The following is a 144,179-nucleotide window of genomic DNA, read 5'->3' as shown; positions in this document are numbered from 1 at the left end:
CCATAGAGATACTGGTCCCATGTTAAGTAAGCCAGGGGAAAGGCTCAGTAAGCACCTTTACTGCGGGTCGGGCGGCGGGTGAGGACGAGGAGGAGGGGTGGGGGGGGGGGGGGAGAAAAGGGACCCGACCCTTCGGAGCAGGTGAAATCGTGGCAAATGTCCGCCGTGGCAAATGCCCGCACACCGGTCAGTCAAGCACGCGTACGGTTAAAGGGACTGGCAACGCTCCCCAATTCCCAGCTATGGAAGCCCAAGTTTGCCAAACCCGTACCCTCCCAACAAAGTGTGAACTCCCTGCGGTGCTACCCATTGGCACTATCCAGGATGCACGTGTCGTTTATCGAATCACGCGGTCGCAGAGAGCATTACAATTCTTTATTGTGAATTATAACGAACCTGTAACACTCCCCTGGGGTAAGCTAAAAGTTACTTTTACGATTGAAAATCTCTCTTCGTTAAGCTCATCATGATGTATTCTGTTTGCTAGAGACTCTTCAATTCAGTCACGAAGTTGGTCTGATATTCGCTACCTTCCGGTTTCATTTTGTTGGGTTAAAGTTTCGAAATGAATAGAACGCCTTCTGGAAGTCAGCAACTCGGCAGCAGTGTCTACACTGCTGATCATTAGAACTGCAACATCAGAAGGTATAGCAAATAAATAAAATTTACTTAATGTGCGTATACAGTATAGTAGAGAATGCATGATGAAATTTTTAGATGATTTGGAGGCATACAGTGTGCGACTTTAGTACGTACAGCTGCCACCTCCGGCACCAACAGTGGCTCTAACATGCAGGGCACTCACTCGAAGAGAGCTCGGATACCAGGTAACAGATACGCCTTTACATGGTGCCTTCAGTGTATGCCACACGTCATCGGTCTCGACAATCTATGACCAGAAGTTTTCAATTGGTGGGAGCTCTGGGGAACGTGCTTGCAGGACAACAGTTGAATACGCTCGGTATCGATGTAGGTCAGGATAGCATGGGCTTGCGTTATCTTGTTGAAAGATAACGTCACGGAAACGTGGAAGACTGAGCACAGACACCAGCATTAACACGACATAAAATTAACGGCTGCTCAACGAGGTATCGGTTACGGTGAACGAGGAGTAATCATACAGTGTATTCCATATCGTCACCCAAGGTAATGGACCTGTTTGAGAATGATAAATGCAATGTGGCAACATCCTTTATCCTTGAAGCCTCCACACACGGTCACGTCCATTGTGATGTTCTATGCAGAACCAGGAGACTTCAGAGAAAATAATGTGGTGTCATTTCTGTGGCTGGCGTACCACTGTCAGCGCACCTTCCTCTACTGCTGCATCAAGGGAAAGCATCGCTCGTGTGAAATTCAGCTTGACCTTTTCTCACATTATATACTGCGAACTATGGATGAAGGGCAACAGCCAGATTCGATATTCCTAAATTTCCGAAAGCATTTGACACGTTACACACGAAGACTGTTAACGAAGGCATGAGCAAACGAAATAGTTTTCCAATGTGTGAGTGTCTCGAAGATTTCTTAGTAATAGCACCCAGCATGTTGTCCTCGACGACGAGTGTTCATCAGAGACAGGGGTATCGTCAGGACCGCCCGAGAGAAGGATGATAAAACCGCTGTTATTTTCTATATACATAAATGATTTGGTGGACAGGGAGGACAGCAATCTGCAGTTGTTTGCTCATGATGCTGTGGTGGACGGGAAGGTGTCGAAGACGAGTGTCAAATTTTCTAGTTGGTGTGATGAATGGCAGCTGGCTCTATATGAAAAAAATGTAAGTTAATGCCGATGAGTAGGAAAAACAAACCCGTAATGTTCGGAAATAGAATTAGTAGTATCTTGCTTGAGCCAGTCACGACGTTTAAATATGCAAAGCAATATGAAATGGAACGAAATGGAATGAGCATATGAGGATTATGGTAGGGAAGGGAATGATCGATTTCGGTTTATTCCGATAATTTTGGGAAAACATTGTTCATTTGTAAAGGACACCATGTATAGGATGCTACTGCGACCTGTTGTTGAGTACTGATCGAGTGTTTGGGATCCGCACTAGGTCGAATAAAAGAATGCCATTGAAGCAGTTGAGAGGCGGGGTGCCAGATTTGATACTGTTAGGTTCGAACAACACTAAAGTGTTAGGAATATCAAATGGGATCCTGCATGGAAGGCAAATGTCGTTAGAGGAATAATACGGAGAAAATTTATGGAACCGGCATTTTAAGCTGATTGTAGAACGATCCTACTGCCACCAACATACATTTCGCGTTAAGGACCACGAAGGTGAGACAGACTGTCGTTTTTCTCTCACTGTATGTGCGAATGGAACAGGAAAGGAAAAGGCTAGTAGTGGCACAGGGTACCCTCCGCCAGGCGCCACACTGTGGCTTGCGGAGAATGTATGTAGATGCAGATGTAAACGAATGACAGCAATGGTCGCCGTGCTGACATTCCACGGCCTTCTGGAGGTCGTCACACTGTCCGTGTGGATATTTATAGTGTTGCAAACGATTATGTATCCTGACTCAAGATATGTGATGTGGCTGAACGGTCCTGCGCAGCCAAGCGAACTAATGTATGTCCTCTCGGGTGCTAGTTGCACTGGGCCGTTAGATCCTGCATAGCTCTGAGTATGGCTCTTCTGAACCTATCGATGCCATTTTTTGCATTGCAGAGGCGGGATCCCGACCAACTCAAGCAGTAAAATCGCTAAACGATCAACGCAGTCTCGATACGCCACGACCCTCCAATTTTTGACAGCTAATTAGTGCTAGTAGACATTTCTCTTTTTTTACACAAAGCTCAACACGAACTTCTCACAACATATACAACATTCAAATGTAGTTTCTGAATAGAAACTTCCTACATAACCTTTTGATATATACAGTACACTGAGGTGAGAAAAGTCATAGGATACCTCCTTTGCACTATGTCCGCAACAACTCGACGTGGCATGGACTCACTAAGTCGTTGGAAGTCCCCTGCAGAAATATTGAGCAATGCTGCCCTTATAGCTGTCCATAATTGCGAAAGTGTTGGCGGTGCAGGATTTTGTGCATGAACTGACCTCTCGATTACATCCCATAAATGTTCTATGGCATTCATGTCGGGTGAAACGGCTGGCCAAATCATTCCTTCGAACTGACCACAATGTTCTTCAAACCAGTGGCTAATAATTGTGGCCCGGTGGCATCTCGCACTGTCACCCATAAAAATTCCATCGTTGTTTGGGAACAAGAGATCCATAAAAGGCTATAAATGGTCTGCAAGTAGCCGAACATAACCAGAGGGCCCCTACATTCCATACAAACATAGTGCACACCATTATGGGCCCACCACCAATTTGCACAATGCCTTGTTGACAACTTGTGTCCATGGCTTCGTGGGGTCTGCGTCACACACGAACTCTACCATAAGCTCTTACCAGCTGAAATTGGGACTCATCTGAGCAGGCCACCGTTTTCCAGTCATCTAGGGTCCAACTGATATCGTCACGAACCTAGCAAATGCGCTGTGGAAGATGTCGTTCTGTTAGCAAAGGTATTCGCGTCACTCGCCAGCTGCCATAACCCGTTAACGCCAAATTGCGCCGCATTGTCCTAACGGATACATTCGTGGTGTTCTCAGTCGTTAAGTGAAGGCCGTCGGCCACTACGTTGTCCATAGTAAGAGGTAATTCCCGAAATTTAGTATTCTCGGCACATTCTTGACTCTGTGGATGACGAAATATTGAATTCCCTAACGATTTCCGAAATGTAATGTCCCATACGTACCCGCCAGGTTAGCCGAGAGCGCTAATGCGCTGCTTCCTGGTAAGCGCTCCGCCCACGGATCAAATCCGCCCAGCGGATTAACGATGAGGGCCGGTGTGCCGGCCAGCCTGGATGCGGTTTTTAGGCGGTCTTCCGCATCCCACTGCGTAAATGCCGGGCTGGTCTCCACGTTCCGCCTCAGTTACACGACCTGCAGATATTTAAAAACGTTCGCACTATTTCACGGCTTACACTAGACGCAGACAGTTGGGGTACACTAATATCCGTCGCAGGGAGAACAGGGTAGCGACAGGAAGGGCATCTGGTCACCCTCTGACACTAACATCTCCAAATCCATAGTAACAAGGCCAACCCCGCGTTGGAGTTGAACAAAGGCCAAAAGACAATCATGATGAATGATGAATGTCCCATGCATCCATGGTCAAAGTTTGTTTGCTCCTGTCGTGGGTCCATAACTTTTTCACATGAATTACCTGAGTACAAACGACAACTCCGCCAAATGTACTGCCCTTCTAGATATTTTGTACGTGATACTACTGCCGTCTGTATATGTGCTTATTGCTATCCCATGACTTTTGTCACCTCAGTGTATACATGATGCGGATGGCGTTACTCCTACCTACGCCATGTGGTTGTGCTGAAATGCTAATTATTGGCATATGCAAACAAGTGGTACACTACATGCCAGTTTGACATTTGTTGCACTCGGACATTAAGGTGTTACAGTGTTAACGGCCCACAGTGAACTTACTACCTGCCTGTTCTCGTGAATGAATAGAGCGAGTTAGGATTCACAAGTTCGATGTTCGAATGCATATTGATTCAGACGGAAAAACCTACTCTCTGCAAAACGTTAGTAACAGACTAGCATACAACATGCTCCAAAATTCTACAACAGACTGACTTCAGCGTTATAGGAATATATTTGTGTGCATCTTTTCAACCACCCGTCATGAAGACAGCAATGACCTGTACAGGTTTCCGGACACTTGTAACGTTTCACTGCGCCAGCGATATTCGATTGACTGCTACGACGCGGGAGTTCTTTCGATAATCTATGTAGAATCGTATAGATATTCCACCAGATCCAGTCGCCCTTCCTCCGTTTACTGATTTTATTTGATTTACTTTACCGTGCTGGCTTGTATCTTTTGGTATTAGATTGAAAGGAGGATCTGTAGAATAGTGAACAAATTCGAATGAAGAAATTTAGTATTTCAGTCTTCTCTCTCTCTCTCTCTCTCTCTTTCTCATCCTCCGTGTAGCATCAATATGGTCACTGAGTGACTAGATAGATGATTTGATCTATTTACTGATTTAACCCTTTGACTATCAAGAGGACATATGTATCCCACAATAGGTTATCAGCGAACAGCTGCATGTTGTTGCTATGTGTCAATGTCCCATGGTACAGGAAAGTCTACTAATGATTAACAAAATTCTTGTAGCTACAGATTGAACATGTAGATTGTGCTGTCCTCAGGTTTCATTGTTCACCCTTGTCTCCATATTGTCACATCGAATTAGTACGCACCTGCAGATAGGCAACCCAATAATCAGAATCGCAAAGCGGGCTGCCTGCGCGCCTCCTCGGACACATTCTGCCAACGGCTTGCACCCACGGATTGACGCTTGCCATGAAACAATCGAAGCGCATACTGAGCACTTGTAGTGTGAGTTACGAGTCTGAGAGATTCTCTGTCCACTGATGTGCGTCTATTTTGTCTTTTAGTTTTGGTGCAGTCGCATACTGAAACCCTGGAGGTAATTATGAGTAAGCCGGCCGGGGTGGCCGAGCGGTCCTAGGCGCTACAGTCTGGAACCACGAGACCGCTACGGTCGCAGGTTCGAATCCTGCCTCGGGCATGGACGTGTGTGATGTCCTTAGGTTAGTTAGGTTTAAGTAGTGCTAAGTTCTAGGGGACTGATGTCCTTAGAAGTTAAGTCCCATAGTGTTCAGAGCCATTTGAACCATTTAATTATGAGTAATCATGCATGCCTTATCCCCTACCTCCCCCCCCCCCCCAACCCCCTTGGAAGACGGAACAGCGGGAAACATTGTTTTTATATTGTTACTTCTGACTAAGACATTAAGTAAAATAACTACACATTAATGTTTTTGAAATAGTATTCGGAGTCAGAGGGTCAACGTAAGACGAAACCTTCTTCGGGTTTAACGTAAGACCAAAACTTTTTATGATTTTGATTCTCAGATCGGTACATAGAATCTGACTCTCAAATTCGTTGAACGCCTGCATGCCTCTCTTCAAGCTCAAAGTGGTTTCCTGCAGTTTGTGCTTGTTTTGGCCTAGGTTTAAATCTGTGATGAATGTCTCTTTGCTGTTGGAGCAACTTTCAAATGGCTCTGAGCACTCTGGGACTTAACATCTGAGGTCATCAGTCCCCTAGAACTTAGAACTACTTAAACCTAACTAACCTAAGGACATTACACATCCATGCCCGAGGCAGGATTCGAACCTGCGACCGTAGCTGTCGCGCGGTTCCAGACTGAAGCGCCTCGAACCGCTCGGCCACTTCAGCCGGCGGAGTAACTTTAAACACGGCTGTTGATACATGGTCGGTCTTTTCCATCCCTTACAACTCCGCTAAGCACATACTTATCTCAGGCGTGTTGTACAATTCTCCCAATTTTTTTCCGTTTATATTGGCACCCGTGCTCAGTGATGCTATAAGCTGCTCCTCCTCTGCTGCTCTACGTTCACTAAACCGAAAACTTCGGACCTGTTTGGAACCAGGAAATCAAAAATGTTACCTCAGGAATCGCTTCTCTGACTGTTTGTTCTAGATAATTTTCGGTAAGGCATTTAGAACAGTATCACACGAATCTCTGTCAAAACCTACTTTACTCCTGTGAGTGAAAGGCGCTTCAGGTGACTAATGGTGTTGGTATAGTGTCAGGTTATTAATTTGAAAACAAAAATTTATTGCATTACTCATGTACTCATGTTTTCTGCTTCTGTCAATAGCACAATCGCAGTTATTGTGATGGGTGTTGATCCCAAACAAGCTAAATAATCAAGCCTTCTTTACACTTAACATTCTTTCGAAATGATTCCAGCTTTTTTCTCGAGCCAAACACTTATTGAACGTCAGAATTACCGTCAATTCATTCTTTCATTATAGTTAACTGTTTCACCTGAAGATGAAAATGAAGAAAATGCGGACGATGAAAATAGTGAATCTGCTGTCGAAGACCAGGCCAGTGAACAGAACGAAGCACGAGCTCTTGAACAAAAGGATGACGATGAAGAAGAGTCCTCCTCAGCAGACAGTGGCAGAAAGTGTTATCCAGCGAGGACTTCTCCGGTCTGTACACAGTTCTTTAAATACATTTTAATTTATGAGCTCTCGCTAGCATGTACTAGTGTGCAGGATAATAACAAATAGATACCACACTACTCATGAAGCATCCATAACTAAGGTATCATCACGTACACTCATAAACTACCAGAAAGAGGCCTAGACAAACAAAATGGTCTGAACATACCATCAGTCAATGGCTTTTTTTATAATAATGTGAACTCGCATAGAAAACCTACAAGACCGCAAATATTGTGTTGCATTTTACATTGAGTGATTGTAAGACACTAAATAACTTGCCCAAGTAATTGTCGGATGCTCCATTTAGGCCAATTTCACACGATTGCTTGTCGTCTCTACAACTGACCCTCATTAATATATAGGGTGGCCCAGCTATCTTGTCCACCCAAAATATCTCTGGAACAATAACAGCTATTGGAAAACGACTTTCACCGGTATCAATGTAGGGCTGGGGCTCATGAATGTACATATTTGGAAACATTCTAAAACGAAAGCATATGTGTTTTTTAACACAAACTTATGTTTTTTTAAATGGACCTCCTATATTGTTTCTTCAGCAATCCATAGCATGACAAAGCACATACACAATGGCGTTGATTGCATCGCAATATTCCCATTACATCCCGAGATATTGAGACGCGAAGTTGACGCTTGAAACACCCGACATGCGCTGCTAACGCACGTCCTGAGGCTCAGGCGTGAACCCCATGCTGCCCGTAATCGCGATGTGATTGACATGCGTAATCACACTTCCATACTTATCAAGAGGTCCGAAACGAATAATACGGTCTGCTGCCATCCTGCATTAACGTCGTACATTCTATCAGGTATTTATCCTTAACTACGTACAGCCTGGCCCTGCGCGACAGGCACAATGGGTCATGTAACGCATTAGATAAGCCTTATTTAGGGTGTGCAGGATAAATAAGACAACCTGACGGGTGTACACCGATCGGTACTGGTTCATATTGTGTACGTAGATACGTAAAACGTGCAAGAGGAAAACCGTTATGTGTTTATGAGAGTTGATGACAGTAGACCGTATTATTCGTTTCGGACCTCTTGATAAGTAAACACGGTCATGGACTACACGGAAATCGGATTTTTGTAATTTTTTATATTTTTGTTTGTGAAGTTCAGAACTCATATATGTATCACTTTCCCAAAGCATTTCGATGCAACACTCAAAATACTCGAGGAAATCATCTTTGAAGTTTTCCGACAATTTTTGGCATGCTAAACTAAGATGGTGTTCTTTTTATAAGCAGTTTGGCTATTTGATAGAGTGCTTACCTGACGTGGAGGATCTGGATTCGAATCCTGGAAGAATCAGATGTCTAGACAAAGGTGCGTGTAGTAAGGGTACTTGCGTGAAGTGTAAAATACAAACAGCGAGGAAAAAATTTAATTTACAATATTTTAATTATAAAATCTTGACTAACAATTCTTTATAAAATGTTGGTAATTAAGAACTTTTGTTTGCAAAGAAAACTGGATTTTTGAGTGCAAATGTAATTAGGTAAGGAGGAAGTGAATTTTTTAAAAAAACTGCAATTTAATGTGCTCATCAGGACATATTTGATGAATTTTATATATAAACCACGTAGGTATTCGAACTGAATCGAAAAAAAAAACAAAAAAAATAATGACCGAAATGATACTCGATCCAACGATTACTAGTCTTGTGCGCTTTATGTATTCTACGCCGCACGGAAACGCTCGCCGAACATGTACCTTTGTTTAAAAATTTTATTGCACCCAGAATCGATCCTAACCGCCCTTCCCCCCCCCCCCTTTCTGCCACCCAGACGCACACACACACACACACACACACACACACACAGCGAGCGAGCACTCTACCACAGAGTCACATTGCTCGTCGAAAAATATGTACCTTATTTTAGCCTATTAAAGACGGGTGGAAAATTTCAAAGTCGATTTTCTCGATAATTTTTGAGAGTTGTTTCGGACTGTTTTCGGAGAAGTATATTTGAGTTCTGTACTTCACGTACTTCGCCCGAATAGGTCTCCGAAGGCCCAACGGTACCGACCGACCGTCGTGTCATCCTCGCCCGATAGGCGTCACTGGATGCGGATATGGAGGGGCATGTGGCCAGCACACCACTCTCTTGTTCTTTATCAGTTTTCGTGACCGGATCACCTGCTTCTCAATCAAGTAGCTCCTCAATTGACCTCACAAGGGCCCAGTGCACCCCACTTGCCAACAGCGGTCGGCAGACCTGGACGGTCACCTATCCAAGTGCTAGCCAAGACCGGCAGCGCTTCACTTCGGCGATATGACGGAACCGGTGTTACCACTGCGGCAAGGTAGTTGGAACTTCACGTCTCATAAATACAAGAAAATTACAAAAATCCGAATGCTATGTGGTCCTCTTGTAAGTCCAATGAAAAGTTAAAGTCTGTAACTCTCACGCAGAAAATTATTCCAAACCCAGTGGAAAGTTAAAGAATTTATCTCTCGCTCAATAAATGCTTCCAAGTCCAATGAATAGTTATAGCGCATAACTCATGCGACTGCTCAGCTGCACAGTCACTCGACACAACCCACTCACCAACACTGGCCAACGACAAATTCCACCAAGACAACAGACTGTGCGTGTCCTACTACTTGCCCTTCAGTATCTTCTATGACATCACACACTAATGGCTGGAAGTTAGACACTTAAATAATATCAACAATCACATTTAAACCTAATTTCACAATCAACTAATGTATTAAATTACCATTAATTATTGTGGTCATTTTGCGACATCTTATTCAATTAATACAGAAATGAACAAGTTATTAATAAAGTTCACGAAGCATGCCAAAATCCAGAAACGTGACAAACTTTTAAGAAAAATTATAAATACGAATGAAATAGTAAAGTGTGTGTAAACGTCGACAAGGAGGATAGGGTAAGGATCTGGGAAACTCATGCTGGCTTCATATTATGTGTAACTGGGCAACACTTGCACATTTGCATGTAAACTTTTGATAAACTCATCTGTAATTCTTTATAAATATACGCGATGTGAAAAGTAGCTTGTTGTGGTATTTACTCACATTATCTACTTTTATTTGACACTTCATTGATGAACTCACTCGAGAGGTTTAGCTATTATTAATTCTATGGTCCATTGTGGTTAAAACAATTTCAGCTTTCTTAATAATGCTTGACGTTGCAGCGAGCTTATCTCCTCGCCACAGTTTCTCTAGTGTACATGGTCATGTTGAATTGGACAGACGGAGGGCTTTCAGTGTGTTCCAGGGCTGCAGGCATGTGCCTGCAAACATACAATAAATTAATTACGCAACTTTATTTTTAGAGGCGATAATTAAAACTTTATGACTACCCTAATAGCAACTGCAGGTGTTTACAGTGCTCTAATATCCTAACAGCGGCCACATCCAGACGTTGCACATGCACAACGGAGTTGCTCCCAGACGGATGACGATAGTGTGTCCAGTGCACACTACCAGGAACCGAGTTGCAGTATTCTTAGACCGTCTTAAACACTGCTTGCAACATAAATGACAATATATTTCGTACGTATTAGCCTCACTGCACCAGACGTAATAATGACAGTTTATGACTGACTTTTCAGAAAACCAAAGAGAATTGTCAAAGAAGCCCCTCACAGACAGAGGATGTTGCCGGTAACACACGGAAGACGACGAAAGATCCCCCACGAAATCCTGTCGTGCCTCGTGAAATAGACCCAGATGCTCCACGATATCCCGTTGGCAAGGGAGCCGTGAAGAAAATGTTTCGGCGGCCACTGGGAGCTTCTGTTACCGCGAGCAGCCCATCGGAGCCTGAAAGAGCCGATGGACAGAAGCGAGTACGATGGAATCTTGGTGCCGACGTCCCTATAGGTGTCTGGCAATACCCTCTACCTAAACGAGTAGTCTCTCCTGATGAGTTTACCGTGAAGCAACAAGTAAGTACAATAGAAATTATGATGGATATTTTTGCAACTCATTTTCAGTGACCAAAACATGTTGCCGCCATTAAAGATACCACAATTATGGAAATTTTATCATTGATATAGAGCCATTGTCACTATTTTACTATACATTTCACTTCTCGCTTCATTTGTGTTACTTGCGAACTATATTGTTCACTCTGCGAATAACTGTTAACAGTTCGCCATAAAATATTATTTTCCCTGTTTCTCTGTCGTTTTCCATATAACTCATCTACAAACCGTCAGTGATTCGGAGCCGCCTTTAAAAATATCACAATTGCTGAAAATTTATCATTCAAAAATGGTTCAAATGGCTCTGAGCACTATGGGACTCAACTTCTGAGGTCATTAGTCCCCTAGAACTTAGAACTAGTTAAACCTAACTAACCTAAGGACGTCACAAACATCCATGCCCGAGGCAGGATTCGAACCTGCGACCGTAGCGGTCTTGCGGTTCCAGACTGCAGCGCCTTTAACCGCACGGCCACTTCGGCGGGCATTTATCATTCGTTTACGTCATTAAGCGGTACAGAAAACAGACGGGTATATACTTAAATCCAGGATGTAATAATGACAGTATTATGAAAACGATAGATTGCCACTCACCATGTAGTTGAGACGCTGAGTCGCAGACAGGCTTAACAAAACTACTGCTGCTTAACAAGTAACCTTTGGGCCAAAAGGCCTTCTTCTGAAGTAGGCAACACACACACACACACACACACACACACACACACACACACAAACAGACGCACGCACACCCACACACATATTCACGCAAACCAAACTCACACACTCATGATCAGTGCCTCTGGCCGCGCGCCAATACGTGGTCAGTAGCAGTCTATCCTTTTCCTAACATTGTCATATTTAGATCCACCTAGAGTACAGACTAGCTTTATCTCCAAATATACTACAAGCTAAAATAACTGCTAACTAAGTAAATCTATTTTTCATCTATAATCTAGGTTCTTGTGCGATACATGTTTCGCCTTTTCTTGCAAAACATTTTTTCTTGTTACCCACAAACGTTTCAGCATCACTGTGCCATCATCTGTGGGTTTTGTTTATTGGACAACTGCAAAAGTGAACATATTTTAGGTTCTAATTTATATAACAAAATGAAGCCTAAAGACAGTTTTTGTTCGTTTCTGTTCTTACCCTGATTTCACATTATATGGTTTTGCAGGACCATTTGTATGGTGTCCTGTACTGACAGCTTGTCATCTGCAAACCAAACGATGTAAACGTGAATTTTATCGGCGAGTTAACACATCCCTTGATTTTAAAAAATGTGATTTTGTTGTGGCAACATGTTTTGTGTACATATTTGTTATTACTCACGTTTTATTGTGACTGATCCTTATTCTTTCTCTTTCCGAGGGCACTAAACACACGTATTAAATGTACTTCGCGTATTCCCGATTCTGCAATCGCGTTTTGTGGAATATTATGAAGTGGATGGATTTCTTTTTCAGACTCCACCAGACGAGGCACGTGATTATTCAGAGGAAGAAGTCAGTAGCGAGACTGAGACTAGTGAGGACGATTCGAAAGTTGTGTTTCGGGATGAGTTGATGCCACAGCAACAGTATGGTTTTGATGGTAATATGAGAGGGATGTGGAGCAATCCGTATTCAATTTGTGCCGATTACACTGCATATTTACAAAGGCAGAAAACTCCGAGTGAAGAAAAAGAAGAAACTGAACCGCATGTCCGGAACATATTCCAAGAAATAAAAAGATGGGAACTTAGGGAATATATGGAGGCCGCTAAGCGTCCTCCCCCGAGGAGATATAATCAGCCAGAAGCTACAAGGGGCAACCGGCAGCCGGTGAGTATCTTTTGGACAAATCATGTATCCATTCACTGTCTTTAGAAATATCTGCTAATTAATTATGTCGGATGAACTTTACAGTCTTATGTACGAAGCGCACGATTAATGATAATCGTCAGCCACCAGTTACTACGGACTACAACCAGTCTGTCATTACGTTCTGAATATGTCAGTACAAATATGTACGTTCTTGTTATTTCATCGGTTCACAGGCTATTATAATCATAAGAAGCTTCCAGTTGCGTTAAAATTACATCAGCGCTGTTAGATATATTTGTTTAATTCCGAGACCGACTTAGGGAACTTATCAAGTAAAAGTGGATTGAAATTAAATTGTCAAAAGTGTTGTGGGTATTTGTCATTAACATAAAAACACCAAAAATGGTAAAAACGTACAGCTTACATGTATCATTTTTCTTCATACCCTCTTATTACACGCGTAACCCCTAGAACGAAAGAAACCTAGGTATAAAGTACCAGAAGGTGAAACAAGTAAGATTATTTTCGTTTCTGTCGTTACAAAAATAAATTCGCACACTAGGCCCCCAAATAAATGTCAGATACGTGCAGTAACATTATGCAGTGCCCTCAACAGGACGGTGAAATAATCCTTGCTTAAAAATGAAACTCCTGTAATTTACATGGGACCAGGAAGAAAGATTAGCATTTAGATCTCGTCTACGAGGCTATTAGACACGGTTATTACAGTTTTCAGTCAAAGAAATAATATATACTGGCCATCGCTTATTACTTTCATGCAGCGTTCAATAAAATTCCTATAACTACAACAGCCTCATGTGAACCACACTAAACAAAATAATGAGTCTAAATTCCTTAGGCTCATCTTTATGCCTCATGTATTGAACGGTATTACATTGAAATGAAATGTTGTGTGGCGAGGGCCTCTCGCCAGATAGACCTGATCGCCTGGTGCAAGTCTTTTAAGGTGATGCCACTTCGGTGACTTGCGCGTCGATGAGGATGAAGACGACACAAACATCCAGTCCCTGAGCGGAGAAAATCTCCTACGCAGCCGGGAATCGAACCCCCCCCCCTCCTCCTCCCCATGACAAACAGGAGTGCTGTCCACTCAGCTACGGTGGCGGACAACGCTGTTACATTGAAACAAGAACTATAATAGTGTGCACACTTACTCACACAGTACAGATCCAAGTCAGCAGTTTCGTGCAGATAGTGAGAGTTTACATTAAAGATCGTTATTCGGCGAGATGCAACTTAGTATGTCAACTGCACAGGCATATGCTAAATATTAATGGAGAATGTAGGTTACATTTTTTATCGCTCTAGGCTTGCAAAGTATGTCACACTGCTACAGTACATACCTGTAGTATAAGTTAAATTCACAATATTTTTATTAAACATAAGCTTCAAAACTTTGCAAGAGGTAAACAGTTTAAGTGCAGGGCATACAGGACATGCATCAATACTAACCTATGCTCATTCACCACATACTACTCAGAGCACTAGAAGTAAAACAAATAAAATGGAGAATTGTAGCTACTAATTGTCATAAGTACTGGCACACTCTGATGTTACAAAATTTCAGTTACTTATTCTTGTAATTCTTTTATCATTAATTTCTTCTGTATAAAGACTCATAGCGTGAACATTCATGTATCTAGTTGCTATTCATAAAGGTTTGCACTATTTGCTCAGGAAATGCATTCCTGCCTTTACACTGTGGGTGTGTAGCATGCATCGGAAGCCAAGGGCTATAACAGATAATTCCTACACGTTTCACCAATACCGGCCATACATCCGTGTGAAGCTGTGTCTTCATCTACATCTATACACCGCAAGCCACCTGACGGTTGCTCGTACCTCAGTTATATGGGCTATGCACGGCTATGTTTGAAAAGAATAGCTCGATGTAGTTATAGGGTCGTGCCGCGCACGCCTGCTCTCATCACCCGCACCTGATTCGCTGCAAATAACATGTAGCCGGGATCCTGCACTCAAATAGCCTGTGCATTGGCTAGCATTCCTAGTTAATAAAATACACAGAAATGTAAAATAAAAGTTAAATGAATAATTTAATAACGAGGATTCTGTTCTAATGTCTGTAATCGATGTAGACGACAGAGAATTATTTGGAATAATGTTTATTCAGGAAAGGACATCTCAAATAAATGGGAAGTGGTCCTACGAATTCAGTTAAAATACAGACACAAAATACCCTTATGAAATGCAGTAAAGTTGCGTCGGGTGCGTTACGAGAATGATAGCAAAATCTCCAATCTAAATAGTCAACAAAGATACACGAAAACTAAGTGCATTTCGTGACCATAATACATGAATTCACAATCTCAAAACAGATCAGAGTTCAACATGATGATTCACAAATTAACATACGCGATACAAAGAATAGTAACTCATATTCTATCTATCCTCGGTTCCATAACACAAGCGGAGCACATTCAGACCTCTCGTGAGTCCCTTCAAATGTAACGGCCGTTCACCACTCAGAATCAGTCACCTATACGACTGACTCACACATATTACCGTAGGCAGAAAGTGTCCAGAATCGCTCCCTCGAGCTCTTCGGTCGAAAAGTCCCAGTCTCCACTTGACTCCCGTAGTGTTCCGCTACTGTCGGCTTTTCCACTGGCTGAAGGCCCTCCCCACCAAAAACACATCGTTCTTAAGCTCTGCAGACATGATCTGCTTCAACATGACCACTTTCTTGACTAAACTAACGTATTACAATAATATTTAACTAAATAAATGTTATAAATCTTTGGTCACACTCAGAACATTCACAATTAATGTAAGTAAAGGTTTATTCTATAAATAAATAACTCTGTATTCTTGTGCAAGTGCGCTCACAATAAATGACCACAGATTGCCGTTAAATAGTGTTTAAACAATTACTTAGGCCTGCTTGTCAGAAGCATCTTTTGGTTCTCTTTTCAAGTGTGGTGTCTGCCAACGCGACTGACAACTTATAAATTAGCACCTTTTTTAATAGCACTTGCAATCAACACTTCAATAAAGTTACTGGCAAATTAGTAAACTGTTCACTAAATAAATACACAAGTATGACAAAATATGAAATTTTCATGCAGTATTCATTTGCTGTGTAATAGTGGCGGATACGATTTTCTGACCAATATTTGCATAACGGAAAAGTATAAAAAACGTAATAAATCAAGAAACAAAATAAATACAGATACACAGCTTTCAGTGACATAGCTATAGTGCAATGGTATCATCTGAGATACCGTATGCTGAAATCACATGAAGCGTTTAAAAGCTGTTAGTTTAGAGGTTCACTGTAAATTATTAACTTTCGTTGTTTTAAAGATATTTAAATTACTGTTGTGTCATTGGATGCGCCTCATTTTTCTGGGATCGCTAGTGTATTCACAACTGCATTAATATTTGTTTGTAAATTATTATAGTTTCTCAAAGAGTTGTAAGAAGCCATCATTCAGCTTGCCTGACACTTCGCCATTTTTGGAGCATCGTCTCCTGCACAAAAGCCATGCGAACAACAGTTGCCCAAATTCCCAGCTTTGGGATTCACCAGTTCCCAGCGACACTGCTTGTCTTTGTACCTGGCTGGCCTCTACATGTAGCTTTGCCGGACGTGCCACGGCACGCCATGAGCTGCGGACCCATCAGCGTTAAGCCATACAACAATTTCATCTTACCTCGTACCAATGGTGAGCGGCCGATTAGCCCGCCTAAATACTCGTAACGTTACACAGTCGCGGGAAAAACCACTGTTTGTAAGCCTCCCTGAGGAAGCGAAGCTCTCTCAGTTTGCGTTCATTGTCTTTTCGTGAGATATATGTACCAGACACTTCTATGAATGTACGGTCTCGGAATTTCAACAGTAAAAAATGAAATAAAATGATGGTATGGCATTATTGGCTGGGAGACCACGTCTCGAGTTGTTCAGCCGCCAGATGCAAGTGTTTCTATTGGACCCCAATTCGGCGGTTAGCACATAAAATGGAAACGAGATGAATGATTAGTACAACACGATGTCGAGTGAAGAAAATCTCCGACCCGGCAGTGATCCGTAGCCGGAGATCACCATCTAGAGGCAGGACGCTAACCACTTTTTTTCCTTCTTTCTTTCGATTGGTTTCTTCATTGTTGTTTCATGAGTGTTTCTATGTGGATGACGCAGGATATATTTTAAGTTCAATAAATTCAGTCGATGAGCGCTTCCCTATTTTATTCCTTCTTTTTTTCAGGGGTGGCTAGTCCCCTGATCGAACACGCTGTGCTGCGGTACCGGCCAAAACACGAGCTTCAACTCTAAAACACATCGTGATGCACAACGCCTTTCCTGTAACGTCATCCATTGGAGTTCGTTGAACATCTCTGTGACGTTTCCCGCTAAGTAACCGAATTTGTGAAAAAAACATGGTTATCTGTCGATCTTTTCGATTTTCTCTGTCAATTTTACCCAGGAATGGTCCCAGAAAGAAAAGCAATATTCAAGGATCGGTCGCAGGAGAATGGAGTATCCTACCTCCTTCCTGTTCAAACAAATTTCGGGCTTGCAGGCGGTCGTTGTTTAATTCATCTTACGATATTTCGACTGGGCGCTTGCCAGTTATCTTCAGGTGAATCAGCGAAGACTGACGAAGACTTGCTCTGTTCCGCCATACATAGCGCGCTCCGAGCATTCCCCGCATGCGTCAGAACTCAAGTTGACAGACGGAGCACACTACGCGGCGGCGGCGCGGAACTCGGCTGTCCTCTGAGTTACCGCTCGCCGCAACCGTTGGCACACACTGTCGTCTTCGATTAGAACAAATCGTGGAGATGATGGAGTTCCACATGCTGTCCAAATGGTATACGCTATCACAGTTCATCAGATTTTCCTCCAGGAGTATTTCCATGGATTCTTTAATAATGGAATCTCAAAAACAGATGTTGCTGTGGTCAGGTAGAATTATGGTTTACCAACTAACGCAATAAATTGCAGAGAACCGTAGAAGTTTCAATATCGGTTTTCTTTATTACTTGCTGACTGTTTCCACCCTAAGCTCATTATCAACTCATTCACTAAACTAAGCAATACTTTCCACTACGACAGCTACGTGACTGCTCATTCTAGTTAAACACATCTTGTAAAGTAGCGCAGGGCTGAAATTCATTCACTTCAGAGCTTTTCGAATCAACTGATGCAGAGAAGGACACGTGTGATCATACGGTTGTTATAGCGTTATTGACTGCAGATTTTACAAGGAGTGTTAAGACGGGTAGGAATTTTTGTTTACTTAGCCATAGTGATAGGAAAAAAAACTGCCAAGTATCTGAGCAGTCAACATCAAATATTCAGCCCTGAGGACGAAATTCAGGAGAACTGTACAATATGTCACAGTCTAGTATATGCTGGACAAGGTTGTGAGGAATGGTAAAGGCCCACCGTGGTACGATAGCCGTGTTAGAAAGTTGTTACGAAAGCAAAGAGAGCTTCATCACAGATTTAAGCAAGGTCAAACTCTATTTTACATTAAAAAAAGAGTATGGAGGGTAATGAGAGAAGCCTTAAATGATTTCCAAAGTAATATTTTGACAGCAAATCTGACTAGAAGTCCCAAAAAGTTTTGGTCCTGTTAAAGTAAGTAAACGGAACTAGATCATCTATATAGTCACTCGCCGACCATAGGGGCACCGAAACGGAAGATGGCAGAGAGAAGGCAGAAATGCTGAATTTATAGTATCGAAATTGCTGCACCGCAGAAGATTATGATTCGGTTCCTCCATTCAATCATCGCACGAACGCCGAAATGGCAGATATTGGGATTAGTGAATACAAAAATTAAAATCACTCAGTTACGGAAAGGCAATAGGACCGATTGAAATACCTTTGACATTCGACGGAGATTTCGCCGCCAAACAACTTGCTCCCTTTGTAGCAGTAGTTTAGGGTAGATCACTGGAACAATGATTGGGACGAAGCGAATGACAAAAATCACATCCCCATTTTCAAGAAGGGTCGTCGAACTTATGCTGGCAGACGTTCATCGGCTGTAAAATTGTGGAATATGTTTGTACTCACGTATTATGATGTTTCTGGAGAGCGAAAATCTCTTCTGTAAAAATCAACATGGATCCCGTAAACAGAGCTCTTCGCAAAGGCATGATATCTAGAGCGCTGAAGACAAAGGAGTATAGACTGATGCCGTGTTGTTCGAGTGCCAGAAGGTATTCCATACAATTCCTCCCTGTCGTTCAGTGAACATAATACGAGCTTACCGAGCGTCTGCCACATTTCTGTCTGGATTCAGGACTTTCTACGGGTTGTTGTTGTGGTCTTCAGTCCTGAGACTGGTTTGATGCAGCTCTCCATGCTACTCTATCCTGTGCAAGCTTCTTCATCTCCCAGTACTTACTGCAACCTACATCTTTCTGAATCTGTTTAGTGTATTCACCTCTTGGTCTCCCTCTACGATTTTTACCCTCCACTCTGCCCTCCGATGCCTCAGAACATGTCCTACCAACCGGTCCCTTCTTCTTGTCAAGTTGTGCCACAAACTCCTCTTCTCCCCAATTCTATTCAGTACCTCCTCATTAGTTATGTGATCTACCCATCTAATCTTCAGCATTCTTCTGTAGCACCACATTTCGAAAGCTTCTATTCTCTTCTTGTCCAAACTATTTATCGTCCATGTTTCACTTCCATACATGGCTACACTCCACACAAATACTTTCAGAAATGACTTCCTGACACTTAAATCTACACTCGATGTTAACAAATTTCTCTTCTTCAGAAACGCTTTCCTTGCCATTGCCAGTCTACATTTCATATCCTCTCTACTTCGACCATCATCAGTTATTTTTCTCCCCAAATAGAAAAACTCCTTTACTATTTTAAGTGTCTCATTTCCTAATCTAATTCCCTCAGCATCACCCGACTTAATTCGACTACATTCCATTATCCTCGTTTTGCTTTTGTTGATGTTCATCTTATATTCTCCTTTCAAGACACTGTCCATTCCGTTCAACTGCTCTTCCATGTCCTTTGCTGTCTCTGACAGAATTACAATGTCATCGGCGAACCTCAAAGTTTTTATTTCTTCTCCATGGATTTTAACACCTACTCCGAATTTTTCTTTTGTTTCCTTTACTGCTTGCTCAATATACAGATTGAATAACATCGGGGAGAGGCTACAACCCTGTCTCATTCCCTTCCCAACCACTGCTTCCCTTTCATGCCCCTCGACTCTTGTAACTGCCATCTGGTTTCTGTACAAATTGTAAATAGCCTTTCGCTCCCTGTATTTTATCCCTGCCACCTTCAGAATTTGAAAGAGAGTATTCCAGTCAACATTATCAAAAGCCTTCTCTAAGTCTACAAATGCTAGAAACGTAGGTTTGCCTTTCCTTAATATTTGTTCTAAGGTAAGTCGTAAGGTCAGTATTGCCTCATGTGTTCCAACATTTCTACGGAATCCAAACTGATCTTGCCCGACGTCGGCTTCTACCAGTTTTTCCATTCGTCTGTAAATAATTCGCGTTAGTATTTTGCAGCTGTGACTTATTAAACTGATAGTTCGGTAATTTTCACATCTGTCAACACCTGCTTTCTTTGGGATTGGAATTATTATATTCTTCTTGAAGTCTGAGGGTATTTCGCCTGCCTCATACATCTTGCTCACCAGATGGTAGAGTTTTGTCAGGGCTGGCTCTCCCAATTCCGTCAGTAGTTCTAATGGAATGTTGTCTACTCTCGGGGCCTTGTTTCGACTTAGGTCTTTCAGTGCTCTGTCAAACTCTTCGCGCAGTATAATATCTCCCATTCCATCTTCATCTACATCCTCTTCCATTTCCATAATATTGTCCTCAAGTACATCGCCCTTGTATAGACCCTCTATATACTCCTTCCACCTTCCCGCTTTCCCTTCTTTGCTTAGAACTGGGTTTCCATCTGAGCTCTTGATATTCATACAAGTGGCTCTCTTTTCTCCAAAGGTTTCTTTAATTTTCCTATAGGCAGTATCTATCTTACCCCTAGTGAGATAAGCTTCTACATCCTTACATTTGTCCTCTAGCCATCCCTTCTTTGCCATTTTGCTCTTCCTGTCGATCTCATTTTTGAGACGTTTGTTTTCCTTTTTGTCTACTTCAGTTACTGTATTTTTATATTTTCTCCTTTCATCAATTAAATTTAATATTTCTTCCGTTACCCAAGGATTTCTATTAGCCCTCGTCTTTTTACCTACTTGATCCTCTGCTGCCTTCACTACTTCATCCCTCAGAGCTACCCATTCTTCTTCTACTGTATTTCTTTCCCCCGTTCCTGTCAATTGTTCCCTTATGCTCTCCCTGAAACTCTGTACACCCTCTGGTTTAGTCAGTTTATCCAGGTCCCATCCCCTTAAATTCCCACCTTTTTGCAGTTTCTTCAGTTTTAATCTACAGTTCATAACCAATAGATTGTTGTCAGAGTCCACATCTGCCCCTGGAAATGTCTGACAATTTAAAACCTGGTTCTTAAATCTCTGTCTTACCAGTATATAATCTATCTGATACCTACTAGTATCTCCAGGATTCTTCCATGTATACAGTATTCTTTTATGATTCTTGAACCAAGTGTTAGCTATGATTAAGTTATGCTCTGTGCAAAATTCTACCAGATGGCTTCCTCTTTCATTTCTTACCCCCAATCCATATTCACCTACTATGTTTCCTTCTCTCCCTTTTCCTACTCTCGAATTCCAGTCACCCATGACTATTAAATTTTCGTCTCCCTTCACTACCTGAATATTTTCTTTTATCTCATCATACTTTTCATCAATTTCTTCATCATCTGCAGAGCTAGTTGGCATATAAACTTGTACTACTGTAGTAGACGTGGGCTTCGTGTCTATCTTGACCACAATAATGCGTTCACTATGCTGTTTGTAGTAGCTTACCCGCACTCCTATTTTTTTATTCATTATTAAACCTACTCCTGCATTACCCCTATTTGATTTTGTATTTATAACCCCGTATTCACCTGACCAAAAGTCTTGTTCCTCCTGCCACCGAACTTGACTTATTCCCATTATATCTAACTTTAACCTATCCATTCCCCTTTTTAAATTTTCTAACCTACCTGCCCGATTAAGAGATTTGACATTCTACGCTCCGATCCGTGGAATACCAGTTTTCTTTCTCCTGATAACGACGTCCTCTTGAGTAGTCCCCGCTCGGAGATCCGAATGGGGGACTATTTTACCTCCGGAATATTTTACCCACGAGGACGTCATCATCATTTAACCATACAGTAAAGCTCCATGCCCTCGGGAAAAATTATGGCTGTAGTTTCCCCTTGCTTTCAGCCGTTCGCAGTAAAGTAAGGCCGTTTTGGTTAGTGTTGCAAGGCTAGATCAGTCAATCATCCAGACTGTTGCCCCTGCAACTACTGAAAAGGCTGCTGCCCCTCTTCAGGAACCACACGTTTGTCTGGCCTCTCAACAGATACCCCTCCATTGTGGTTGCACCTACGGTACGGCCACCTGTTTCGCTGAGGCACGCAAGCCTCCCCACCAACGGCAAGGTCCATGGTTCATGGAGGGGAGGTTTCTATGCGATAAAACTCAGTACTTAACCTTAACTAGAGTATATCCACAGATGTAAAGGTAATCTCGGGATTACCCCATAGGAGTGTTATAGGACCATTACTGTTTACTATACATATAAGTGATTAGTGTATAACGGCGGAAGCTCCATCACACTTTCTGCAGACGATGCTGTTATTAATAGGAAGATTACAACGCCAGAAAACTACAGCGAAATGGAGGAAGAACGGTGAAAGGTCCTGGTGTAGGGACTAATAGTTGAACCTGAATGTACGAGGGTTGGAACTTTAATAGTGGCAACTATTTATTTACAGCTCGTGCAAAATAGATAAGTGTTTCAAAGTTTTACCGACCTTCAAAGTAGTCACCAGCATTGTGTATAACTCGTTGCCAGCGATGTGGAAGTCGTAGGATAATCTTAGCAGTGACAGTTGTGTTGACAGTTCGAGCGGCGCGGTCTATTGCCCGACGAATTTGTAGCAGTTCTGTAGCGAATGCCGTGAAGTGTTTCCTTCAGTTTAGAAATAGAGTTGAACTAACAATGGCTTAAGTCAGGGGAGTTCAGTAGGTGGTATAGTACTTAGCAGCCCCATCAGTCAAACAAATCAGTAACAGCTTGCACTGTACGTGCTTGAGCATTGCCCTGCAAAATGATGGTCAGGTCCTGCAGAAGGTGTCATCACTTCTGTCTCTAAGCTGGTCGGAGATTGTGTTCCAAAAATGAACAGCAAAGAGACAGAAGTGATGACACTTTCTGCAGGACCTGACCATAATTTTGTAGGACAATGCTGAAGCACGTATAGTGCAAGCTATTACTGGTTTGTTTGACTGATGGGGCTGCCAAGTGCTATACCACCTACTTCACTCCTCTGACTTCAGCCCTCGTGAGTTCAACTCGATTTCTAAACCGAAGGAAACACTTCACGGCATTCGCTACAGAACTGCTGCTAAGAGTATTCTACGACATCCACATCGCTGGCAACGGGTTATGCACAATTCTGGTGACTACTTTGAAGGTCAGTAAAACTTTGAAACATGTATCTATTTTTTACGAGCTGTAAATAAATAGTTGCCACTATTAAAGTTCCAACACCCGTAAATAAATGTATCACATCGTGCGTAAATATGCTTAGAAACTCATTACTATTTGATTACGCTTTTGGATAAAAATCACTGACGACAATAACAACCGTAAAGTACCTAAGAGTAACCCTCTGGACTGATCTAAAGGGGAATGACTACATAAAATTAATTACCGAAAAAGCAGATGTCAGGCTGTGATTCATTGGAAGAATCTTAAGAAATGCATGTCATCCACGAAAGAAGTGACTTACAAAAACCCTGTTCGACCGATTCTTGATTATTGCTCATCAATTTGTGACCCTTAACAAGCAAGATTAACAGAAACTCCAACAAAGAACGGCACGCTTCGTTAAGTAAGCGCAAGATGTCCCACAAACTCCAGTGGTAGTCGCTATACGAGAGATGTTTATCACGAAGAGGACTAGTCTTGAAATTCCGATAGCGTGCGTTCGAAAAAGAGTCGAGCAACATATTACTTCTCCCACATGTTTTACATGAAATGATCTTAACGAGAAATTTGAGGAATTAGAGCTCATCCGGAAGTTTATCGACAACTGTTCTACCCACAGGAAACGTGGAAATGATATTGATACAAAAAGCATTTTCTACCCCGCAACGTGGTTTGCGGATTATAGATACAGGTGAATTAGTGGGGCAATATTCTCCCCTCTCCGATTGCAGTACGTAATTAACTGCACCTGGGGAGGGATTTGTCTACCCTAAATACAACACACGTGCTCGCCAAATGCACTCTGTCAACCTAGAAGCAGCTTCCTGGGTGTAGTGCACGATGCAGAGGATCCTTCAGTTCTCCACCCTACGGCAAAAGGTCCAGAAAACCGCACCCAGAATCTTCACAGAATGGTCAGACCCTCCACTCCGCTCCATACCACAGGTCGGCTCAGGAATCGATGCTGCAAAACGCAATCTCAGCTTCCACCCTGTGTGAGAAGCTGTCTCTCTCCACCAGTTCAGCCGCTGGCGCCTGTAGGAAGAGAGAATGGCCTGTGAACCCAGGCGACATGTTCCGCTCTTTTCTACATGAAACAAGATTGGCAGCTGGTAGAGACTCCTCAGCACCTCGGACAGCATACTGATTACTGGCGTTTCTTTGCAACTTGCTTGCCATTTCGCCGAAGAGTTTTACGATTGCCTAGCTTTCGGAACTGTAAATGACCAGAAAACTGACCTTCTGCGCTTGTCTAGGCCTTTCAACGAGAATGATCCCAACCCCAACAGATGAGGCGTCACATGAGGGATCGGATTTGCTTTTAACAACGGTAAATCCGTTTTTAAGGCGCAATGGGACAGCCGAACCCTCAGTATCAACATTTGGATTCTGCCCAGAGATACGCCAACCCGCCACTGTTGACTGTTCAGGTAAGTGTGAACTGAATAGGTAAGTCGTACCGGAAGGCGCCGTGACATCAGGATCCACAGGCGATGCCAGACATCAGAGGTGCTCATCGTCCGTTGTTGGTGGCCTCAGTGCCACCGTAACGCAGGGCAGCGCCCTGACGTCGTCCATTGTGCCCAACGCAGCTTCCAACAATTTATAGGCAGTGAACAATTTCCCCTGCATTCCTACACAACAGGCGGAGTCCTTATCTGTCTTTAACAACGATCAGCTATTCAACAATAAATGTATAACTAACGCAGTCAGTACAATCGCAGTACTGTTGCTGAGCTGTTCCTGTGGCTGGAGCGCTAGTGAAACTGTGGTCTTTATTGGATTTCTGACAGATAATATTGTCCATTAAAACGTTTATTTTTATGTTTAAAGAACTCGAAGAATGACGATCAACAACCACCTGCTAAGAGGAAAAACAACGAACCGGTGAGTACATTTTGAATGCGTCAGTTCACGTTTATACATACACTGTTCTTAGAGACGTCCGTCAGTTAATAATTTATCTTGAAACCTTTCTTTTGTATTTAAAGAGCAATGGAAGGTACAACCGACAGCAACCATCTACTAGGGACAGCAAGCGACCATTATGTACATTCTGGGCCCTGCCAGCTCACATCGATTCATACACTTTATTTAGAAATTTCTTTTAGTTAATAATGTCATGTAAAGCATCCTTCCTTATACTCAAAGAGTTTTATCTGTTTATATATTGCTTTCATTTTCTGTAGAACTCAGTTTTCGCTCACTGCTTTTCTCTCAACAAAATCTGATATGTATTTTAACGAGCTCGTGAAGAATGAAATGCTTGGAACTTGGAACAATGAAGTAAAAGCTGTTTTTTGTCGTGTGTTACATTGTCAGATCTTACATTGTAAAATGGTGTTATAAAATTGAAATAAGTTAAAAATTGATGATAGGTGGCAGTAACTGAAGATTACGATGGGACTTCAAAAAGTATGTTACACATTATTATATCAGGCGAAGTATCTTTTATTGGATGCTGCAGTATGCTTCAAAGTGACACAGATACGTGACACTGTTTTTCAGCATAGTCACCAAGACTCTGTAAAGAACAGTCGGAACCCTTTACGAATCGTCCAATTCGTCGATCATAGAAATCCGCTCCTTCGTCACGCAGCAACTGGAGTACGCAGTGTGAACGTCCTTATCGCTGGAAAATCTTTTTCCCCAGATGTTCTTTCAGCTTGGGGAAGAGATAGAAATCGTATGGTGTGGGATATGGACCTCCCGATTAGAATCACTCACGTCTGCGTCATCGTGGTCAATTTATTGGTGCCACTTCACTGCGGGTGGACGCGACATTGCATTTGGTTCACATACTGCCACAATTTCACATTTCCAGTTGCTACGCCATTTCAGTCTCACACTGCGGTGCACCTGTTATCCGTATCGCAACAGAACTGTGTCTGCAGATTATTCGGAACAAGTACTCTCTTCAGGTAATGAGCCATTTTTGTTGCGTAATGGTGTTAATGTCGGACGACACTTGTAACTTACTTTCTGAAGTGCCTGCGTATTAACGATGTAGTTTTCCAATCAAATACTGTGCAATGTGTAAAGGGCGATCAAAAAGTTCCCGTATGAGGGCGTTGCTGCAGCGTATATGCAAGGTAGCGCAAGTCCGATACGGAGAGAAAAGCACCGACATGCAGACAAGGGATTATTGGAACATTCCTATCTTTCCGGCGTGCGTGCGTAAAATGCGGAAACCTAAACTATGGCGACGTTATTGCCAAATCCGTCGAAACAGGACAAACGTGCCGTTTTTCTTTTCTTGATTGCCAAACGACAAACACTGGTAAGACCCACTGGAGAATGAAGAATACGTATGCGGCAGCATGTCTGTCGCAAACCATCGTTGTGGAATGCTGTGCCAAGCTCCGTGCTGGTTGCGATTTGACGCCAGTTGGTCCCCATACCGCAAATTGTCGTAGCGCAGGTTACGCCAACTCCAGTGGGAGACACTCAAGCAGCCGACCTATAGTCCTCATCTCTCTTCCCTGCGATTATCACGCCTTCGCTCCCGTAAAACAGGTCTCGAAGGGTCGACGATTCCTGTCGTACGATGATGTGCACCATGCAATTACGAACTTCTTCAAGCAACAGGTTACGGTGTTTTACCACACGGGTATCTTCAACCTGGTGCCTCGGTAGGAAGATTGCATCAGTGCTCACGGCGTTTTTGCCTGATTTGCGTGCGGATTTTGGACTCTATGTCCTCAGAACGGAAACTGTTTGATCGCGCCTTATATAATACTACCATTAATCACCAGAAGATTTATTTTGCAGATGGTCTCTAAAGTAGTAGAGATTACTGGCCAGCAAAAGAAGATAATCGTCAACACTGAGCATCCTGAAAAAACAACTGTTAACGAAAGACATGGAATGGATACACAAGGTCCACAGAGGTACACCCCTCCTGTAGTTGTGAGGTATACCCCTCCTGTAGTTGTAAGTGCAGTTCCCAAAAAGGAACAGCAGGCTGCTCCGAGCTACGTGAAACAGATGATTACAGTCGACGAGCAAAACCAATCTACTGAGCTTTTACTCCGCGACATCGTTCGAGTTTTTTTCGAGAAGAAATGGCCTGTGAGTATTACAACTTCAGCGAAGGATATTACAATATTCTGTTACATTCTTACATCTCTCTCATTTTTACACCTCTATTACTTGTTTATTTTCGCTAATTACCTTTGTTTCGACTACTACTGCGATTTCTCAACACATAAGTCTTTCAATTAGAACAGTAAGTGCTTTCAAATTGCCAGTATAGCGAATTGCGGGCAGCAAATTCTGTAAACTTGTATTAAAACTTCAACCAAATTTCAGTTTCGATCTACCTCCGCTTTGATACACGTGTCTCTTACGTTTCCGAATACCTTTGCACGAGCTAATTTGCTATTTGGTTGCTATAAGTGCCTTTGTTGCTTGTGATGGTATCCGATCATAGTTTGCTTACCGTGCATTAGCAGAAGGGAAGCTTTTATTCATATTTTAATAAAATTCGCGAGTATCGTGCAACTCCTGTAGACAGAATATGTCTGAGTGTCCAGAAGAGTAAGACTGGTATAAGACAGAACACGCTTGACAGTAGTTTCATGCGCTCATATGATAAGCGAGCCGGTTTTGCATGCGTGTTGGTTTTTGCTCTTAGAAACTGTCAAGGAAATGGTGAAGAGACTGTTGATACCACCAACAGCACCAGTAAATGGCGCTGGTGATTCGACGAAAACCCATATGTCACGATTCTACCCAGTTCTCAACAGTGACTGAAAGTTTCTGGAGAGAAATGATCGACAGTCAGTCATTGCAATTGTATGTAGTACTCTCTGAACCATGGGGTGCCGAATTGATCACGTTCATATGCCATCAAAGTCCTGCCATCTCATACATTCGTCTTTTGGGAACAGAAATGGATGAAAGAAGTCTACAACGTAACAAGAAAAAGATGATGATGCTGGTGATAATCATGAAGAGAAGAGAGAGACAGAGAGAGAGGAGATAACCTTCATGGACTTTGCTGTCAGTATAAGAGAATATAATGTCAGTAGCGATATTTTTTAAGATACATTTCTCTTTTCCTGACATACAACAAGGTGTTTCAAAAAGAATATACGTATTTAGAATGCATATATTTATTAAACTGTAAGACATACAACTACAAAACTTGGGACGAATCTCTCAAGTTTAGAGTACGGACGTTCAATATGTCCTTCACCGACGACGCGAACAGTATCAAATCGATACTAGAATTCCTCCCATGCACGGGTAAGCATGTCCACTGTCACGGATCCGGTTCTTCATCTCTTCTAGGTTCTGTGATAGTGTTGGTGCATAAAGGGTGTTAATGAAACCCCAAAGGAAGAAGTCACAGAGCTTCAAATCTGGTGACCGTGGAGGCCAGCTAAGACTGTCCGATGACCAATCCAACGGCCCGGTAAAGTTTCATTCAGATATTCACGGACTTGGCGACCCCAGTGAGGGGTTTCCCCGTCTTGTTGAAAAATGAAGCTGTTCTCGTTCAACTTCGGGAACTACCACTTTCGTAACATAGCGAGACATTCCTGCAGATGGCTGGGATATAGCACAAAATACACTGACTTTGGCGAATCCCGGACATGTTCGGTGTGTGCGTGCGTGTTGTATAGGTCCAAATTCGAAAACTGTGTTTCTTTACTTTCCAACTAAGGTGTAAAGTCGCTTTATCGCTGAACACGACGCGTTGTGCGAAAGTGTTATCAATGTCAATAGCATTCTCAAGTTCGTCAGAAAATGCTACACGTTTGTGTTTTCCATCATGACGTAGAACTGGTAACAGCTGCAGCTTGTACGGCTCCATAACGAAGCGACGACTCAAAACATGCCAAATTGTTATAGTCAATTGTAACTGCCGATTGGAACAACGAACCGATTTTGCAGACCGACGTTGGAAAGCAGTTTGCGTTCGTGCGACATTTTCATCGGAGACACGAGTGTAGCCAGGACTCTTTCCTTTACATACACACCCTGTGTCTACAAACTGCCCATACCAGCTGCGAATGCTCCATCAACTCGGAGGATCAGTTTCGTAGCTCAACCTGAAACGTCTTTACACTGTAATCACGGAATTACACTTCACAAACTCGAGAACACAAAATGATTCCTGCTGCGGAGTAGCCATTTTGCAACATGTGACAGTAACCAAGTAAACAGAAGAGAACTGACATATAGCGGCAATGCATTTAAACTACACAATGTATTCGTTTCTCCAATACCCGTGCCGTGGCGCAGCGATGGACTGTTTTGACAACGTAATACTTCGTAATATGTACATTCATTTTGATTTCCCTATACAGTGGAACCTTGCTTAACGAGCACCTCCCATAACACCAGATTCGCATAACGATCAAAACAAAGTATAAAAAATGACTCGCTTAACGAGCAATGTTTCACATAACGATTGGCGACGATTTAGTGTGCCGTCACCAATCGTTCGCTCGCGGCGGGGGAAACGTTCGACAACATGAACACTTTTCGCTGTCGGTACCGCCTTATGAACAATGTCTTTAGTACGTACTGCAGTTCGGATTTAGCGCTCTTTCTGCTACCATTTTAGTGCAGCTTGTGATCGCAAATTTTTTTCTAAACTTGTGTTCACACAGTGTTCTTTTGTGTGCAAATTTTAATAACCTTCGTAGAAATGTCCCAGAAGATTAAACAGCAAGAATATGACCATAAGAGAAAAAAATGACACGTAAAATCACTGTAAAACTCTATCGTGGTGTGAGCGTTGCTGATTTAAGCGCGCACATGCAATCGGTCTACATCAACTACTTGCACTATCCTCAAGAACAAGGACAAGATTAAGGAGATAGATGCTTCAAACGGAGTGACAGGAATATCTAAACTACGGTTTCGCATTGTGGACGATGTCAAAAAGTTTCTCCTTGTATGGATAAAAGAAAAGCAATTACAAGGCGACGCTATTAACGAGAACATCATTTGTGAGTAGGCGAGAAAGATTTTCGCCAACCCCGTTAAGAAGACGGCAGGATCATCAGGGGCCGAAGAAGTGTTTAAAGGAAGCCGTGGGTGGTTCGAGAAGCTTAAGAGAGGAAGCGGCATCCACAGCGTTGCGTGGCACGGCGAAGCAGCCAGCTCCGACACAAACGTAGCAGGCAACTTCATCAGTAACTTCAAGATGCTCGTAGATTCTGAGGGTTATCTGCCGCAACAGGTTTTTAATTGTGACGACACGGGTCTGTTCTGGAAAAAGCTGCCGAAGCGTACCTTTATAATACCAGAGGAGGATGCATTACCCGGTCACAAGCCAATGAGAGACCGTCTCACACTGCTATTCTGTACCAATGCATGTGGCGATTTGAAAATTAAGCCGCTGCTTGTTTACCATTCAGAAACTCCACGAGCGTTCAAGTAGTGTAAAGTCCAGAAGAGCAGGTTAGTGGAGCCACAACAATAAGGCTTGGGTGACACATGATTTTTTTTTTTTTTTTTTTTGGTGATTGGATCAATGAAGTGTTTGGTCCTTCGGTGAAAAAAATATTTGCTTGAAATGAATCTGCCACTCCATGTCTTGCTTTTTGTGGATAACGCTCCTGCCCATTCTCCAGGCCTACGGGACTACCTCCTTGAAGAATTTCAGTTCATCAAGATCCAGTTTTTGCCTTCCAGCATCACTCCGTTGCTCCAGCCTATGGACCAGCAGATTGCTTCTAACTTAAAGAAGCTCTACACTAAACCACTCTTCGAGTATTGCTTTGAGTTGACCGAAGCTATCAATCTCACTCTCAGAGAGTTTTGGAAATATCACTTCAACATCGTTGCCTGCGTCAAGATAATCAAAAAGGCGTGGGAAGGGATTATCATGAGAACCCTCACTTTGCTTGGAAGAAGCTTTGGCCGGGGTGCATTGCCGAATGTGACTCTCAGGCATTTGAGTCTGTACCTGTGGACTTTATAGTCAACGAGATTGTGTCTTTGACCAAGAGCATGGGACTAGAAGTGGATAACAACTATATCTATTAGCTTGTGGAAGCTCACAGCCATGATATGACCACCGAAGAGCTTATGGAGTTGCAGCGTGTATAACAGTAGTAAGTTGTGGAGAGGCGTCCTTCAGAGAAGAAGAAGGAGGAGGGGGCGGTAACAGCAAAACATCAATCTCCTGGCACAATAAGAGAAATGCTGAAAGCCTAAGAATCGGTTGCATCGTACATTGAAAATAATCACCCCAATAAAGCAGTGGCTACGCACGCTGCAAATTTATTTGACAACAATGCTGTACCGTATTTCTCCGCCAAGTGTTGAAGTGTCGGTGGAAACAAATGACTATAGATAGCTTCCTACTAAAACAGAATTAGTCATGTATCGTGAATAATAAAGTACATAATACTGTATGAATAATTTTTTTAATAAATGGCATGAATAAGATATAGCTTTTAGTACTTTTTCTGCGTGGAACGCATTATCGTATTTTACATTAATTTATGTGGGACGAAACGGATAGCTTAAGGAGTGCTTCGCACTACGAGTAAGATTCTGGAACGAATTATGCTCACTATGTTAGGTTCCACTTTATTTGCATTACATGCAGGGTCGTTTATACCATTAGGCAAGACTAGGCGGCCGCTTAGGGCGGCAGAATTCTAAGAGCGGCGAAGGGCGGAAAAAATTAATTTCAAATCAAACACCGAAAAGATTGAGCAAATGAAGAGAAAAAATGAAAAATCAAACTACCGAATTCTTTTCAAAAGCATATGGAACAGTTACGTAGTAAGTCTTTATTTACCGTGACGAAAGCACACACATTGCGTCTACCTACCTCGAAACTAAAGCAGGCGCTACTGATTCCGAAACTGAAACAAAGATGACCTTCATTTACCTCTATCGAACGCTGCAACGGGTCAAGTGCGCTGGCTTGCGATCATGTTACGACTCGATACCATACCTCCCTCAGTCCGTTTTTTTTTTTTTTTTCTTTTTTCCTTGGGGTTTAGTGACCATCGTGAGCATGCATCTCAACGGTCTATAACCAGTGGCTCGTCCCTAATTTAGGACCACTGAGTCCCTGGAAGCGAAAGAGCCAGTGTCTATAGACAAACACAGCATCCATTCCTCACTGGGATTCGAACCTGGACCCATCTCATACGAATGATCAGAAGCCAGTCACTACGACCACAGCGCCACCTGGGTGGCTGATAAAAGTTGTGAAACTCATTGGTCCGTATTTTATCAATGGCACGTTGAATGGACGCAAATATCGAAAGTTTTTGGAACAGGAACTACCGATACTACTGCAGGACGTTGCCCTGGATGTTCGACAACGTATGTGGTATCAGCACGATGGCTGGTCACCGCGTTGTGCAATTGAAGCACGCGAGGTATTAGACCGTGTTTTTACTAGCCTGTGGATCGGCAGAGGTTGCCCTATTAATTGGCCCGCTAGGTCGCCGGATTTGACGTCGCCGGATTTCCTTCTATGAGGATGTTTAAAAGATAAGGTGTACCAGCAAGTGCCAACAAGCCGTGAAGACATGGTCGACAACATCAGAAACGCCTGTATTGGCATTCCCGCAGATATGCTTCTGTCTTGTGTACGGTCGTTTGAAATCGGATCACTAAGTGTATTGATGTTGATGGTACTACGTTTGAACACTTACTCTAATTGAAAAGTACAGTAGCGTTTGCCTCGAGCCACGGCCACAGTGGCGCGTCGAGTAGTCCCGTCCCCTGTTCGATATGATGTCGGAGGAATACAACGTTGCAAATGGATTTTCCAATTAGAAGTCATACTGACCTGTCCTACCCTCGCAGCATGGAGGGCGGGTCTCACGTGCCTTTGGATACTTAAGGATCATCGAGTAGCATATTGTAATTTACGATTGTGTGCCCACTTCTACTCCTCCGATTACAGCGCCATCTGTGACGAAATGAAGAAAATGCTTCGAACAAAACGTTTGTATATTTTTCAGTAGACTCGCAATCTGCAATAAAACACGGGGGGGGGGGGGGGTCCCATTGAAGATTTCAAAGTTGCACCCCACCCACGCACGGGGTGGAGTGGCGGGTCGAGTGTCGTATCGTTGGATATTGGATATCCCCTTCCGAGACAAACAAATTGGACTTGTAACTTTTTTTTGATGCGATGTGTAGTTTTTCGAGATATTTCAATGCCTCCAATTAGAATGAACACCCTGTATAATCACTGACAGTTACGCTGACTTTTCGTGCTGGTATAACATTCAAATAACAGTTTGAATCAGTACACCATACTGATAGGAGGAAATAATGTAATGGTATTGTTCAGTTCCAGGCTTCGGTATACCGCCCAGATAGCAATGTTCAGCTGAAACGTGTGGAACCACAAACTGATAGAGGAAGAAGAAGGCCTTATTATAGTACTGGAAGAAATTATAGTCGCAGCAGAGGTTCCTACATACCAGTTAAGATCACTGGTACTCAAATAAAATCTAAAGGAAAGCCAAATGTGGAGCAAACCATTCCTGACGATGAACTTCAAATTCGCGAAATCACTGAGAAACTATTGGAGGACATAAAAGAATTGCATCTCAATGATACATCGAAGTGCCACACCCAAGAGGGGCCAGTCAGAACTCACCAAGAGCAGTCAGTAAGTACGTTAACTTTAGGCACTAGAATGTAGAAATATGATTCAAGCTCCGTACCTGCTATAATACCATAAATCATTTCTTGTCTGTTTTTCTGTTTTCCCGATAAGACTACGTGGGGGAGAAACCAAGGATGCTAGCGACCGGCAGCCAAGCTAAATACACTCCTGGAAATTGAAATAAGAACACCGTGAATTCATTGTCCCAGAAAGGGGAAACTTCATTGACACATTCCTGGGGTCAGATACATCACATGATCACACTGACAGAACCACAGGCACATAGACACAGGCAACAGAGCATGCACAATGTCGACACTAGTACAGTGTATATCCACCTTTCGCAGCAATGCAGGCTGCTATTCTCCCATGGAGACGATCGTAGAGATGCTGGATGTAGTCCTGTGGAACGGCTTGCCGTGACATCCACCTGGTGCCTCAGTTGGACCAGCGTTCGTGCTGGACGTGCAGACCGCGTGAGACGACGCTTCATCCAGTCCCAAACATGCTCAATGGGGGACAGATCCGGAGATCTTGCTGGCCAGGGTAGTTGACTTACACCTTCTAGAGCACGTTGGGTGGCACGGGATACACGCGGACGTGCATTGTCCTGTTGGAACAGCAAGTTCCCTTAACGGTCTAGGAATGGTAGAACGATGGGTTCGATGACGGTTTGGATGTACCGTGCACTATTCAGTGTCCCCTCGACGATCACCAGTGGTGTACGGCCAGTGTAGGAGATCGCTCCCCACACCATGATGCCAGGTGTTGGGCCTGTGTGCCTCGGTCGTATGCAGTCCTGATTGTGGCGCTCACCTGCACGGCGCCAAACACGCATACGACCATCATTGGCACCAAGGCAGAAGCGACTCTCATCGCTGAAGACGACACGTCTCCATTCGTCCCTCCATTCACGCCTGTCGCGACACCACTGGAGGCGGGCTGCACGATGTTGGGGCGTGAGCGGAAGACGGCCTAACGGTGTGCGGGACCGTAGCCCAGCTTCATGGAGACGGTTGCGAATGGTCCTCGCCGATACCCCAGGAGCAACAGTGTCCCTAATTTGCTGGGAAGTGGCGGTGCGGTCCCCTACGGTACTGCGTACGATCCTACGGTCTTGGCGTGCATCCGTGCGTCGCTGCGGTCCGGTCCCAGGTCGACGGGCACGTGCACCTTCCGCCGACCACTGGCGACAACATCGATGTACTGTGGAGACCTCACGCCCCACGTGTTGAGCAATTCGGCGGTACGTCCACCCGGCCTCCCGCATGCCCACTATACGCCCTCGCTCAAAGTCCGTCAACTGCACATACGGTTCACGTCCACGCTGTCGCGGCATGCTACCAGTGTTAAAGACTGCGATGGAGCTCCGTATGCCACGGCAAACTGGCTGACACTGACGGCGGCGGTGCACAAATGCTGCGCAGCTAGCGCCATTCGACGGCCAACACCGCGGTTCCTGGTGTGTCCGCTGTGCCGTGCGTGTGATCATTGCTTGTACAGCCCTCTCGCAATGTCCGGAGCAAGTATGGTGGGTCTGACACACCGGTGTCAATGTGTTCTTTTTTTCATTTCCAGGAGTGTATTTCGACTGGCCGCATAATCTCCTAATGCCAGACGAATGTGTTAGCTGTATATGATGCTTTTGACATAGAACTATATTCTACTGAATAGTGTACATCAGAACGTCGGTTATATTGTTGTGGCTTTTTCTTTCATAGATTGGCAATGTTGAGAAGCAAAAGGCCTCAGACGATAAGATGGTGAGTGAGGAGCAGACACTAATTACACCCAGCGTTACTGATAGCGTAGACTTGGAAAATGAATTCAAGTTACGTCAGATTTGTGTTGATGAGAAAGAATTGAGCGAAAAGCAAGCGGAAGCCACAGGGAAAATTAGTTCACATCGTTATAGCAAGATAAAATACATTCGAAGGCATTCTAAAAGTATGGATAAAAGGCAGTTTACGGTGGTTTCAACAACGTACCGTGCACAGAGTGACGCATGTCTGCCGTCATCAACAGCTAATCAGCAGCACCACGTGAGTATCCGTGCTTTGGAAATGGCAGTTTAGAGCCACTGGGTCATTACCGTAAGAACTCCCTTCCTTATTAATCTGAGGTTTTCACACACTAGTGGACAGCCAGAAATAACCCCATCCAAATACATTACGTACGAATAACATAACAAAATGATAGCCACTGACAAAACCCGCATGATTATTGATTCTAATGCACCGTACACTGAAATAAGTAGAAATCACATTCTCGGACTGAAATATCTGACACAATAACGACTGTACTTGATCTGCTGACAGATTGGCCTGTTGTTCGAACGTCGTACCGTGTTGGAAAACGTTCTAGAAATTACAGAACGGAGTCGACGGCTACAGTTCCCTTACTTACAGGATATCAGTGATGTCGTACTGTGAATCTTCGAGAACTGCCTGATCCTTCAGCAAAATTGTTCAACGCGTAGGATCTAGTGTTCATGATGTACGAGGGTTGACTGAAAAGTAATGCCGCCACCTTTTTAACTCTTCAACTAACTGAATGTGTCACTAACTTGTTCATCGTTGGCAGAAATGTATCCAATTGGCTGGTGATTATGTGGAAAAGTGAATATTGGTAATTAAATATCACATTCTAAGGATTATTTCTGCGTTTGGTATGCGGCAGGTACTGGCTTGTTCTGTAGCCTCTTCTCTACAGCTCCAGTTGGCGGGAAGCCTTAGCATTGAACGGTTGTGTTGTTACAGTGTAAAGTATGGAACCCTGCGCAGACGGTCGGTTAATGCAATTTAAGCAACGTGCAGTCATTAAATTCTTGACAGCAGAAGGTGTCACCCCAAATGAGATTCATCAGAGAATGAAAGCAGTTTACGGTGATTGTGTTGATGTGAGTACTGTGCGTCGTTGGGCGAGTAAGTTTAAAGATGTTGAGGCGGGAACATCTGACCTGCGTGACAAACAAAGAGTTGGACGTCCTGTGACAGCAAACACCGAGTTTCACAAGCAGATGGTGCTATCCATGTTGATTTCCTTGATCGTGGAACAACAATAAATTCAGAGCATTACATCACAACGCAGGAACTCTGAAACGACGGCTAACAAGGATCCGAAAGCAAAAGGGAAATGTTTTCCTGTAGAACTTCTGAGACTGAATCTCACCACCGTACGGCACAGTCCAGATTTAGCATTCTCTGACTTCCATCTGTTTCCGGTAATGAAAGACGATCTGCGGGGACATCATTATGCTTCTGATGAAGACGTTGAGAGAATTGTGAGACTGATTGCGTAGATAGAGTGTCGAATTCTTCCGTGACGGCTTCAGAAAACTTGTTCGTCGTTGGCAGAAATGTATCCAATTGGCTGGTGATTATGTGGAAAAGTGAATATTCGTAATTAAAGATCTAAGGATTATTTCTGCGTTTGATTTATTAACATACTCCCATCCAAACCCAATTAACGAAAGTGGAGGCATTACTTTTCATTCAAACCTCGTACATTCTACAAACTATGTAATATGTGAGTAAACCATCATATTCGGAGAAAAATTTCATGAGGTTGTTCCTTTTACAGCAGTGCTTTGTATCAGTCCAACGTCATATAAGTGATTCATCCTGTCAGAACTGTGTCAGTCTATAGAGTAGCTAATATTGTATTATTGTATTCTGAAAATAATGAGCACACGTGTCACTGAGATCTTTCCAATGTAATACGCAGAGGATATAAAATTCAACATTCTAAGCCCATTTCTAGAGAATCCTTTGAAAAGTAATCCACCTGCTCCAAAAGCCTAAAGTCAGTATCACAGTCCATGTAAGCGAAGCCATTGAGATACAGTAAGCTAATGCAAGCAGCAGACTTCTAGAATAAATAAAAGATAGCAATATCTGTAAGACAAATCTGAAGGAGGGAAGAACAAGGCTTAACGTTCCACCGGCGTAATATAAACGAGAGTGAACGTATCACATGTCATCAAAACAATCACGAACGTGCCGAAGTGGTTGAGAAACTGGCCTCGTATTGGGGGAACTGAGTTACTCAGGCACACTTCAGGCTGGAGTCTCAACTTTCCAGTCTCCCACTAACCCCTCCACAATACCCAAAAACAAAAAGCTGAGTTTAGTTTGGAATGTAGGAGACTGAGGTTATGAGCCGAGTGATGGAGCATGTCTCAATAGACCAATTGGTAATTTTATTGCACGTGAAAGATATGAGTCTGAGTTTGAGTCCCGGTCCGGCACTAAGAATTAAACACTCAGAAAGTAGCATTACAAAATATAATAAACTGCGTAGTGAAATGTTCACTCTTAGAAGAGTCCATATTCCGCATTTAAGCAGTCTTTAGTCAATCCTTTTTTTCATCCAGTGCAAGACAAGAAAGGTATACAAAGGAGAACCTCCGCGCTCCGCGGGGTTTGGACTGTGAGACAGTACTGGCAACCTAACACTTTAAGTCTAGCCGTGAAGCGTGAAGCGAGTGCATCAATTGATGTTGATCCGTGAAAAGCAAGTATCTAGCTTCAGTTTCTGGTCTGGCATTGTTGTTGTATATCAGGTAGTTTCGTGATGGTGAAGAAACCTATGCAGACCGAATAATTCATTCTTCCTTTATTTAACAGTTTGTTAAAGTACGAATTGTAACGTTTTAGGAAATAGGCTCTCTGATATCACAGATGGTTGTACTTATTGGAGAACATTAATAATAAAGAACTGTTTTCAGCTTGTCACAAGGGAATAGTGAAAGACAGGTGGCTGCAGAATGCTAACAGTTGACGAAAACACAGCTGATACCGTAGAAGCCAGTGGTCATGAATCACATGTGTTGGCAAGTTAAGATAATACCCACGATTACTATAGAGCCTGAGGTGACAAAAGTCGTCAGATATCTCCTAACACTGTGACGGACCTCCTTTTGTCCTGCGTAGTCCAGAATCTCGACGTGGCATGGACTCAACAAGTCCTTCAAAGTCATCTGGAGAAATACTGAGCCGTCCACAATTGCGAAAGTGTTGCCGGTACAGGATTTTGTGCACGAACTGACCTCTCGATTATGTCCCATAAATGTTCGGTGGAATTCATGTGGGTTAGCAAATCATTCGCTCGAATTGCCCAGAACGTTCTTCAAACCAATCACAAACAATTGTGGCCTGGTGACATGACGCATTGACATATATAAAAATTCCATCATTTTTTGGGAACATGAAGGCCCTGAACGGCTGCAAAACTTCTCCAAGTAGCTACGCATAACCATTTCTAGCCAATGATCGATTCAGTTGGACCAGAGGACCCATGCCTTGCCATGTAAACATAGCCCACAGCATTGTGGAGCCACCACCAGCTTGCACAGTGCCTTCTTGACAACTGGGGTCCATGACTTCGTGGGGTCAGCACCATACTCGAACCCTACTATCAGCTCTTTCCAACTCAAATCGGGACTCAACTGACCAGGTCACGGTTTTCCACTTGTTTACTGTCCAACCGATGTGGTCACAAGCCAAGCAGAGGCGCTGCACGTGATGTCGTGCTGTAGGGCACGCGCTTCGGTCGTCTGCTGCCACTTACCATTAACGCCAAATTTCGACGTGCTGTCCTAACGGATACGTTTGTCTTACATCCCACATTGATTTCACGTAATGTTGGTTGTCTGTTAGCAATTACCACTCTACGCAATCGGCGCTGCTCTCGGTCATTAAGTGAAGGCCATCGGCCACTGCGTTGTCGGTGGTGAGAGGTAATACCTCAAATTTGATATTCTCGGCACACTCTTGACACTGTGGATTTAGGAATATTGAATTATCTAGCGACATCCGAAATGGAATGTTCCATGCGTCTAGCTCCCACTACTATTCCGCGTTCAAAGTCTGTTAGTTCCCGTTGTGCGGCCATAATCACATCGGAAATTTTTTCAAATAAATCACCTGGTTACAAATGACAAATCAGCCGGTGCACTGCCCTTTCATACCTTGTGTACGGGATTCTGGCGCCATCTACCGGTATCCCATGACTTTTTCATCTCAGTATACACGGTTTATACTAGTTACGTCAAGTGAATTCATCAGTAATAATCATTCACCTGGTGTCCTGCTGCTACCAGTATCGAAGGCTCTTGTGATGATTCGTGCTCTTGATCAATTCCATTCATTTACAGGAGCAAATTTGCCATCAGATGCATGCATGTATTAATCCAGTGTACATTGCATCCATAGTACAGGTTGATGAGTATTGTTTTGTTGCTTGAGTCATGTTAACATGCGAAGTATTGGGACTTTGATACTTACAGAAGAACAAATTGTGCGTTATGGTTTCACATACTATATGTCCTAAGTTTTTGTACATTTGTCAAACAACAACTGAACCCTTCAAAACGACGACGTACTTCGTTTGTAGGCTTCCCATAAATAAAGTGTTACTTCGTTTGTAGGCTTCCCATAAATAAAGTGAATAAATGATTGGGATACGTGTAAATATCAAAAGTGTCCACATCTTAGAGCTCTGCATCTTGCCCCTCGTATTCCACGACTCACTTTGTTCCCAGCTCAGCTTGACATGGACAGCAGTTCCCTCACTCGTCTTCAAGCGAATGTGCAACCAGCGAGTGCGAAGAACAATCACATGACACTTCCACAGGGCTAGGAAAATATGGAGACTTGCTTCGTCACATCACAGCCACACATATGAGCATGGCATGCGTTGCAAGCCATTTGCAACTGAGATTGCTTTTAGCTGTGGAGTTTCTGTGTTTTCTATGGAAAAGGTATATTCCGAATCTCTGATATTCACCAAATATTAACGCAGTGACTGACTATAATTATGTACGATGTACAACCAATATTGCAGCGATTATCGAATACTGTGTGATAATTAAGCTCATTGATGTAATTGTACAAGTCTACAAACTGCATAAGCTCTGTCTGCAAATAAAATTATGCTGACTGCACGACACACACTTTGGGCAGAATAAATGAAAAAGATCGACACTGAGGAAGTGACAACTGATTATTATTATGAAATCTAGAAGTGAATAATTATTTATAATACATGGTGGTCCATTGATGGTGACCGGGCCAAATATCTCACGAAATAAGCAACAAACGAAAAAACTACATAGAACGAAACTCGTCTAGCTTGCAGGGGGAAACCAGATGGCGCTATGGTTGGCCCGCTATATGGCGCTGCCATAGGTCAAACGGATATCAACTGCGTTTTTTTAAATAGGAACCCCTATTTTTTATTACATATTCGTGTACTACGTAAAGAAATATGAATGTTTTAGTTGGACCACTTTTTTCGCTTTGTGATAGATGGCGCTGTAATAGTCACAAACGTATAAGTATGTGGTATCACGTAACATTCCGCCAGTGCGGACGGTATTTGCTTCGTGATACATTACTCGTGTTAAAATGGACCGTTTACCAATTGCGGAAAAGGTCGATATCGTGTTAATGTATGGCTATTGTGATCAAAATGCCTAACGGACGTGAGCTATGTATGCTGCTAGGTATCCTGGACGACATCATCCAAGTGTCCGGACCGTTCGTCGGATAGTTACGTTATTTAAGGAAACAGGAAGTGTTCGGCCACATGTGAAACGTCAACCACGACCTGCAACAAATAATGATGCCCAGGTAGGTGTTTTAGCTGCTGTCGCGGCTATTCCGCACATCAGTAGCAGACAAATTGCGCGAGAATCGGGAATCTCAAAAACGTCGGTGTTGAGAATGCTACATCAACATCCCTTGCATCCGTACCATATTTCTATGCACCAGGAATTACATGGCGACGACTTTGAACGTCGTGTACAGTTCTGACACTGGGCACAAGAGAAATTACGGGACGATGACAGATTTTTTGCACGCGTTCTGTTTAGCAACGAAGCGTCATTCACCAACAGCGGTAACGTAAACCGGCATAATATGCACTATTGGGCAACGGAAAATCCGCGATGGCTGCGACAAGTGGAACATCAGCGACCTTGGCGGGTTAATGTACGGTGCGGCATTGTGGGAGGAAGGATAATGGCCCCCATTTTATCGATGGCAATCTAAATGGTGCAGTGTATGCTAATTTCCTACATAATGTACCACCGATGTAACTACAAGATGTTTCACTGCATGACAGAATGGCGATGTACTTCCAACATGATGGGTGTCCGGCACATAGCTCGCGTGCGGTTGAAGCGGTATTGAATACATATTTCATGACAGGTGGATTGTTCGTCGAAGCACCATACCATGGCCCGCATGTTCACCGGATCTGACGTCCCCGGATTTCTTTGTGTGGGGAAAGTTGAAGGATATTTGCTATCGTGATCCGACGACAACGCCTGACTACATGCGTCAGCGCATTGTCAATGCATGTGCGAACATTACGGAAGGTGAACTACTCGCTGTTGAGAGGAATGTCGTTACACGTATTGCCAAATGCATTAAGGTTGACGGACATCATTTTGAGCATTTATTGCATTAATGTGGTATTTACAGGTAATTACGCTGTAACAGCATGCGTTCTCAGAAATGATAATTTCACAAAGGTACATGTATCACGTTGGAACAACCGAAATAAAATGTTCAAACGTACCTGCGTTCTGTATTTTAATTTAAAAAACCTACCTGTTACCAACTGTTCGTCTAAAATTGTGAGCCATATGTTTGTGACTATTGCAGCGCCATCTGTCACAAAGCGAAAAAAGTGGTCCAACTAAAACATTCATGTTTCTTTACGTACTACACGAATATGTAATAAAAATGGGGGTCCTATTTTTTAAAAAACGCAGTTGATATCCGTTTGACCTATGGCAGTGCCATATAGCGGGCCAAACATAGCGGCATCTGGTTACCCCCTTCAAGCTAGACAAGTTTCGTTCTTTGTAGTTTTTTCGTTTGACGCTTATTTCGTGAGATATTTGGCCCGGTCACGATCAATAGACCACCCTGTATATAAAAAAACAAGTCTACAATGCATTGTGGGCTACAGTTCTACATAGTTTCATCTGATCGCTGCACTGCCGGAGATTTGTAGGTAGCTATTCAGAAACAGGAACGGATCAATAATCGACCTCCTAGCACAAATTAAATGTTTACCAGTTCTGAATAGAAGAAACACTGGTAACTGGTTTCCCAAGATCTTCAAATTGCCAATGTTGCTGTAAAAATAATTCATTCCCTAAAATAAATTATAATCTACAAATAAAATTTTATATTTCTATTAATCAGTAAACAAATTACCTTCGATTTCTGTCATTTAAGAAAATATTGGTTCTCTCTGTGACTATCACTGACGTAGGTTTTCATTTCATCTTCCTCAATTTTGCCACTGTAACTCTAGTCATCTCATCCGTCATAACAGGTCCTTCAAAGACAATCTGCCCCGTAGTTTTCTAGTCTACATCTACGTCTACACACATACTCTGCGAACCACCGTACAGCGCATGACAGAGGGTACCACCTACCACTACGAGTCATTTCCATTCCTGCTCCGCCCGCAAACAGAGCGAGGAGAAAATGACTGTCTAAAAGCCTTCACATGAGCCCTAACTTATTTCATGTTATCTTCATGGTCCTTGGGCGAAACGTACGTTGGCGGCAGTAGAATCATTTTGCATCGGCCTCAAATGCGGGTTCTCTAAATTTCCATAATAGTGCCTTGCGGAAAAATCGTTGTCTTCCCTCCAGAGATTATCATTTGAGTTCACGAAGCATCTCCGTAATACATGCGTGCTGAGCGAACATATCGGTAACAAATCTAGCAGCACGCCCCTGACATACTTCGATGTGTTTCTTTATTCCGACCTAATGGGGATCCCAAACACTCAAGCAGTACTCAAGAATGGGTCGCACTAGCGCTCTGTGCGCCATCTCCTTCACAGATGAGTTAGTTTCCTAAAATTCTCACAATAAAACGAAGTCGAGCATTCGCCTTCCCTACTACCAACCTGACGTGCTCATTATATTTCATATCGCTTTACAACGTTATGCCTAGATATTTAATCGATATGACTGTGTCAAGTAGCATATTACTAATGCTATATGCGAACGTTACAGGACTGTTTTTCCTACTCATCCGCATTAATTTACATTTTTCTACATTTAGAGCAAGCTGCCATTCATTACACCAACTACAGTCACTCAACGACAATACTTTGCTGTATACCCCAGCGTCGTCAGAAAACAGCCGTAAATTGCTATTCATATCATTCATTTATATAGAGAATAAGTCCCTGGGGCACTCCTGACGATATTCTTGTCTATTATCAATATTCTTGTTCGACGACAACGTACTGGGTTCCATTACTTAAAAAGACTTAGAGCTACTCACATATATGTCAAACTCTTTCCGGAAATCTAGAAATATGGAATCTGTCCATTGCACTTCATCCATGGTTCGAAGGATATTATGTGAGAAAAGGATAAGCTGAGTTTCCCCACGAGCGATGCTTTCTAACTCCGTGCTGATTTGTGAACAGAAGTTCCTCTATCTCAAAAAAATTTATTATATTCGAACTGAGAATATGTTCCAGAATTTATTGACAAAGCTATATTAAGGATATTGTTCTGCAATTACATGGATCCGTTCTTATACCTTTATTATGTATAGGAGTCGCCTGTGCTTCTTTCCAGTCGCTTAGGGACTTTGCCCTGAGCGAGGGATTCGCGATAAATGCGAGGGAGGTAAGGAGCCAACGTCGCAGATTACGCTAGGAATTTGTGTGTACCGACACACCGTTTATTGACTTAGGTATCGTTTGGTTCTAAGAAAAGGATATGACGAAAAGAACCTCATTCTTACGCACCACGCTCTGTACTCAATGTTTCGCATGCCTTGAGAATGATATCCAAACTTTTGAGCTGACAATGTTCTTTCTGCTTTCGTTTAGTCCGTCCCCTCCTTCAAAATATTCGAGAATTAACAAACAGAAAATAATTCATTTTTGGCAGATTTCATAGAAGAAAAGTAAACTAAAATTATTTGTGATAGTCATATTTCTGATAAATGGAACATGCATAGAATAGCAGCGAAAGATCCATATAATGGAACGACTACAGACAGAATTAGAAATGGAAAAAGTGAAGGGAAAGTGGTGTACAATACCATAGACCTTGATTCAATATAATAATGGGAGTTCGGTGCAAGGAATAAGACGAAAGGCGTTAACTGTATTCAAGGTAACAAAATTAAGTGTAACTATCACTAGTCTATAAAACTAATATATGGATAAAACAGACTGAAGCGCCTAGAACCACTCGGCCACCACGGCCGACAGCAAATTGCAGTAACCGCGTTAGTAGCTAAAATTTGACAGTGAACTGGTTTTCCAAACGGCAGCAGAGGGATCATTCAGCAATCGTTTGTAGAATATAGTGAACTCTGCGATCGAGAAACGTTAGTTGTCTGATTTCAGGCTTGTATCACTCTAAGAGCGTTGTAGGAAGACAGGTATATGTAAATTTGACTCTAGAATTCGCATTTTCGGATGAAAGCATTTTGGACCGCTTAAAGGAAAACTAGACACAACAGTGGGTCAGGAAGGTACCACAGTCAGAGCGGCGCCCAACCACAGACAGGTGCGGTAGACTAGAGGCGCCTCACTCTTCAGATAACGTAGTTCACAACTGTTGATCACTAGTCTCATTCGATACCTGTTTCAGATGTTTTGCTATCCACATCTCTTTCCTGTTCCAGTTTAATTTTCTCGAGTTTCCTATATTCCGTATATTGAAAGTTAATAATAAAATTCAACTCTATAGTAAAACCGATAATTTATGCTTCAGGAGTCCATATTGCGCTCAAGTATCTGCGCCGTTAATGTGGGGTGTGAAACATCATTCATTTTTAAGCGGATTTCTCTTGTGTCGTTATTATTGACCACAATAATCTTCAAGTGTTCAAGAGAATACAAGTTGCTTCACACGTAAAATGCAACATTTTCTCTCTTCACTTTACCACGTACTAAATCACGACAGGCTAATTATTACTTGCTTTACAATTCCAGTATGGCTAGAAGAAACCATACTTATTTTCTGCTAAGTAATAAAAGTTTTGTAACATGTCGATCTATTGTAAATATTCTAAAAAGTCACCTAAGGTGTGAATCACAGTTCTTCCGTCAACTATCCATTCAAATCTTCCATTACTTACGAATGAGGTTAGCAACTGAGATCTTATCGAATGCCATATTTGATCGTCTGGTGACAGATACGATGATCCCACAAGCACACGTGGCGATTCCGTGGCATCAGTTCTGGAGTCGCAAATGATGGCACTTCAATTAATCACCCCCCTCCCCCCCCCCCCAAAAAAAATTGTAAGCTCTACTGGTACTTGTTAATCAGTATGAAACTGTTTCACCGGTTGCTTATGTCTATGAATCCTGAAAGACCGAAAAGGTAGAATGCACCGTTATTGTTTCGTCCTTTTCTGTACAGTTAATGTGGTTTCAGGTGATGTCGAACGGTAGAATGCTTACGAATAGTAGTCGCAGAATACGAATGCTGTGATGAACCTACAGGCTCTGGCCTTCTATTACGTGCTGTGCTTCTTTTGGTGAGTCTTAATCACCCCCCCTCCCCCCCCCCCAAAAAAAAATTGTAAGCTCTACTGGTACTTGTTAATCAGTATGAAACTGTTTCACCGGTTGCTTATGTCTATGAATCCTGAAAGATCGAAAAGCTAGAATGCACCGTTATTGTTTCGTCCTTTTCTGTACAGTTAATGTGGTTTCAGGTGATGTCGAACGGTAGAATGCTTACGAATAGTAGTCGCAGAATACGAATGCTGTGATGAACCTACAGGCTCTGGCCTTCTATTACGTGCTGTGCTTCTTTTGGTGAGTCTTAATCACCCCCCCTCCCCCCCCCCCCCAAAAAAAAAATTGTAAGCTCTACTGGTACTTGTTAATCAGTATGAAACTGTTTCACCGGTTGCTTATGTCTATGAATCCTGAAAGATCGAAAAGCTAGAATGCACCGTTATTGTTTCGTCCTTTTCTGTACAGTTAATGTGGTTTCAGGTGATGTCGAACGGTAGAATGCTTACGAATAGTAGTCGCAGAATACGAATGCTGTGATGAACCTACAGGCTCTGGCCTTCTATTACGTGCTGTGCTTCTTTTGGTGAGTCTTAATCACCCCCCCTTCCCCCCCCCCAAAAAAAAAAATTGTAAGCTCTACTGGTACTTGTTAATCAGTATGAAACTGTTTCACCGGTTGCTTATGTCTATGAATCCTGAAAGATCGAAAAGCTAGAATGCACCGTTATTGTTTCGTCCTTTTCTGTACAGTTAATGTGGTTTCAGGTGATGTCGAACGGTAGAATGCTTACGAATAGTAGTCGCAGAATACGAATGCTGTGATGAACCTACAGGCTCTGGCCTTCTATTACGTGCTGTGCTTCTTTTGGTGAGTCTTAATCACCCCCCCCTTCCCCCCCCCCCCCCAAAAAAAAAATTGTAAGCTCTACTGGTACTTGTTAATCAGTATGAAACTGTTTCACCGGTTGCTTATGTCTATGAATCCTGAAAGATCGAAAAGCTAGAATGCACCGTTATTGTTTCGTCCTTTTCTGTACAGTTAATGTGGTTTCAGGTGATGTCGAACGGTAGAATGCTTACGAATAGTAGTCGCAGAATACGAATGCTGTGATGAACCTACAGGCTCTGGCATTCTATTACGTGTTGTGCTTCTTTTGGTGAGTCTATGTTCCTTATTTGATATGCACCTGATGTCACCCATGTGAGGTCTATCTCATGCCGTGTCGCTTCGGGTACCGCACTCTGATGTATCCGGCTACATGGCTAGTTGACTATTAAGCTTTGCACATTTCAACAGTGTATTCGATTCAGATATATCTCAGTTGTAATACTCTCTTTTTGTCTTAAGGCTGGCTATTGCTGCCTCAATACGAACATTTCTTTAACTCCAATTTATTGTGTGGCACTTCATCTAATCGTTCTGCGACGCATAATGTAGCCTATCGTCTATTTCTTCACTAACCATATTTCTAATTAAAAGCGTGGCAGTTGAAGTAGACTCATGTCACCTTGTATAATGTGAAAAACATTTGTTTTCTATATCGTAAGTTGAAAAAACCACATTAATTCCCTGAAATACCATTTTAAGGTACCTAAACACGCATTTGAAACAGTAGATGCTGCCACTACAATCACCATACCAAGAGTTCAACAAATGTGAAAAACATAATTGCTAAAGTTATACAGCGCTGTATCCTGGAGTTAAGAAGCAATGTAAATGATTAGGAACGATTTCCTTTTACAGATCGCGGATGATGAGACACGGTCTTCTTCCGCAGCAACAAACATTAAAAGCGAGATTCAGCCTCACGAAGAAACAGTTTCTAATGAAAAATACACGGAAGAGATGCAAGCTTCACAGTATCTACATGGTCAGAAATTACAAGAGAAGCCACAACAGTCTACTGCTACGGAAAAGGAGTTGGCAGAAAAGCCACAGTCTCAGCAAATGATTGCTGAGAATGTCACTGACCAAACAGCTGCGAGCCTCCAAAATACGGATATTACAGAGGGTCAGTACCAGAAACTAAGACCCACAGCGAACCAGAACCAGTTGGTAAGTGTTAACCAGGTCCAGTAATTAAATAGCACTTGCTTTCGTATTTTTGGGCGACAGATGACTTCCTCCTGTTAGTTCTTTCTTCAGCCTTGTTTCCTGTAAAGTAAATTCTTCGTCACTGCAGTCCATGTACGAGGGCGTGCTGAGAAGTGCTACCCCCGAATCTTTTTTGTTCAAATCTTAAAGCTTTTTAAATAAAACAAAGTTTGTAGAGCGTAACATGGCGGTGTGTAACGTAACTATGTCAGTGCGTGAGAAACAGTGGACTGTTATCCCTCGGCAGACTGAAAACGCGAATTTGAAGAGTTCTTCCTCACATGGAGCACCCTGTCCTTCAGCATGACAATGCCACACCACACACGAGCACTGCAGCATCTGCAACGATCCGGCGCCTTGGGTTCACTGTCAGCGATCGTTCTCCATATAGTTCCGACTTGGCCATATCCGATTTTCACCTTTTTCCAAAGCTTAAAGAACACCTTCGAAGACTTCACTTCGACAGTTCAGTGCAAGCAGAGGTGAGGGTGTGACTCCGATAATGAACATTCTACAGTGTCGGTATTAAGAAAATAGTCTCTCGTTGGGAGAAATGTGTTCGTCGCCAGCGTGGTTAGGTTGGGAAATAAATATGTAGACGTGAAGAATAAAGATGCAAACTGTTAATAACGTTGTTTCATTTAAAAATCCTTAACAGTTTTTACACACAAAATTGGGAGGCATTACTTTTCAGGACGTCCTCGTTAAAATTTGTCTTTCGACCGTGCACTGCTTCGTGCTCAACTCACAGTGTCATTGTGCTCATTACAGAAATATAATGACTGTTGATGGCACCTTACTAAATCTAATATTAATACATGAATGCAAATGTTAATAAAATGCGCTCAGTCTTCCTATAAAATTTCTACTATCTACTGAATATAGATAATGGAAATGAGCGTTTGGCGTCATTGGCCGGGAGGCTCCTTACGGGGCAGGTCCGGCCGCTTTGGTGCAGGTCTTATTACATTTGACGCCACATTGGGCGACCTGCGCGCCGGATGGGGATGAAATGATGATGAAGACAACACAACACCCAGTCCCTGAGCGGAGAAAATCCCCAACCCAGCAGGGAATCTAACCCGGGCCCCTTACGACGGCAGTCCGTCACGCTGACCATTTTTTATCTCATTGGGTTCTATATTGTTCGTTGAATTTGTTCGTGGCGGACGTCCGATGACACTAGTTCAGGTTGTTCGTTGATCCGTTCACTCAGTTTTTTGTATTACAGAAGGTAGCTAAACCCTCTGACCGAACACACTGAGCTACCGTGCCGGCTTTTTGTTTTTTTTTTTTTTGTTTTGTTTTTTTTTCGTTCGTTGCATCTGCTCGGGGCGGTCGTCGTAAGACACCCATTTAAGTTCGTTGTTGATCGATTAACTCAGTTTTTTTATTACGGAGGGCAGCTAACCCTCTGACCGAACACGGTGAGCTATCGTGCCGGCTATTGATAAGTTCTACTACGCTTACCTTACGAAGCATGCTACGAAATATATCGTTTGTACTTATTCTTAGTACCGTAGCCATTTCCAAAGAAAGCCACTTATCTACTTTCAGAACAAAGATGATCATCGGTTGTTTAAATTACGTGATCTGTTCGCTTGCATCATTAGTGAAAATGTACAGAAATGGAACAACTGTGAATAATAACCACGGAAACTGCGAAGATCTTCATGCTATCCATGTCCGAGATGAAATCGACGACGCAGTGTTACATGAAGGCCAGCTGCCATGTTACAGTGGAACAGGTCGCATTCGAAATAAACCAGCGCACAAAGAGTCTCGCGTCTACCCGTAAATGGCAACACATATACTGCTCTGGAGCAGAGAAGTTCTGCTTGTGTTCATGGTAGCAACCGTACACTAAAGCAAGAAACGTTAACTTCATTGACAATTGAAGAAATTCGTGCTATCTGACGACATGTAGACGTCTCAGTGAATCATCCTATTTGATTTATAGGACGGCTGAATGTCGGCGTATCCGATGAGAAAATTTGGAGAACAAAGACTGCCCAACAGTTTATGCAGGAACTCAAGGATACAGGAGCAACGTATTTTTCTGAATATTGTTTTTCTGGCACTCTGTGGCACCATTAACACATATCAGAGACACACTTGCTCGATTTTTTTACAAATATGTTCAACAGATCGTGAAGAGCTCCTTTCATAGGAAGTACACTGTCTTTCAGAAAGTTTCTGCGCCTTGCCACACAGCTAGAAGTCTTCAAAAGTGGCACTGGTAGCACAATCGACCTTGAAAGTTCTTCCTTGTCTCAGAAATTCAGCCCGGCACGGGTACCACCACGAATACCGTATTCACTGCGCCAGTCCTACACCACGCGCCTTTTGACAGGTATGGAAAGCACTGTAGACAGCATGGCGCTATGTGTTCGGGAAGTGATTCGTTTACAGCTAGTCTATCTGATACGAGTGTTGCAAGACCGGTTACTTTTGGTACTAGCGGGTAGTCATTGCAATGTGACTCGATAGTGTGTGATGAAAGTAATCTCTTTCTTTTAAAAATCAATTTGAACTCAGTGGCATGAAAAACTTCATTCAAATAATGTAATTGAAGACGTTCATTTGCAATCGGTAATGTGGCACAGTGAATTTGTAATTATAGCACAGATTTTGAATTACTGTTTGTCTGTAACGAGAGTGGTAGTAATAGTGTGTTTCGGAACTTATGGTATGAGTCATTAAGAATCATTAAACAATCTGCAGTATTAGGGTCCTTTGAGCATAAGTGGATGTACGTTGTAGACATTACGTGTTGAATCTTCGAGCGTATTTCATTTCTAGTAAAAAGTTCGATAACAATTAACGATTAAAATTGTATCTCTTTCCAGGTATCAGCAGAAAAGATCAATTACCAAAACGAGCTGGTGACAGATGAGCAGATAAATCTTAAAGGAAAAAATGACAAAGCTTTGAATACCCATACAGATCTTGGATATGTCTCTATCACCCCACATGAGGCCAACTCTACAATGACTCCGGAAGAGGCCTACGCGTTACTTTTGGAAGACAGTCACTACGAACAGTCAGTAGCCAACCAGAGCCTAGACCGCCCGGTGAGTAGCTTTATTTCGTCAAGAAAAGGAAAGAGCAACTGGATACGAAAACTTATCCCTAATATCTGGGCGAAAAATGTTGTCGGTAGTAGACGGCTAAACCAAGTTAACATTATTGAACGGAAGACAGTATTCGATCGGTGTTTCGTGAGTTTCTGTGCTTGTGTGGCACCTTTAAACTAATTTCTGTAATTATTCTCAGTTGCAAAAATAGTTGCCTTCAACAGTTTTAACGAATTCATTTGCATAGGAACATGACTTCGCAGTGATACAGGCTGACTGAAAGTTGGATGAGGCTGTAATTGGATCCCGACGCTAGTGTCTCATCTACACGATAGAGGAGGAAGGTGTTTTTTTTTTCCTTCCATTTGAGCGAGGGCGCTCTAGCAACAGAAAAGAGCTAGTTCTTCTTCCACACAGATTTGTTATTACTGAGTGTTGTTTAACATTTAAAGGCGATAATAAACATGAAGAAAACACCCCCTGGAATGTTGTTCATATATGGTAACACAACAAGTCGAATTACCAGATTGACGTACAAATTGATCCAGTTGCTGTTGATACTATTGCTGGTATTAAAAGATTGTAGGTGATCTTCTGTACAGGCGCCCTTATCACTGGACGTGAAATCCAACTATGCGCGACCAGTTTCGAGGGCAGCCAACTGTCAGGAGGAAACTAACTGATGGGATACCACTGGCGGTCTTACACTGTATCCAGTCAAGACTGGCGGGATCACACCGACTGCACCAACTACGAGAGCGGTCTGTGATGACTAAACGTACCTTGACTCAAGAAAAGGGCTTACCTCAGCAAAACTAGCATCCACATGAACTGTGCGACGACAACTGGAGCAGCACAGACTCTCAGCACGGCAATCTTTGTTGGGGCTTCCCTTGACGCAGCAGCATAGAGAGGTGTGCCGACAGTGGTGGTGCAACAACAACAGTAGACGCGGAAGTGGCACCATGTTGTCTTTTCAAACAAGTCCCGGTTCTGCGTACAACACAGACGGAAAAATATCGCAACATCAAAAAATAATTAATGTAGAGTAATGCAATTTCGGAAATACATTTGAATGGGTTTAAGTGACTAACATTGCAAGATCACAGGTTAATGTAAGCGCAAGATAATCCGTTGCAAATGTAAAATGATGACACAGTTGTAACCGGTGTTGCAAGCAAGCCTGTAGATGTGCATGCATTGTGTTGTACAGGAGCCGGACGTCATTTTGTGGAATGGAGTACCAAGCCTGTTGCACTTTGTCGATCAACACAGAGACGGTTAATGCTGTTTGTGGATGACACTGGAGTCGTGGTACGATGATGTCCCATGTGTCTTTCATTGGACACAGAATTGGTGGTCGAGTAGGCCAAGGCAACATGTAGACACTCGGTAGAGCGTATTGGGATACAACAGCGGATATGGGACAGCAGTATCCTGTTGGAAAACATCCCCTGGAATGTTGTTCACGAATGGCAGAAAAACAGGTCGAATCACTAGATTGACGGACATATTTGCAGTCAGGGTGCGTGCGATACCTACGAGAGTGCTCCTGCTGTCATACTGAATCGCATCCGAGATCATAACTCCAGGTGTAGCTCCAGTCTGCCTAGCATGCAGACAGGTTGGCTGCAGACCCTCAGCTGGTCTCCTAACCAACACACGGCCATTACTTGCACCAAGGCGGAACCAGCTTTCATCAGAAAACACAACAGGCCTCCATCTTGCCCTCCAGTAAACTCTCATTTGACACCACTGAAGACGCAAATGGCGGTGGTTTGGGGTCAGAGGAATGCACGCTACAGGGCGTCTGGCTCGGAGCTGTCCTTGAAGTAGCCGAGTTGTAAAAGTTCAATGCGTCACTATGGTGCCAACTGCTGCTCAAGTTGCTGCTGCAGCTGTAGCACGATGCACCAGAGCCATACGTCGAACACGATGGTCGTCCATCTCGCTAGTCCCAATAGGCCACCCAGAGCCCAGTCTTCTTGCGACCATACATTCTCGTGACAGAAATCATGTACCGTGGCTACATTCCTTTCAAGCCTTTCTGCAGTATCTAGCTTGTCGTTGCCCTATTACACGACCTCGTTCAAACTCAATGAGCTGTTGATGGCGTCTTAACCGCCTTAAAGTCATTCTGGACTAACATCAACTCATCACGTCCAGTCTCAAAGGTAACTGCCGTTCACGGCCGTTGCAGCGTGTATTTAGCACTAACTTGATTTGCATCCTCATAGTGGCGCTACCAGGGCCACTCTTACGCGACTGTTTTTTCAGATGCAGAAACACGCCTACCAACTTTCGCTTACATCGCACAGCTGCTTCTTGGTGTTGCGATTTTTTTCCCAGCAGTGTAGATATTTCAATTTCTGGTGGCTCCGAACAAAATGAATGTTGCCACAATGCATTTTCCATCGTCATACGCCTCAGCACCTTGCATGATGCTATGGTATGCCATTGTGCACTCAACATGATCACATCTCATTCCCACAGTCGGGATTTGGACAGCTTCCGTTACTTACATTTCTAAGTCTGATGGCTGTGCGCTTGTTTCGAGGTATTTGTGACGTAATCTTTTAACAAGATACCTCAAGACCGCATGTTGCCTATGTTGTGCTGACCTACATCGATATATATGGTGTTGGACTGTTGCCCTGGTCAGCACGGTCTCCAAATCTCTCATCCACCCAAAATATCTGGTGCTGGGTTGCCGAGAGACAACTACCTAGCCATTACACTAGATGAACTCTGACATAGAGTTGAAGCAGCATGGAATAACGAACCTGTATCATCCGAGCTGATTTCATTTGGATGCCCAGCCCATTGTAAGGGTACAGATGTCAACCCGGCATTCTACGGTTCGAATCTGCCCCTCAGGCTTCTTTGCTGCAAGCGCAGCGTACCTCTTTGCTACGGCGCAGCGGAATCGCTGGCGGGAACGCTCTGTAGTTCAAGAAGATGTGAGTTGGCGCCTAAAGATCAGTTGGCGGGAGGCAGTCAGTCGCGCTTGAGCCATACCCGGGGCCATCACGTGAGCAGAACGCGAATACAGGGTATTCGGAAATTCCAGTTACAAATTTCTAGGATTTGTACAGGGGAGTGAGTATATAATATTTTGAATAGGAACCCATGTTCTACGACAGTTTCAGTTCAGATGTGCAACGCGCCCACTTTTGCTGAGGGAAGAGAAAAGTTTCAGAGTTGCTTGTTCTGATTTGCAGTAGGGTAGACAGGATGACGTGTATTACGTCAGAGAATCACCTGATGTGAAGTCGTATGCAAAGTTTAATTTGCGAGATTCCTGTAGTGACAGAAGATCTGCTGGCTCGAGTTCTGACCGCTGCACTAGAAATTGAAGAGACACCAGGTGGAGTGGAGAATGTGCACCAGAACATGCTTCGTAGCTCAATGTCTGTAACAACGTTGGTGGTCGCCACAACGAGCCACAGTTGTAATGCATCAATACTGTTCTGTATATAAAATATACTGGGTTCTTTTTTGTTTTGAAATACGGTAAATACGTAATGTTTAAGTGTCAATACCAACAAATGTGCTTAAGTAATAAATGGATGTTTCGTTATGTTCCCTTTCGAATTATTACCTAATAATTGAACTGCGTCACGCCTAATTCAGTTCCTCAAGCAGAAGTGGATGAGTTAAACAAGTAAATTGAAACCGTCGTAGTTTTTGGACATGGATTACTATTTAAAATTTTATGTACCTGCTCCTTTCTACAAGTACTAGAAGTTTGTAATGGGAATTTCTTAACACCCTGTATGTATAAGAGCGCGATAGCGGGAACTGTGTTAAAATATTAATTAGAAAACTTTTAATATTGAAAAGGCGACCGCACAGGAAAAGCATGGCAATGGCTAACTCATTTTATATCGTGAACGTTAAGGATATGCAAGTGTAGGGCAAGTGTGGTTAGAAACTGTGTTAAAGTGATTTCAAAGCGTAAATGTTTGTTAACTAATTTGCAATCTAATTCAGTTTCACGGCTTTTGGACAGGATTTTTTTGTATTGGTGTGAAAGAAGTAAGTAGGGCATGTGTCGTGAGACCCTAAATTACCGACACATGTACCTTGGGAGTAAGTTTGCCCCCTCAAGAAACTGGATAATCTAGATATCTGATGTTTTAAAAATATCAAACAGCCTGACTGAAACATTTTTCATCAAACTGATAAGAAAAGCTGCCAGAAGTGGCAGTTATGTGTAGCAATCCATCCCCGATGGTTATGGCATCTTCCAGCAGGAATAGTGTCCGTGCCACAAGGCCACAACTGTGCTATATATGGTTTGAGGAGCATGATAGTGAACTCACATGGATGTCTTTACCGCAGAATTCGCCTGATCTGAACCCGGCTTATCGAGGTCCACAAGTCGAGGTCCCGTAATTTACGAGAACATCTGGAAACCTTCCAAAGACTTATCGATTCCGTGTGACGGAGAATCGCTGTTGTGTTACCTGCCAAATGTGGAACGACAAGCTAATAGTCAGATGGTCATAATGTTTTGGCTGTTCGAATAGTTTTATCTCGAGGAATTCTTATGAGCACGTGCGTCGTTGGATGGCGTGCGTGTCTGTGCAAACCTAGTACTAATATTAGACACTGCAAATCCTCAAAAATCGTTGGCGTGGTATTGGCCTGACGCCAGCATCGCCACAGCCTCGCACAGACAAATACGCCGACTCCAGATCGGTGACGCGAGTATCCATGTGATGAAATATCAGATTCAAATTCTTTAGGAACACTCTTGTCAGCTTCTCACGATTCCCTAATTCGTTTGCTGGAGAGTTTATATCACCATTCCAATGGATATATTGTGTATGTTCTCTTCGTATCGATCTTAGTGTGATGCAGAATTGTGTAGAAAACTTAACATCTTGAAAACAAAAAGCATTAATTTAATTTCTGTGATATTCAAAATACAGGAATAATAACAGTTCCATGTTATTCATTGATGGCAATTATGTGGTATTTAACAAACTTTCGAGATGCTAGGGACAGCGTGATCGACTGGGAGTGGAGGATGGAGTTTTCAGCAGTTCTATAGCTTGAGCAGTGTGACCCCACGACTAAAAATATAGCCTACCCAATAGGGTAGTACCACTCTCTTTTTTCTGTTAAGTCTTTATGGCGAAAGCGATGACTTTTTTAGCTCTAAGGTCGCCCTCTCCGAGTGGCATCAACTTGAAGATTCGGACATAAATGTCCTCTTCTCTGATCGCGTGGTCCGCGTTCAAATTTGAATGTAAACGACTTTTAATTACGGCCACCGCCATATTGGGAATTGTAACAAATGTTATTTATGGTAACCACATAATGATTCCGACATCATTGTCCGATAGTCAAAACTCTTTCGCAACACATTAGTAGTTTCCTAGCGCTGCGCATAAGTGATTTTACTGGAGAAATTAGCACATTAACTTTACACACTTGCATAATGTACGTATAACCGACCCGTGATTGCAGTCATTCTGTAGTTTCATTGGCTGTCAGAATCGTTGCTCCGAATGTAATTTTCTTGATCTGTAAAAGGCATTTTGTTTGTATGGGTTGGATGTAATGGTTGTCTTGGCCTCGTCAATGCGAGCGTGAATCGCCCCGAGAAAGTCGGTGACCTACAGCATTATTACAATCCCATTGAATACACAGATCAAATTACACATATATTAGTCACTAGTTCTAAGTAAATGTATATAATTAACTTTGCACTTTGGTTTGAAGAACTGTTCAAATTAACTGTGGGAATGTTTTTTCCTCAGGATTTTTTGAGACTGGTCCCTTCATTTAACCAGAATGGTGGCACACTGCGCCCAAATTTTGAAGTAGATAAAGAAGGAGGTGAAGCTACTGGCAACGTGCCACCAAAGGGCACAGATATCGAGGATGACTCTTCTTTGGATGAGCTGACTGATAGTTTTGATATTGTTAAACAAGATATCAGCGTTATTCGGGAGGACATACTCCGTCGCGCACACCGATACGGGTACGTTCGGGGCCACCGCCGCCGTATAGCCTCAGCACTGCGATACAAAAAGGCGCACACAGCCGCCCATAAGCAGCGTTCAAGTCAGACGGGCGACGGAAAGGAGGCCACTCAACAGAAAACCGTGAGTTATCTTCCGTTAGCAAATTTTCTGTTGTGTTAACAGCCGTGAGAACTATATCACAAGGTATTTAAAATAGATTCATCCGATTACACAATAAAAAGTGACGATAGAAATTTCAAATAGGTTTTAACTTACAAAACTGAGCTAAAAGCTTACCTTGGCGCCAGATGTGAGTGGTTGCCGATACAGATCTTCGTGGTGCAGCCAGATAGTTCGTTGTTCACTTGTTCACTCATTCATTACGCAATGTAGATGGAGTCGACATCGCTATAAAACAGCAATTAAATTTTTCAACAGCACGGAGCACCACCACACTGGCACCTCCTGTTCCTTACATGAGATGCTTCAACATTGGATTGATCTTTAAGGTCTGTACAGCTCTCGCATTATACCACTAGCATCCAAGGTGATGTGATTTATTTTTCCCGGGGTTTATGAAAGACTCCGTGTATGTACCGCCCCTTGCGACAACCTGTGGTCGACGAAGATGCCGCATAGCAGCAGCGCTGAATGCAGCAACACCAGATATGCTCGCGTTAGTATGGGATGGCCTACTATTATCTGGATGCTTGTCACATGCCCAGTGTAGTGCACAATGAACATTTGTGCCAACTTTCTTCGTTCGAGTAGAAGATGCAGTATTGTGGAATTGAATGAATCTGTTTTGAAACACCTTCTAAAATAAATTAAAATGTGTTGAAATGCCAACAACTGCCCAGTGCCTGTAAAAGCAGTGGATGACCAAAGTAGAGTATTATTATTGCTGTCCCAAAAAGATCATATGAAATACATGTTATTCAGTAATACTGTCAGTATTCTTTTTCATTAAACGCCTAAGCACGTTAAGTAAATTTAATGGAGGGCGTAGAAGAACGTTTCAAGCTGTTTCAAGCAAAGACTAAAACAGAAAAAGAATCCACTTCGTAAGCGAAGACAGACGTAATTCGCCTCTGCAGTGGCTCAATTTGTGGATGCTCTATAAAGCATGGTATTCCTTTAAAGAGGCTTTGGCGAAGCTTTACCTCAGTGAATCAATATTTGTAGAATAATTAGTGTAATAACTAATGTTGCAATATATAAGAAGTATCTTGTAAAAATGGAGATGTAAAAACAGATAAGACAACAGTCCCCTGCAGACATTAATACACTGGTGTGCAAAACGTAAAGACGAAGTAACTTCTGCTTGATGCATCATTGCGCTTGACAACTGCTGGGCGGCCGCTAGTGCACGTGTATTTTCAGTCGGGGCAACGGGCAGCACAGTCCATTCGCCGAACATCCTCTCGTTTTACTGACTCCACCAATTGCGCTGTTCGGTAGGGTCGCGCATTTTTATCCACAAAAATGACCTCAGGCTCGAATGCACCCCTGAAAAGACGCACATGGGGAAGGAATACAGTGTCATAAAAAAGTTGACTGATGAGTGTACCAAATTCAAAAACACGGAGAACAACCTTTACCACGCTTTCGGGCGAACACGGACTATGAATTTTTTCTGTCAATGTATTCGCCCATGCAACATTATGCCTCACCGCACCATAACACCTGGACCACACAAACGATAATGTTAGACAATATTCCTGAATTCAATACATGCTCCCACCCTCTAGCCGTATAAGAGATCGTCCAACATTGTCGAATGTGATCGTTTTGGTGATCCAAATGTTATAGTCTACATCTACATTTACACTTATACTCCGCAAGCCACCCAACGGTGTGTGGCGGAGGGCACTTTACGTGCCACTGTCATTACCTCCCTTTCCTCTTCCAGTCGCGTATGGTTCGCGGGAAGAACGACTGCCGGAAAGCCTCCGTGCGCGCTCGAATCTCTCTAATTTTACATTCGTGATCTCCTCGGGAGGTATAAGTAGGGGGAAGCAATATATCCGCTACCTCATCCAGCAACGCACCCTCTCGAAACCTGGATAGCAAGCTACACCGCGATGCAGAGCGCCTCTGTTGCAGAGTCTGCCACTCGAGTTTGCTAAACATCTCTGTAACGCTATCACGCTTACCAAATAACCCTGTGACGAAACGCGCCACTCTTCTTTGGATCTTCTCTATCTCCTCTGTCAACCCGACCTGGTAGGGATCCCACACTGATGAGCAATACTCAAGTATAGCTCGAACGAGTGTTTTGTAAGCCACTTCCTTTGTTCATGGACTACATTTTCTATGGACTCTCCCAATGAATCTCAACCTAACACCCGCCTTACCAACAATTAATTTTATATGATCATTCCACTTCAAATCGTTCCGTACGCATACTCCCAGATATTTTACCGAAGTAATTGCTACTAGTGTTTGTTCCGCTATCATATAATCATACAATAAAGGATCCTTCTTTCTATGTATTCGCAATACATTACATTTGTCTATGTTAAGAGACAGTTGCCACTCCCTGCACCAAGTGCCTATCCGCTGCAGATCTTCCTGCATTTCGCTGCAATTTTCTAATGCTGCAACTTCTCTGTATACTACAGCATCATCCGCGAAAAGCCGCATGGAACTTCCGACACTATCTACTAGGTCATTTACATATATTGTGAAAAGCAATGGTCCCATAACACACCCCTGTGGCACGCCAGAGGTTACTTTAACGTCTGTAGACGTCTCTCCATTGAGAACAACATTATGTGTTCTGCATGCTAAAAACTCTTCAATCCAGCCACACAGCTGGTCTGATATTCCGTAGGCTCTTACGTTGTTTATCAGGCGACAGTGCGGAACTGTATCGAACGCCTTCCGAAAGTCAAGGAAAATGGCATCTACCTGGGAGCCTGTATCTAATATTTTCTGGGTCTCATGAACAAATAAAGCGAGTTAAGTCTCACACGATAGCTGTTTCCGGAATCCATGTTGATTCCTACAGAGTAGATTCTGGGTTTCCAGAAATGACATGATACGCAAGCAAAAAACATTTTCTAAAATTCTACAACAGATCGGTGTCAGAGATATAGGCCTATAGTTTTGCGCATCTGCTCGACGACCCTTCTTGAAAATTGGAACTACCTGTGCTCTTTTCCAATCATTTGGAACCTTCCGTTCCTCTAGAAACTTGCGATACACTGCTGTTAGAAGGGGGGCAAGTTCTTTCGCGTGCGGAGACATGAGCGCACAGACCTCCAAATATTTGAACACGGTAATTCACCGGTAAGCGTTATTGTGACAACGTACTTCCTCCTCAAGTCCGTCTTTTCGTAGCTTCATTCGGCCCTGACTTCATTTTTATGGACAACAACGTGCGACCACATCGAACAACAGAGCAGGTGGAGGAGCTCTTGTCACTCGAGGATATTCGGTGAAAGGAGTGGCCTGTCTGTTCTCCCTACTTAAATCCCATCGGACACGTGTGTGGTGCATTGTGGAGACGTATTGCAGCACGACTAGCCAGCAGCTTTCAACAGTGCTGTTGGAAAAATGGAACGCGCTACCACAAGAACTCTTCACCAGCCTTGTGGCCAGCATGCATGCGCTGCCACACACCCTAGTAAAAATTATGTCCCGCCTTTAGTAATGTCCAGAGCAACATCATGAATTTCCTTGACTTAAGTGTAATTATTTCCTTTGAATAAAAATGTCATTTCTGTTCCCCTCGTTGAGTATTTCTTTACCTTATGTGCTACTCTGTAGCAGTTCTTTCCATAAGTGTTCCAAGTTTCATCGAACTATATTACCCAGTAGTGACACATCAAGCGAAAGTTGCTTTCGTCCTTAAGTTTTGCACACCACTGTATTTTAACACTGAACAGAAAATGCTTGATAATACTATGTAGCTCCAGAAACGTGAGGGTGGACATAAAGCGAGACAGGTCACAGTTAAAACCTCGCCACTATTAATGTCAAGGGACAGAACTTTGAGAGCGGTGGATTATTTAAGAAACCATCATGGATTCGTCTGTAATGATTAAGAGAAACCACGTAACATCTAAAACCATAATGGCCAGATGGGGCTTCAGCTACTGTGTCACTAAGCTGGTTTGGTGAACACAAATAAAACTATGTTTTGCATATAGTGGTCCCACATTCACTATGAGAAATTTTAGTTATATATTCGCTGGAGAACTACAGATATGCAATGTTATTCCTTTTCAGACTTCTCTTCGAAGAGTTCCCTCAATGAGATGGAAAGGACAGCTACACAGCAGCGCTATGTATGACCGCATTCGCAATCAGGAGGCTGGGGACAAACGTTCAAGCAAAACGGCAGACGGCAGCACACAAGTGGCTGAGTCCTCTGTTTCAGCGCGGCAGTCGTTCGTACGCAGTGTTCCCGCAAAACAGCCCAGATTTGTATGCTGTTGCAGCCGCCATGTTAACACAGACGTGATTAACGACCAGCGCCCGCTTCCGCCGCAGATCCAAGATCCACCTGATCTGATTCAGCACAAAAACATAGATAACGAAAAGCAAGACGTGGAGAAAGAAAACGAAGTCTCTGACCAGCAACCTGTGAGTATTCCAATCCGACACTAATCTTACCGAATTCATTTCGATACCACTTTTTGTATTTGGGAGCATTTAGCAACCACGTTCATTTTCTTACAAGTTATATAGTCGATCTATCACCATATAGCTAACAGAATTAAGTCACCATTTTAATCGTGGCTGATGGAACCTGTTTTCTTTATAGTGCCTCTTCTACTGTATTGACTTCGATTTGGACCAAGTTTCATTTACCTATGAATAGTGATTGCCACTGTTTCATGCATCGTAATGTCGGAATAACACAGGCACTGCAATATCGTATTTATCCGCCGACACCGGGCAAGCGGCTTTCAAATAAAATGTCTCCCTTGCACGGAAATATACACTGTTGAGTCAAACCATTATGACCACCTGCTTTGTCCGCATCTGGAACGAAATACATCACTGATTCTGGGATCCGACAGTATGTTGGTAGGTTTGTGGAGATATATGGCATTAGATGTCTACCCACAGGTCACGTAATTCGCGTAAATAACGGACCGCTGATTTGCGTGTGTGGTGAAGGCGCACGACAGCGATCCAGACGGGTCCATAAGATTTACACCAGGCGACTTTGGTCGCCGAGGTATCAACGTGACTTCACTATAATGCTCTTCAAACCACCGTAGGACGGTTATGGCTCTGAGACACGGACACTTATACTGAAGAAACGTGACATCGCTGTCGGGGAAGACACCAAGCATGAAGGGATCCAGGTGGTTCGCAGCTGTCATCTTAACTACAATTACTACCACAGACCCCATTTAAGCGCAGGAGAATGTCTCCCAGACCATAATACTGCTCCCATCAGCCTGCGTCCGTGGCGAGCTACACGTTTCGAGCCGCCGTTCACCTCGGTAATTGCGCTTGTGGAGACGATGAGCGATCTGGCGTAGCAATGATTCACCCGAAAAGCCGACACGTTTCCATTGATCGGCGGTCGAATCCCAATGGTCCTGTACCCACTACAATCGTAACTGACGATATCGGTGGGTCGACATGTGAACACGTAGGGTTGGTCTGCTGCGGAGCTCCATGTTCAACAATGTATGATGAACGGTGTGCTCCGAAACATTTGAGCGTACATCTGCATTGTGCTCTTTCGGCAGAGATGCCACAGATCACCATCTATCTACTTTACAGAGCAGACAAGCCTCCGAACGCCACGTTCTGTGAAAAGTCGAGGACGTCCAACCATTTAGCGCCTACTGGTAGTCTCACTGTCCTTCTAACTCTTTCCGCACATGCTCACAACAGCAGCACGTGAACACTCGACCAGCTTCGCCTTTTTCGAGATACCCGTCCACGGCTCTGCGTAATAATAATCATCTGCCCTTTGTTAAAGTCGCATGTCTCAATGAATTTTCCAATTTCCAACCCATAGCTAAGCTAGGGTGATTCCCCGTCCATGTCTGCCCCGTTTACATACTTTTGTTACCGCGTCAGTACCCGCAACGCCACCAGGCGGCATCCAACGTCTTGGGGATAGTGGTCATAACGTTTGGCTCATCAGTGTACATAATGGATGCACGACTATAAGTTGTAGACACATGGTTGACGACATATGGAAGTTTGGGTCTGGCTCGGATAGCCAAATGTAAGGCGACCATCCGCGATAAGCGGGAAATTTTGATTCGAGTCCCGGTTCAAATGATTCAAATGGCTCTGAGCACTATGGGACTTAACTTCTGAGGTCATCAGTCCCCTAGAAGTTAGAACTACTTAAACCTAGCTAACCTACGGACATCACACACATCCAAGCCCGAGGCAGGATTCGAACCTGCGACCGCAGCGGAAGCGCGGTTCCACACTGTAGCGCCTAGAACCGCTCGGCCACCCCGGCCGGCGATTCGAGTCCCGGTCCGGTACAAATTGTCATTGTCGTCACTGAATTTCACAGCTGATAGTTGTCCATATTCTCAACAGCGAGTACATTTCATGTATTATGGATAATAGGCTGTACAGGCAAAACTACTTTATTTCATTGGAGCAATGTCCTTCACTGTGTGATTAATCTGATATGTATGTTACTTTTCTTATACAATAGTTAAAATGAACTTTCATATTCATTTGTATTTACCTGCATTCAGGTACTTGATAATATCAAGAAGGTCGAAACATGTGCCCCAATGAAATAAAGAAGTTTTATGTTTCTCTCAATCCTTTCCTGTCAGTGTGTGTGCTCTCAGATGTGTTTGCCTTAAGACCAGTCTAGCCACAACTACATATTGATGGCAGTAACAGGAATACTATTGTAGACTGTGTCCTAACTAACGTGTACTCTCAGCACGTTTCGTAAGTATTTCAAGATATCGACACAAAGTTTCTTATGAATGTGAGTATTCAAAGAATGAGCATTTTTTACTATGTTAAATACACGTAAATTATAGCTGCTGAGGTTTTGAGCTACTACTGCTTTTTAAATGGGACAATGAAGTATTTTCAACAGTAAACGATATCTAACGAATGGTATAGTGATGTAGAACATACCGATGTTCGCAGTGAAATGTTTCGTAGAAATTAATGGGAAACCGCCGCCAGCTGATATCCTTATATTTTCTCTGTCAGACACCTCATACGCTCAAGTCCTTGCTTCAGTACATGAAGATACCGTCCCACAAGCCCAGGCAAAGATACATTGAATAATACATATCAGACACGTAGACAAAACCTTTCCAAACACTGTGTCCTCTCGACAACTGGAGGTCAAAGCGTCTAGACATGCAAGGCCAGCAGTGTAACCTAAGGAGGTCTGGAGGTCACAATGTCTAGACATTCGAGTTCAGCAGGCAGATGTACCAACTTCCGCCCCAACCCCCTCTTCTCTAGATTTCTTCTCCTATTGGCTGTAAAAATGGTGGTCTGTTATCCTATTGGATAGATGTATGGGATTTGACCCTGTCCTGTTGCAAATTATGAACTGTACTATAAATTAGCATTAAAAACCATCTTCTCGACTTTTTATTAGTCTAGTCTCAAAACTTTTCGGACTGACGTGGTATTTTCGCTCATAGGCTTTTCGAAAGACTTATGAAAGGAACCACGAATTTTCACATGATTTTTCAGCTTTCGTATCTCAACGTTCGTAGTAACAACTCCGTTGGGGGACTGCATGGGAAGAATGTAAAGATTAGATTAGATTCAACGTTGGTAGCACCCTCTCAGCCCACCCTGCTCCTATGGAGTGTCCTTCCAGGGCCGCAGTGGAAACTCAAAGCCCTAAAGAGGCATTACACAGGACCTTCTATATTGGCGGTTGTAATACAGTCCGCTTCCTCATAAACGCTGTAACAATTGGTTATCCTCTTCTTCACAACATGAAATAATATAGTATTCGAAAGATTACAGATTTCCTCAGGCTTCGCTTTATGCGAACCACGGTCAGTTTTGGTTACGTATGCGTTGTAAACAAATTTTTTCCACATAAAGATATGTGATTTTACCAACGTAGCGAAGTACAAGTAGCGTTCAATAAGTAATGCAACACATTTTTTTTCTGGAAGCAGGTTAGTTTTATTCCGCATTTCAACACAACATATTATTCTCCACTTCTTTGGCTACAAAACCTTATTTTTCAACGTAATCTCCGTTGAATGCGACGCCCTTACGCCACCTTACTGGGAGGTGCTTCATGCCCGCATGGTGCCACTCTATAGGTCGACGTTGGAGGCAAAGTCTTCCTCCATCAATAACCTTTCCATCATCCACGTACTGTTTCTCGCGAAGTCCATCATTCATTGGACCAAAAGTCGCACGGTGCGAGATCTGGGCTGCAGGTTGGATGAGGAAGAACAGTCCAGTGAAGTTTTATGAGCTCCTGTCGAGTTCACGGACTTGTGCGAGGCCTTGCGTTGTCACGGAGAAGTACAAGTTCGTTTGCGTTATTGTGACGGAGAACAAGCTGAAGTCGCTCTTTTCGATTTCCTGAGGATAGCACAGCACACTTCAGAGTTGATCGTTGCACTGTGAGGGAGAAAATCAAACAGAATAACACCTTCAGAGTCCCAGAAGACGGTTGAGGGCGCTGCTTTGAACTTTTTCTTCGGAGGAGAGGTGGTGTGGGATCACTATATTGATTGCCCTTTTGTTTCCGGTTCGAAGTGATGAACTCATGTTTCATCGCCTATGACGATGCTAGATAAAAAATTACCACTATCGGCCTCGTAATGCTCAAACAATCCCGCACAGGTGGTCCTTCGTTGCTCTTTATGGTTTTATGTTAGGCGACCAGGAATCCAGCAGGCACTCGCCTTTGAGTACCCGAGCTGGTGGATGAGCGTGTCAGCACTACCAACAGAGACGTCCAGTTGAGCAGCGAGGTAGTTCATTGGGATCCGTCCATCACCTCGAATGAGAGTGTCCGCGCGTTCCAACAATGCAAGAGTGGAACTCTGTGCGGGCGGCCGGCACGCAGGATATCGGACAGGTTTGTGCGACCTTGTTGCGATGATGACAGATGCCTCACCAAATGGCTCACTTTGCTTGTTTCCACTGCCAGGTCTCCGTACACATTCTGTAAGCGCCTATGAATATCTGCGATGCTCTCTGCTTGAAATGCACCTCCGTATTTTGAAGGCTACGTATAGCGCTGCCACCTCTCGGAACTACTGAAACTATAGGGCTGAAACGGAAATATTCTACGATGTACCACTACAAGTTCTGCATTTATGCAATGGAAACCGGCCGAGAAAACAATATATTGCACTACTTATTGAACTTCATCGTATCTGTAGAGATGTGAATGGTTTCCCAGATATATACTGAGGTGTAAAAGCCATGTATCGTATCGGACCTCCTTTTGCCCAGCGTAGTGCTGCAACTCGGCGTTGTAAGTTATTGGAAGTCCCCTGCAGAAATACTGAATCATGCTGCCTCTAAAGCCGTCCATAATTGCGAGAGTGCTGCCGGTGCAGGATTTTGTGCTCGAACTAACCTTTCGATTATGTCCTATAAATGTTCGATGGGATTCATGTCAAGCGATCTAGGTGGCCAAATCATTTTCTCGAATTATTCAGAATGTTCTTCAAAACAGTCGCGAACAATTGTGGCCCGGTGACATGGCGCATTGCCATCCATAAAAATTAAGTCCATGAATGGCTGCAAATGGTCTCCAAGTAGCCGAGCAGAATTATTTCCAGTCACTGATCGGTTCAGTTGGATCAGAGGCCCCAGTCCATTCCATGTAAACACAGACCACACCACACCGTATTACTTGTCTGTTAGCACTGAGAATTGTACGCAAACACCGCTGCTATCGGTCGTTAAGTGAAGGCCGTGTTGTCGACACTATCTTGACACTGTGGATCTCCGAATATTGAATACCCTGACGATTTCCAAAGTGGAGAGTCCCATGCGCTTAGCTCCAGTTACCATTCCGCGTTCAAAGTCTGCTAATTCCCATCGTGCGGCCATAATCACGTCGGATACCTTTCCATAAAAATCACCTGAGTACAAATGAGAGCTCCCCCAAAGCACTATCCTTTTATACCTTGTGTACGATATACTATCGCCATCTGTCATGACTTTTGCACTTCAGTATATCTGATGATGTAATGTGTATAACGAAATCGATCATGTATGTCGTATGAATACACAACATCAATAAAGTGCAGCCTGTAGAAATTTGTAATCTTTCGCATTATAAAATAAATTGTGGCTGCGTGCCATCGAGATGCCATTATCAACAATGTTGGAGAGATTACAGATAAAATGCATTGCACAGTATAGTGAATTTATCCATAATGTGAAAGTATTGTCGAATAGCAGCTCAAATCATTCTGAAATGTAGTACTTAATGTGATAAATTAAAACTACGTTCCTTTATGGAAGCGTAAACAGATTTCATGTCCACCTGCAATTACGCCTTATAGTAAATAATCGATGAACAGCTCACCTGGGATAGCCTACTGCTCTAACTTTAACTGAACTGATAATGGTCCCTTTTTCAGGTGGTACCAGTTGCAAACGGCATCTCTAACGGCGAGGATTCTAATGGTGAACCTCCTAAAGAGCTTGACAATGTTGTGGAAGACGAGATTGGTCCGGAAATTGACTATGAAGTACCGCAGGAGCAAAGTAACATAATGCAAGCAGCCATCAAGAACTACCTCCGCACATTTGGAATTCCTGTCCATCGAGTAATCAGCGTGTTATTCGTTGAAGGCGATCCTTTTGTACCTGATGAAAACTCTGTCAATGGAGAACATGCCATTGGAGAACAACTCAGTAATGAGGATTCCTCTGAGCAGAAAGATAACCCAAGTCCTACGGATGATGAGGCACCACACAGCGATGAGGAAACGGACGAAGATTCTGAAGAAGATTTGGTGAGTAGCTTTCCATAGTACTCGCGAACTATTTGAGAAATGTTGAGCTCTGCAGAAGCCCTGTTTTTCTTTTCTTTTCCTAACATCTGAAAAGTTTACTGAAACAGTCATGGTGTAATTTGGAGCAGTCACGTCTTATTAAAAATTTTGCAGATCTGTCTTGCACCGCCATTTTCCGTCCAGTGTTGTATTGAGTTAGTGAATAAGTTCGTAGCGTTTTTCCATAATTTGATAAATACAACACATACACATAACAGAGACTTTATTCATCAGTAATACTGTATATTCTCCTTCACTATTTACAACATTCTGCCTACTTTGGGGCAACTTTTCGATTCCGTGACTATAGAAATCAAGTGGTTTTCAGACGCAAAACTTGTCGAGCCATGTTCGGAACGCAGTTTCATCCTGGAAGGGAGAGTCTCGAAGGCTGTTCGACAGAGAGCAGAAAAGGTGAAAGTGTGAGGGCGCAAGATCAGGTTAATAAGATGAGTGCGGAATGACTTCCTAACCAACTCCCGTATGCCGTTTTTTTTTTTTTTTTTTTTTTTTCAATCTAGCAGAGGAGGAGGGGCGTTCTCGTGGAGCAACATCTCTTCACGCAGTCTTCCTGGTTGCGTCTGCAAGATGTCTCAGTCGTTGACAATAAATGTCACCAGTGATGGTTACACCTCGGGGAAGCAAATGGTAGTAGATGCACAACATTATTTTTTGTGGATGCGTGCATGTCTTTGTATGTGCAGTTGCGGCTTTTTTTGGTCTCAAACATTCCTTTCTTTTTCTTATAGTAAATACAGCATTTCTCGTCAACAGTAACGATACCGGATAGGAATGGTCGGTGTTGTTCACGAACCAGTTGACGACAAACAAGCAGAGATGATGGACATATGGTCACCCACTGACTTTTGTGATTTTGGTTTAGAGCATGCGTCACCCGTATAACCGATTTTTGAACCTTAAGCATCGCGGCGTATTTCAGCTATGAAATCTGAAGATGATGGATACGCAATCCATTGAAGCGTTGCGGCTAGAAGACGATGCCACTCGGCTGATAACCCGTGAAGATTTCATAGCAAAAACAAATAATTAATTAATGATTAAAAAATGAAATAAATGTTCGTAATTAGGTGCATACCTTCTGGAATAGCCTCCATTTTTTTAAAACAAATTTCGGTCTGATTTCGCTGAACAAAAATATTGAATCCGAACGAAATTCATCCGTTGGAAGAAACAGCCGGCCGCTTATAAGACTGGGATTCAATAGTCCGAACAGTACTCTAGCCAACCTATTAAACGATACTTCTTAACTCCGAACTTTTTTTTCATTAATGGCCACTTTTTCAGGATTCTGATCCAGTGTGCTACGCCCACGTTGTTGCTCTGGTTCAAATGGCTCTGAGCACTATGGGACTTAACATCTTAGGTCATCAGTCCCGTAGAACTTAAAACTACTTAAACCTAACTAACCTAAGGACATCACACACATCCATGACCGAGGCAGGATTCGAACCTGCGACCGTAGCAGTCCCGCGGTTCCGGACTGAAGCGCCTAGAACCGCACGGCCACTGCGGCCGGCTGTTGCTCTGTACCTCGACTTCCGGAAGGCGTTTGACACAGTTCTGTATAATCGCCTAATGAACACAATACGACCGCACGGTATATCACATCACCTTTATGACTCGTTTACAAAGTTCGTAGCAAATAGAACACGTATTGACATTCTTACCAGAGAGAAATCTTCAGACGTAAAATTAAATTCCACATAATGAGGCGGAACAACGCAATATTATTATGATCGTGCGATTGCAGAACAATTGTTTGAAGCAGTGACATCCATTAAATATCTAGGACCAGGTGTACGGAGCAATTTAAAGTTTAATGATCACATGAAACTAATCCCCATGTAAGGCAGACTAACAAGGAACCTTTTGCGTACGAGGTTGCAGCTTCAATCTCTAGTAAGGCTCATTTGAATGAGATGTGTTAACAATTATGACAGGAAAAATATTACCTGCTAATGACTCGCCATGTGCATCAGGAGGGCGACATAAAATGAGTGTCCGGGAGGTGTAGAGATGAACTGTCTATGGGATATGTGTATTACGCTTCACAAAATGGACATCGTCGACGTTCAAGAAATGTTCAAAACAAACCATTAACTTGCACCATGAACACCGAATGAAAAATGGAGCGCCACAGTGATCACAAAGGTTCCATCACAATCGAAGGCGAACTCGTTGAGAGTTACGGTACAAACTGTGCATGACGTTCAACCCAGGTATCCACTCTTAAGTAACGCTTACAGAATCATATTGGTGTAACAGGGTGATGAGAACTGATGGAATGTGGTGGCATGCAACCGAATGCGAAACAATCTGTCGTGGAGCTGATAGTGAATCTGGCTATTCTTTAAGGCATAGATGCAGGTCGCACGATAATATATTTTACAGGCACGCTAAAAACAAACATCCAGGTGCTGAATTTGTCCAGTTTGCTCTAAAAGACTATGATTTTTATACTCACGCCATGAATCAAGCAAATGCAAGTTATTTCGACCAGCTATTGGCCAAAAGCAGTAGTCATATCATAGTTGTGGTTCTCGTACGCACATTTTGCCACTCTTGATTGCTGTGACTTAAATATTCCCTACTGCCCTTGCAATATCATGCACACGAGAAAGAGTCGTAGGTGGGCAGAGCACCTCCAACTTCTTGCAGCAAAATAAATAGCTTTACAGCCAATTTTGTCATCCAGATTAACAGTCGGCATAATTGTATACAAATGCTTTAAGACATTGATATTAGTTGAACTTGGTACAGCCCTCTTAGTACATCTAATTTCCAAGGTTTCTTTCATATGTATTTCCTCTTCAAATACCGATTGGCTGGCGTTACAAACAAATTCGTTACCGAACGATAGGATAAATTTCTTTATCTCATCTCCAATTTTTCGGACAGATTACGCAGTTTGCTGTGCATCGTCAAGTTGACGATTAGTTTGAAAATTTCGTTACCTTATGTCTTCCAATTCTATAGCACTGTTTGAACGATCCACTGCTTCTCTTAAAATCATTGTAATCTATGTCGCTCGCGATTTGGTGTGCATAACGTAGCAGGCCACTATCATGCCCGTCCTGTAAATTGTGTCAACAACCCTTGAAACACTTTTTGTAATAAGTGCGCCTTGTCCTCCTTGAACTATCCGTAGTTTTTCTTATGCACTACACATTCATGTTGCCGAGGACTTGTTCGAAATTTATTCATAATTGTATTTTACTATGTTGCGAATGATCTTCCATGTACGTAATTATGTTTAGTACCCACTCCATGGACAACGATTGTCCTTCACTGCGTTTCGCTGGAGACGCGATTTGTGTCTCCCTGTTCGACAAGGATGATGAACTACATGGCTCGACACTTAACAATGTGTCGTCATCATTGTACTCCTCATGTACACTGTCCGCACAGTCGAGCGTATACGTCACCACACGTTCCATTGACTCGTCTTGCAGAAACGCAAATATTTCATCTGCCACTTCATTCTCATTCTGCGTATATCCTCGGGTTCCTTTCTGACGAATTGCAGCTTCGGCAACTGTTGTTGTAGATATAATGGAATGTTTGCTTTGTTTATCGTTGTCATTGCTCTACATTGTATCAACACCACTAACATATATCACTAATAAAACCCCATGTCATTCCAAGCATGTGTGTCAATTTTTACCTCTCTATCTACATTATTCCGTGGTTTATTAAGTTTTTAAATTTATACTGACTTTTTGATCACCTAGTACATCTGTTTCATTAAACACTTCATCCCATGTTTTCCAGCTTAATAGGTGGCAAAAACCTGTTATATTACAGTCACTGAGATGCTGCACTCATTCATTTTGATGGGTGATATTTTCTCTATATATAACTTCAATGTTAGCAGCAGAGCCTCATGATCACAGTAGCCCATACTTACTTCTTTATTATTGTAGGGAGAGGCACTATTGTGGTTGCATGTGCCCATTGGGCACTGAATCCTGTAAACATCATTGACCTTTTGCAACCTTGCACTCAAGGGGATCCTTGCAAGATTCATTGGAAGACTCCTCAAGAAGCGTAGACCACCCACAGAATGGTAGCTTACACAGCTGGCCGTTGTTTGAGCACTTTTGTCCAGTCTGTAACTTTATCAGGTTGGGTTGACAGAGAAGACAGAGTAGGTCCGAAGAAGAGTAGCGTATTTTGTCACATGTTAGTTTAGTAATCACGAAAGCATCACAGAGATGCTCATCCAGTTCCAGTGGCAGACACTACAAGAGAGACGCTGTGTATAAGGGACTGATTTACAGTAAGGTTTCAGATGGCGTAGGCTACATTCCTAAACGAGTCAACCAATCTATTACTTCCTCCTACTTATGTTTCACACACAGACCATGAATGTAAAATTAGAGAGCTTTGATCTCACACGAGACTTACCCACAATAATTGAAGACGTGTGCAGAAAAACAGGCTAACCCTTAAATGTAAAAATGTAGAGGTAGAGATAAATCTCTGTATGTCCATCTTTTCATAGATGGTTGTGGGACTTGGCTGTTAAATACAGGATGTCAAATTAAACACTTTTCAGCCATCCAGTTTCCAAAGTTATTTTATTTGGCTAACAGCTTCAGTGATTTACTATGCCATCTTCAGGCCCCTGACCAAAGTGAAGGAAGATTCTACCTCCGTCTGATCAAAACAGGGCCCAGCAATTCTGGTAGTAGTAGATTTCTGCTTGCTGTAGTGATACCTTCAACCATCATCTGCCAACTACAGATGATGGTTGAAGGTATCGATATAGCAAACAGAAATCTACTCACACCAGTATTGGTGGCCCCTGTTTTGATCAGACCTGAGGTGGAATCTTCCTACACGTCAGTCAGGGACCTGAAGATGGAGTAGTAAATCACCAAAATTGGTAGCCAAATAAAATAAATTTGGAAACTGGATGGCTGAAAAGTGTTTAATTTGACATCCTTTAGAGATAAATGTTGCCATCTGTTGCTAGGTTGGGAACTATCAAAATTGACATTGGTCTCACCCCTAAATATCACTTAGGGGTGAGGCCAATGTGTATTTTGATAGTTCTCATACCCAGCAACAGATGGCAACACTTACCTGTAAACTTTTACATTAGAGGGTTAGGCCATTTTTCCACAACTGTCTTCAGTTCTTCCTGCATGTGTTTCACAACCACAACTGGCAAGTGAAAGTGTTACAAAAAGGACCCTCTGCCACATACATTAGATGCCTTACAGGGTATAGATGTAGCTGTAGATCTAGATCATAGATATCACTCCGCTGTTTTATCGCAAAGAACTTGATGGCTTTGAGTGACCCTACTAGAAGTTTTCAGTAAGGTTACAGAGCCATATGCTAGATTCATAAATCAAGTTTATTCATTGCCTTAGGCTCACCATCGTTATTCAGGTTATCTTTTTTTCTAAATCGGAGTGAAGCAATATTATTCATTAAAAAACCGTGTGTGGCTCCTTCTGCAGTTCTATACAAATTTAAAAATTTATCTGATACTCTGACCATGTCAATGCAATGTTAAGCCATAAAATATTAATGTATAATATTGGCTGCAGCTCATGCTTCCATTTATTCACATTGATTATTGCATAGTTCACATTTTTCTTGTTAAGACTATTGTAGAAATTCTGCAGTAGAAGTGTGCATTGTTTTTCTGCACTTTAAAGAAAAGTGAAGGATTTTTCTTGTTTAATGCCTTGTCAATGTTGAGGCTTTGGAGACAGATGGTACTCTTCTTTTGGTAATAATTAACAATAAGAAAATAGTTTAGCATGTTACAATGAACATTAGCAATATGATTTGATGTACTCCGGTGTTGGGTGGATAGTATTTAATAATGTAATAGGATTTCAGTTAAAAACATCTATTACTCCATAACACTATGTAACTAATTGCAGGTCTTCTTTTTTGAGTCAACTACCATTGGGCCTTCCAAGGCCTGTTCGGATGGAGTTTAGTTTAGTTGTATCATGTGCTACAGATTTTCATATTTTACTGTAGAGCTGATGATTACATCATACTGTAAGAATATAAAATTTCATTTTTACTTTGGAATCAATGTTTTTGTTTCAGGACAGATAGAAAATTAATAAGGAAACATCATTTTCAGTCAATGAATTACTATGGTTCAACTCAAACTGAAAAAGACATAACAAAAATATATTGTTTGAAACAGACTTCACTTTGTCCAGAAGTGTCTACTGTGACTGTGGCTGTGAAGATTTGAGTGTTCAAAAGCTCTTTGTGGTGTCTAGTTCCTTTTTAAGTGTTAATTTTTACAAAAGTTACTATTTCATAGTTTTGTTAGTAATTTAAACAAGTGTATCTCAGATGGACACAATAATAAACAGTCCAGTGAAAGAGTAGGTTGTTTACTAGAATAAACTAAGCAGGTTACCTGTATTACAGACAGCTTTACTCATGGCTCTCCAGCAGTTGCTGCGTAAAGCAGGGAAATGTGTTGATAAATGACTATGTTTGTGAATTCTGTGATTCTTTAGTACTTACTTGTTGTATGTCATGGGACATTTTTAACTATTTTCTTAAATTTTGAAGATTTATATGATAAATTGTTTTTATATTATTATCAGATGTTTTAAACAAATACATGTGTTTCTACATTTATTTCTAAATTCCTCTTACAAACTCCTACAGTATTTGGAAGATGATGGGTAGATGGTGTTCATTGATACTTGTAGGGGCCCATGTTCAAAGACATTCTGTGTCCATGTTACAGAAACTAACATGTAAGACAATGTCTTCACTCACCATGGCTACTAGGTGAAAAGACCATAGTTATTAAGTACACCTCTGCTTCCCACATCAGTTAGACAGCTATGAATGTAATAATTAGGAGAATTACACTAAATTAACATTGCACTTCCTGTAGTAGATGTGTGAGAGAGGAACACATTGTCTTATGTTTTTGTTCCCACAGTATGGAGATAATTTCTACCTGGTGCCCCTGACAGGTTATAGGAGTTTGTGAGAATAATTTAGAACTGTATATTGTGTGTCTGACCAGTGCATTAAGATGACTGCAACCACAGACTCACTGTTTATTAATACAATGAAATTTATCCTTAAACAATTCACATTGTGGACTCTGTGATTATTGAGTTTTTACTTGTTTTGTGCATTGGACAGTTTGTACTATTGTATTTTGTTAATATTTTCAACAAATATATCTCAGAGGGATGTGATAATAAACAGCCCACTGAAAATATAAGTTGTTTACTAGAAACAAACTAAGCAAGTTATCTTTTTGTAGACAGCTTTGTTTGTGGCTCTCCAGCAACCACTGTGTAAGGTAGAGAAATGTGTTCATAAATGATTATCTTTGTGAATTCTGTGATTCTTCAGTATTTACTTGTTGCATGTCTTGGGAAATGTTAACTATTTTCTTAAATATTGAAGACTTATATAATAAACTGTTTTCTTATTATTATCAGATATTTTAAATAAATACAAGTATTTCTACATTTATTTCTAAAATCCTCTTAGAAACTCCTAGTATATGTGGAGGATGATGCGTAGATCATGTTCATTAATACTTGTTAGAGCTCATATTCAGAGAAATATTGTGTCTATGTTGCAGAAACTAATGGGTAGTACAAAGTCTTCACTTGCCACAACTTCTAGGTGAAAGGCCATAGTAATTCAAAATAACTCTGCTTCCCACATGAGTTATACACTTACAAATTTAATAATTAGCAGAATCACAGTATATTAACATCACTCTTCTTTTAGTAGATGTGTGAGAGCAGAACACGTCTTTTTTTTCCCCCCCTTTATTGTGGAGATGGTATGCTATCAGACCTGGTTTTCTATTCAGATAATTTCTACCTGGTGCCCTTTACATATTATAGGAATTTGTGGTCCGTAAATAATTAACATTGTGTAATCTTTTATTGTTGAGTTTTTACTTGTAATAAATTATTTTTCTGTTGTTATCAGGTATCTCTAAACAAATACAGGTGTTTTCTACATTCCCCTCACAAACTTCTAGTATGTGAGGAAGATAACAGGTAGATGCTGACCGTTATTACTCATTGTTGAGAGACATACTATCTCAGTACTGAAGAAAATAATGTACAAAACAATGTCTTGACATGCCACCACTTTTGGTTGAGAGACATAGTAATCCAGTGCAATTCTGGCTCCAACATTATTTTGATGATTGTAAATTCAATAATTAACAGAGTCATGGTAAATTAATATCGCTCTTCAGTTAGTAACATGAGACAGCAGAACACATTGTTTTACTCTATAGTTCCTGCAGTGTGGAAACACTATGAGTATGTCTTTGGACCTGAATTCCCAATCAAGTAATGATCTACCCAAAGTCCTCTAAATGTCCTAGGAATTTGTGAGAATCAGAACATATGTTTCAGATACTCACTTGTGAGATGATTGATTTCTCAGACTCATTTTATTACTGGCAGCCATTAATGTAAGTGCCTCTTAGAATTAATGCCATGTATTGTGAAGAAACAACAATAAATTATAATGTATGTGCCTTATGTTGTTAATAAACAATTACTAAATCAGTGAGGAGCAGTGGGAGTTCGTCTTCACATAAATATTTATTCATTGTAATTACCTTGGATTAAGCAGGTTCTTGCATGACTTTTATCTCACATATACAGTATTACTTTACAAAACCATGAAGCATTCACCAGAAACATATTAAATTTTGTCCACTTGCAATCTACAGTTGTGAAATAATAATAAATGTTCAAAATCAGTCTTTGGTAAATGTGCCATTCACAATTTAAAAAAAGAACTTGGGTTGTACTATGAGAAATGGAATAATGTGAACTCAGATTTGTCAGTTTAATTGAATGAAATAATTTTATTCTTAGTATGGGTGTGCCATTTGATTGTTAGCGCGCATGCCATATGCCGCAGGGAATATACCGAAATGAAACTTAGTGAAATACAAGTTAATAATTTATTGAATATTCATTTTTACTTACAAATTTTCACATTAAATGTTGAAATTGTCCCCCCTGTTGTTGAATACACAAATCAATTTGTCTAATGATGTTTCCAAACACAATATGTAACATTTCTTCTGTAGCAGAAGCAGTGAAAGTGGATATTGCAGTTTTCAATTCATCGATGGATTTTGGATGGTTTTTATAGACAGTTGATTTTGCTGCACCCCAAAAGAAAAAGTCAGGTGGTATTAGGTCAGGCGATCATTGAGGCCAAAGTCCCTGTGAAATCATGCGATCACCAAACACATCAGCAAGCATTGACATTGAAATGTGAGCTGGATGCATGGTTGCACCATCTTGCTGAACATAACCGTTCAGTATTTCACTTAACACAAGTTCTCCAATGAATGGGTACAGAATACCACAGCAGTATTGTTGTGCATTTACTGTTTTGTTGAAAAATATGGGACCCACAATCCGACGTCTAGAAATTGCAATCCAAACTCCTGTTTTCACAGAATGAAGTGGTTCCTCATGAATATTGCGAGTTCATGTACCCAGATAAATGAAACCACACCTCATCAATGAAAAACGTTTCATTAAGAATATCCCTTCCATTTTGTTGAACGAAATTTTTGAACCATTGACAGTAATGCAGTCTCTTACCATGATCAGTATTTTTCAGTTCTTGCATGACTGTCACTTTGTATTGGAAAAGTTCTAATTTTTTACTTACAGCTGTGTAGGCCGTTCCTACCCTAACATTGATTTCTGGACAAGTTTTCTTACTGACTGGTTTGGACTCATGGACATTTTATAGGAAACATTGAGTAGTTTATCCTCAGACAAAATGCTAGGATGACCACTTCTTGATGAATCTGTCACCGAACCCGTACTTTGAAATTTGTTAATCAAATCTCACACAATATTGTGATGTGGGAGTGTTGTCTCAGGAAAAACTCAGTTAAATGTTTGACAAACTGAAACTGTGTATTTACCACCAGCTTTGAACACTTGTTCAACTAAAAACACACATTCTTCAATGGTTAGCATTTTAATAGTGACAAAAACGAAACAAATGAACAAAGGAACTAAACTTAAATTTTCACGTCAACACATAATGACACACATCAACGATGCTACTGATGCTGGCTGAGATAAACAAAACAGTGGAATGCTGGGAGAGTCCACTTGAAGGAAAGTAACCCAGGCAGGTGAACAATCATATAGCACGTGAGGCTAACAATCATACAGCACTGCCGAGAGACTTTTTGAACCCCCTGTAGTTTCACAAACTTTGCAATACACAATAACAATAATCATAAAAGTAATATTTAAATGATCAGAACTAAAACTGAAAATTGCTATTTGCAAAAGAAGCCTCAGAATGCCTCTGATGTTCAAAACTATCAGAAATTATACTTCATATTTTTATAAAGCCTCCTTGTCTCATTGTAATTGAATGGCAGTCTTTCAAGTTCTTTCAGCATAGTGACATTTTATATAATGGTAAATTTCTTAACTTTTCACTGAATGCATATTGATGTCATGTGAGTGTCAATTAAATCTTACATCTATCAGAAAAGGAAAATGTTTGCTACTCTTAAACATCCAACATCACCCGAGAAGAGAAGGGGGAATGTTGTACCTTGGAACACTTTCCAGCCTTGTAATAGAAGTTTAATATATTTTCTTATTCTAATTTGGAATGATGTTGTTGTTGTGGTCTTCAGTCCTGAGACTGGTTTGATGCAGCTCTCCGTGCTACTCTGTCCTGTGCAAGCTGCTTCATCTCCCAGTAACTACTACAACCTACATCCTTCTGAATCTGCTTAGTGTATTCATCTCTTGGTCTCCCTCTACAATTTTTACCCTCCACGCTGCCCTCCAATACTAAATTGGTGATCCCTCGATGCCTCAGAACATGTCCTACCAACCGATCTCTTCTACTAGTCAAGTTGTGCCACAAATTTCTTTTCTCCCCAGTCCTATTCAATACCTCCTCATTAGTTATGTGATCTACCCTTCTAATCTTCAGCATTCTTCTGTAGCACCACATTTCAAAAGCTTCTATTCTCTTCTTGTACAAACTATTTATCGTCCATGTTTCACTTCCAGACAAATACTCCATAGAAATACTTTCAGAAATGACTTCCTGACATTTAAATCTATACTTGATGTTAACAAATTTCTCTTCTTCAGAAAAGCTTTCCTTCTCATTGCCAATCTACATTTTATATCCTCTCTACTTCCACCATCATCAGTTATTTTGCTCCCCAAATAGCAAAACTCATTTATTACTTTAAGTGTCTCATTTCCTAATCTAATTCCCTCAGCATCACCCGACTTAATTTGACTACATTCCATTATCCTCGTTTTGCTTTTGTTAATGTTCATCTTATATCCTCCTTTTGAGATACTATCCATTCTGTTCAACTGTTCTTCCAAGTCCTTTGCTGTCTCTGACAGAATTACGATGTCATCGGCGAACCTCAAAGTTTTTATTTCTTCTCCATGGATTTTAATACCTACTCCGAATTTTTCTTTTGTTTCCTTCACTGCTTGCTCAATATACAGATTGAATAACATCGGGGAGAGGCTACAACCCTATCTCACTCCCTTGCCAATCACTGCTTCCCTTTCATGTCCCTCGACTCTTATAACTGCCATCTGGTTTCTGTACAAGTTGTAAATAGCCTTTCGCTCCCTGTATTTTACCCCTGCCACCTTCAGAATTTGAAAGAGAGTATTCCAGTCAACATTGCCAAAAGCTTTCTCTAAGTCTACAAATGCTGGAAACGTAGGTTTGCTTTTTCTTAATCTAGCTTCTAAGATAAGTCGTAGCATCAATATTGCCTCACGGAATCCAAACTGATCTTCCCCAAGGTCTTCTTCTACTAGTTTTTCCATTCGTCTGTAAAGAATTCATGTTAGTATTTTGCAGCCGTGACTTATTAAACTGATAGTTCGGTAATTTTCACATCTGTCAACACCTGCTTTCTTTGGGATTGGAATTATTATATTCTTCTTGAAGTCTGAGGGTATTTCGCCTGTCTCATATATCTTGCTCACCAGATGGTAGAGTTTTGTCAGGACTGGCTCTCCCGAGGCTGTCAGTAGTTCTAATGGAATGTTGTCTACTCCCGGGGCCTTGTTTCGACTCAGGTCTCACAGTGCTCTCTCAAACTCTTCACACAGTGCTAAATTCAAGAAAATTGTGTCAGTACTGTATTTAATAGTCTGTGTATTACATTATTATTCAACTACTCACCAATAATCAGTAAGTGAAATTGGATCAAGAAGTAGTGTTATCAAAAACCAGTTACAATTTAAAAACATTTTCAAACAGAAGCTGTAAGCAACTAACACAAATTTTCATTTGCAAAATGAGTGAAATTTATAAGGCATTAAAGAGACTCCGTTCATTGGCAGATATCCTGTATACCATGGTAGAAGACCTTCTGTCCAAAAGTTATACAAGGGTGATTCCGTGATGATGTTACAAACTTTCTGCAATGATGGAGAGGGTTAAATGTATCAATTTGAGGTAAGGGATCCTGGTCCAGAAATGACCTAGTTGAAGGTTATAAGCAAAAATCATTCTTGGACCTCTGCCAGTAGAATATATGCACCAGAACTGTTGTTGCTACAATTTTAGGATAGGAAACTTTCTGAGATGGTAGTATGGACCAAAACAAGAAAAAAAAGTCTAGTAAACATGGGCTCTAGATTGAATACCTTCAAAGCTATGAGCACATGTTTGGTAGAAGAGATGTGTTCCACAGTAGCAGAGATAGCTCAAAAGGAATGCATTTTAGAGTCTATATTTACTAGACTTCTTTTCCCCTTTTTTGCACATACTACCTCCTCCAAAAATATGGAAATCAAAATGCTTGCTATAGAAGACATATGTTTCACAGTATCTGAGTAAAAGTACACATAGCTCTTGTGGCATGCATTTTAGAGTCCATGTTTACTAGACTTTTTTTCTTATTTTGAAAGTTGCCTACCCTATGATCTTAGCGACAACACTATCAGTGTATGTATTCCATTGTCAAAGGATCAGAATGATTTTTGTCTACAACTTTCCACTTGATCATCTCCAGACCAGGATCCCTTACCTCAAATTGAGACACTTACTATTCTCCATCACCTCTGAGTGTTTGTAATATCATCACAGGTTCACTCTATATACTGGATTTTACTCTCATAAAACCCTGTATTTGAACTAACAGTATCATCCAAATGGCTTTAATATACACACATTAGCAATATACACACATCACGATCTTAGCGACAACACTATCAGTGTATGTATTCCATTGTCAAAGAATCAGAATGATTTTTGTCTACAACTTTCCACTTGATCATTTCCAGACCAGGATCCCTTACCTCAAATTGAGACATTTACTATTCTCCATCACCTCTGAATGTTTGTAATATCATCACAGGTTCACTCTATATACTGGATTTTACTCTCATAAAACCCTGTATTTGAACTAACAGTATCATCCAAATGGCTTTAATATACACACATTAGCAATATACACACATCATGCAAGTGTGTTTCTATTGTAACTATTCCTGTACTGACTGGAAGGTTGCTCCTGATGTTGCCTGTCAGCATACACACAGTTACCATAAGTGCTATCTATGGGTACAACGTCATCCTGTAATAGATTCCAGCTTTTTGATTGAAAGTAAAGCACCAGTATGGATGCATTAGAGATGTGGAACATTAGAGTGAACATCCATCATGCCACAAAAGACAATCATGACCAATGACTGGATCTGCATCATCATATTATGCACAGGATGTTTGCCAACCAGGGAAGTTGCTCAAAGTGTGCACCGGACTCAAAGTGATGAGGCGCGACATGGATTGACAGCTATTGTTGAGTACTTACACAACACAGGCTGTACATGTTGAACAGCTGCACATAATGATAGATACATCTGACTTTTAAGTCAAAGGAACAATGGGCTGAGAGCTCCAGAACTGAATTCAGCATTAAAAGAGACTACAGAATGTTGTCTATCATATCCAACTGTTAGGAAACAATTTCATGATGAGACTTTCCCAATGACCATGGCAAGTACCATCTCTTACACCACTACACCATGGACTCCACTACAGATGAACAAGAAATCATGCAGAATCCTCAGGATTGGGATCAAGAGTTGTTTCAAGAGTTGTTTAAGGATGCAATTCACATCTGTTTGCACCCTGATAATGGCAGACAGCATGTTTGGGGACAACCCAGTAATGTCAAATATGTGTAAAAAGGTGGTGGTGTTGAAGACAATCTCTCTGCCTTATGGTAGAGGGACAATATTCTGCAACCAATAGTGGGACTGTATTGCCAACATTTTAGTGACAATTTCATCCCGATGGGTGATAACTCACGCTTTCATCATGTTGTTGTCACAAACATGTTTCTTCAGCATCACCAGAATGGAGTGGCCTGCCTGTTTTCTGGGTGAATCCAACTGAACATGTGTGGAATCAAATGAGATGAGCTGTTTTTGAAGATCAACAGTGATCATGTGCTCCATCACATATTGACATTGCTAAGTAGTGCTACGAAAAGACCCTCGTGGAAAACAGACAACTTTGTCATTACACAAGTATTTGTTTTTTTGAGTTGGTGATCTGGACACATTGCAGATGAATATACAGCATGATTCAGCTACCCCTGCTTCTGGGTTTTATGCAGCCCGCAACACCTTCAAATACCATGCTGAAGATTTTCATATCCTCTCACCCACTACTCACAAACTTTTAGTCCTACAGAAAAAATGAACAAGACTTTTTGTACAAAATTTGATGTAATTAAATTTTGTTCTGGGATGCATTTTCGCAAGAGACTGTAGTTTTCAAATTATTCAAGAAAAATATACAAAAGTGATCTTCAAATGTCTTTTCCTTCAATAAATCAAAAGCTGTGGCCTCGAGTGAAAATGATTCTAGTACAAAATTTAAGTACATTAAATTTCCTACAAAAAGGACCTGCTCATTTTTGTCTGTAGAACTAATAGTTTGTGTCTAGTGAACAAGAGAATAAGAAAATTTTGCAAGTGGTATCTAAAGGCAGTGTGGGCTACAGCAATAGGTGCAGCTGACTCACCCTATACATATTACTATAAAGCGTACCCATACAGTAAATAGTTTTATGTCTACACTGGCTCAATCAGTGAAAGTTTAATCATAACTACCCTGTATAATGATACAGCATTCTTCTTGCTCTGTGTACTATTGGTATAAGGTGAGGAAACTGCTTCATTGACAGAAGATATGTGCCGCACATACCAATTATGGGCAACAGTTCTCTTATTCATAATTTTTTTTCATTTTCAATGAAATCATTGCCACCACATGCCTGTAAGTTTTACTACTTATTTCACTATCACAACTTTGATTGAACAGCAATTTTCAAGTGCAATGGTAAAACTGAAACCAATAAAACATATGGATAGCATAGTGCAAGGCATAGTGTGAGTACATCTGATAACACAATTTCATAATCTTATTTTACAAAGTCAATAAATATTAGACATGTCTGAATGAAATGTTGCAGTCAAAACATTATGATACATGTGTGGACCTATATACCAGTCGTCTCATCTTATGATCTAGTTGCGAATTAAAAACAGGGATTACAGTTAATATTACTCGTGGCAGAAACACTTTAACATACTGTGCCATAATAATTCTGGACAACAGAGTTCCGATAAGCACTAACCATTTACAAACAAGAATTAACATTGATATTTGTCTGTACCATTTCATAGATTTTTATTTAGATAACAATCGCTGTATGATCTACAAAATCTTGGGAGTGCTAGTGACATATTAAGGAAGTGGAACAGGTTGTTTGTTCTGCCTGGTGTTCAATACATCCTTATAAATTCATAATCATACCTCATCAAACAAATCTGAATTCATAAAAGACGTCTGTAACATATAGACATTACCTTCCTGAAATAAACAAATCACAGTCCAAAATAGTATGCATACATCTCATGGTATAAAAACACAATCAATGCTGCACTGGTTAACAAAAATACCAGAAAGGATATACACATCCAGAAAAAAAAGCAAAATATAAAGTGGTGTCACAGTCACTGCCACCCAGCATCAGTGCTGATATTGAAACTGAGACTACACAATGCCAGCTTGCACACACCTATTACAAATAAGCAGCCTACATAGTAATAAAAGTATCTAACAGTTATATATGATACCTGACCTAAGAAGGGGGGAGGGGGGAGAGGATAAAGGTGAAGGGGCATGAAAGTGAGGGAGAGGGGGAGGAAGGAGTTGGCGAATGGTATAGGGTATAGGCATTTCCCAACATGTCTTTAATTCCAGCAGTTGTAATGCATTATTATGCTGTACTAAAATGTATGTTCAAGTGCTGTGCATATGTACATAACAGTTAACTGTGGTACCCCAGGTAAATCTACCTCCATAGTGATGCAAATCTGTAACACCAAGGTCTCGGTACAATTCAATAATATCAAGATCCGAACATACACAAAATGTGGGCCACGCACAATCTTAAAATAATACAGCAATACATTCATTTATACATTGTGATTCCATGATTATGTTATAAACTTTCAGGGACAATGGAGAGTAGAAAATGTATTGATCTGTAAGAGTGCCTGATCTGGAAATGACAAAGTTGAAAATTATAAGCAAAAATTGCTCTGATACCTCTGATAGTGTAAAACGTACCAGTACTGTTGTTGCTGAGCTTTTAGGGTATGCAAGTTTCAGAGATGGTACTATGGACCTAATTAAAAAAATGTCCAGTAAACAAGGGCTCTAAAGTGCATACCTTAAGAGTTACGAGCACTTGCTCATCTTCACTACTGTGCAACATACCTCTTCTACTAAAAAAAAGTGTACATATGGCTGCAGGTATGATTTTAGACATCATATTTACTGGACTTTTCTTTGTTATGGTCCACACTACTTGCTCCAAAATTATAGAAACCAAAGAGCTTGCAGTAGAAGAGACACGTTCCACAGTAGCAAAGACGAACAAGTGCTCATAGCTCTTAAGGTATGCAGTTTAGAGCCCATGTTTACTAGACATTTCTTTCTTGTTTTGGCCCATACTACCATCTCTGCCATTTTCCTGTCCTACAGTCTTAGTAACAGTACCGGTACATGTATTCCGCTATCAGAAGTATCAGAACAATTTCCACTTATAGCTTTTGACTCAGTTCTTTCTGCACCAAGGTCCCTTAGCCCAGATTCGTACATTTATCCTTCTCCATTATCCCTGAAAGTTTGTACCATCATCACTGAATTACTATGTAGTATGTAAGTATTAAAAGTCCTATATGAAATTGGGTCATTGCATGGAGGGTGCATTAGTATGCCATACTCGTATGTGCATGTGTGCTGTGAATACATACATAACAAATAGATATTGCAGTTCCTCATGGAAATTTAAATAGCCATATTTTTCCAAATTTTCCACACTTTTGTCATTTTTATGTATTTTTCCACGTTTTTGCCATTTTTCACATTTTTCCATATTTATCTACATAGCCATGTAATTCTGTAACACCAGGATCTGAATACAATTACATAACATACAGAACGTACACGAAAATTGTTCCATACAGCCTACATTCTTAAAAAAAAAGGCAGTATACCAATAAATTCATTTATTTAATTAATGAAAAGTTCTACACAACATTAGCTAATAGTATTGATGGCTGGGGATGGGAATATGTTGGCACTGCATAGATGTATATGGGTATGCTAAATTCAGGCAACAGAATCATAAGTTTAGTAATACCATTACTTAAATAACGTTGACCACTGCTGTGACAATAACAGCCACAACCTACATGACACTGTTTGCTACCTGGACAGTGACTACCATATTTGCCTGACATTCACAGAACTTTTCCAAAACACTCCAGGACCACCCACATGCCACTGACTGCCCAGCAAACAGCAGAATCACCACCAGCAATCGCAACATCAGCCTCAACATGGCCAGCACCATTATCAGCTGCAGCATCACCAGCAATATCGGCAGTCAAACTATCACCAGAATGTGTTTATTTCTTATCCCAAATGCTTTTTTGTTCAAATCAATTACATATCATCTAAGCTATTCTATTTGATGGTCAGCAAATGTGTACTTAAATCTGCCTAAGTTCTGAGGACACTTCCACAATAAATAAATTTTTATCTGTAAATGAGCCATGCGCGGCTCATGTTCGTGCCATTATTGCTTGACATCCTGTCTTACCGGTACTCCCGTCTCATTTCTTATTTGATTTATCGGCATCACTAAGTTGCTTGCTTGCCTGCCAATGAGTGGCAGCAGCAGCTCTTATCAATAAGAGCACTGTCATACTATCTTTGGAGTGACCGCTAGTATTTCTGGGTCATCGTGTGTCGGGAGTTGAGTCAAGACGGAGCAGCGGTGAGGTCATGACAGCCACGACTCTCCCGACTGTTGCCGACACACATGACTTGAGTGGTGACAACCTTGGTTGGTCATTTGGTCAGTCGTCTCATCAGACGACATGTATTTGCTCGCTTACCGCTTCTGGGTTCTCCATGTGTGTTGACTTGTGATTCGTCCTTGTTGTTCCAAAGTCACAGGTTTTAGTATTGTTCGAGTTGTTTGTGAAAGTGTTTTCATGAAACCATCTGTAGCTTGTGTGGTTTTGACTGAACAGCTATTTTAATGCTGTCTGCATGCTGCATGTAGTTGGTCGGTTGGGACAGAGCAGAGAGGAAGTCTCCACGGTGCAGGGTTAGGCCAGGACTGCTGGCGGTGTGCACGCATGGTTGGATTGTGAGGTGCTAGCCACGAGAGCTACAAAGTTCATTGCCCACCAAACCTGGACACTGAAGTTGAGTGATCAGTTAACCTGTTATGAAACCTCACTTGCTGTGACATCTCTTCGTTCATTGTCGGTTGTTGCATGCTGGGCCGTTCCAGCTAGCAGCAACGTATGGTGTGTTGGATTCAGCGAAACTTTGCAGCCGCCTTCCTGTGTGGTCTTTAACTATTAAATTGATTGTTACTTATCAGTGAAGTGCACCTGCGGTATTTTCTGCCTTGTGGCCATTAATGCACCAATTACCTGGCCTGGTCGTTAGGGTAGTTTTCCAGCAGTGTGTTTTTCTTTGCCGTGTTGATGCTATCTGGCATGGCATGTAGTTTGACAGCCTTTTAGTTGTTTGTTCATTTTTGTTTCTTAAGAAAGGTTATTGTGGCTTGGCTGTCTTTAGATGCCAATTTTTAAGACATAGTGTGGCTGGTATCTTCGTCCTCAGCTGATATTTTCTGTTGTCGTACCGTTGGTCGGGCGGAAGGGAATTGATTAGGTTGTTGGTCAGTCCTTCAGCTGTCCCTGGGTTGGGTCGCCATGCAATTATTTAACCTTACTCTTGGCTGCCTGTCTGTCTCACCTCACCTTACATTGGAGCTACCCCCTCAGGCCAACCCTTGGAACACTTCTGAGCACCACTGTTCTGTTGGTTTTAGATTGTGATTTTCATTTTAGTCTGATGTACTGTGCGAGGCCTTCAGCCGTCTATTAATTCAGTTTGTTTTCTTTTTAAAATAAGGCCTTCAGTTGACTTAAATTAAAATTTGGAGATTGATTTGTTTTAAAAACTTTTTTTATTTATTTTTTTTTTTTTTGTGCCCGCCTTCCCCCCCCCCCCCCACCCCACCCCCCACCACCCACCCGTCTGAAATTCTTGTTATCCAGGCCCTAAGTTCAATGTCTTGTGTGTGGCCTTCAGCCAAGTATTTTCATGGAATATTTTTTTTTCAAATAAGGCCTTCAGCCACATGTATTCTTTAAAGCAATTTTCATAATTTGTATTCAGGCCTTCTGCCTTTCTTGTTTTTGGTGTGGTTTTGGACCTTCAGCCCAGGAGGTATCGCAAGTTTTCTTAAATAGGTCTTCAGCTGCATTGTTTTAATTTCAAGGCAATGTGTAATTAAGTGGTTCTTAGGAAAATAAAATTTTGTGTGTTTTGTGCAACTAACAGTAACTAATTACAGCCCCCTCCACAACCATAACCTGATCCGCTCTATTCTGTGAATCCAGATGTGGTGTGGGATTACAGGTCAATGGAAGTCATCTGCACAAATACTGAGCTATGCTGCCTCTATAACTGTTCAATATTGAAAAAGTGTTGTCAGTGCAGGATTTTGTGCATGAACTGACCTGATTATGTTCAATAAATATTCGATGGGATTCATGTCAGGCGATCTGGGTAGCCAAACTATTTTCTCAAAATGTCCAGAATGTTCTTCAAACCAATTGTGAACAATTTTGGCCAGTGACATGTTGCATTGTCATCAATAAAATTTTATCATTGCTTGGAAACAGGCTGTCAATGAATGGCTGCAAATGGTCACAAGTGGCCGAACATTCAAAGGACACAGTCCAATGCATATAAACACAGCCCACACCATTATGGGACCACTACCAGCTTGTGCAGTGCCTTGGTTCCATGACTTCATGGAGCCTGTGCCAGACACTAACCATACCATCATCTCCTACCAACTGAAGTTGGGACTCATCTGACTGGGCCATAGTTTTCCTGTCATCTAGGTCAAACCTCAACCCATTATGGTCAAGAGCCCTGAGAGGCACTGCAGGTGATGTCATGCTGTTAGCAATGGCACTCACATCAGTCACCTGAGGCCATAGCCCATTAACACAGAATTTTACCACACTGTCCTAACAGATATGTTTGTCGTACATCCCACATTTATTTCTATGGTTATTGCACATAGTGGTATTTGTCTGTTAGTGCTGACAACTCTATATAAATGCCACTGCTCTTGATCATTAAGTGAAGGCCTTCAGCCATTGTGTTGTCTGTGGTGAGAGGTTATACCTGAAATATGGTATTCTCAGCACACTCTTGACACTGTGGATCTCATAATATTGAATTCCCTAATGATTTCAACAATGTAATGACCCGTGCATCTGGCCCCAATTACTATTCCACGTTCAGAGTCTGTCAATTCCTGTTGTGCAGCCATAATGTTGGACCATAAATCAACTGAGTACAAATGAAAGCTCCACCAATGCACTGCCCTTTTATACCTTGTGTATCTGATGCTAACGCCATCTGTAAAAGTGCATACCACATCCCATAACTTTTGTCATCTTAGTGCATATTTCTAAATGAATATTGGAGACATGCTTGCATACAGATTCAAAGTGTTTTTAATGCTTGTCCAAGTTCTAGGTGCCTTATCACTTATAAGAGGATCATGACATATCCTCCTATTTTTTTAGAACACCCCTATACCCCATATGGTACCTTGTGCTGTTCACAAAAATGTAGCAATCTATACAAGTCCTAATTTATCTTATCTTATGTGAAACATATGAATTTGAGTTCATGTAATACTAGTGTGTTAACTGAATCTAGTGGTAACAAGTCCAGCATTATGTTATTGCTTTTGGGAGAAGTCTTTTACATAGTAAGGGGTGTGTTACAGCATATCTGCAAGTGATGAAAGATTCACTGGTCTGAAGTGTGGCCAGCAACTTTATAAAACACATGGACTGATTGTAACTGCTTTTGTCAATCATTGGAGCAATGTGTAGAGCTATCTTGTGACACATAGCTCATAATTTAACACTGGATATGTAACCAAAAAGCATATTTAATGACCCTGTCATGATGATAAACATTACACAAGTTACTGCATATTTGTCCCAGAACTTTTTATTTCCTTAGTATAATTGACTTGCTGTGCAGGCAAACTCTGCTAGCATTAGTAGTATGCCATTACTGGAACTAGTCTCAGTATTTAGAGAGATTTATAATTAGAAAAAAATTTAGAACATTTTACGGCTGCCTATGTCCGCTGGCTACCTTATGTCTTCAACAGGTGACACACAGCCCATCTTATCAATGAGTCAATGAGCTTCCTGCAATGCTGGCAGTATAGGGGTCACAAAGCAGACTCTGGATACTGTGGTGGAGATTTGCAGGCAAAGGGAAGGAAATTCTTTAGTGTTAATGCTAGTGACACATACAGAGCAGGGCTTCTTTGATGCATAGAAAGATTTTCCATGGTTACTTGGAGCCATGAGCTGATGGTACTTTCCAGTGGGCTAGCAGCTGTATATGTTCCAAGTGCAGATTTTTTCTTAGAGTGATGGGAGTGTTCTCTCAAGGCAGTTGCAGGGATCAAGATGAAATGGTGGTGATTCTACTGTTATCAGGTATGTACAGACCATTTTTCCAGCAGTCATTGTACATGTGTTGTTCATAAGCTAATTCCTGTTGATAGTAGGTTAATTGTATTTATGGGTTGCATCTTTGGAGAACTGAGCTATCAACAGATGGTGCATGATCTTGGCAGCTTTCTGACATCATATTTTACCATATAACGAGAGAAGTGCTGTGACCTCTGTGAGTCGTTGACTTCATACTTAATCTTTTGCTGCACTTTGGCCCCACAGTTTCATTTAGGTGTGTGTGTGTGTGTGTGTGTGTGTGTGTGTGTGTGTGTGTGTGTGTGTGTGTGTGTGTGGGAGGGGGGGGGGGACACATGTATATGTACTCTGTATCTATTTACAAGTCCTGTAGTGACATCATACACTAATATTCTAAACAGAACAGAACAGAATGTACAGGAGACTCATCAAAACACAAAAATTAGTTTACAATTTTTCTTGTAATATCATTAATGTAATATACTGTACTGGATATGTAATCGACATGCAACTAACAATTTTTTTCTTAAACAGTAACAAACTTTTAAAAATTAACAGTCCTAAGTACTTGCTGCTTTCTGATTAAATTTTCAGGATGTCCTTCGTGGATTCTTCTACTGAATATTAACATTTCTGCACTAGTTTCTCATATAAGGTTTTTTCAGTGTTTCTAAATTTATACTGAACAGTTCTCTTCATTTCACTTTGTTATATATTTTCATATTCATATACTGTGGAGTCTGACCATAAAGTTTTAAATGGTGGATGGGCAGCACAAAATTATTTTGATTTCTGGTGTTGTAATCATGCTCAAAATGATTGCTACAAATAAATTGGGGTTACTATGTACAAAGATGAACAGTTCATAGATGTATGGTGACAGATTTTTTAGGAGTGGGCAACATGATTTTTTTCGTCCTACATTGTGCATATTTCTAATGATGGTTTTCTGAAGCTTTAATATTCGACACAAAATACTATTCTGTACCTTATTACTGATTCAAAGTAGATGTGATATACTACATTTCTTATATCTATCCTGGTAGTACTTTACAATACCCTCATTGCAAATGCTAAGCTATTTAATTTATTTGCGAGGTACTGAATATGAGAGCTCCATGATACATTTTTATCTAGTTGCTTTCCTAGGAATTTCACACAGCTAGCTTCCTGTACATCCCAGTTTTTGTGAGTGATTTGAATATCATTTAATTTTGCTTGTTTTGTTTTAAACTGCATAAACTGCATCTTTTCCATGCATAATTTTAAACCATTTAAATCAAACCAGGTACCTAATTTTTCTACATCTGCAAATAAAACTGAGTGACACTCAGTGATAGTTATATGTCTCTTTTTATTCTGCCTAGGAGCACTGGTGGATCTCACCCTTTATCATTGTGCTTGCAAGATTGTATTTTGTCTCCAAAGTTATCCCTGTATGTCCCATATGGTCCACATGTAGGGGGAAATATAGCAGTTGTGCCACTCCTACCTGCATTTGAAGGAAATTCCACACTAACGTTGCCAGTAAGATGGACATAGAAAGAGTGGTAACTCTCCTACTCAGTTTTTTTACATGCCTTCTGTCAATGCCACACACTCTCTAATAAATACTGCAGTAGTTTATATCATGTTATACATGGTATTAGAAAATGTGTGAAAGAAGGACAAATTTATTTGTTATACATGTTAGAAACTCAGTAATTCTTTGGTTTTCATGAATATTTGCTGTGGGCATTGCATTGCAGCCCAATATCATTATATATTTTTTTAATGTATTCAATCATTCTGAATGTGGTGTGCATAACTGTGTATCAAATAAAATCCTAGTTCATCATGTTCAATGTATTATTTGCTAACTCAAAAAGAATCAATTGTAACTGGTTGTGGGTCCAGGAATACAAGACAAATAACATTTTTTGAAAAATTAGTACTGGGTGTGAAACAGTAATTCAAATATGATAATGTCATGTGAGGTTAGTTTTCCAGCCACAGGTGAAGAGAAAAATAACTCAACCTCAAAATGGGAAGTGAGATCATCTGCATAAATGAACTCAAAGATATGAAAAATTGGACTGCTTGGAGGCTTCAAGTGCACATAGTGTTAAAATGACACAATGCTTGTACTGTTCCTGATTGTTTGTATAATCTTCCTGAAGAAAAACCAGATAACAGTGCATACAGCAAGTTGGTTGCAGACTGGATGAAGTGGGAAACAACAGCTCTATGAATTATTGCTACTTCAGTTGAAAAAGCTATGCTGCATTTTATGCACTGCAACACATCAAAAGAAAGAAATGAGATGCTAGTGTCTATTTACAAACAAAAATCTGGAACCAGTGTTTACATGTTACTCTAGCAGTAGTATAGTTTGCAAAAGGAACCAGCTGATGACAAAGTGACACACATTGCTGGAATGGAAGATATTGCACATCAATTGCAGATTCTAGGTGATCAAATACCTGAGAAAGTTGTCAATAATAAAAGTTTGATAACTCTACCAGTATCATAAAAATATCTTGTCAGTGCATGGGAATCTGTGCAGACAAGTCAATGAACACTTAGCAATCTGATACACAGACTTACCACTGAAGAAAGTGGAATGAACGCAAATGATGAAGGTGAAAGTGAAAGTTTAGTGCATGCAGCAAACAACAGCTCTCATAAAAATTATGGTAAGAAAAAACATTTTGCAAAACCAGGCATTTGTCACTATCATCGTAACCAAGATCACTGGATCTGTTACTGAAAAAAGTGAAAAGCAGGAAATGCAAGCCAGTCTCCACTCAGTGGAGAAGCTCTCATTGGAGAAGTAATGTTCGGTGCCAGTGATTCAGATACAACTGGAGAAGCATAGCATATGGATTCAGGAGCAACTGATCACATGTCCAGTCAGCATTCCTTGTTCACCACCCATGTAGAATTTCCAGGTGCAAGACCTGTTCATACTGGTGATAGAAAATACATTCCTGTTATTGGATGTGCAGACATTAATATTCTGGCAGGGTGCATATGGCCCAGGACAACTGGAAAACCTGGGAAAAACATGGAAATGCTTTCAACTGGCAAAAATCTGGGAAAAATCCAGAAATATATTAGAATTCATTTTTCATTGTTTTAGTTTTCAATTAAATTTTTGTAATCTGGATTGATAAGAATTGATACTCTAACAAAGAACTTTACTTTTGTTCACTACCTCAGAACAATACTGCAGCAATAAAACATAAAAAAGAGAATAACACCAAAATAAAACTTTAGTTGCAAAGAAAATGTACCACTACAACAGAAAAACACAGTGCACACATAAGCATCTGCCAACAGAAAGATGAGTTAGAGGCTTTAGGATGAAGACTATGCAATACTTCATAACAACAACCATAGGGTACCTCTTCATTATTTAACTCACATTTCCAGAAAGTAGTGTAAAATTTAAATTGTTGTTTCAAAAACTTTCCACTGTGGCTTTTTTTTTTCATACAATTGCATATAGGCCAAATTTTTGGAATCATATTTTCGTGTTTATCTGTAATTTAACTGACTTATTCTTAATAAACTATTACTTTTATCATGTGTGAAAAGTGCTTGACTTGCCATAGAATTGTTACGTTGGGGCTTTTGTGTGACAGGTGCTGTAGTTTTTTCCATGTGGGTGACTGTGGTGGCGTGGGAGTATAAGAAATAAATGAGACTCATCAGTGGTTTTGTAGAATATATAGTAGAGATAGGAAGATACTAGAATAGGAGGGGAAAATTGCCACCCTTCAGGCTGAGTTAGACAAGGCCAGGGGAGATCTTGACAGGTTAAGGAAGGAGCAGGGTAAATAGAGGTGGAAAGTGGCAACAGGCAACAAGAGGAACTGGCCTGGAACTTTGTCTGACAGCTTCATGGGTAGTGTAGAAAATAGATATGACATGTTGATTTAGTTAGAAGCTGGTGAGTCTCAAGCAGTTGCAGGTGTAGACAGGGTACAACAAACTTTCAGCAGCAAATTGAAAAGTAAGAATGTAGGGAAATCAGTAAAGAGTAAGAAAGTGTTGTTGTTAGGTAGTTCCCATGGAAAAGGTGTTGACCAATTTTTGCAGGATAGATTACGATCAGAATACCGGGTCACCAATTTTTTTTAAAACTAGTGCTGTTCTGGAGCAGGCAATAGAGGATTTAGGATCAAACTTCCTGGCAGATTAAAACTGTGTGCTGGACCGAGCCTCAAACTCGGGACCTTTGCCTTTCGTGGGCAAGTGCTCTACCAGGAGAGCTTCTGTAAAGTTTGTAAGGTAGAAGATGAGGTACTGGTGGAAGTAAAGCTGTGAGGACGGGGCATGAGTCATGCTTGGGTAGCTCAGTTGGTAGAGCACTTGCCCACGAAAGGCAAAGGTCTCGAGTTCGAGTCTCAGTCTGGCACACAGTTTTAATCTGCCAGGAAGTTTCATATCAGCGCACACTCCATTGCAGAGTGAAAATCTCATTCTGGATTTAGGATCACTTTGCAAAGATTTCACCAAGGAAGACACCTTCCTTATAGTGGTGGGCCAGGTAATAGTATTGACAGAGATCATGGGTACAGTATAGAGTGTGACCTGGCAAAGATTGCCACAGCATCAAAGCATACTAATGTTGTTCTTGGGTGCCATGAACTCTTCTGTCAGGAGAATTAATTTGGACTTGGAACGGCTGCTTATGTCAGGTGCAGAGTCACACATTGTTGTGGTTCCTGTTGATTCTCTCAATAGGTGGGATTATACTAGGCATCGCCTTCACCTCAACAGGAAAGGGAAGGGTAAACTGTCTGGGAAAATAGCAGGAAAGTTAAATGCGTGAGGCACTGTCATGAGTGGTAAAATACCAGTGGTTATAGGGTTCAGAAAAGGCCCTTTTTTAAGGTAGGGAGGACAGAAAGAACCCAAGTTTTAAGAGAGGTTAGGATTGAGACAAACCTTCAGTTTGGGAAAGAAACCAAGAAACAAAATTCTAGCTTATTACATAAGCATAAACAGCTATTGGTTAAGAATTTTCAACAATCAGCAGAAATTTCAACTCTACCCAATTTTAACTCAGTCAATGTGAAATGTAAGATAACTTTATTACATCAAAATATTCAAGGACTGAGAAATAAAATTAATGAATTAATTATCTGCATAGATGAATTAGAGTCCTCAAACCCAGCTGACATAATCTGCCTCTCTGAACATCACGTGACTACTGGTATAGAATTTTTAAGTGTTATAGGATTTAGATTAGCATCTCACTTTTGTAGAGCAGAAATGGAGAAAGGAGGAGTTGTCACATTCATCATGAACTGTCATAAATTTAAAAACATAGACATTCATAAATGTTGCCTAGAATAGCATATGGAATCATGTGCAACAGAAGTAGAATTTCACAAAAAATCCTTCATAATATTAAGCACCTGCAGGTAACTTTAATTTGTTCATAAGCCACCTTGAAGCTGTATTGGCCCATTTAACAACCAAAAACAAAGCCTTAAAGACTCTCCCAATGAGAACTTATTTCAGTTAGTAACACTATCATTCAACTTAATTCCCACGGTAAAGTTCCCAGGTATGGTAGCAAATTGTTTACAGCCATTGATAATATCTTTATAGAAAAGTCCAATGAACAAAATTATATTACAAAACCAATAGTCAGTGGCCTCTCTGACCATGACATGCAGTTCCTTCTGTTAAATATTAGTACCAAACAGGATATAAAATCTGTTAAATCTGAACTCAATAGAGTAATCAATGAGCCAAAAATTGATTATTTTAGGACACTCCTCAGAGACATTCACTGGAGTGATGTTTACAGTGCTCATAGCACAAATGAAAATATAATACTTTCACTTACCTTATTTGAACACTGTTTTCCCCCAAAACTAACCAAGGTTAGAGCAAAGTCTACAAAGAAGCCATGGATTACCCAAGGAATAGAGGTATCTTGTAAAACAAAAAGAAAATTGTATCTGTCAATCCGAAACAGTTCTGATGTTAATGCTATAGCACATTACAAGAAATACTGCAAAATATTAAAGACTGTAATACAGACATCAAACAAATGTATTACAAGGAAAAGATAGTCATATCAGATAACAAAATAAAGACAATATGGGATATAGTGAAGGAGGAGACCAGTAGAACCATACATGAAAAGCGGCAAATAGCATTAAGAGTAAATGATACATTGGTGACAGATGTGTATAGTGTTACAGAACTTTTTAACAAATATTTTATAACTGTTACTGAAAAGATGGGGTTGTCAGGTTCTGCAGGTGCTGCCATGGCATACCTCAGACCAGATATTTCAAGTAACTTCCATAATATCAATTTGACCCTCCCTACCCCAGCTGAAGTAATGTCCATTATAAAATCTTTAAAATCGAAAACCTCTAGTGGGTATGATGAAATATCAACAAAGTTAATTAAAGAATGTGATTCTGAGTTAATTAACATATTAAGCTATCTTTGCAGCCAGCTGTTTATCAGTGGAATATTTCCTGAATGGTTGAAATATGCTGAAGTTAAGCCACTGTTTAAGGGAGGTAAAGAAATAGCATCAAATTTCCATCCAATTTCACTTTCGTCAGCATTCTCAAAAATTTTAGAACAGGTAATGTACAATCAGCTATATAACCATCTGATCAGAAATAATATACTGTCAAAGTTTCAGTTCGGATTTCTAAAGGATTCTGATATTGAGAAGGCCATCTACACTTACAGTGCAAATGTACTTAATTCATTAGACAAAAAATTGCAGGCAGCTGGTATATTTTGTGAACTGTCAAAGGCATTTGACTGTGTAAATCACAATATCCTTTTAAGTAAATTAGAATATTATGGTATAACAGGAAATGCTGCAAAATGGTTCAAATCTTATATCTCCAGCAGGAAACAAAGGGTGTTATTAGGAAAGAGACATGTATTAATCTACCAGGCATCATTCAACTGGGAACTAATTACATGTGGGATCTCACAAAGTTCCATCTTAGGGCCCTTACTTTTTCTCATATATATCAATGACCTCTCATCAGTAACATTACCAGATGCCAAGTTTGTTTTGTTTGCTGATGATACAAACATTGAAATAAATAGCAAATCAAGTGTAGTCTTAGAAAGATTGGCTAATAAAATATTTGTGGAGATTAATCACTGGTTCCTAGCCAATTCTTTGTCACTAAACTTTGAAAAAATACACTACATGCAGTTCCGAACTTGTAAGGTGTGTCCCGCGAGTATATGCCTAACGTATGATGACAAGCAGATAGAAGAAGTGGACAGTGTTAAATTCTTGGTATTACAGCTTGATAATAAATTCAACTGGGAGGAGCGCACCACAAAACTTCTGAAGTGTCTAAACAAATCTCTATTTGCAGTGCAAATTCTGTCAAACATAGGAGATATAAAAATGAAAAAGTTGCTATGCTTACTTTCACTCCATAATGTCATATGGGATTATTTCTTGGGGTAATTCATCAAGCCAAGTTAAAGATTTCTGGGCACAAAAATGTGCAATTAGAGTTATATGTTGTGTGAACTCAAGAACATCCTGCAGAAGCCTGTTTAGGAAACTAGGGATACTAACTACAGCTTACAAACATATTTATTCCTTAATGAAATTTGCCATTAAAAATATATCAATTTTTCAGCTCAGCTCATGGAATCAATACTAATCTTCACAAGGATTTAAAGTCACTTACTCTTGTACAAAATGGTTGGCATTATTCAGGAACACACATTTTCAATAACTTGCCAGCAGCCATAAAAAGCTTAACAACCAATGAAATTCAGTTTAAGAGAAGCCTAAAGGATTTATTGGTGGCCAACTCCTTCTACTCCATTGATGAATTTCTCAGTAGAACCAACTGATTTATATGAATATAAAAAATAACCTAGCTTCTGCACCATTTCAGTGCAGTAATGTGTTCATTGTAAATAAGTGTTGTAGTAGTTTTATTATATGTTTATTACCTTACAAATAAATAAAACATTTTTTTTAATTTTAAATTCAGTGCACATATAGTGTTCATTAAAAAAATGATGATCATTCCACCTGGGACCTGTGGGAGGTACATTAGCTTATTTGTTTTAGTTGTAGATTTTTCTGACATATTCTACATCTTGGAGGACTTCCTCACTACAGATCAATTGAAACGAAAAGAAAAACTCCTTTCAATGAACATGATGTTACAACTGTTTATATTGTGAATGGTGGTTTGAGAAGCATTACTTTCACAGTAAAATTGCTTTTATGCAACACAAAGTATGTTACTTGTGAGAATGTGGGATGAATTTCTTAAGTCAATGAGTGTTTTACTCTCATTCAAAAGTTAACACTTTGAGGATCAGCCACCTGAAAAATGTCAGGCCCAGGAGACAAAACATTTATGCCATTATATAAAATTTTAGTAGTGTATTTGTGTTCGATACACCTTAAAGGCGGGAGGACGACGGTTCAATCCCGCGTCCGGCCATCCTGATTTAGGTTTTCCGTGATTTCCCTAAATCACTCCAGGCAAATGCCGGGATGGTTCCTCTGAAAGGGCACGGCCGACTTCCTTCCCCATCCTTCCCTAATCCGATGAGACCGATGACCACGCTGTCTGGTCTCCTTCTCCAAACAACCAACCAACCACCTTAAAGGGTAACACCACTAAGAAAGACCAAGCTCGAAGGTTAGTTTTTCGTATTTATTTTAGTACTTTCATAGATCACATATTATACAATAACAATTGAAAAAAGTATAATTATCCTTAAAAAAATACAAGATGAGTTCTTGAGTAATTTTACACATAAATGGCTTTTGTATGCAAAAGTCGAAGTACTAGATGGAACATGTATTCAGGCAGTTAACCCATGAAATGTTGAGTGCACAGTAGTGAAATTTATTTATAATCATGCTTGTCAGAAATATCAGTTGCTGCAATTTAAGCTGTGCTCTTAAGATCCTGCCTAACCATACCTTCAGATAAAATAGCAAAAAACTTTTTGAAGATCAGTATTATACATGAAAGCTACACTGTATGTATATTAATTCAAACCATTAACTTTTCCTGTTTGTGCCTTTGCACTACTTAGTAGGGATGCTGCTATCGGCTGATTATATCATGTGTCATATGCTCAGAATATCAGCTGTCATTGGTTGGTGAGACCACATGACATGAGATAGAATTGTGTGAAAAAAGGGCATTGCACAGCACAATCTCAATTTCAGTGCTTCAGAAGCTACCATGATGTATTTGGTGGAATTCATATTTACACTTTCTTAATATGAAAATATGCAGTGTACATGTTGCCACACATAAAAGATCTTTCCAAAATGCATTGTTTTTTGCTGGGTTTCATTTCCTAAAGTGCCAGGAAGTCTACATCACTGTATAAAATGTTTGTCATTCAAAGGATAGATAAGTTTCACATTCCTGAGGGAAAGTATGTTGTCACTTAACATGGAAAGAATGTACATTCACCCAGGACATAGTGTATTTTCACCCAGAAAAAAGTGTATTTTCACACAACAAAAAGGGTATTTTTAACCAAGAGACCTCAGAAAAATCCTGGACATTTTTATTTTTATTTATTTATTTATTATTGTCTGTGTATACACCCTGTCTGGCCTATATTGGAAAGGAATGGAATGAGAAGCACATCAGCAAGTTTTTGTATGTCACACAGTTAACCTAAAATCTTTTCTCTTTGGGTGCAGCTCTCAATAAAGGTATGACACATCAGTCTCACAATAAAATGTGTAAATTTTTACAGGCTGAAAGTATTGTTGCAGTGGGAGAGAGATATGAGAAAGTTTTAAAATGAAATTTAAGGATATGTGAACTCATGAGTATTGTGCAAATGTTGCTGTTTGTGAACCTCTTTCCATATGGCACAAGAGGATGGCACACCAGAATACCATGCAAGTTAAACAACTTTTGTCAAGTGCCAAGGTTATAAGTTTTAGTGTGAGGACTATATTACTGGTAAAATGTGTAAACTGCCATTTCAATCCAGTGGTACCAAATCAAAACAAATATGTGAGCTTGTGCATGCAGATTTGTATGGTAAAATGCAAGAATACTCTGTGGGTGGTGAAAAATATTTTTTGATGTTAAGAGATTACTGCAGTCACTGAGAAATAGTGTATTTCATCAAGAGTAAATCAGACACAGCTGAATGTCTGAGAATTTTTTTTAAAGTGAGTGAGAATCATTTCGCAGAGGCATAAAGACATTAAGAACAGATAATGGATTAAAGTTTTGTAATCAAGAGAATAACAATTTGACTAACCAGCATTGCATTTTGTATCAGAAAACAGTACCATACAGTTCATAACAAAATGGAGTCTTGAAAGGGGCTGGCCGATGTGGCCGAGCGGTTCTAGGCACTTCAGTCTGGAACTGCGTGATTGCTATGGTTGCAGATTCGAATCCTGCCTCGGGCATGGATGTGTGCGATGTCCTTAGGTTAGTTAGGTTTAAGTAGTTCTAAGTTCTAGGGGACTGATGACCTCAGATGCTAAGTTCCATAGTGCTCAGAGCCATTTGAACCATTGAAAGGGAAAACAGAACTGTTGTCAAGTTAGCCAGGACTCATATGCATGCAAGTAGACTGCCAACAGAAATTTGGGCAGAAGCTGCAAATTATACAGTATTCATATTCCATTGGAGTTGTGCCATGTGAGCTGTGGCAAGAAAAGAAACAAAGCTTAAAAATTCTTACAACTTTTGGTGAAGAAATTTATGTCCATGTTCGTAAAGAAAAGAGACAAGAATGGGAAGGAAAGACAGAAAAGGGTATTTTGTTTGTTACAGCTAAAACACGAAAGATTATCATGTGTGGTTTCCAGACTGGCAACAAGTAAGACTCCACAAAAGTGTTACTTTTACAAGAGAAGTGTTTAAGCACAAATGCAGCACATGTGAAATATCAACATCAAGGACACATTTTTCTACCTGAATCCTTAGAATATTCAAGTGACACAGGATCCTACATAAGTCTGTGAAGAGAGAGACAATGATGCACCTTCTGATGATATCACTGAACATGAATCAGTGGCTGATGAAGCCATTCAGTCTGATATGAAATATCAAGAAATTGTAGACCATTAAGACTGCCAGCAAGATATGAGAATCACGTATCCATTTTAGATGTTGTTGAACCAGAAACATACGATGTTGCAGTTACATGTGATCAGACAGAAATATAGAAAGACGCAATGAATGATGAAATTAATTCCCTGGAAGTTAACCAAAGTTCTTACAATGCAAAACATATAGTAAAAACATCATACATTGTAAGAACAAACAAGTCTCAATAGAGTGCTATATGTGTGAACATGCCCATTTGCACAGCATGTTTTTTACCTGTATATGGTTTTAATTTTTACAGACCTATGTATAATGCACTTTATGTTCTCCACCATAATGATGACATGGTACAAGTGATAAACTCATAATGGAAAGCAATTTATAACCAAAAATTTTGTGACATTTGGAAGATGACTGTTTCAACTGTCAAAACCATTCATCAATAATAAACATAAATTCATGTGATATTGGTCGTAAAAAGTTTTTTCACATTAAATTGTTCTTAACAAATAGACCTTGAGTGATGTGGCTTAACATAATTTGTTATTAACAAATAGACACCGTGTGATCCTCTCCCTATGCTGCACAGCTCCAGAGTGAACATCACCACTCAAGTACGCCATTTATAAAAGATGAAAATAGGAAGAGAGAGCTTCAGTCTCATTGGTCCAGGAAGGTAGGAGGAGGGGAAGAGGAGGGCACAAGCAGTGAGGGGTGGGGTAGTGGAGGAGGAGGGGGGGAGTTGGAGTTTCTTTGTATGATCTTGTTCAATTCCCACTGGTTCCCTATGGGGAGGGGAATGGGGAGTGACCATGAATACGTCACCTCAGTGTATAACCTGACACTGGAAGTGTAACCTGATACCCTCTTATCTTATCAGTGACCTTGAGATAAGAAACCAATTATTAGCAATCCTGGGCTTGAATGCCCACTGATAACCTACTATTTATGACTGGAAGTGTCTCCCTTTGAATCACAATATTAGTCCCTTCAAATCATGTTATCTTGACATAAGTGCCCCTTGAAATCTAGAAAGAACCCTGCTATCCTACTAATGGCTATGGGAGCAGACCAGTCAGATATAGCAAATGAAATAAATGTTGGAACAAAGAACATAGTTGTGCATGGTTGGGTTACTCCAGAGCATGTGGAGCAGAGGCAGAAAGAGTTTGATGTGTGGTTCACTAAAAACAAGCACCAGTATCTTTCTCTGGTAATAAGGAATATGAGGCTTTTGCAAGCACTTGAAAGAAGGGAAACAGGTAGCACCTGGATGGAATCAGAAAGTAAGGAGACAGAAGTACTAATGTTGTAGAAGTTAAGGAGAGTAATGTAGAATTATCATTTCCAAGAACTTGTGAAAATGCTGTTTCTGAATAATCTATAGTGAGAAGAAGCAAATGTGTGCTGTAATGAAATGTGTAAGCAGCAACATGGGTGATATTGATTTAGGTGCAGCAGTACCAACTCCATTTTGTGATGATGAGTGTTGTTAAAAGGTGATGGAGCCTGGGCCAGATGTACAGGGAATTAGATGTGCTGATAATTTTTGTGTCATACAGAGAGGAACAGTAATTTTTTTGTAGATACTGCAGAGGATAGACAGAAGGCCATTGATAATATTAATAGTGTTGCAGATGTTGTGAGTAATGAAGTGGTCCAGATGCACTTACTTCTGAAGGATGCAGGTTCATCACCACCTTTAGTGGCACTGCCTCCTCAGAAGCAGGATGTGGATATGAGGGAAAGGAGAAAAAGTGGTTTTAAGACTACTTATTGGGTTGACAAGGATAAATTCTTTCAGGAGTGAGTGCCTGAGGATTGGAAAGTTCACAAAAGTGATGACACATGAAATGTAATCTGTACTGAAGGTAAGAGGGAGCATCACACAAATGTTGATCTCTGGTGACATGTGGTGGAGCTTGGGGGAAGATTCTTCCAGCTAGGGGACACTGTCACAAGTGAAGAACTGTCACAAGGTTCATCAGTTATGAAGGACCAATGAATTAAACTGCATACTAAATCACTTTGGCTCAAATTGCTTGATGTAATACTGCAAGCCACAAGGAAATGTAACATTGCAAGAAGGATTCAGTCCATAATTAGAATTACAGTGAGTGAAATAAATGAATCTACCTGCCATCATATTGTGTGTGGTAGTACTGTACGCAGTTTATGTGTGAGCATAGCTTTTGGGGTGTAGTAGGAGAAAATTTTGTTGCATAGACAAAGTTCCAAGAGATGTATGAAAGCAATGGGAAAGAATTTCCAAGTATTATTTTTAAATTTTTGTCTGGTGGATCAACTGCATAACATTTCTCTATGAAAGGTAAGGTACATCAAGCAAAATTATAGCTACAAGAGATGGATTTGGTTACCTATAGCAAACAGGAACAGTAAAGCAAAAAGTAGATACACACTGCCTGATAAGCAGGATGAATTTATTGAGTAAATTTAATTATGATTAAGTTGATATAAGGGGTTAGTTAAAAGTAAATAGTCTGATAATACTGCTTTGCTAGTTTGTAAGTGGTAATTCAATAGAGAAATGGTCATGTTTGAACAGGAGAAAAGCTAGTGGGCTATCACGGGAGTCCCATTTAGGTTAAGTATGCAATAATTGAACTTTGTGGTTTAACCTGACTAATGTAAGGGAATTATCAATTTGTAGGATGTATGTCAAGGCTCTGCAAAATTACTGTGAGCTGAGATCTGGAGGCCAGATCTACTGAAGAGGCAGGTATGTAGTACAACTACTATATTTTGGCATGACTAATTAAATGCCACTGCCACAGCTAATGCAAGAGGCCATGGCAGCGAATCAGATCAGAGCTGGCCAGATTCAGTTACAATATGGGATAGCTGGTGACATGGCAAGTCCTGGCTCCAAGGCACTGGCTTAATTACCACATGCTGCAACTAATCTGAGGCACCAGAGCCATAATGGTACTGACACAGCAGAAAGGCAGAGCCACTGCAGCCTGGGTGACCTAGCTACTTCACATCTGTACCATGGTTTGTTGTTGCTTCTTTCACACAAACCAGTGCTGAAACAAAATAATGAGAGGCCAAGTCCATGCAAATACTTATCAGCTTTAGTCAAAGGTATCCCAATCTGCCAGCCACCATCACGGAGGAAGGATCTGTGAAGATCAATGAGACTACAAATCTACATCAAAAAGTCACCACCTGCATACTCTGCTGACAGCCCTGCTGTCTGTGCCAAGTCTGACACCGTGGACATTATGCCTTCCAACTGGCAGGCCACCAGGGGCTTACTCCAGCTGCTGCCAGCCCCTACCCTGGAGGTTAACTGTTTGAGCGCAGGGCTGATCAGCCACTCAGCTGCCACTGTTTGCATGGGCAAACTACTTGTGCCAGCCTGTGCTCATGTGGGTGGACACTAATGCTGCAGTGAGTCATCTTGTCCACTCTGTGACCACTGCATATTCGTTGTGCGTCAGCACACCTCATCCGGTGTTGCTAGGCACCCCTGAGTCTGCAGTGTGGGCAAACTGCTTGCTGCCTGCTGCTGCAGCCAACATATTTGTGTGTTTGCTGCCTCATCAGTCTGTGGGCCATGTGATGCTGCTAATGGTCACACCCCTTCACAGGCCACCTACAACCTACATCCTGGGGGTATTGACTTCCCATGTATTATCACAACTGCAGAAGTTTATTGAATAATAAATGAATGTAGTAACACTGAAGTTTTGATGTTATGTTGGTTGAGTACCAGATATCCATGCACAGTTCCACTGTAACCCTACCAAGAATAGTTTATTAGCAGCAACCTGACTCAGTTCTACCGACAACAGTAGTGGCCATCCACTCCCTGCCAGTACAGGTTGCAGGTTTCAGAAAATATTTATATAGCTCTGAAGGTATCCAATGTCTTTCCATTTTTCTGGTACAATTATGCTTCTAAACTTCCTGGGTCACAGAGGGTGCCATGAATTTTTCCAAATAAGTGACAGATTCCAACATGAAATGAATTATCAATTAAGGTGCTGATATTACCCTGGTTTTCCCTCTATGATTTTCAAAGTAATAATGGTTCACATTTTCCATTCATACATTTTTTCACGTTATGAATAAGAATATTAATGGTTACAGTAGTTGAAGAATATTTATATGATTATTCACTTTGTTCCATCTCACATGAACACCACATGTTTCTATACAATCCACCATTATGAAGCTTTTAATTGACCAAGAATATTTTTATATATGACACAGAAGATTATAAACAAACAAGTTATGCAAACTTTGTGACAATTTCATCAATAAACTCACTCTAAGATGCAGGTTGGTGAACCTAAAAATTTAAGAAGATACACTCTAATGTCACACGCCAGTAACTAGTCAAGATTCAACATTTGCCAGTAAATTCAACCAGGTGATGCTCATGACCATTAGGTTATCTGAGATTGAAAGTGTGCTGATTACCTAACATTTTTGATGTCGTAAGGAAGGCATTTGAATCTGTAACTAACACCATCTAGTGATCTTCATCTGTAACTTATATTTGATGCAACTGATGTCACTCACGTATTGGCCAAAGCTTTGTAAATTGTTGGAAGAACTATCAATTCTCAATACAGTGATGCATGTAGCATCAGCTATGTGCAATTAAAAAGTTTTAAGAAACAAGGTTTGAGTGTGATAAATCTCAAATGTGGTGACAGACTAACCAGTAGTGTAGTTATAGACTGGATTGTAAGGTAATAATCTGAAGTCAATGAACATAATTGTAAATTATAGGTCTAATGACAGACTGATACACTATGTGATCAAAAGTATCCGGACACCCCTAGAAACATATGTTTTTCATATTAGGTACATTCTGCTGCCACCTACTGCCAGGTATTCCATATCAGCGACCTCAGTAGTCATGAGACATATTGAGAGAGCAAAATGGGGTGCTCCACGGAACTCATGGACTTCGAATGTGGTTAGGTGATTGTGTGTCACTTGTGTCATACATCTGTACATAAGATTTCCACACTCCTAAACAGTCCTAGATCCACTGTTTCCTATGTGGTAGTGAAATGGAAAAATAAAAGGACAATTACAGCACAAAAGTGTACAGGCCGACCTCATCTGTTGACTGACAGAGACCGTCGACAGTTGAAGGGGGTCGTAATGTGTAATAGGCAGACGTCTATCCAGACTACCACACAGAAAATCCAAACTGCATCAGGATCCACTGCAAGTACTATGACAGTTAGGTGGGAGGTAAGAAAACTTGGATTTCACAGTTGAGTGACTGCTCATAAGCCACAAATGATGGCAGTAAATGCCAAACAATGCCTTGCTTGGTATAAGGAGCATAAACATTGGATGGCTGAACAGTAGAACAACTTTGTGCAGAGTGACAAATCATGGTATATAATGTGGTCATCTGATGGCATGTTGTGGGTATGGTGAATGTTCAGTGAACGTCATCTGCCAGCGTGTGTAGTGCCAACAGTAAAAATTGCAGGCAGTGGTGTTATGGTGTGGTCGTGTTTTTCATGGAGGGGGCTTTCAACCCTTGTTGTTTTGCTTTGAACTATCACAGCACAGGTCTATACTGATGTTTTAAGCACCTTCTCACTTCCCACTGTTGAAGAGCAATTCGGAGATGGCGATTGCATCTTTCAACATGATCGAGCACCCGTTCATAATGCACAGCCTGTGGTGGAGTGGTTAGATGACAATAATATCCCTGTAATGGACTGGCCTGTACAGAGTCCTGACCTGAATCCTATAGAACACCTTTGGGATGTTTTGGAACATCGACTTCGTGCCAGGACTCACTGACCAACATCGATACCTCTCCTCAGTGCAGCACTCCGTGAAGAATTGGCTGTCATTCCCCAAGAAACCTTACAGTGCCTGATTGAGTGTATGCCTAGCTGTCATCAAGGCTAATGGTGGGACACCACATTGAATTCCAGAATTACCAATGGAGGGTGCCTCGAACTTGTAAGTCATTTTCAGTCAGGTGTCTGGAGACTTTTGATCACATAGTGTATATACCATGTGCTGTGGTCTACATTATCAGTGGAATCAGAAAACTTATTGTTATTGCAATACCTCTGCCAGTGACCACTTTCATTGCCTCTCAACACCAGTGGTCCAAGATGAGGAGAAAGTTGGATATGGACAATACAAGGCCATACATTCATAAGAATTAGCTCACTATTATGCTTGATATACACACAGTGGCTCCATATTTTTTGAACACGTTGTATTTTCCATCATTAGAACAGAAATTAAATTAACTGAAGCCTTTGGTACTACTTAACAACACTCAATCAAACTATCACCCTAATCTAGGCCTTGGTTATGCTGCAGAAAAGTATGCCACAACAATTGAGATGTTGTATTCACATTTATTGGTTTTGTTAGCACACAGTCAAATTGTCATCTTTCAACCTAATCCATACCTTGAGCTACACTAGAGATCAGTCTGTTGCCACAACATATACCCCAGAAAATAATACAGAAACAAGGAAATATTGTCAGTTTTCTCTTCTCTTTCTGTTTGCTAAGGTATTGCGTCTCATGTCACATCACTATTTCACAGGCTGCAGTGCAGGAGACCCACCTCATTATGTGTGCTTACCATCATACATGTTAAAATACACACATTGCCTGAAAGAAAAGTGAAGCACCCAGAATGGAAGAAGGAAACAAAATTAAACTTCATTAGTCCTGACGGTATGTGGTATTAATACAATTACAGCAAAATCGTCAAAGTTATGAGGAACTTGGCAGTATGAACCCACTTATCAGGACGACATTGCACACCCTCTGGCCTGGATGTAGGCACTGATTCAGTATGGAAGAATGTCATAACACCATTGTATCTGCTTCTGAGGCAAGCTGGCCAGTAACTGTTGTAACTAGTCCTTGGTATCCTGGATACAGACACTGTGTTGGAGTTGTCAAAGCTGGTTTCACACATGTTCTATTCAGGATAAATCTTGGGGTCTTACCGGCTATGGGAGTATCTGAACATCATGCAGACAGTACATAGAGACATATACGCCACATCTAGATAAGCATTTTCCAGTTGAAAAATGGCACCATAATACTGTCATATTAGAGGTAACACATGAGGATGAAGGAGCCCATGATGGCAGCCTGTATATACTAGAACTATGCAAATTTGTAAAAAGTAATATTACAAAATTTAATAAAAATGTAAATGTCCATGACTATGGTACTAGACAGAAAATGAAACTCCATGTTAAAGAAATGTGCACCTCTGCCTTTAAAAACTTTCCCTTCAACAAAGGCATAAAAATATACAATAGCCTGCCATCAGAAATAAAAAACAACAAGTCCCTGACTGTATTTAATAAAAAATTAAAATCATTCCTACTTGATCACTGTTTCTACAGTGCAAGTGAATTTCTGCTCCACATGGGTGGAAAGAAACATGAAACAATTTGCAGCAAAGAATTTTGTAAAGAGTAAAACATTAATGCAAGTATGTGCAAAAATCTGTTGTCTATATCATCTGCTACTAAGCAAATTAAGTGCAGAAAGAATATTCAACCAGGTACTGTTGTGTATATGTGTTAGAGGAATACAGCACTAAAATACAAATGTGTAACTGAGTATGTAATTTGTGTGTTCATAAATTTGTGTGTTCATAACTTCTCAGAAAATATGTATGTAAGCTGATGTTTGTGTAAACTTTTGGCCTATTACTTCATGCCAGCAAATTATCATAATGTCCAACATCAAATGTATGTTTGTGCATCACCATGTGCATGTCATGTACAGTATTGATTCAGAGGTCAATAAATAAATAAATGTACCATTATGCCATCAGAAGTACCCCAGTCACTACCAGCCTTGCCTTGAAGTCGTACCTAATGGTTCCCTACACCATGACACCAATATTCCAAAACATTGGAAGAATGGGACCTCTTCCCAGGTTGCCTCCATACTTGCCAACGATGGTGCAGAACTGTAAATCATCACTGAACACTGTGCAATGCCATTCATCAGAATTTCATGCTCCCCAGGCATGGCACTACTCCAAATGCCATCATCTGTATTGTGGTGTTAATGGAAACCTACAAATGGGACAGTAACTGCCTTGTCCGGCTGCTGCTTGTGTCTCACCAATGGTGCGAGGTGGCACAGAATGTTGTAGGAAGTCCATCACTTGTACTCAGATGGCAGACACATATTTGAAGGGTTATGATGTTCTTGATGCACAGATGTGGTCAACCAGAATCTTAAGAAGTAGACCTGCCCTCACATTTCCATGCCCTCCAACACTGGGCCATTGTCACATCTGAAGACTACAAAAATCTGGATACTGCATGGTTAAACCAGCCAGCCAAATGCAGACCTACAATGAGATCCCTTCCACACTGCTGGGTGCTAATAACTCTGTCCCACATGAGTATTTGGCATCCCCATGTCCTTCACATTGATTACTCAGTATCTATCTAATATATACACTGCCAGGCCTGGTACCAACTCTAAACATGAACAACAATAATGCACTCAGATGACCATTTCACCTATCACAGATAACTGCAACTCTAATTGTTTACAAACCTGTCAATGGTGCCTATGCATATGTAGTTACATTGACATCTGACCATTTCTTCTGTGGCTTCACTCTGTTTTCTCTGATAGTTTATATACATTATGAAGAAGATATGGTGAGATACAATGTTTGTGGTACAGGAGTTACCAGTAGGCATCAGTAGTAGTAGTACAGTGTAAAACTATGTTTTATGTTACAAGATATTTTGTGAAAATTGTGTATGACAAAAAGAATGTTGTATAATAGGTACCAACCAAATGAGGCAGCGCAGTTGTTAAAACACTTGACTTCATATTCAGGATGATGGAGTGTGTTCTTTCCAGCCATCCTGACATATGACTTCTGTGATTTCCTAAATCATTTCAGGCAAATGTGAGAATGATTCCTTCTGCAAGACCACAGCTGACCACCTGTCCTATCCTTGCAAAACATTACTTCTATATTCTGTGTGTAGTTAGTTACTTAGTTAGTTAGTTTCATGTTTCACATATCATTTGTAAAATTAACAGTAATGAGACTGAACAAGTCATTTTACATCCACATTACAAATTAATGTATGAATGTGGCTAAATTCTGACAGTTTACAAGCTTCTTTTCTAATTTTATACTTTTTCTTTTACATACAGACGTGAATTATTGTTTTCAAATTTAAATTTGCTGTCTATCAGATGTTTATCATTGGGTAAGTGATCAAAAGTTAACCACCATAGCTGAGAGGTCAGTGTGGCTGCCTGATATGTGGAGGACCCCAGTTATCACAATGTTGCCAGGGATTTTTCCTTGGTGAGAGGACTGGAACAGGGTGCATTCAGCCTTGTGATGCTAACTGAGGAGCTACTTAACTGAGTAGTAGCAGCTCCAGGTCATGAAAACTCACAACAGCCAGGAGACAGTGTACTGATCACATGCCCCTCCATACCACATCCAATGATGCCATTGGCAGAGGATGACATGGCAATCAGTCGGTACCAATAGGTCCCCCAGGGCTTGTGAATGGAGTTTAAGTATTCAGAAAAAGTTATCAAAAATTTTTGTGGCAGCATTGTGCATTCCTTTTTCTGCCAAGTACAACCTTAATGTGGTGTAATGAATGTCATTTTTTCTCCTGGTATTGTAATTATGTACATCAGTGTTCCTTTTGAACTGCAGTGGATTATTTACAAAAAAAACTTCATGAGGGAATAAATATTCTGTGAAATAGCAGTGAGAATGGTTAATTCCCTTAACAGATGTCTACAACATGATTACAGGTGAACACCACATATTACCCTTACAGCATGTTTTTGAGCCATAAAGGATTTCTTTCTTAAAGATTAGTTACTCCAAAACATTATTCCATGTTATATTACTGAATCAAAATACACAAAATATGAAAACTTAATGATTCTGTTCTCTACATCTACATCTACATCTACATCCATACTCCGCAAGCCACCCGATGATGCATGGTGGAGGGTACTTTGAGTACCTCTAACGGTTCTCCCTTCCATTCCAGTCTCGTATTGTTTGTGGAAAGAAAGATTGCCAGTATGCCTCAGTGTGGGCTCTAATCTCTCTGATTTTATCCTCATGGTCTCTTCACAAGGAGGGAGCAATATACTGCTTGATTCTTTGGTGAAGGTATGTTCTCGAAACTTCAACAAAAGCCCGTACCGAACCACAGAGCATCTCTCTTGCAGAGTCTTCCACTGGAGTTTATCTATCACCTCCGTAATGCTTTCGCAATTACTAAATGATCCTGTAATGAAGCGCGCTGCTCTCCGTTGGATCTTCTTTATCTCTTCTATCAACCCTATCTGGTACGGATCCCACACCCGTGAGCAGTATTCAAGCAGTGGGCTGACAAGTGTACTGTAACCTACTTCCTTTGTTTTCAGATTGCATTTCCTCAGGATTCTACCAATGAATCTCAGTCTGGCATCTGCTTTACCGATGATTAATTTTATATTGTCATTCCATTTTAAATCACTCCTAATGCCTACTCCCAGATAATTTATGGAATTAACTGCTTCCAGTTGCTGACCTGCTATATTGTATCTAAATGATAAGGGATCTTTCTTTCTATATATTCACAGCACATTACACTTGTCTACATTGAGATTCAATTGCCATTCCTTGCACCATGCATCAATTCGCTGCAGATCCTCCTGCATTTCAGTACAATTTTCCATTGTTGCAATCTCTCAATATACCACAGCCTCAGTGAACTTCCAATGTTATCCACAAGGTCATTTATGTATATTGTGAATAGCAATGGTCCTACGACACTCCCCTGTGGCACAACTGAAATCACTTTGGAAGACTTCTCTCCATTGAGAATGGCATGCTGCGTTCTGTTATCTAGGAACACTTCAATCCAGTCACATGCATCTACCTGGTAGCCCATGTCTATGGCCCTCTGAGTCTCGTGGATGAATAGCGTGAGCTGTGTTTCACATGATCATCTTCTTTGAAACCCATGCTGATTCCTACAGAGTAAATTTCTAGTCTCCAGAAAAGTCATTATACTCAAACATAATATGTGTTCCAAAATCCTACAACTGATCAACATTAGAGATATAGGTCTATAGTTCTGCACATCTGTTCAACGTCCCTTCTAGAAAATGGGGATGACCTGTGGCCTTTTTCAATCCTATGGAATGCTACGCTCTTCTAGAGACCTACGGTACACCGTTGTAAGCAGGGGGGCAAGTTCCTTCACGTACTCTGTGTAAGATCAAACTGGTATCCCATCAGGTCCAGCGGCCTTTTCTCCTTTGAGTGATTTTAATTGTTTTTCTATCCCTCTGTCGTCTATTTCGATATCTACCATTTTGTCATCTGTGTGACAATCTAGAGAGGGAACTACAGTGCAGTCTTCCTCTGTGAAACAGCTTTGGAAAAAGACATTTAGTATTTCAGCCTTTAGTCTGTCATCCTCTGTTTCAGTACCATTTTGGTCACAGAGTGTCTGGACATTTTGTTTTGATCCACCTACTTCTTTGAAGTAAGACCAAAATTTCTTAGGATTTTCTGCCAAGTCAGTACATAGAACTTTATTTTTGAATTCATTGAATGACTCTTGCATAGCGCTCCTCACACTACATTTCACTTTGCGTAATTTTTGTTTGTCTGCAAGGCTTTGGCTATGTTTATGTTTGCTGTGAAGTTCCCTTTGCTTCCGCAGCAGTTTTCTAACTCGGTTATTGTACCACGGTGGCTCTTTTCCATCTCTTACGATCTTCCTTGGCACATACTCATCTAATGCATACTGTACGATAGTTTTGAACTTTGTCCACTGATCCTCAACACTATCTGTACTTGAGACAAAACTTTTGTGTTGAGCCATCAAGTACTCTGAAATCTGCTTTTTGTCACTTCTGCTAAACAGAAAAATCTTCCTACCTTTTTTAATATTTCTATTTATGGCTGAAATCATTGATGCAGTAACCACTTTATGATCGCTGATTCCCTGTTCTGCATTAACTGTTTCAAATAGTTCGGGTCTATTTGTCACCAGAAGGTTTAATATGTTATCACCACGAGTCAGTTCTCTGTTTAACTGCTCAAGGTAGTTTTCAGATAATGCACTTTAAAAAATTTCACTGGATTCTTTGTCCCTGCCCCCCGTTATAAACATTTGAGTCTCCCAGTCTATATCTGGCAAATCTCCACCTAGAACTATAACATGGTCGGGAAATCTACTCGAAATATTTTCCAAATTATCCTTCACGTGCTCTGCCACAACAGCTGCTGAGCCAGGGGGCCTATAGAGACATCCAATTACCATGTTTGAGCCTGCTTTAACCGTGACCTTCACCCAAATTATTTCACATTTCGGATCTCCGTCAATTTTCTTCAATACTATTGTACTTTTGATCACTATAAACACACCTCACCCTTCACTGTCCAGCCTGTCTCTGCGGTATACATTCCAATCTGAGTTTAGAATTTCATTACTGTTTACATCTGGTTTCAGCCAACTTTCTGTCCCTAGTACTATGTGGGCGTTGTGACTGTTTATTAATGAGAGCAGTTCTGGGACCTTTCTATAGATGCTCCTGCAGTTTACTATTAGCACATTAATATTGTTATTCCTCATTGCGTTTTGCCTACTACTACCTTGTTGCCTCTCAGGAGCGATCTTTTTGGGCCTAGGGAGGGAATTCTCTAACCTAAAAAACCAACATGTGCACTCCACACGTACTCCGCTACCCTTGTAGCCGCTTCCTGCATGTAGTGCACACCTGACCTATTCAGGAGGACCCTACATTTCTCCACCCAATGGTGGAGGTTGAGAAATTTGCACCCCAGATCTCCGCAGAATCATCTGAGCCTCTGGTTTAAGCCTTCCACTCAGCTTCAAACCAGAGGACAGCGATCAGTTCTGGGAACGATACTACAGATAGTTAGCTCAGATTTCACCCTGTGAGCGAGGCTTTCCACCTTCACCAACTCCGCCAACTGCCTGTATGAACTGAGGATGACCTCTGAACCCAGACGGCAGGAGTCATTGGTGCTGACATGAGTAACAATTTGCAGTCAGGTCACCCAGTTCTCTTTATCACTGCTGGCAGGGCCTCCTCCACATCTCGGATGAGACCTCCCAGCAAGTAGACAGAGTGAACACTGGCCTTCTTCCCCAACCTTTCCGCTATCTCCCTAAGAGGCTCCATCACCCACCTCCCCCAAGATTTAGCATTTATTTGAAGTACAAACGGGCCAAATTAAATTGTTTTAGGAGTTATATATATATATATATATTTTTCCCCAGATCAATTCCTCAACAATGTGGACACCTGAAAATTTTGAAATTTCCAGCTTAGTTTAGTTCCTTACCATGTGCTATACTTATTATCAGCATAGTATCTGAAAATGTGCAGAATTAAATACGTTGTGTCTTTCTGAAACTGAGAGTGAGACCATTTGCAGGAAACCACTCAGTAATACTTTATGTATATTGATGCTGTTTACTTTATCTGTATTATGATGACAAATCCTATATCACTGCAAGATGATTGCTGGATGAACAAATAAAGAAATTATGATCACAATATAATTTGTTCATCAAACAATACATTACATAGATGGGGCACATATTAAATTCTTCTACTGATTAAAATGTCTCTGGTGTAAGCCAGTTTCATGTGGTGTGTGTAAATATATTAAAGTTACATGTTATGCCTGTACTGGTGTTGTTAGATACTGGTAATTATAAACCCAACTGTGCATAACTGGTAGAGATCTTTTTGTCTGGTGGCTGGAATATCTATCTACTGTTTTCTGTGTACATTTGATAAACAGACTGTCACAGTTTATTCTTCTGTTGGTTTTTCTTTGTGTGTATCAAACAATTTGGAATAAAAGCAATATAACTGCTGGTATTTTCAATTTTTTTAAAATATGGTCTACATGACTCTTCAAGTTCATATGATTGCCTTTTTCTGCTTATTAAGACTTCTTTGTTTAATCAAGAGGAATTGCCTTATAACTGATCTCCATATATCAGATGGTTGTAGAAAAAGACATAGTAGTCACTGAACAATAGATCAGCACTTACATATTACCTAAGTTTATTTAATAAATACATAATGCATTCTAACTTCGCACACCAATATTCCATGTGACATTTCCACATTAACTTTGAATCAAGATGAGTCCTGAGAAGTTTAGCAGAACCACAATCATTGTCATCTTTCACATAAATGTGTAAACAATAACTGTTTACAATGTACCACAGTCGTGTAGGTGAAGTCGAGATGAACAAATTGATATGAGACAGTCATGGTCTATCAAGCTGGAAAACAGCTACAGATTGGCCCATAAAAGGCACCTAAGCTACAGTGCATGTGCACTTGAATGAGATTTTGGCTGATGTAATCCACAAATGTTAAAAACCCTTTGTTCTTGCTCTTACAAAATGTAAAACTGGCATTTCTGTAAATTTTACCTCCATATAGTGTGAATTTTAACAGCATAAAATTAACAATTAAATCATTTTTTTGTCTAAGACTTCTAACTGTGATTTCACTGTGCTTGTAAGAGTTAAATTTAGATTGAATTGTAAATGTAATTAGTTATTGTATAGTGTATACAGAAGTTTTTTTTATATGAATGTGTGTGCCTGTTCTTTCAGACATGTCCAAAAGAACAGACACCACACAGAATCTGCCGCTATGATATATATTCTGTAAACTGAAGGTGGGGGAGTGAGAAAGGAAAGGAAAGGGAAGGACTATTGATGTCAGCTGCATTGTGAATTTATGCAGAATCAGCAGTACAGAGTGAAAATGTGCACCAGGCCGAGATTCAGATCTAGGATCTCCTGCTTACTAGGCAGTTGTGTCAACCACTGCGCCACCCAGACACAGTGTTTATCACAATTGCATGGATTATCTCAACATATCTCCTGGTCAACCCACAGTTGTGACAAACACTGTGCCCAGGTGATGCAGTGGTTAACACAACTGCCTAGTAAGCAGGAGATCCTGGGTTCAAATCCCAGTCCAGTACACATTTTCACTTGGTGTCACTGGTTCCACATGAAGTCCCAATGCACCTGACATCAATATTTCCTTCTCTTTCTTTTCTTTCCTTTCTCCCCCTCCACCTTCAATTTACATAAAAAGTCTTTTTCCTACCTAGCAACATCTGTCTGCAGTCCCCATCCATGTCCTCCATTCTGAGATTCCCATAGGAGGTCAAATGTAATTGTGTATCTGCAACAAAGGTGGTGGATTCATTGCCCATCAAGGTGAATCAATTACATGAATGTGTGGTGTCTGATCTGATTCACCTCAATGGGCAATGAATCCATCACCTTCAGTGCAGATGCACAATTACATTTGACCTCTTGCAGGAATCTCGAAGTGGTGAGCATGGAGGGCACAGACAGGGACTGCAGATAGGTGATACTAGGTGGGAATGTGGATTGGCCAAGAGGCATACCGAGATAGTCCACGCAGTTGTGACAAACACTGTGCCCAGGTGATGCAGTGGTTAACACAACTGCCTTGTAAGCAGGAGATCCTGGGTTCAAATCCTAGTCCAGTACATATTTTCACTTGGTGTCACTGGTTCCTCATGAAGTCCCAATGCACTTGACATCAATATTTCCTTCTCTTTCCTTTTCTTTCCTTTCTCCCTCCTCCACCTTCAATTTACATAAAAAGTCTTTTTTCTTTCAATACTCTCACCAGAATGTTAAAATCAATAATGTTAATCAAGTAACTGATGGCATAAGAGAGTGAGAGGATATTCAAAATCTCACATGGCTCCTGTAGCTTACGTGGCTTTTATAGGCCTATTTGCAGTTGTTTCCTGGCTTGATAGACTGCAAGTGTTTGATATTAATTTGTTCAAATCAACTTCCCCTACACCACTGTGGCACATTGTGAACAGTTATCATTTACACCCTGTATAAACTGAAGAGAATATTCACAGGTTTTTCATGATTATCATACAAATCATTATTTTAAATGATATCCTGGCTGCTCTGATACAATATTTTCTTTGGTGCTTTAATGCTGTTCAGTCTTCTCCTGTTGTAACAAATGTGGTGGCATCTGCATACAGCATAGATTTACACAACAAAATACTTGACAAGTCAGTTACATATATTATGAATAATAAAAGTCCAAAGACAGAAGTTTGTGGCACATACCATGTGACATCCAGAACATTCATTCTTTTGTTGTTGAATGGTAGTATTTGTTTTCTATCACTCAAGTATGAGGTGATTAATAAGAGTTTTTTATCAGAATTGTGTGGCTGACTGAGTCAGATGCCTTGCTGAGATACAATAGCATTGCATTAATAGATAACCATGACAGAAGTAATTTTCATAAAAATGAAACAATTTCTTTAGCTGTTTACACTGCTGAGAAATCAGACCCGAAACCAAACAGTGAGTCACTGAGAACATTACTTTTTGATTGATGCTTACGGATTTGGAGCTGCATGCAGTGCTCTAGTACTTTTGAAAGGGTGGGCGCTTGAGAGACTGGGTAGTAATTATTAGGATGTGACTTGTCATCATTTTTGGGGAGAGATGTAACAACTATAATGTTTATGGATGATGGGTAACAAACACTACTAAATATTCAATGATCAGTGAAAATAGTGGGTGTGTTATTATATCAGTAACTTTTTTAATCACAAAATTAGAGGGACCATAAATGTCCTCTAATTCTGAGGGACTTAGCTTTGCTATTTCTGTGGTAATTTACTTTAACCTCTTTATATATAAAAACAGGAACCATGAGTTCAAAATAGTCCAGAAAGTTTCAGTATTTTTGGACTTCTGATGTTGTCCAATTTAGTATTTTCATTTTCAGCACTGTTATTCAAATCACAACCATTAATGAAGAAAATATTGAAATCATCTGAAGTGATACCAACTTCAGTGGAAATATTTTTGCTATTCTTATTTCTGCCCAGTCAGGTGTTGATAACATTTCATGTAGCTTTCATTGTTTTGAGAGCTAATGATGTACTCACTATTCTCCTTGCATTTGCCTAATCTGATTTTTGTCCTGTGTTTACTTTTTAACCTTATGTAGTTTACTTTCTGTGAATTACAATTATTTGGTTTTTCGTGAGAAATTATGACCAAAATTCTAGGTCATTTCCTTTCAAGTGTGAATCATTTATGCACAGGTATGAGATACTGTTTGCTGGCAATTTCCTTAGTTCTTTTTTAATTCCTCAGGGCAAAATATTTTTAATGTATCTGAGTGTGTGGTGATAAATAATGAAAATACACACTCAAAATCAAATTTTTTAAGGATATGATTGTATTTTCTCATCCTTAACCATGACCTGTAATTTTCAGTGATTTTGTCATTCAGAAGTCTAATATATTTCATTTCATTGCAATGTGGTGTATGGATTTTAGTTTTTAATTTTAACCATATACCTTTATGGGTAAAAGTTATAGCAATGGAGCTCTGTTGCACTTGTCACAACCAAAATGATCACCTTCCAATCGCACCTAGCCCTTCAGATATGCTACTCAGCCTGTCACCAAAACCTAGATATCTGGGGGGGCAGAAAAGGGGGGAGGGTAGATGGGAGGGGGGACTGAATAAGTCGACTATCACACTGTAGTGACCTTCATGATCTGATAAAAAAAAGATACATATGGAACAACCCAACTTCATACAGATTTCTCTGAACACTGGTAATTACATTAACAAGACAGGAAAATTGTCTACTTGAATTATCATTAATGGAATACATATCGTGATATCCTAGCATAACAAAAAAAATTAAAAATTTTGGGTCTGTTTAGTCTTACATCAGTAATTGTCTCTCCAAAACTTATTATCCTGTAATTAGACAATCTTTCAAACTATAAGACCAATTTATCCAAAAGCTGTGGAAATGCTTTAATATTAGTGCCTGGACTTTTCTATTATCCAGTGTTGGCATTCTTGACTTACCTTGCAGTTTTAGTTTTTATAGCAAAAAGTGCATTAAATATGTCATGAACATATACATAAGGTTATGCAAAAGGTCAATATGTTTATGCAGATAAAATAGATGGTTACACAATCTGAAAGTTCATTGGTTTTTGAATTTACAAGAAAGTAGGTTTTGAAATGTAATGTTGCATAAGACGGGTAGATAGGATAAAGAAAATTATGACACAACTTGGAAAACAAGTCAAATGTTTTGTGAAATGATTTCTTTAAAAGTAAGAAATAAAATAGATTAAAGGGACATTGACTTGCTTTTGAGTGATGCTCAAAATCATATACAGCAGCTGAGATTCTCATACCAATGGCTCCTGGTATTAACATCTTAACTTCAAATTGTCAGTTTTGCACATAAAGCAAAAAATGTTTGATTAAACAGTATAAATCCAAATTTATTTCAATTTTATTGAACCTTCACAGATAAACAGTTACAAATGAAAGGATTGAAACATCCTGCACTAACGTGCTCCATACGTTTTCAAAAATGGACTTTTTGGACCTGCAATGTTTTTCTCTACAAAAATCTACAGCATATTTCTCTTGAAAGTTGCACTACAATAGCTTTATGACAACAAAAACTGACAAAATTGTGTGTTATGCTGTTCATGTGTACTTTTCTCACCTTCATCACCTAATATGTCACTTTCAGTATGTTCTGGAGTACCGGGTAGTGTTGAAACCAGGCTTTGATAAAACCTATGATAAGCACATGCTGTCACATAAGAAGAAGAGTTCCTTCAACTTCTGTTCACTGATAAGCAGGAATCTGTGATATGCCTGTTTAAGGATGTTACAGAATTATAGCTGCTTTCCCTTAGATTGCTTCTGGACAAATATACACTTTGCTTGTTCCTGGTATGTATAGTTGATGTACACTTTGTATGGTCATTATTCTATGAGAGCAATTTCCTATTCTTTACTCCACATCATCTTATTTTTATTGGTGTCTTATATCCACTGTTGCTTCTGCACCACTTTATTGAAGTCTTATATTAAGTTCTGACTCATTTCATTAACTGTGAATGGCTTGCTGGTTGCCTTGTTCATTCTAATTAATGTGACCCATGATCTGGAATGAACACAGATTGGTTCTTCTTTCAGTCAGAGCATGCACTGAGTCACCTTCATGCTGAGAGTGCCCCTGTTCTAGAGATCAATGAGTGATTGATACTGCATAATTAAAAGATGTAATGACAAACCCAAAAAATTGACATCTGCTCCTATGTTGCCTTCCACGACTATATGAGTAAAGTCTGAATGTTTTGCCACCTTCACCATCTTGTATCTGTAAATAATGGTAAATGCAGCTGGCTGTTTCATTTGGACCACAACAGGAAACAGCCTCATGCCAAACACAGAACTGTCCTTTGTTTTCCTTGTCATATACTGTGAAAGTGAATGTGGAATATTTCTGTTTGTAGTAATAAAGAGGCATGTCAGACTGAGGAGCAGCAGATACTTTCTGCAGATCAAAACATGCATTGACAATGGGCTTGGTTGACACTGAAATGATTTTCTCTCTTTCTTTCAGTTTCCTGACAATAGCTTTCTTTGTAATGTGAGAGGCATATTTGTCAGCCAGATTTGCTTTCTCCCATCAAGAAGAACTAGTGTCAAGTTCACATTGCTTACACTTATTCTTTTAAGGCTGAAAGAACTACAAATTATAATCTTGGTTGAATATATCAGTGTACTGCCTTAATGTGGCAGGCTTCAAGGAAACACATCTACTTTCTTAGATCCAATACTGATTCATTCTGTACATCTTTGCAATGCTCAGTTCAGCACCAAAGTATTTTCTGTTTGTCTTTTTCCTTGTGTAATGTGACTCTGCTCAAGGAAAGCTGTTTATATGCTCTTGCACTGATGCCTTTATTTCTGGTTGCATTGTATTCCTACATTTTTAAATGATTTTCTCTCATATCAGGTGACAAAAATCCATCTGCTCCCAGTTTTTTGATTGCAGTCCTCACCCAAATATCTGCAATAGAGGGGGTAGGCAGACACATTTCAGACCGGTTTTCTGCTAACATTTTTCAGGTGATGACAGATAAATACTCACAGTTTGCTATGATATCCCATGTGCCAAAACTGTTCAAAAATATCCTGCCTGTTTTCTTGGGTTAAGATATCATGACATTTCAGTTGGGATCACTTCCAGGCTTCATTAATCTAGCTTGTATTTGAGTACTCTTTTGGCCTTTGTGTGCAAACCCCTTTTTGAGGGATTCCTCTATTTACTATCCATGAGGATGGATTCCTACTCGTTTTACAGGTCCTCTTTTCATTACTTGAGCATCATTGTGTCCCAACAGTGTCTGGTGAGGAGCATGTTGCATTTTGTTCCATTTTGAAGATTTGCATTCACTGGGTTTAGAATCATGCTCATTATTTTTAATGTTTTACTTGAGCACAGTTCATCAAGAACTTAATTACTGATACCAATTATAAAAAATATCAAACTCAGAACCCATTCACACAGCTGTTTATCAATTATTATTCTACATGAAATCACTGGTTATAGTCATACTGATGACATGTCTACAATGAGCATAGCTGTTATTGGCTACAAGCAGCCTTAGATGATAATCTTCTTAACTGAATAGTGAGGATGATAAACAATGCACACTTGTAAGCAGTAAACTTTCCCTGTACAAACATCATAACTACTGTTATGCTTTTAACTGTGCCACAATTCTCTCAGGAAAACATCATAACATAACTTGTGATTCTTTTCATCAATGAATGAGTTCCTTAGGTGATTTTGATATTCTGAAGATTGCTTAACTTGCAGCACTAGAGAAATAATTTTTACACAAGATAAAAACAGTTACATAACAGTTCCGGAGAACATTGTAACTCAATTTGGCCATTTTTGGACTTCCAGTGTAAATACTTGGAGCCGTCAATATGTTCATGATGTAAGGAGACCAATTTGAATAATTCTGATTCTTATAGCTGTGATTGCATTTGATTCAGCTGCCATGTGTGTAGACATTTTCCACATTGAATAAACAGTGTGTTACCCATGGTACAGAATCTTGAATATGTGTAAAAAGCTTAAGAGCTGGAGCAGTCAACTCTCTACCACACTGAAGAGCCTGTCCAAAGTGTAACATGCTGCCAGTATTTATTTGACAATGGCAGTTTCATTGTCTCTACTATAAATAGATGGAATAGTTTTCACCACATGATGGCTATCAAATATATCATCCCAGTCTCAACTCTGCAAACATCTGAAGAGGCCCAGGGGCTTATATTGGCTCCCTCTGCAACAGAAGTAGACCACATAGATCTTATGGAAATCCAGATATTTCAACAGAAGTTGAACAATGCTTTATAATAGATTATTGTATTACACTTGAACATGATCAGTCCCATCCCATCAGAGATATTAACACCGACCCTGCAAGGTTACCTGTGGATGTGTTATAAGTGGCTGCACTCAGTATAGCCCACTCTACAAGTCCCAGCAGTTCCTGAATGGGAGAGATTTATGCAGTCCACAAGTAACACAATTAATGGTGAGAGATAAGTCATAACTTTCTGGTTATATAGTAATTCACCTCCAAGTTACAACAGCATGATTCCATGGCTTTACAACATGCTGCCAAAGAAATTATAGACAGCAGCAAGGTGCCAGATTTACCAATCTAATCCCTTATCTTCTAACACTACAAAGGTAATTGGCAATACCACACTTACAAATTAAACACATCTTGGTCATTGTCTACAGGAATGTATTTTACATTAAAGGCCACGTAACTGCAAATAAGTACTCACTTAATACACTGAAAATAACTTTATAAACACTAGCTCAGGAAAGTTATTTTGTCTACTCACTTTAAAAAACTGGGCAGGAAATATCAGGGATGTATAATCAATCAGTAACCTGAAAAGTGAGGAATGCTTGTGGTGAGGAAGTCACCTTTCCCAAAAGAAGATGACAACTGTCACACAGGATGAGTGAGCAACAATTCCCCATCTAACAGTGTAGAACAGTGTACAGAGATTTACATAGATTCTGTCCAAACATGTTTCCTCCCTGAAAATTATTAGTAACTTAGATATAAATTCCACTTAGCATTAAGATATCTTGTGAAAATAAAAAAGAACCCCCCACCCCGGGACATGTTTTTTGTGAAACACCCTGTAGTTGCTTGTAGTGGGGGTAAATACAGTGTAGAGTCACCTTCTTGTTCTTCAGTTTACAGATCTATGAAGGAGAAAAGTGTATGATCACAATCCAGTGGCCTGCCTTCCTTCACACTTCCAACAGCCACCCTCTCCACCTCCACCCAGTTACATCACCAAGAATTCAATTTATCCCTTAATTCTCCAGTACTGCACATAGATGTGGTACATACATATAATATTCGTTCTTAACTCAACTCATTTGAAAATCGACATTAATTTTATACCATTAACACACTATTTTTAATAATCTGTAATTTTTCCATCCTCTGGAATGTGGAAAGTATTATTTCTGGGGAAAAATGAGAAGGACCTTTTGTAGGAAATTTAAAGTAGTTCAAAGTGTTATAAAATGACATGCACAACACTGCAGAATTTGTTTTTCATTCCCCTTCACATTTATTAGCACACAATTCAGTTTCATTATCAGCTTTGTTAGAACATTTGAGTATCTACATTTCAACACAGGTCACATGGGCTAATATAAGAATCAAAATAATCAATAATTGATAATATTATGTAAATGGAGAGACAAAAAATCTACTCACCAGGTGGCGGCAGGGGAACACAAACACAACAAGCTTTTGGAGCCAGTGGCTCCTTTTTCTGGCAGAAGAGTTGAAGGGGAAGGAAGAGGGGTGAAGGAAAAGGACTGGAGAGGTTTAAAGAAAGGGGTACAGCTTAGAAAAGTCAGCCAGAACCCCAGATCAGAGGAGACTTCCAGACGGGACGAGAATGAAAGACTGATTGTTGGTGGCGGCAGCAGATGAGATTTGAAAACCTGAGAGCTTAAAGGTGGCAGACAGGGTAATATGCAAGACAGAGATCACTACCATCCAGTTATAAGTTAGGATGAATGGGCATAGGCAGAGGGTGTATACAGGCAACACACAACATCCTGTTGCAGAGCATGATGTACAACATGACAGTCATGACCCTGGTGCCTATTTCACCACATGCACCCTCTAGATTCTTTCCCAAACGCAAGTTTTTCAGAAATCCACAGGTGGGAACTAACATTACAATATGTCCTTGTTTCTCACCGCCAACCTGGCCTTAATTATGTTAATTCCTTCCATCTCAGCATTTCAGCATTTATTCACAGTAACTACTCCTTTCTTCATGCCATTTTAGTTTTCTACATCAATTTTCTGACTTGTCTATTTTGCGCCCTCCCCCCTCTCACCCCTGTTACATAAAATGCAGTTAGCTTTTCACTATCACTAACTCATGCACAATGTTTTAGTAGTAATCTCTGTCTTGAATATTACCCTGTCTGCCACCTTTTAAGCATGCAGGTTTTCAAATCTTGTCTGCTCCAGTCCCCAACAATCAGTCTTTCCTTCTAATCCCATCCGTTAAGTCTCCCCTGACCTGAGGTTGTGGGTGGCTTTTCCAAAATGTACCCCTTTCCCTAAACCTCTCCAGTCCTTTTACATCACCCCTCTTCCATCCCCTTCAGCTCTCCTGCCAGAAGAAGGAGCCACTGGCTCTGAGAGCTTGTAAAAGTTAAATACTTTTGTTTGTGTGTTCCCCTGCTGCTGCTTGGTGAGTAGATTTTTTATGTGTCCACTTACATAATATTACACTACTGGCCATTAAAATTGCTACACCAAGGAGAAATGCAGATGACAAACAGTTATTCATTGGACAAATACATTACACTAGAACTGACATGTGATTACATATTCACACAGTTTGGGTGCATAGATCCTGAGAAATCAGTACCCAGAACAACCACTTCTGGCTATAACAACAGCCTTGATACGCCTGGGCATTGAGTCAAACAGAGCTTGGATAGTGTGTACAGGTACAGCTGCCCATGCAGCTTCAACATGATACCACAGTTCATCATGAGTAGTGACTGGCGTATTATGATGAGCCAGTTGCTCGGCCACCATTGACCAGACATTTTCAGTTGGTGAGAGATCTGGAGAATGTGCTGGCCAGGGCAGCAGTCAAACATTTTCTGTATCCAGAAAGGCCTGTACAGGACCTGCAACATGTGGTCATGCATTATCCTGCTGAAATGTAGGGTTTCACAGGGATCAAATTAAGGGTAGAGCCACAGGTCATAACACATCTGAAATGTAACATCAAGTGTTCAAAGTACCATCAATGCAAGAGGTGACCGAGACGTGTAACCAATGGCACCCCATGCCATCACGCCAGGTGATACGCCAGTATGGCGATGACAAATACACACTTCCAATGAGCGTTCACCGCGATGTCGCCAAACATGGATGTGACCATCATGATGCTGTAAACAGAACCTGGATTAATCCAAAAAAATGATGTTTTGCCATTTGTGCACCCAGGTTCGTCATTGAGTACACCATCACAGGTGCTACTGTTTGTGATGCAGTGTCAAGGGTAACTGCAGCCATGGTCTCCAAGCTGATAGTCCATCCTGCTGCAAACAGCATCGAACTGTTTGTGCAGATGGTTGTTGTCTTGCGAACGTCCCCATCTGTTGACTCAGGGATCGAGATGTGGCTGCGCGATCCGTTACAGCCATGCAGATAAGATGCCTGTCATCTAAACTGATAGTGATACGAGGCTGTTGGGATCCAGCACAGTGTTCCATATTACCCTCCTGAACCCACTGATTCCATATTCTGCTAACAGTCATTGGATTTCAACCAAAGCGAGCAGCAATGTCGTGATATGATACACCGCAATTGCGATATGCTACAATCTGACCTTTATCAAAGTCAGAAACGTGATGGTACAGATGTCTTCTCCTTACATGAGGCATCACAACAATGTTTCACCAGGCAATGCTGGTCAACTGCTGTTTGTGTATGAGAAATCAGTTGGGAACTTTCCTCATGTCAGCACGTTCTAGGTGTCGCCACCGATGCCAACCTTGTGTGAATGCTCTGAAGAGCTAATCATTTGCATATCACAGCACCTTCTCCCTGTCAGTTAAATTTCATGTCTGTAGCACATTATCTTTGTGGTGTAGCAATTTTAATGGCCAGTAGTGTAATACAGGTCAGTACGCTACAGCAACTCAAAGACGTTTCAAATGTTTCAGTAAATTACCTGTACTTGTTGAATGCTCGTTGTTGACTCACTATGAAATTTACATACATATTGCTGACCTACACTTCTGCAGACCTTTTGACTATCGCACATGACCTAACTCAGCTTTTGCAGGTGACAACTATTTATAGACACATGCAGTATAGAAATTACAAAATGACAAAACATAAGATTATTACTTTTTTAAATATTAGCACAAAACATAGAAAAAAACAAAAGGTATAAACATGCTATAGGGAGTGAAGTGAATTTGTTTAACTAAAAACTGTAGAATTTACCACATGACAAAATAACAGATACTACATTACATCATGGAAGTTTTAATGTACATGGGGATACCCACAAATTGTCATGAATTTTCAGGAATATTAAGTTTTATGATTGGAATAATTAACTAATTAACAGGTTCGTTCAGTAAAAGAATACATTTTCAGAAAAAAGGGCTGCAAAACCCTGAAAGTTTTGGAATGAATATCATTTATGGACTAGAATATTCTGGAACAGGAAAATTTTGAATGTACATAACTTTTGAAATATTAAGGGTTCAGGAAGAATTAAATGATTTCTTGAATGAAGTGAAGAAGAGCTTTCAAATAAGCTAGGTCAGACTTCAAACAAACAATTTTTAGCAGTATTGAATACTTAAGTGCAAACAGTCTGTAAGTATAATGAATTATGAATAGTAAATAAAATATTTCAGGATGAACTAAATATATTACTTTCATTAGTACATTGTAAATTACATTGTGAATAACAAAATTTAATGATATATTGCATGGATAAGAATTCAGTCATGTAGTGGGAAAGAGAATGACTGGCGTGCTTAGGAATCCCATTGCTGAATTTGATGGTGCTGTGAGATGATGTAACAGGTATGTGTATCTGCTTCTACATACATACTCCACAAGCCACCAATTAGTGTGTGGTGGATAGCACCTTGTACTACTACTAGTCATTTCAATTCCTTTTCCACTCACAAAAAGACTGAGGGAAAAATGACTGTCATATGCCACTGTATGAGCCCTAATTTCTCTTATCAAACGATGGAAAATCCAGGATGGAATGTAACAGTATTATTAGAGGGAAAGTTGCTACTCACAGTATAGTGGAGATGCTAAGTCACAGATAGGCTTTTGGCCATTAAGGCCTTTGTCAACAACACACACACACACACACACACACACACACACAGGTGAAATAATGCACATTGGTGGCAGTTGAACCATTCTGCGGTCAACTTCATATGCCAGTTCTCTAAATTTTCCAGTAGTGTTCCATGAAAAAACACCTTCTTCCCTCCAGAGGTTCCCACTTTAGTTCATGAAGTATCTTTAGAATACTCCTGTGTTGGTTGAACCTGTTAGTACCAAAATCCAGCAGCCCACCTCTGAATTGCTTCAATGCCTTCCTTTAATATGACCTTGTAGGGATCTCAAACACTCAAGCAGTACTCAAGAGTGGGTCACACTAGTGTTCTACAGAGTGATTATAATTAAAGTTCAACTTTCAAACTGCTGTAGAAATAACACCACTGGTCAGAATGACATCAAATTGCAACAGAATATTATCAGAGAAAGGGAAAAACAAATGGCAGATGAAAAATAAATAGTTACAAAATGTAGCAATAGATGGCGCTGTAAGCATCATAATTTAATAGTGGTCAACTACAAATGACAAATGAATCACACAACAATGCCTAAGATGTGCGTTTGATGTCAAACAAACTGTACTAATCAGTGTGCATGTGGATACATATGCCCATCAAACACGGTAAGGTCATATGACATTGGATGGGAAAAATTGGTTTTTAATTGTCCTGAGGCCAAATACCACATAAAAAGCATCACTCACATCAGTTTTTAATTGTCCTGAGGCCAAAAACTGCATAAAGCATAAATCAAAATCAAGTCAGATTATTAATCTCCATTAAACTGGCACATAACATGTTCAGTATGCTGTCCACCATTTTCTGCAATAAGTTGAAATCGAGAAACAGCATGTTCCACAACTGATCAAAGTGTTTCCGAGGTCACATTCGGAATGTGTTGTGCAGTGCATGCCTTCAGTGCAATTAAGTTTGCAATCAGAACACTGAACACAACATCTTTCAGATAGCCCCACAGCCAGATGTCACACGGACTAAGATCAGGTGATCAGAATGGCTGGGCTGTAGGGAAATGGTGGCTGATAATTCTAGAATTTCTAAACTGTTGCTTCAGCAGCAGATTAATTGGATTTGCAATGTGCAGAGGTGTTCCATCTTGCATAGAAATGATCCCATCCACACATCCACACTGTTGGAGCACTCTAATGACGTGGTTGCACAAAAGACACTCATAGCCCTTACCAGTGACAGTAAAGGTAACAGGACTGGAAGCACCTGTCTCTTCGAAAAAATATGGCCCTATGATAAATGATGCTGTAAACCTGCACCACACAGTGACCTTTTCGGGACGAAGTGGTACTGTTTGAATTGTATGTGGATTTTCTGTTGCCCATATTTGACAATTCTGTGTATTGACATATCCTGTCAGATGGAAGTGGGCTTCATCTGTCCACAAAATCTTCCATGGCCAATCATTGTCCACTTCCATGTGAGCAAGAAATTCTAAATCAAAGGTCTCTCTTGCTGGCAGGTCAACAGGAAGCAACTTGTGCACATGGGAAATTTTGAATGGATAGCAAAGAAGGATGTTTCGTAGGATTTTACACACCATGCTCACTGGTATGTCCAATGTTTGGGTAATTCTCCATGCACTACATGTTTGCACACGACCACTCACCTCCTCCTGCATTGCTGTGGCCACTGCTTCCACTGACATTGAATCAATTATTTTCCTCCTTCTACTAGGTTCCACACACCAAAAGAACCCATCTTTTCGATATTGCAAATCATTTTCTCCAGACTCACGGCAATCATCAGACCAATGCCTTTTTCCAAACCTTCAGTGTACTGAATTTCTGCAGTGCAATGTGTACACAGTCATCATTCTTGTAATACAGCTTTACAAGCAGAGCACGATCCTGCATTGAGGCTGTCATGGTGAACATTGCAGATGCAAAAGGAGGAAAAGCCAGGTACCCGGCATGTTTATAACAACTTCAATAGGTTGTGTGCATCACATTTGCTTTCATTTACATACAGCACCATCTATTGATCCATTTTCACACTATTTTTTTTTTCTTCTGCCATATGTTTGCCCCTTCTCCAACAATATTCCATTGCAATTTAATGGCATCCTGACCAGAGTTGTTATTTCTACAGCATTTTGAAAGTTTAACTTTAATTATAATCACCCTGTATATGTGGTTTTCTTTACAGATGAACCACACTTTCCTAGAATTTTCCAATAAACTAAAGCCAATCATTCACTTTTCCTACTACTGTCATTATGCACTTGTTCCATTTCATGTCACTTTGCAACATTAGGACTAGATATTTAATCACTGTGACAATTACACTACTAATGCTGTAGTCAGATATTGTGGGATTATTTTTCCTACTCATCTGTATTAACTTACACTTTTCTTTATTCATAGAAAACTGCCACTTGTCACACCAACCAGAAATTTTGTCTAAGTCATCTTGTATCACTCTACAGTTGCTCAACAGTATCACCTTTCCATACACAACAGTAACATCAGCACAAAGGCACAGATTGTTGCTCACCACATCATCAGATGATTTATGCATGCATAGAATAAGAGCAGTCTCATCACACTTCCCTTGGGCACTCCTGATGATACCCTTGCATCTGATGAACACTCACCACTGGGGACAATGTACTGAGTTAAATTACTCAAGAAGTTTTTGAACCCCTTACATATCTGAAAACCTATTCAGTATGTTTGTATTTTCATTAATAGCCTGCAGTGGGGCACCATGTGAAAAGCTTTCCAGCAATTTAACCATGTGGACTCTGCTTGTTGCCTTTCATCTATGGTCCACAGGATATCATTTGACAAACAGGCAAGCAGAGTTTCAGTCAGGTGATGTTTGTTAAATCCATGTCAATTTGTGGGCAGGAGCTATTCCATCTCAAGGAAATTTGTTATATTTGAACTGAGAATATGTTTAAGAATTATGCAGTAAATTGATGTTAAGGATATTGGTTTGTAATTTTCCAGATCCATTCTTTTACCCTTCTTATATAAAATAGTCACTTGTGCTTTTTTCTGGTTTCTTAGAACTTTGCACTGGGCAGGATATTTGCAACACGTAAGAGGCCAATGCCATAGAGTACTCTCTGTAAAACCAAATTGCATTTCTATCTGGACCTGGTGACTTATTTTTTTTAACTCTTTCAGATGCTTCTCTATGCTGGAGTTGCCTATAATTATGTCCTCCATATAGGAGTCTATATGATGGTCAAACAAGTGGTATGTTTGTATGATCCTCCCATGTGGATGATTTCTTAAATGTGAAATTTAAAACTCCTTTCACTGTCTTCCATTGCCAGCTCAGACTGATCAATGAGTGACTGGATAGAAGCCCCCACTGCTTAGCAATTTTACATAAGAACGCAATTTTCTTCGGTTCTCAGCAAGATATTTTGCTAAGATAAAATTGTGACAGCTATCATATGCTTCACGCATTGATATTTTTACAGATGCACAAATTACTACTAACTTTTCCCTGTCATTATTTGTGCATTCTTTTTTGAACCAAGAGTGCAACAGTCTCTGCTTCCTTAGCAGTTTCCAAATTTTGTTATTAAATCATGGTGGGTCTTTTACATACTTAATCCACTTATTCAATACATACTTTTCCAGGGTGTCAATCTGTTTAACCTTTAACAATGAATCTTCTATGATTCCATCATATCTAAGTGGAATGCTAACAACTGTTTTCTGCTCTTTATAGCAAAAATATTCTCCTAGTCCTCTTGATGGACTTATTGACTGTAGTAGCCATTGTCACTATGATCACTACGTGATCACTAATCCCTATCTCCATACTGACACCACCAAATTATAAGATCTAAAATACTTCCATTGTGTGTGAGCTGTTGAACTAGCTGCTCAAGACAGTTTTCAGATAACATCTTCAAAATTACTTCACAAGACTGCCTGTCCATATCACCTGCAATGAATCTGTCTGTCCCAGTCCTTACTCAGTAGGTTAAAGTTAATGTCAATTAATATTGCCAGATCTGTGTATTTCTGCGCTACTCTGCAGAGACATTCTTTGAATGATTCTAAAACTGTCATGCCAGAATCAGGTGGCCAGTAAAACATTTGATAATGAACCTGAGTTCACCTAAATGTGTTACACACATCTAGATAAATTGACACTCAGACTCAATTTTGACTTTGACAGATACAATATTTTTTGCCAGCTGCAACAAACACTCATCTTCCTATGGTATCTAAGCTGTCTTTTTGATATATATTCCACGTCTTGCTAAATATTTCAGAGCTTTCTACTTTGGGTGTCAGCCAGCTTTTGGTTCTGAGCATAATTTTAGTGTGACAACCTTCCTGGAGGGCCTTAAACTCAGGAACTTTGTTACGAATATTCTGAAAATTTAATGTTAAAATTTTGACAGTTAAGGTGTCTTTATCTTATTATCTTGAAGTTGAAGCTCTTCTGTCTGTGTCTGCTTGCAAATAAATTTGTTGTTAGAAGAGGTCTGTCTGGAGCAAAACAAAGTATTTTTCTTTTCTTTTATTACCCAGACATTGAAGTTTTAACACCAGTGGGCTTTTATTTTCTTTTTATTAATCAACAGGAAAAATGCTCTTTACTGCTTGTACACACATAAATTAGAGTTTTCAAGAAACTATTTACAAATTTGAAAAACCAGACAAAGTTTTGTATATATACCTTGTTATGACAGGTTGAACTGCAAAGCAAAACAAAAAACCAGAAAAACCAAGCTATGCGGTATATATATGGTAGATATAAAACTTTGTATGTTTTTCAAATTTGTAAACACTTTCTTAAAAACTCAAATTTATATGTGTACAAGTAGTAAAGAGCATCTTCCTGTTGTTTGGTAGAAAGAGAATAAAAGTGCACTGAGGATGCTGAAGCTTCAGAGAAGCATGTCTGGGTAATAGAAGAAGGAAAAAACAGTGTTTTGATTCCAAAAACAAATTTATGTCTTTACTTTGTATGTGGTCTTATATTGCTCTCTGTGTAATGACCGTCACATGTTTATCAGGGGACCTCAAGCTACCACCTAGCCTAAAAAAAGACCATGTACACTCCTCATGTATTCTGCTACTCAAGCAGCTGCTTCCTTTGTGTAGATAACTCCTGACCTATCAAGGTAAGTCCTACAATTCTCCATCACATAACACAGGGTCAAAACTCTGCAGCCAAGATTTTCATATAATTGATGGAGCCTTTGGTTGAAACATTCCACTTACTTCCAAGCCAAAGGATCCCAGGTGAGCTACATGGATGTCTGAAAAAAAGTCACAGAGGTAGTAAAGACATTAGTTTAGTTATTCTGCACGTAAAGTGCAGCAGCTGTAATGTTGTCTTGCTGCAATCACTGTCCAGGGATGCAAACCAGCCCTGGAATGTGCATGTATGCTGAACTCAGCACATGGCCTCCAAAAGCATGACCAGATCACAGCCTCATGTGATGAGCAGGCAGCAGCAGTGTGGAGTCATTTTGTCAGCATTCGCATGGGTGTAACTTCAGGCCCCAAGCAGTAGGTCAACACATTGCAGTGATGGGCCTCACAGAAGGCAGTCACATTGGTTGCTCCAGGTGCACGGCTCACCACAAGTAACTCTTGAGTGCAGAGTCAAAGTGGGGACCCCAGTGAAGGATATACTGACAGTGGCCTGCAGAGGCAAACCTACAAAGGTCAAGCAGCATCTTGGTACCTGGTCAGGCTCAGGTGTGAACAATGGTCCTTCAGATAGGCACCCTGAAGTTGGCAGCAGTAAGTCAGTAGGTGGCCTTCCAGCTGGGAGGCACCAGCCCATCTCCCCCTTGGCATATGGACTTTGACACAGTCCATAGTCCTGCAGCTAGTGGAGGCAACATCTCATAACAGCAAGCTGGATGACCCACATCAGGTCGATGACTGTAATAAAGTACCTCTCAGAGCTGGCTGCTGACAGTGACAGTGACTGACTGCATAGGTGAAACATGTAGTATTTATGATGGTTCATTCCACCCCTCTTTTGACAGAGGATTATTCTTCATCATGGAGGGCACAGTAGCAGTGTGGTACCAGGTAGATCATGTGGTAATGCAGGTCACCACTACTGCCACAGTTTGTTGTGTCAGCAATATAGGAGCCTTGCCATTGGTGCTGAAGCTGGACACAGGTAATTCATCCTGCTGTGAGATCCAGGTAGTGATTCTTGCTGTGTCAGCATAGCTCACCTGTAGATTCTTGTGAAAGAACACCTTGCTGGCTACCCATTTGCTTGGCCTCTCTAAAGCTCCTTGCATTATCCCGTGGTGACAGCTGTCTGCTTATTTGGTGATGGGTTACAAATATAAAGTTACATAGCAGTGGCATAACGTGTCTCTACTCTTTGGAAGGTCTAGTCTGCATGTTCATAGTCTGGCATTGTGCTAAAAATAACTTGATAATACATCTTATATTTTTGTGTTCATGTATGTTCCAATCAGGTTTCCATTATGCTAATCCAGCTTGAATTACAGTGTCCAGTGGGTGGTATACTTAATCACTAACAACTAACTTACTAAGGTGTATGCCCCCCGGTAGCTGAGTGGTAGCCGGCATGGCAGCTCAGTGTGTTCGGTCAGAGGGCTGCGTGCCCTCTGTAATAAAAAAAAACTGAGTCAAGGAACCAACGATCAACTTGAACGAATGTCTTGTGACAGCTGCCTAGACCAAACACAATGAACTATATCGAACAAAGTGAAAAGAAAAAAAAAAATGGTCAGCACAACAGAATGTCAATCCTAAGGGCCTGGGTTCAATTCCCGGCTAGGTCAGAAATTTTCTCCGCTCAGGGACTGGGTGTTATGTTGTCCTAATCATCATCATTTCATCCCCATTCTGTACCTGAGGCGGAAACACATATTTCCATGATCTTGTGGTGTTGACTATTACATGTGCTAAAGCACTTTTCTGACACCAGTATGTCCATTTTGTCATGATATTAGGTCACTGAACTTCCTTCATTTTTCACCCATAGGCATTACTACATTGAATCATCACATAATGAGATATTAGATAAAATTGCCAACTCTGTCCAGTGGTTTCTTCACTCACTGTTTTGGTGCATCTCTTGGATTTGTCTTTGCAACAGAGGTGGTTGCCTCATGTTTTCCCATAAAATCCAGCCATGTTACTGTACTGATACGTTACCAATATCCAACTAAAGCAGTCTCATTCACTTCCCCAACTTCCACACTAATTACAGGTTGAATCCTTTCTACACTGTCATGTTTTCCTGAGAGAGTCCGGTGGACCTATCATGACCAAGTGTGTCATTACCACCTCTTTACCCACATTTGCCATTTGCAATGTAATTAATATCAGCTATAACCTCTAGTGCATCCTTCATAGTATCTACAATAAAATTGTCATCTACAGCATGACACAAGAATCATTGGCATGTGCCACATTCATTCAGAAATACACCTCCACAGGTTCCATTGTCTGAATACACACCCATCAACTTCCAATGGGGCAGATACCACTCCACCTAAATCAGTACCATCCATTTGCTATTCACATCATTCAGTACAGAACACATTTACTTCATTTGACACTACAGCTGATTTAGACTCTTGAATTCATGCCAGATATTAGAGTTGTTAATACCACATTTTTTTTTTAAATTTCCACAGCCCTGCTATCTTCATTTAATTTTTCCCTATCGCCATGGTTGAACCAACATTCCTATACAGCATTTGATCATCCTTGCTTCATTATTTTTCCGTACCCTATCTATAAAACTCTTGACAGGTTAAACTAAGTCAACAATAGTTAAACTTGGTGTGTGAGCAGCTAAATTGGATGAGGCTCTGTTCCCTCTTACAGCATTTAACTGCCTACACAGTATAGTATTATCTGCTCCTAACTTAGCTATCTGCTCTAATAATGAGTGTACAACTTCCTGGTGGTAGCACCTGTGGTCCTGGCTCAGTCATTGTAAAGTCTTTATCCAGTACACAAGAGAAAAATAGGAGAAACAAAAAATTGGAAGAATAGAAGCATAGCTAATCATAACACTGAAACATCACCCTCAGTCTTTGGGCATGATCATAAGCCATTGAGATTCATGACACTGCCTAATATAGTTACCCGATCTACAGCATGTAGAGCAGATCATTGGAGCTGATTGCATTACATTAGATTAGATTAGATTAATGCTAGTTCCATGGATCATGAATACGATATTTCGTAAGGATGTGGAATGAGTCAAATTTTCCAATACATGATATAATTAAGTTAATATACCAACATAATTAAGTTAATATAACAACATTTTTATTTTTTTATTTTTTTTAATGTTTTTTATAATTTTTTGTTTGTTTTTTTTTTCTTTTTTTCTTAATTTATATCTAAAAATTCCTCTATGGAGTAGAAGGAGTTGTCATTCAGAAATTCTTTTAATTTGTTCTTAAATACTTGTTGGTTATCTGTCACACTTTTGATACTATTTGGTAAGTGACCAAAGACTTTAGTGGCAGTATAATTCACCCCTTTCTGTGCCAAAGTTAGATTTAATCTTGAATAGTGAAGATCATCCTTTCTCCTAGTATTGTAGTTATGCACACTGTTATTACTTTTGAATTGGGTTTGGTTGTTAATAACAAATTTCATAAGAGAGTATATATACTGAGAAGCTACTGTGAATATCCCTAGATCCTTAGATAAATGTCTGCAGGATGATCGTGGGTGGACTCCAGCTATTATTCTGATTACACGTTTTTGTGCAATAAATACTTTATTCCTCAGTGATGAATTACCCCAAAATATGATGCCATATGCAAGCAATGAGTGAAAATAGGCATAGTAAGCTAATTTACTAAGATGTTTATCACCAAAATTTGCAATGACCCATATTGCTTAAGTAGCTGAACTCCAACGTTTCAACAGATCATCAATGTGTTTCTTCCAATTTAATCTCTCATCAATGGACACACCTAAAAATTTTGAATACTCTACCTTAGATACAGGCTTCTGATTAAGGTCTATATTTATTAATGGCGTCATACCACTTACTGTACAGAAGTGTATGTACTGTATCTTATCAAAATTCAGTGAGAGTCCGTTTACAAGGAACCACTTAGTAATTTTCTGAAAGACATTATTGACAATTTCATCAATTAATTCTTGTTTGTCAGGCGTGATTACTATACTTGTATCATCAGCAAAGAGAACTAACTTTGCCTCTTCATGAATATAGAATGGTAAGTCATTAATATATATTAAGAACAACAAAGGACCCAAAACCGACCCTTGTGGAACCCCATTCTTGATAGTTCCCCAGTTTGAGGAATGTGCTGATCTTTGCATATTATGAGAACTGCTTATTTCAACTTTCTGCACTCTTCCAGTTAGGTACGAATTAAACCATTTGTGCACTGTCCCACTCATGCCACAATACTTGAGCTTGTCTAGCAGAATTTCATGATTTACACAATCGAAAGCCTTTGAGAGATCACAAAAAATCCCAATGGGTGGTGTTCGGTTATTCAGATCATTCAAAATTTGATTGGTGAAAGCATATATGGCATTTTCTGTTGAAAAACCTTTCTGGAAACCAAACTAACATTTTGTTAGTACTTCATTTTTACAGATATGTAAAGCTACTCTTAAATACATTACTTTCTCAAAAATTTTGGATAAAGCTGTTAGAAGGGAGATTGGATGGTAATTGTTGATATCAGATCTATCCCCTTTTTTATGCAAATGTATAACAATAGCATACTTCAGTCTATCAGGGAAAATGCCCTGTTCCAGAGAGCTATTATACAGGTGGCTGAGAATCTTACTTATCTGCTGAGAACAAGCTTTTAGTATTTTGCTGGAAATGCTATCAATTCCATGTGAGTTTTTGCTTTTAAGCAAGTTTATTATTTTCCTAATTTCAGAGGGAGAAGTGGGTGAGATTTCAATTGTATCAAATTGCGTAGGTATGGCCTCTTCCATTAACTGCCTAGCATCTTCTAATGAACACCTGGATCCTACTAAATCCACAACATTTAGAAAATGATTATTAAAAATATTTTCAACTTCTGACTTTTTGTTCATAAATTTTTCATTCAATTTGATGGTAATACTGTCTTCCTGGGCTCTTGGTTGACCTGTTTCTCTCTTAATAATATTCCAAATTGTTTTAATTTTATTATCAGAGTTGCTGATTTCAGACATGATACACATACTTCTGGATTTTTTAATAACTTTTCTTAATATAGCACAGTAGTTTTTATAATGTTTGATAGTCTCTGGGTCAGTACTCTTTCTTGCTGTCAGATACATTTCCCTTTTCTGGTTACAAGATATTTTTATACCCTTAGTAAGCCATGGTTTGTTACATGGTTTCTTACGAGTACATTTAACTATTTTCTTGGGGAAGCAGTTTTCAAATGCATTTACAAAAGTGTCATGGAATAAATTATATTTTAAATTGGCATCAGGTTCGTGGTACACCTCATCCCAGTCTAACTGCTGTAGGCTTTCCCTGAAATTTGCAATTGTTAAATCGTTGACTGAACGTACTACTTTGGAGGACTGTTTAGTACTGCTGAATGGAGCTATGTCATATATTGTAACTAGCTGTGCACCATGATCAGAAAGACCATTCTCAACAGGCTGAGCATTTATCTGGTTAAACTTATCTTGGTCTATAAAGAAGTTATCTATCAGTGACCTGCTATCCTTTACCACCCGAGTAGGAAAATCAATAATGGGTGTCAAATTGAAAGAACCAAGTAATACTTCAAGGTCATCTTTCCTATTACCCCCTTTCAGAGAATCTACATTGAAGTCCCCACAAATAATAATTTGCTTCCCCCGTCTGACAGATAGCACAACAAGGAGTCCAAAATTTTCAGAAATAGATGAAAATTTCCCGATGGGGACCTATATACAGTTACAATTATAAATGTGCCTTTATTTAATTTAAGCTCACAGGCACATACTTCTATATGTTTCTCTAGACAAAACCTTTTTGTTTCTATACTTTTTGCACATTGACAACTTTTGACATATATGGCAACTCCTCCTTTCTCCATATTTTCTCTAATTACATGTGCAGAGAGCTTATATCCACTTACATTTACCTTATCCATATCAGTAACAATGTGATGCTCAGACAGACATAGTATATCTATTTCATCCTCAGCTCCTAAATCTTCTAAACAAACCAGAAGCTCATCTATTTTATTCTTTAAACTCCCAATATTTTGATGAAATATACTTACATTATTTTTAATTATACTTTTATGAGAACCTTTCCTTACTCTAACATTTGCAGTACTCTCCTGTCTGAGTTTCTCATTCTGCTTAGGCCTAGTTCCTATACCAGTGGTCACATGGTGTTCAGAGAGGCAGATACCAGGCACACTATGTCTTCATCTGACCTATCAAACTTAAGCCTAAAACTTATTCACCAGTCCACATTTTCTACCATCACACCCACAAAAGAACAAAAAAATAGTTACTGCACACACCCCATTTTCAGTGTCTGGAAAGTTCATTGCTGGATGATGGTATAGACATTAAAGCACTAACAGTGCCTCATGCATAGGGCACTGGAGGCTGTGATACCTATCAGGAGAGAGCCTTCTAGAGGAGTAACTTCCATCTGGACTGAGTTAATGCAGAAATTAAGATGGGAAACATAAAGAGCCAGAAAGATATTTAAGAAAAGCATGACCAAAGAAGAAAGAAGCTGAAGGCTGCATAGGTACAGGTATATTAAACAGTGGTTTGAGAAAGAGTTATAGAAAACAAAATGGGATGATGGAAATAATTTGTGGAGACTAACTAACCAATCCCTGGGGAATACCATACAAAACAATCTGTGAAAAATACAATCAGCAACAGTCTTATTCACAGTCAAAAGAAATGATGGGGCAGTAACAGAAGAACAGTCATTTGCCCTACTAACGGGAACACTGGTTCCTGACAACGAAGAAGAAGACAAGACAGAAGATCAACTTAGGTTATGAAAAATGTTATGGGATGGCTATAGAAACAATAATGTTGTGCACCATTTGCACAAGAAAAAATCAGGCAAATAATTTCAGGACTGAAAAAGAAAACATCTCTGAGACTGGATGGGATTGCTGCCAAAATAATACAAACTTTATGTAACCAATTAGATATTTACTTTCATGAACTGTACAATGAATCTCTCTTGCAGGGAAGTGTCCCTCCACTGTGGGAGAGTGCTGAAGTGATGATTATTACTACAGGCCAAGACTAGGATCTGATGATACCCAAATCACACAGACCAAAATGCGTTCTGAAAGTTCTTGGCAAGATATTTGAAAGACTATTATGCAAGAGATTAAAAGATCATGGACTACTGCATGGGGTGAGCCCTCACCTGTGCAGCTTTAGAAGAGGCAATTCAACTGGAGATACAATTAATAATGTGATCTCAATAGCAACAGATACTCATTCTATGTACACTTTAGCTATAATTATTGATATTGCTGGTATTTTCGACATTCTATGGCGACTGTCTTTCTTCAGTCACTTTAGGGTGTTGGAGTGCCCAGAAACACTGTATACTTGCCTGAGAGACTATTTCCATGTGATACATGCATCTTTAATATGTCCGAGAAAGGAGATAATGAAGACAATAACAGAAGATTGTCCCCAGGGATTAATGTGTGGTCTAGAGTTTTGAAATGTAGCATTGGACCCCATACTACAGAAGTTACAGGACAGTGCTAATGTAAATGGATTGGTAGCATTTGCAGATGACACACTGCTCATTGTAAGCAGTGACTACAGAACAATTATAGTATATAAATGTAATGCAGTGCTCCATGAAATTTAAGGATGAACTCAATAGGCCAAAATGTCGCTGGCACATCATGAAACTATTTACCTCATGCTGAAGAGGAACCTACGAAGAACTCCTAAAATAAAATTAAATGATATAAAAATTAGAAGACGTGCAGTAACAAGATATCTAGGGATATTCCTGGATGAACACTGCATCTTTTGCACATCATATGGAAGAGGCATGCAAAAAAGGTACAACAAAATAATAACCATTGCATACCTCTATAAGCAACTTCCACCTCCCTTGAAAACATATACCACCAGTCTATATTGGCACCAGTTGTAGGATATAGTGTAATTTTTGGGCTTATAAATTGCATCTTGTGATGCCAGTCTCATTGATCAGAAAAGCTCATCGAGGAGTGTTACTAAGATTAATGGGTGCCTATTGCACTACCCTGAATGATGCATTGTTAGTAATTCTAGGAACATGTCAAATTGAATAACAAATCAGAAACAGGGGAGCCCTTTATTGATTAAAGAAAGGCAATCAAATGGAAGTACAAAACAAAATTGGAACTGAGGCTAAAACAAAAAGTTAATACAAGATCACATATTGGAACCATGACAAAATGAATGGGACACTTCAGGCACAAGCAGGAGATATACTAACTTTCCCTAACATCAGGGAGAGACTAAAAATGAAGAGTAGAGTGGACTGATACATTATCTGATTAGTCATGACCCAAGTGCTACTGACAGTTGGGTACTTGGTTAAGGGTTTTATTGTACTTTTGTAGTGGTAGAGAGTTACCATAGGATTGGCACTTTTATTAAGTACCAAGTACACTGAAGTGCCAAAGAAACTAATGCAGGCATGTGTATTCAAATACAGAGATATGTAAACAGGCAGGATATGATGCTGCATTTGGCAGTGCTTATATAAGTGCCTGCTGCACTTCTTAGATTGGTTACTGCTGCTACAATGACAAGTTATCAAGATTTAAGTGAGTTTGAATGTAGTGTTATAGTCAGCGCACGAGCGATGGGATACAGCATCTTCGAGGTAGAGATGAGGTGGGGATTTTCCCATACAACCATTTCATGAATGTACCGTGAATATCTGGCATCTGAGAAAACATAAAATCTCCGACATCGCTGCGACCGGAAAAAGATCCTACAAGGACGGGACCAATGATGACTGAAAAGAATCATTCAACATGACAGAAGTGCAACCCTTCCGCAGATTGATACAGATTTCAATGCTGGGCCATCAACAAGTATCAATGTGTGAACCATCCAACAAAACATCATCAGTATGAGCTTTCAGAGCTGAAGGCCCATTCATGTACCCTTAATGTTTGCACAACACAAAGCTTTATGGCTCACCTGGGCCCATCAACACCAACATTGAACTGTTGATGACTGGAAACATATTACCTGGTCAGACGAGTCTCATTTCAAATTGTATTGAGCAAATGGACGTATATGTGTATAGAGACAATCTCATAAGTCCATGGACCCTGCATGTCAGTGGGGACTGTTCAAGCTGGTGGAGGCTCTGTAATGGTGTGGGGCATGTGCAGTTGGAGTGATATGGGACCCTTGATACATCTAGACAGGAAAAGAAACAATAAAGGTTATGTACTGTATAATAAGTTGTTAACATATTGTATAAATTGTATTGCAGGCTGCAAAATTACCATAAGTGTTATATATGCTCTTATTAATTGTTCATGTCTAGAATTTCAGAAATGCCTGTTTAAATACATTAATTATTATAACCTTTTTTTAAGTAATTTGATGTGTCTCCAGTACAAAAACTTTTGATTTGTAACTGTACATTATGAGATGAATAAACTACATTCTACATTCCATGTGAAATTTTATCCCTAGATTTCATAAAGGTTTTGACCAGATACAATTAATGTTCAGCATAATGTTCATACACATACACTCCTGGAAATTGAAATAAGAACACCGTGAATTCATTGTCCCAGGAAGGGGAAACTTTATTGACACATTCCTGGGGTCAGATACATCACATGATCACACTGACAGAACCACAGGCACATAGACACAGGCAACAGAGCATGCACAATGTCGGCACTAGTACAGTGTATATCCACCTTTCGCAGCAATGCAGGCTGCTATTCTCCCATGGAGACGATCATAGAGATGCTGGATGTAGTCCTGTGGAACGGCTTGCCATGCCATTTCCACCTGGCGCCTCAGTTGGACCAGCGTTCATGCTGGACGTGCAGACCGCGTGAGACGACGCTTCATCCAGTCCCAAACATGCTCAATGGGGGACAGATCCAGAGATCTTGCTGGCCAGGGTAGTTGACTTACACCTTCTAGAGCACGTTGGGTGGCACGGGATACATGCGGACGTGCATTGTCCTGTTGGAACAGCAAGTTCCCTTAACGGTCTAGGAATGGTAGAACGATGGGTTCGATGACGGTTTGGATGTACCGTGCACTATTCAGTGTCCCCTCGACGATCACCAGTGGTGTACGGCCAGTGTAGGAGATCGCTCCCCACACCATGATGCCGGGTGTTGGTCCTGTGTGCCTCGGTCGTATGCAGTCCTGATTGTGGCGCTCACCTGCACGGCGCCAAACACGCATACGACCATCATTGGCACCAAGGCAGAAGCGACTCTCATCGCTGAAGACGACACGTCTCCATTCGTCCCTCCATTCACGCCTGTCGCGACACCACTGGAGGCGGGCTGCACGATGTTGGGGCGTGAGCGGAAGATGGCCTAACGGTGTGCGGGACCGTAGCCCAGCTTCATGGATTGCGAATGGTCCTCGCTGATACCCCAGGAGCAACAGTGTCCCTAATTTGCTGGGAAGTGGCGGTGCGGTCACCTACGGCACTGCGTAGGATCCTACGGTCTTGGCGTGCATCCGTGCGTCGCTGCGGT

Source organism: Schistocerca cancellata, chromosome 4 (genome assembly GCF_023864275.1).
Source record: "Schistocerca cancellata isolate TAMUIC-IGC-003103 chromosome 4, iqSchCanc2.1, whole genome shotgun sequence".
Taxonomy (NCBI): domain Eukaryota; kingdom Metazoa; phylum Arthropoda; class Insecta; order Orthoptera; family Acrididae; genus Schistocerca; species Schistocerca cancellata.
This window is presented reverse-complemented; position numbering follows the sequence as displayed.